The sequence below is a fragment of the Lytechinus pictus genome, chromosome 18, assembly GCF_037042905.1.
Source record: "Lytechinus pictus isolate F3 Inbred chromosome 18, Lp3.0, whole genome shotgun sequence".
NCBI lineage: Eukaryota > Metazoa > Echinodermata > Echinoidea > Temnopleuroida > Toxopneustidae > Lytechinus > Lytechinus pictus.
Window position 1 is genome coordinate 20163762 of NC_087262.1, and position 144179 is coordinate 20307940.

At 36.2% G+C, this 144179-nt stretch overlaps 3 protein-coding genes across 3 annotated transcripts; 2 read left to right on the plus strand and 1 right to left on the minus strand.

Annotated features, from left to right (window-relative positions):
- Positions 1-33238: 33238 nt before the first annotated feature.
- LOC129282141 (uncharacterized) lies at positions 33239-49899 on the plus strand. Its single transcript, XM_064112790.1, has 4 exons — positions 33239-33283; positions 33717-33728; positions 45253-45346; positions 46989-49899. The coding sequence occupies exons 1-4, from the start codon at positions 33239-33241 to the stop codon at positions 47303-47305; spliced, it is 468 nt and encodes a 155-aa protein (XP_063968860.1). The 3' UTR covers positions 47306-49899.
- Positions 49900-67650: 17751 nt separating this feature from the next.
- Positions 67651-82459, plus strand: LOC129281214 (nucleoside diphosphate kinase homolog 5-like). The gene is made up of 5 exons (XM_054917157.2): positions 67651-67893; positions 76640-76845; positions 77208-77308; positions 78003-78121; positions 78643-82459. The coding sequence occupies exons 1-5, from the start codon at positions 67747-67749 to the stop codon at positions 78721-78723; spliced, it is 654 nt and encodes a 217-aa protein (XP_054773132.1). The 5' UTR covers positions 67651-67746; the 3' UTR covers positions 78724-82459.
- On the minus strand, positions 81248-88878 carry LOC129281949 (probable rhodanese domain-containing dual specificity protein phosphatase). Its single transcript, XM_054917872.2, has 2 exons — positions 88693-88878; positions 81248-86852 (listed from the first exon to the last, which is right to left on the minus strand). The coding sequence occupies exon 2, from the start codon at positions 86835-86837 to the stop codon at positions 85575-85577; it is 1263 nt and encodes a 420-aa protein (XP_054773847.2). The 5' UTR covers positions 86838-86852; positions 88693-88878; the 3' UTR covers positions 81248-85574.
- Positions 88879-144179: the final 55301 nt, after the last annotated feature.

Here is a 144179-nt window from a genome sequence, read left to right on the forward strand (position 1 = left end):
ATGCAAAAGAAATAGAAGTAGAGAGAGAGAGAAAGGGGGAATATGACGTTGTTGGGGAGGGAAGATGAGTGGATTGGCGATGATTAGAGATTGGGAGACATGTGCCCTCTATGTTAGCTTTGGGAAAGGGCACTTCCAAACAACACGGTCCAATCTGGACTAGGGAAAGAGAGGGTCGGATTGCAAAATAAAGGGGCGAAAGATCGAGAGAGATGGAGAGAATCGAGAGTTCAAAAGAGAAGGGAGTGAAGGAAAGGGGAGATAGAGTGAGAACAATGAATTAAAAAGAGGGGGAAGAGCATGGTATGGAAGGGGTGAATAAACATGTAAAGTCAGAAATAATATGGTTCTCGTTAAAAAATCACTTATTCGAACTCGAATCGGTATATAGGGCTAGGATTGATTGAAAAATTATCAGACCAACTTTTAAAGACATGTCCGTCGGCTATCTGATCCGGTTCAAGTCACATCATATCAACACGATTCTACTAACGAGAATACAGTACTATGATACCTCGCTTCTTGGATGACGTCAGAGGTTTGAGCGATCAACCCAATGTGGAATTTATTAAAATAATCATTCTAATCTCATAACTCATCGGTGACGTCACAATAGCCAGCAGCAAGGGCGTAGATCTCAAACAGATACGTAAAAATATTTTCTCTATATCGATTGCCAACTTGACTTGAATTATTAATGTTTAATTGTTCTATCATCATTTTGATATTATGAAGCATAATCATTTTTCCTCGATATTTTCTTTATCAAATATACATGTATAAAACTTTATTTTAGGTTTTTGATTTGGTTGTAGGGTTTGCTACCAAATTTCAATTTCCTTCTGAAGTAGGCCTAAACTAAATTCGAGATTCAAGATTCAATTATATCATCCTTTCTACACTCTTAAAAATGTTGGGCAACATATACTGTCCACACAACAATTGTTTAAAACTTTATCCAATTCAGGGTAGTTTTAAACCAATGTGTGCTTTGGGTGAAATCTACAATGTATTGGTTGAAAACTACCCAGAGTTGTACACATTTTTAAATCAATTGTTGTATCCCAACATTTTAAGAGTGTAAGCAAGGCAATGAAACTATTAATTCTTATTAATCTAGCATTATTAATATACGCAAACTATTTTTCCTTAATTATTTTGATCATTGATGTGTGTTTATTGATGATAACGCTATGATGTGTCTTAATTACCCCCCCCCCCCCTCTTTCCACAGCTCCACCCCATCACCAACCGTTAGGTGCAGACCCATTTAAGGACACAGGATGCATGCGCTCCCATCCATTTTTGCCTTTAAATTGTATACATGATGTGATGAATTACCCCCGGATTCTTGTGCCACCTTCCTCCTTTGAAGAAAGGATGGAAATATGCCCCTTCCTTTTGAAGTGGATATTTTTTTTTCATGCTCGTCCAATATTGGTTAGGGTAATTATAATAATTTTGATGGCGGTAATTAGGCTCTCTATACTATAGCATGAAACTAGACACGTTTTTTTTCTTTGTTCTGTATGTAGGCCTACTGTTGGTCCTATGTGTCTATTTTTCGCTGTAATCCTGGATCCACCCTTGCCCCGAATTGAAATCCATCTTGTTTCTGTCATGTCTTGGTTGGGACACAGGGTCATGTGTGGTATGAATATTAGCTGGAAAGAAAAGAGCTTGAACTTGACATAAGCTCGGAGGGGAATAGCGATTAATAAGGATCCTAAGTTTAACGGACCGCAAATAGTTGACGCCCAATCATCTCCAGAGATGGAAAGAGAGAGAGAGAGGGAGAGAGAGAGAGAGAGGGGGGGGAGAGAGGGGGGGGGGAGAGGGGGGGCGGGAAGAGAGGGATGAGAAGGAGAACGAAATTGACTGTACAAACTACACTCAAAACAAGTATCTTGTTATGTAATAGGTAATCTATTCATTTTGAATCTTCAATATCTTTGGATTATACAACGTGCCTTTTTAATAAGGTATAACATTCAAAGTAGATTGTTTTGGGTATATACAATGTGTTTCTCTATTTTGTAGTTGGTGTCCATATTTTCCTTTTCTTCGATAAACTCCACCAAGTTCCAAAAAAAAAACCTCTCCGAAGAGAAACAGTACAATGATTAGTTTCCGCAATAGAAATTATCGGATGACTTGTCCTAAGATATTTGATCACGATATTTGTCTTCAAAAGTCTTCCTTTAAAAAAATTCAAAAAGAAATTGCAAGCGAGATAAAATGTCCTTAAAATCAAAATCTGTTTGTAGCATAGATTTTGACATATTTAGCAAAAATTTCACAGCGCAATCAATAATCTGTATATGAAAACTAAATGTGGATTTCACAGAGTATCCATATTGACCCATCATTACAGTCCATATTTTACAGACGTGTAGAATATGATAAGCCTACAATCTAACATAGGCCCTATCACATGTGTTTCGAAGCGACGCTTAAATCAATTTACAAACTACTTAGCGTTGATGAGTAAAATGAATGTCACAGCTTAAAGGATTTCAAAATAGAGCATAGAAAATGCATTCTACGGTAGTGAATCATTCGTCAAATTAATGTGTCTAATTATGATATAAATTTAGAAGGTTTCAACGAAAGCAAAGTTCTGGAACAATAAAAATGATTTGACGATGATTTTAATTTAAAAAACGAAATACAGTGGTGCTAATAAAAAGTTAGTGAACCCCACCAGAAAATTGTTCAAGTTCCGCCATCTTTTAGATATTTAATTGTCAAGTCAGGTGATGGAATATTACATTCAATAAAGTTTGTTTCTCTGGGCTCGCCGGACATTGGAGTGTTGTTGTCTACACGGTGTCTACATTCAACACTCAGCATGAAGGATCCAGGATTTTTCAAGGGGGGAGGGGCACTTTTGTACAGAAAAACAGCTCCCAATAGAGGCCTTCACTCCCAATAAATGGGGACTTATGTCAGAAAAAGTTGACCATGCAGCAAAAAAAAAAAAAGGGCCTCACTTGCGTATGCATTAAGACATATTCCCAACAAACATTTGTTATGCCTCTCAAAGGGTGGGGGCACGGGCCGGATGTGATCCTACTTGGACCCGACACTGATGGGGTTCACTAACTTTTTCATGTTTTTAGCACCACTGTAAAGTAATTGGTTCTTTTATCAAAGCCTGCAGGGGAAGCAAGACGATGAATCCCCACTCAGACATAAACTATGATATCATTTTAAAACACTCTCGTTATATCATTTCGAGCTTATCTTACCGCTTTATGATAAGCGCTGTAAATTATGTAACAGGGGTTCAGGAGGTGTGTCACGGCCGACTTCCAAAAAAAAGACGGGCAGCCCAATTCTGGAGGTGCTGGAGACGATTGATGTGAGCCACTGGTATTGAAGAAAGAAGACCATTACAGAAATCAAGACGAGAAAGGATAAGGGAGCGTATGGCATGGTTCGCAGTTGACTGATCAATAAACCTACGAATTCTAGTTATGTTCCTCAAATGATATGTGACAATACAAAAAACAGTGGAAATATGATCATTCATAGTCATATGTTTATCAAAATATACTCCTAGGTTCTTAATTTTTTCTGAAGGATTAATACGAAGATCACCAATTTCAAGTTGAATATCAGGCAATTTCTTCAAATTGTGTCGGGAGGTAGCTATAAAAAATTCAGTTTTTGTGTCGTTCAGCTTTAATTTGTTTACAGTCATCCACTGTTTGATGTCAAGTATGCATCTCTGCAGTTTATTAAGGGAATTTTCGAGGTCACCTGCAGTTTTAGGGTCAAAATATATGTACAACTGAGTATCATCTGCGTAGAGATGATAACTAATAGCATGATGTCTTGCTATGTCACCCACCGGAAGTGTATACACTGAAGTACCTAAAGGACCAATAACCGAGCCTTGTGGTAGTCCAAAGTTAGAAATTTGGGGTTCAGATAATTCACCCGATTTTTCAACTTGAGAGGACCAACCACTTAGATATGACTTAAACCAGGTCAAAGCAACGGATCTAACTCCAATTTCACTGGACAAGCGTGACAAAAAATACAACTTTGTTAGAATTAAGTGCAAACATAATATCATTTTTTTACTTTAACAAGTGCGGATTCTACACTGTGTTTGGGCCTGTATGCTGACTGGAATGGATCAAGTAAACTGTTGGATTCCATATGCTGGATTATTTGATTACAAACAACCTTTTCAATGAGCTTACCAACAAAACTTAAATTTGAAATTGGTCTATAGCTTTTTAGCTCGTTTTTATGTAAAGTAGACATTTTCAAGGATGGTTTGTTGATAGCAATGTGAGCCCCTGTAGGAAAAACGCCAGTAGTTAGTGAACTATTGACGACATCTATAAGTAAGGGAAGTAGATTATCATTATTATAATCACTTTGAGCAATTCTGATGGTGTGAGTAAAGTAAACGAAGTAAACAAATTAATTCCCTCAACTTCTTTATCCTCAAACTTTGGATCAGGAATAGAATTTAGGGAGTCAATTTCTGCTCTAATCATTTTGATTTTTTCCACAAAGAAAGAGGAATATTGGGAGCACAGTAATTGTGCCGAATCATAAACTGGAAGATGAGCCACCTTCCTATTTTAGAAGAAACTGAATGACTAAAAACATCTTTAACTGAACTAGTGCTTAACTTTTCTTTAAGGTAGCTTTCTTTGGCAGATATATATATAAACTCCTCAAAAAAAAGTTTGGAAATCTGACTTTGATCGATATTCCCTCCTCGGCTTTAGTGAATATCAATGTGTAATTAATATGAATAAATAGAACATTTAATCCTTTTTAATGATACCCTACATGATATAATTATGGTTCACACGGAGGTGCAGTGCCTTAAAATGTGGGGCAAGGTCAAAATTCAAATGTTGCAAAATGACACAATATTGAAAGTCACTGTTCTTCTTTCTTTGGTGATGAGTGAGTTTCTCAGCGGTTTCTTTTGACTTTGATCTTTAATTCCTCAACGGTTTTAGTAAATATCAATGTGTAATTAATATCAATGAATAGATCATTTGATTTTCATAAAAATTGTACCCTACATGATGTGATTATTGTTCACATGGAGGTGCAGTGCCTTGAAATGTGGGACAAGGTCAAAATTCAAAAGTTGCCAAAATGACACAATATTGAAAGTCACTGTTCTTTTTCAGTGGTGATGAGTGGGTTTCTGAGCGGTTTCTTTTAATTATTTTCATGCACCTTAACACCAACATTAACATGGAATCAAACACTACTCTGCACGAGCAAACACATAACAAACAAACATGAATGAAGAACTCATCCAACACTTTTAAATCCTGCTCTTTTCGTGATGGCATGATCATAACAAGCATGGTATCATTTTAAAAAGAATTAAATGATCCTTTGAATGATATAAAAACTGCATTGTGTAAAATTGGGAGTTGGGAGAAATTAATGGCCAAACTCAGATTTCCAAACTCTTTTTGCTCGATTTGCAGCTTTTCAATTCAGACCTCATCCAACATTTTTTAATCCTGCTCTTTTTGTGATGGCATGATCATAACAAGCATGGTATCATTTAAAAGAAAATTAAATGATCTTTAGAATGATGTAAAAAATGAATTATGTAAAATTATGAGCTGGGAGAAATTAATGGCCAAACAGAGATTTCCACACTTTTTTAAGGGGTTTATATATATATACACATATATATACATGTATTCAGTGCTAGATATATATAACAAAATAGTAAGCCTATACAAGAAAGGTAGAAATTTAGTTGTGCATAGGTATGGTACGAGGGTGTTTTGATGGGGGGGGGGGGCACATTTTCTTTCTCAGTTAAAAAATAGGGGTTTTACATAGTTACACGGCCCAGAGTGGTCTCTTTTTGAGATTCTTCTTTCTCTCCCGTTTTTCACCTTAGCCTTTTCATTACTAGTACATAGAAAACTCTGTTGGCATCGCTCGGGAAATGCTAGACATTATACAATGCCCTAGATAACATTGATTTATGTATTGGAGTTAAAAAAACATCATGGTTGAGGAGCAGATATTAATAGTTTTCCACCATCCCATCCAAGAAGAAAAAAAAGCAAGCGTAAAATGTACATTGTGTGTAATGATTAATATATATTTTTATTGTAAAATCTAGGTTTTCCAAAACGCGAATGGATTGAAATGCACATTACAATACAGGGGCCGCGGAACAGTTTTGAAAGTTGGGGGGGGGGGGGGATGGGCTGAGCCGAAAGTGGGAGGTCTGACCATGCAAACAATCATAATCAAATGGTATTTTTTTTACATTTTTTGTACACGGTTTTTGTGCGCGGGCTAAAGCCCCGCAGCCCCTGCAATAATCGTGCTTGACCCTATTTTAAAAAGAGAATAATTTGCATTAACCATGTTAACATTTTGTATATCACGTCACAGGTTTTTAAGGGTGCCACATTGCTAAATTTCACCGCCGTAAATTTGGTAATTGTGGGACACCATGGTTGCTGAACTCTAAATATGCAGTTTACACGAATTTCCATCAGTGCTGCCAAAGGTGCATGCTGTCACCAAATTATGACCCACTCCCCACGAAAGCTGAAGACCTGGGCCTACAGTGCTGATCGTGGACCAGAGCCGTCAGGACTATGTTGCACAGGTGTGTATCTATCCATTGTTTCTTGGAGAATGGACTTGTAGGCTTCGTAAGCAACCACCGCTGCATGGAGCCCATACAAGGTGGCAAAAGGTTCGAGCAGAGTACAGATCACACTTCCTCCAATCTCACCATAAAATGCCTTCTGAAGGTACCATGTGTTGATGATGATGACACTCTCAATGAGCCAGCGAATTCCGTTGAAACAGGTTATGTAGATGAGACACGTCAAGGTCCAGTTGATTTCACAAATATTCATCATGCGAATCCCCTGCACTTGTAGCAGGAAGGATGTAACCTTCCATATCATGAGGATGATCACCAGAGAGTAGATGATAGCGTAGATGGACACCGCTTTAAGGTGGCTGTGATTGGGTTCCGTTGGGTCGCTAAGAAGTAGACCGCTCCCTGCCGCAAGACGCATGATGCAATGGCAGAAGATTCCCATAGAACAAAGTAAGAGCAAGACATCATGAGCTTCAACCTTCCTTGGGGAAACGGGTGTGAATGTCTCCCGCGAGTGACGGGAGACGTACGAGCTGTGCATATACAAGATGAAGAAAGGAAGAATGAATAAGATGTCTGCGCTCCACTCTATTTCGAGTTTGTATTGAAAGTGGTCTTTGAAAGGGTCAACTATCTCGATGTAACAACTGAATATGAAATACACGAGGGACAACGAGGTTGAAAGAATCCAGGCCTTCCCGAGGCTCTTCTGGAGGTTTTTTATGAACGGATGCAACGAGGCGTTTCTACCATCCTGACGTCGGGTTATGAACGCTTGACAGTTTAGGACACAATTCTTGATGCGGGTAATGCAGCTATCACCTTGGAAGATGTCTCTCTCAGACGCATGAGCTCTGGTGATACGAAGAGAAAATTTGAACACGAAGGATTCCCACATGTGCCACAGAAGACACAGAGCAACTATGGCACATTCTGTCTTGAATGGATCCAACATGTTCAACGCAGTTTGTCCTACTTTAGCAAGAGTACTATTTGGGCCGCATGGTCCACTGGCTATGCTAGCGGGTATCAAGGGTTGGTTGGGAGTATTGTAAAGTAAACTGATTGGATCAGCTATCTTATAAACAGCTATCCACGCTGCTCCGGACACTAGTAATACCATAGTGTATAGGTTCTCTTTTGTTGTGACAAAGACTGCATCATAGTAGTTTACAGCGAACTGCATCGTCACGGGTATGTAAACTAGATATATGATGCTTTGGATGCATACCGAAATCATCATAATCTTACGGTCGTCACTTCCAAGGAGATAACATGTCAAATTGGAAACCCAGAGCAATACTACGTGGAGCATTGTGAAAATCAGTATTACCCCGAATATCTTGAGAAATAATGTACTCCTTTTGCTATATCTGCAACCAATCAAGGGGCGATACTGGGGGGACATTCCTGATGACTGCACGCTGGCATCGACTGATTCATTTAAAGAAGAGGGCGCGTTTGTCCGCATTTCATCCTGGTAACTATGACCCCGAAGATTTCTGGAGACAGGATACTCATCAGAAACACAGGCGGTATTCAGGTTAAGTCTTCGGGTATCTACACCTCCTTGCATCTGGTCTATGTACGATGGTTCTTTGCAGGTGGACAAACCGAGGTTGTAAGCACAATGATTGCATCGCGTCGGCCATAAAATTGTCTGATTTTCATGGTATTTCCTCTTGTTCCTGATGAATCGAAGCAACTGAACGATGATGATTAGGGAAGCACCCGACAGGCTTAACAAGCCGATGACGTTTAGCAACTCTTGCTGGAAGGATGGCGTGTCCGGGCCAACGGGGAGAAGTGACACAAAGGTAATACTAATTCCAGTGCTTGCTCCCAAACATAAAAACAAAATGCCACTCATCTCTGTGTCACTGTTTGGTAACTGATCCATTTTCTTACCAGACATGTCTGATCAAAAATCTGCACTATTACTTCAAGGATGCAGATAAACGCACCAACAGACCTCAAAATTCGCTGCGAAGGCCAAGTTCTGAAATAAAACAGTTCATCTATCTTTTGTGCTATGTGTTAGTGGGAAGTTGGTGTGTTTGTCGAATTGCTAGGAGAGGAATCATTCTGTGGTGTAAAGTGTTGGTATATGATTTTAAAAATGAACAAAAGTCGAACAAAACTACCCAATACTAATGACATTTTATGATTTATAGGCTATAAATAATGGATTGTGAAACTAGATTTACGACGAATGATAATTCAAAAGTCTTTGTGAAAAATGTGGCTGTTATTATGACTTTGAAGATATCTATTTTTAGTCCGGTTTAGTTTATTCAATTTTCTTTTGGGGCTTATGTTTAATCATTAAGTAAGTAGGCCTTTTAGTGAAATATTTTATGAACACTTTGGGAGAGAATTTATGGGCAATAAAAAGTATAATTACAGTTGCCTCTTGAAACAAGTTCATTGTTTAGGGCGAAACAAACATACGCACCCACACCTTACACACACATCAACACACTATACTGTACTATACACCCGAACGCACACTCTCGAGGCTCGCTTCCCCTCCCTCCCTTTATCTCCCCCTTTCTCCCCCGCCCCCCGCCCCCCCCCTCTCTCTCTTTCTCTCTCTCTCTCTCTTCCTCGTTCTCAGTCTCCCATTTCTTACCCCGGTGTCTCTGACACCCGTACTCTCTTCTCTTTCTCTCCCACTTCCACAATGCAGTTGTTGTTGTTCTTTCTCTCTCTCTCTTTCTCTTCAGAGGGACCTGGTCATGCGGATCAATATGATATCAAGTCAAAGGACGCGAGCGTGTCGACTATGACCACCTCTTCTCAAAATGAGCTCTCGCGAAATATTAGAGTGAACCTTGGACCAGGCATAGACCTACTACTCTGAGTAGTAGGTCTATGTACCAGGTAACAGTGTTCTCGGAGAAATACAACCTCGCTCCTTTCGGAGTGAGATTTGCAACTTTTAGAATGGATTTTAATTCTTTTTTTAGTGAAAATGTATTAAAGATACAAAGTTCACCCCTAATGGATTGGTCACCATTACAACTTCGAGAGGGCTCAGATTAAGCTCTTTTGTAGAAGGCCTAAGATGAATGCCGTCTTGACTCCTCTTTCAAATGAATATTGGGATATAAGAGCGTGTGCAAAAAATTTATGAAACAATGTCTCATTTGATTGATTTTAATATCCACGTAGACATAAAGATCATTAAACTATTTACATAATCTACCCTTCTAATAGCATGGTTTATACTCTTGCATTGCACGCACTGGTTACCTTACAAACTTACTAACCATTTAAATTACAAATCACAGCATAGAAAATATATTACAATAGTTTTCTAAGAAATCACATATTCTCTTTCCTTACGGTTATATTCAATCAAGGGTAGTTATATCGTACCACTTGTCCAGAATAACCTTATATCTGAAGAAAAACATTTTTCTACGATTTGCTGGATCGCCTAAGGAGTCCAAGATTTTTCCTTTGCCATATTGGCCCATGTGCTTTATTGATAGTCTGGATACATAACCTTTTAATAAATACATAATTAGATAATTATATGTCATCAAATTTTGATGTGAATTTACATAAGGTAATTATAGCATAATTGTTGCTTAGTAGCGAAAAATAAATAACAAATTCATTTTTTTTCTCATTTCCATTCAAACACAATCTAAATTAATCAGATACAAATTTAAGGACTCATATTTTAAAGAAAAGCAGTACAAAATAAAACATATTGAACTGAGGAGTGTCCACTAAAAGCAATGCTTGTAAAGTGTGGATCCCCTTGGAAATATAGAAATAACTGGGTATTTAACATGATACATGCGTATATAACGAGGAAGTAAAGAAAGAAGGAAGAAATTGAAAAGGTACATGGGGATCAATTTGATGTTCAGTCACACAAGGAGGTCGCCGCCAGGAATGATACGTTGTGCATTAGACAGAAAAGAAAGAAAGTAGAAGGGAAAAAGGAAAAGACAAGATCGACATATAGAAGATGAGACAAAACAAGGCACATGACAGGATAAGAAGAACACAATAAACAGATAAGAAAAAGGGAAGAAAGGTCAAATGGGGAAGGGATAATGACAGACCAGTTTGATCTGGTGAAGCGACAAAACTTGATATAACCAGGCTCAAAATGATAAAGAAAACATACTAATAAATGAGATGAGATAATTATGCTCTTCAGAAATTACAATGTCAGTTCTTTTACGAGGAATCATAAGAATGAAGAATGTCCCTAATGCATTCAGTAACATGAATAAGATCAGAATTGATACACAGCAAAAACTGTAGTGTTAACCGGTGTACATAGAGACATAGAGACAACACCGGTGTTAGATTTACAGTGTTAGTTAAACACCTATGGGTGTTATTTTAACACCTCAGGGTGTGGTCCTCTAGAGACACCAACTGGTGTCAGTTTTAACACCCCATTTTTTTACAGTGTAACACCAACTACAGTTTATGGTTCTGACTCTATTGGGCATATAACTTCGTGATAAAAATATGTCCTTGGTAAAGTTCGATCGATACATCTACATATTCACAATATTGAGTAAACAAACGAAAAACATCGTGCCCAAAAGGCATACTGAAGATCCGTGGCGACAGATCTATTCGAAGGTGCATGGAGAAACTCTCTTTCTTATTTCATAAATATTTATAATCATTATTAACTTCTTTGAATATCTCAAATGCAACTAGTGAAGAATGGATATCGAATAAACTTACGAAGGGGTTCAGGATTTTACCAAAATACAACCCGTTTCCCTCCCCGAAAAACAACTCCAACCCTATCCAAGGTCGAATGCTTGTATTTCCTAATAGCCACACGGTTCCGCTAAACATCCCTGTATACATGGAACAGATTAGGGTCCACTTGATTTTCTGAACATCATCATAGAACTGCCGTTGTGCTATGAACAAAAACGAGGTCATTTGCCAAATCAAGTAAATTCTATAGAGAGCATACGGGATGATGGAGTATATTATTTTCTGATCGTCGATGGATAAAGATGCGGAATCAATAGCCAAAATCGTTACGGCTCCGACGAGACGAAATAAGCTCTGGATGAATATACCGCCACATCCAAGCAACAGAATCTGATCACTACTAGCCAATCCCCGAAGAACTGATATCCCATGTCTTACAGGAAAACGTTGTGAACTTTTATTGGTGATGAACGCTTGGAAATGGAGTATGCCGATGAGTGGAATGCCGAAAGCCATCTCCAAACACCGTTCTAAAGAGAATTGCGTGTGCGTCGAAGTGAGATCTGGGGTTTTATACCATCTTAGAAATGACACTGTAGTGATGATCATCAATACTGCAAGTAACATTGCAAGAAACATTTTCAATAGGAATCTGTTAAAATTTTGTTTAATTTGAATGTTGATCTGTAGGGGTAGGGATTCAATGTCAAATCGTGAATTATTGGTATAGTAATTACCTAACCGGTTTCGATAGCTTAATCTCTTTGAAAGAAAGGTGAACATCCTCTTCCACATCGATTTAGAATTCTGTTTAGGCACACGTTCAAATGGCGGAGTCGCACATGGTGACAGTTTCAAAACGGCCTCTGGTAAGGCATTACACCACATGTGCCAAAATATACCAGCAGCTAAAATACCACACTCTACTAAGAATGGATCTATTACTTCTTCAAAATCCAGAACGAATTGTCCGAAAGGTGATCCGTTCAGTTTGCATGGACGCTTTTTATGACCCAGATGAGGTGCTGGTTCATTGTTGTTCAAATTGGACGGATACCCATTTTGCGAAAGTGTAACCCAAATGCAGCCAGCGAACATGTAGCCGATTGGGTAGCAAAATTTACCCTTTCTGGTGAAGACAGCATCGTAATAAGAATTGAAAAAGAACACCAATATAACGAGTATACTTCCGCATGTCGCATTCAAAAGAGCCTGTGCAACGAAGGAGACCTTTCTCCTGTAAGTCTCATCGCTTTGGAAGATGCACAAGATATCTCCAAATATTACCAATACAATTTTGAGCATGCTAACGGCCGCCAGTATGGTAAATATTCGCAGAAGAGATTTATGAGGACGTTTAAACAGTGACGGGGAACGAGCATCCATATCTTGATTACTTTGTTGAAAACTTTCGGACTCTCCGTCTTGATTTTCACTGTGTTCTTCACGAAATGTACATCTGCTATCCGTATTTGGAGCCTGATTTTCCATCGTTGATTGTGGCATTAAGGAGTCTCCATTCATACCAATATCTGAGGGTTCGGCGTTGTTGATCTTCTTTCTAGATCCTTTTTTTGGTGAACAAATGTCAGGATCAATTGGCCCATGATGTCCAGAAGCACGTCCCTCAATAACAACCGAAGAAGCAGTTGACTGGTTAACGGAAGATGTACCTCTGCCCATTGCGATGCAAGAAAATTGTTCAGAATTCGGTTCTTGGCTAGCGTCATTGTTCTCTTTGGGAGGAAGGTGTCTATGTCCCATACTTGTATCAGGACGCCCTCCTGTTACCAGTATCCCGACAGCTTTGGCACAATGACGGCAACATGTGGGCCAAAAAATTTCTTGAGCTTGGTGAAACGCTGCTTTCCCACGAAGGAACTTAATCATGATGATATCACCACGGAGTATGACAAGAATCAATACGCCACTCGTTATCGCGTAACCTAGATCCTCTGCATTAGACAAACTATCAAAGTTGCTCCCAATCACCGATGGTAAAACAGTGCAACATATCCCCAGAGTGACTAAGAAACACATCATTAACGTTGCTTTAAATTGTGAGAGTTCTGCAAATTGGTGATCCATCTTATTTGAATTGATATCGTCGTAGGCCTAGATGCATGATGTGTCAAAATCAGACACTACGCTGTCGTAGAAAATAAATGTACAAAATGGGGAATGAGAATCGAGGGAGTAGGATGCATGAAATGCATTACGCAAATCAGAATGCACTTCAATGATTGGCCATCTCCTGGCATATAGTGATGGTTTTAGGTAATGTGTATGTGAATAATCAGAAGTTGGATAGCCATAAAAGCGACATTGTAACTATGATAAAATACTGGTTTAGTATCGGATGCACTTGACATAAAGTCACGGATGAATTTATATTTTCTCATGTGACAGCACACCCTTTCTGTTTATATGCCCATTTCCTGTTTTTCTAGCGTATACTGTATATTTGTTTTTATTTCCTTTGTATATTTTCCTTGTTTTGATTTGCAATAAGCCATTTCCCTTTCTTTTCATGTCTTAATAGATTTCCGGCCGTCTTTTTTCTTCCACACACTTATAATTACCTTAATTGCAAGCTGAGTGAATAAGAGAGAGAGAGAGAGAGAGGGGGGGGGTGATGAAGAGCAGAAAGCATAGACTCAAACACAAAGGGGTTACAAGCATTTGCGGTGGAAGCCAACAAAAATAGGGGGGTCCACCAACATTTTATGACAAGCAAAAAAAAATAGGTTATCAACTAAAATCTTAGGGGGACCGTCTCTCTCTCCCTCTCTCTTCCTCGTTCTCTCTCTCCCATGTCTGACACCCCTACTCTCTTCTCTTTCTCTCCCACTTCCACTTTGCATTTTTTTTTCTCTCTCTCTTTCTCTTCAGAGGGACCTGGTCATGCGGATCAATATAATACCAAGTCAAAGAATGCGAGCGTGTCAACTATGACCACCTCTGCTCAAAACGAGCTCTCGCGAAACATTAGAGCGAACCTTGGACCAGGCATAGACCTACTACTCTGAGTAGTAGGTCTATGGACCAGGTAACAGTGTTCTCGGAGAAATACAACCTCGCTCCTTTCGGAGGGAGATTTGCAACTTTGAGAATTGATTTTACCTCTTTTTAGAGTGAAAATGTATTAAAGATACAAAGTTCACCCCTAATGGATTGGTCACCAGTACAACTTCGAGAGGGCTCAGATTAAGCTCTTTTGTAGAAGGCCTAAGATGAATGCCGTCTTGACTCCTCTTTCAAATAAATATCGGGATATAAGAGCGTGTGCAAAAAAATTATGAAACAATGTCTCATTTTATTGATTTTAATATCCACGTAGACATAAAGATCATTAAACTATATATTTACATAATCTACCCTTCTAATAGCATGGTTTATACTCTTGCATTGTACGCACTGGTTACCTTACAAACTTAATAACCATTTAAATTACAAATCACAGCATAGAAAATATATTACAATAGTTTTCTAAGAAATCACATATTCTCTTTCCTTACGGTTATATTCAATCGAGGGTAGTTATATCGTACCACTAATAATAACCTTATATCTGAAGAAAAACATTTTCTACGATTTGCTGCGGATCGCCTAAGGAGTCCAAGATTTTTCCTTTGCCATATTGGCCCATGTGCTTGATTGATAGTCTGGATACATAACCTTTTAATAAATACATAATTAGATAATTATATGTCATCAAATTTTGATGTGAATTTACATAAGGTAATTATAGCATAATTGTTGCTTAGTAGCAAAAAATAAATAACAAATTCATTTTTTTTCTCATTTCCATTCAAACACAATCTAAATTAATCAGATACAAATTTAAGGACTCATATTTTAAAGAAAAGCAGTACAAAATAAAACATATTGAACTGAGGAGTGTCCACTAAAAGCAATGCTTGTAAAGTGTGGATCCCCTTGGAAATATAGAAATAACTGGGTATTTAACATGATACATGCGTATATAACGAGGAAGTAAAGAAAGAAGGAAGAAATTGAAAAGGTACATGGGGATCAATCTGATGTTCAGTCACACAAGGAGGTCGCCGCCAGGAATGATACGTTGTGCATTAGACAGAAAAGAAAGAAAGTAGAAGGGAAAAAGGAAAAGACAAGATCGACATATAGAAGATGAGACAAAACAAGGTACATGACAGGATAAGAAGAACACAATAAACAGATAAGAAAAAGGGAAGAAAGGTCAAATGGGGAAGGGATAATGACAGACCAGTTTGATCTGGTGAAGCGACAAAACTTGATATAACCAGGCTCAAAATGATAAAGAAAACATACTAATAAATAGAAAAAAAAGATGAGATAATTATGCTCTTCAGAAATTACAATGTCAGTTCTTTTACGAGGAATCATAAGAATGAATAATGTCCCTAATGCATTCAGTAACATGAATAAGATCAGAATTGATACACAGCAAAAACTGTAGTGTTAACCGGTGTACATAGAGACATAGAGACAACGCCGGTGTTAGATTTACAGCGTTAGTTAAACACCTATGGGTGATATTACAACACCTTTGATTGTTACATTTATACTCTTTGGTGTTATGTTCAATCTCTAGGATGTTATTTTAACACCTCAGGGTGTGGTCCTCTAGAGACACCAACTGGTGTCAGTTTTAACACCCCATTTTTTACAGTGTAACATCAACTACAGTTTATGGTTCTGACTCTAATGGGCATATAACATTATTTATCACTTCGTGATAAAATCGTGTCCTTGCTAAAGTTCCTTCGATAACATCTACATATTCACAATATTGAGAAAAAAAAAACAAAAACATCGCGCCCAAACGGCACACTGAAGGTCCGTGGCGACAGATCTATTCGAAGGTGCATGGAGAAACTCTCTTTCTTATTTCATGAATATTTATAATCATTATTAACTTCTTTGAATATCTCAAATGCAACTAGTGAAGAGTGGATATCGAATAAACTTACGAAGGGGTTCAGGATTTTACCAAAATACAACCCGTTTCCCTCCCCGAAAAACAGCTCCAACCCTATCCAAGGTCGAATGCTTGTATTTCCTAATAGCCAAACGGTTCCGCTAAACATCCCTGTATACATGGAACAGATTAGGGTCCACTTGATTTTCTGAACATCATCATAGAACTGCCGTTGTGCTATGAACAAAAACGAGGTCATTAGCCAAATCAAGTAAATTCTATAGAGAGCATACGGGATGATGGAGTATATTATTTTCTGATCGTCGATGGATAAAGATGCGGAATTGATAGCCAAAATCGTTACGGCTCCGACGAGACGAAATAAGCTCTGGATGAATATACCGCCACATCCAAGCAACATGATCTGATCACTACTAGCCAATCCCCGAAGAACTGATACTCCATGTCTTACAGGAAAACGTTGTGAACTTTTATTGGTGATGAACGCTTGGAAATGGAGTATGCCGATGAGTGGAATGCCGAATGCCATCTCCAAACACCGTTCTAAAGAGAATTGCGTGTGCGTCGAAGTGAGATCTGGGGTTTTATGCCATCTTAGAAATGAAACTGTAGTGATGATCATCAAAACTGCAAGTAACATTGCAAGAAACATTTTCAATAGGAATCTGTTAAAATTTTGTTTAATTTGAATGTTGGTCTGTAGGGGTAGGGATTCAATGTCAAATCGTGAATTATTGGTATAGTAATTACCTAACCAGTTTCGATAGCTTAATCTCTTTGAAAGAAAAGTGAACATCCTCTTCCACATTGATTTAGAATTCTGTTTAGGCACACGTTCGAATGGCGGAGTCGCACATGGTGACAATTTCAAAACGGCCTCTGGTAAGGCATTACTCCACATGTGCCAAAATATACCAGCAGCTAAAATACCACACTCTACTAAGAATGGATCTATTACTTCCTCAAAATCCAGAACGAATTGTCCGAAAGGTGATCCGTTCAGTTTGCATGGACGCTTTTCATGACCCAGATGAGGTGCTGGTTCATTGTTGTTCAAATTAGACGGATACCCATTTTGCGAAAGTGTAACCCAAATGCAGCCAGCGAACATGAAGCCTATTGGGTAGCAAAATTTACCCTTTCTGGTGAAGACAGCATCGTAATAAGAATTGAAAAGGAACACCGATATAACGAGTATGCTTCCGCATGTCGCATTCAAAAGAGCCTGTGCAACGAAGGAGACCTTTCTCCTGTAAGTCTCATCGCTTTGGAAGATGCACAAGATATCTCCAATTATTACCAATACAATTTTAAGCATGCTAACGGCCGCCAGTATGGTAAAGATTCGCAAAAGAGATTTATGAGGACGTTTAAACAATGACGGGGAACGAGCATCCATATCTTGATTATTTTGTTGAAAACTTTCAGACTCTCCGTCTTGATTTTCACTGTGTTCTTTTAGAAATGTACATCTGCTATCCGTATTTGGAGCCCGATTTTCCATCGTTGATTGTGGCATTAAGGAGTCTCCATTCATACCAATATCTGAGGGTTTGGCGTTGTTGATCTTCTTTCTAGAACCTGGTTTTGGTGAACAAATGTCAGGGTCCATTTGCCCATGATGTCCAGAAGCACGTCCTTCAATAACAACCAAAGAAGCAGTTGACTGGTTAACGGACAGTATACCTCTGCCCTTTGCGATGCAAGAAAATTGTTCAGAATTCGGTTCTTGGCTAGCGTCATTGTTCTCTTGGCAAGGAAGGTGTCTATGTCCCATACTTGTGTCAGGACGCCCTCCTGTTACCAGTATCCCGACAACTTTGGCACAATGACGGCAACATGAGGGCCAAAAAATTTCTTGAGCTTGGTGAAACGCTGCTTTCCCACGTAGGAACCTAATCATGATGATATCACCACGGAGTATGACAAGAATCAATGCGCCACTCGTTATCGCGTAACCTAGATCCTCTGCATTAGACAAACTATCAAAGTTGCTCCCAATTACCGATGGTAAAACAGTGCAGCATATCCCCAGAGTGACGAAAAAACACATCATTAATGTTGCTTTAAATTGGGAGAGTTCTGCAAATTGGGGATCCATCTTATTTGCATTGATATCGTCGTAGGCCTAGATGATGTGTCAGAATGAGACACTACGCTGTCGTAGGAAATAAATGTACAAATGGGGAAAGAGAATCGAGGAGGAAGGATGTTGATAGAGCACCAATGGATGGTGATTATTAACAACGTAGCATGACAAATGCATGACATGCATTATGCAAACCAGAATGCACTTCAATGATTGGCCATCTCCTGGTATATAGTGATGGTTTTAGGTAATGTGTATGTGAATAATCAGAAGTTGGATAGACATAAAGGCGACATTGTAACTATGATAAAATACTGGTTTAGAATCGGATGCACTTGACATAAAGTCACGGATGAATTATAGTTTCTCATGTGATAGCACACCCTTTCTGTTTATATGCCAATTTCCTGTTTTTCTAGCCTATACTGTATATTTGGTTTTATTTCTTTTGTATATTTTCCTTGTTTTGATTTTCAATAAGCCATTTTCACATTTTTGTGTAAAAACATTTACATAATGAGTAAAATACATAAAAGTAAGAAGACATTATTTTGTTGAGATAATAATACGTATACATAATTTCGATTATCACACTCGTGCTAAAAAGGATATTACTTAATCACTTTTGTCCCATTGCCCTTCAACACTATTTCATTTTAATTGACACGCAGAGCAAGGGACAGACAAAAGGAGTATTTCCTTTAGAAGGTATACAATTTGTCACATTAAAATTTGTACACTAGATGAATCCCATTATCATATCTTCAATATAGCAATGCTTAATTGACACTTCCCGCTGCCCCAAGAATACTGATATTCGACATCTATTTTCATAAGAGTGACCGCTACCTTAAATGATCCGAGATTTAGATTACAAGAGCGCCCATTCTAAGAGATACGAGACAAGAATCCCCCCTATTTTGGCGGAGGAGCAGGTGGACACACCCTTTTCCTTTCACGTTCTTCAGCTGAAGTTTTTAGGGGTTTGGCTCCCCCGTCCACCAAAGCAACTTGGTTGCTTTATTTTTATGATTATATATATTATGGAAGGTTCTGAGCGGAGTTATTAGAAAGTGGAGGGAACTGCCTTCCTTGTCACACAAACTTCTTTGAACGTTTCAAATGCAACGAGAGAAAAATGGATACCAAAAAGACTTACAAAGGGGTTCAGGAGTTTCCCCAAATACAGTCCATTTCTCTCCCCGTAAAACAATCGCAACCCAATCCAAGGATTAAAGGTTGTGTTTGACAATAGCCAAACGGTTCCGCTAAGCATCCCGGTATACATGGAACAGATCAGGGTCCACTTGATTTTCTGGACATCATCATAGAACTGCCGTTGTGCTATGAACAAAAACGAGGTCATTAGCCAGGTTAGGTAAATCTTGAAAGCTGTATACGGGATGACGGAATATGCTATTTCCCGATCGCTGGGTAAAGCTGCCGACGATAGCAAGAATGTGATAGCTCCAACGAGACGAAATAAGTTCAGAATGAATATACCGCCACATCCGAGCAGCAAAATAAGTTCGTTATTCGCCAGTCCATGAAGAACTGATATCCCATGTCTTACAGGAAAACGTTGTGAACTTTTATTGGTGATGAACGCTTGGAAATGGAGTATGCCGATGAGTGGAATGCCGAATGCCATCTCCAAACACCGTTCTAAAAAGAGTAGCGTGTGCGTCGAAGTGAGATCTAGGGGTTTATGCCACCTTAGAAATGAAACCGTAGTGATGATCATCAAAACTGCAAGTACCATTGCAAGAAACAGTTTCAGTAGGAATTTGTTCATACCTTGTTTAATTTGATCATTGATCTGTAAGGGTAAGCATTCTGTGTCGGTTTGTGTTCTGGTATCACGCCTGATGCAAGAAAAGTTTCTGTAGCTTATTTTCTTTGATATCAAGAAAGAGATCCTTCTCCACATCGAGTTGGAATTCTGATTAGGCATACATTCAAATGGTGGTGCGGCACATGGTGACAGTTTCAAAACGCCCTCTGGTAAGGCATTACTCCATATGTGCCAAAGTATACCAGCTGCGATGATAGCGCAATCTGCTATAAAAGGATCAGCAACCTCTTCGAAACGTAATACAAACTGTCCGAATGTCCCATTCAGGGACCTTGGTTTAGGTAAGCCTACTTGTTCGGAACCGTACCCTGTTACGGATAGTACAACCCAAATACATGTGGCAAACATGAAAACTATTGGATAACAAAATTTACCTTTTCGGATGAAGACAGCATTGTGATAGGAATTGAAAAACAACACTCCTATTACGAAAACACTTCCATATGATGCATTCAAAAGAGCCTGTGCAACAATGGAGACCTTTCTCGTCGCTCTGTACGTCTCATCGCTCTGTAAGATGCACAGGATATCTGCAACTATTACAAATATAAATTTAGTCATGCAGAAGGTCCCAAGTATTGAAAAAATCCGCAGAAGAGATTTATGAGGACGTTTAAATGGAGGAGTGCAACGACAAACCATATCTTCGTTACTTTGAAGAAAGTTTCCTGATTCTCCATCTTGAACTTCACGGTGTTCTTCCCGGGGTTCTTCCAAGAATGTACATCTGCTATCCGTATTTGGAGTCTGGTTTTCAACTCCTTGTGGCATTGGGAAGTCTCCAATCATACTAATATCGAGTTCGGCGATGTGGATGTCCTTCCTAGAATCTGGATTTTGTGAACCAATTTCAGGATCAATCGACACCTGATGTCCAGAGGCACGTCCCTCAATAACAACCGAAGAAGCAGTTGACTGGCCAACGGACGTTGTTCCTCTGCCCTTTGCGACGCAAGAAAATTGTTCAGAATATGGTTCTTGGCTAGCGTCATTGTTCTCTTGGTGAGCAAGGTGTCTCTGTCCAATATTTGTGTCGGGACGCCCTCTTGTTAACTGTATCCCGACAGCTGTGGCACAGTGACGGCAACACAAGGGCCAAAATACCTCTTGAGCTTGGTGAAACGCTGCTTTCCCACGAAGGAAACTAATCATGAAGATATCACCAATGAGTACGACAAGACTCAATACGCCACTTGTTACTGAGTAACCCAGATCCTCTGCATCTGGTGAACTGTCAAAGTCGATAAGCGACGGTAAAACATTGTGACATATCCCCAAACTGACAATGAAACACATCATTAAGGTTGCTTTAAGCGGTGCCAATTGTGCATAGTGTTGATCCATTATGATTTAATCAGTTCAGATAGGCACTGAGAATTAAATAGTACCAAAATTGGAGAGTAGAACGTTCACAGCATGAGCTTCTGCCTGCCAAATCTCATGAAAATACAATGAACGGTTTAAAATTCCTTGGTTAGACAACATTCGACTCAGGTCCTGTCGATTTCACCAAATGGATATGCAGCAAGATCAGGGCGAGTTATATATAGACATGATGGACCTATGCAAAGCTAAAATATGAGACAATCATAAAAACTCTAAGGGATGATGATTAATTATATTTTTGTCAGTATGAACCTTATATAGAGTCATGCATTAACGTTTTCTCTTCTTATTTTCATGAAATATCACCCCCATCTTACATTTGGTATCCGTATTTAGATGTTTACTTCCTTTTATGTCAGTTTGCCTGGTCTCCTTTTTAAAGTTATAATTACAAGTACGGTATATATTTATATATATATATATATATATATATATATATATATATATATAAAGGGGTAGGGTGTGGCCACACCCTATGATTTTTCAAAAAGTTATTTTAAAATGATGAAGAAAGAGGGGGAATAAAGAAAAGTATCTAAAAGGAATTATGATGGTTTATAGGTCGTGTAACTCTATACCCAATTTATTTGATCGATTAAAAATAATCGTCCTGTCCCCTGTCAAAATATGCCTACCCTGATGCCGCTCCTGCCCACACCCACACTATGTAAAAGACCCACACACGCAGGCCTATATATTCTGTAAAACATGATTTATTTAATCAATGCTTAATCATCATTAACAACTGAATTAACCATAGTATTATGTTTACTCTTTCGACACCTGTTTTTCATAGTTTTCATGGAAAAAAGGGAACAATTACGCTCTTGAATTTGAGTAGACTAATACCAGTGATAAACCATAGGTTTTATGAGAGTTTCAGTTCTCATTCGTTGTGTATAATCTCATTAAAACTCATTATATGAATATCACCTTCCCATGGCGGAAGAAAATGGCCGCCGACCCCCCCCCCCCCCCAAGAGAGAAAGACAGACAGACGGACAAAGAGAGATAACAACATTCTTCGTACAACTGACCGAGTAGATGCCGTGCTCCTAAAACTTTTAGTAAGACAAGTTCCATCTATAAAATCTGTTCCTGAAAATGATCTGAAATTAAAAAAAAATAAATAAAAAATAGAAAATTCGAAATTCACATGAGTGTGGTCGGGGCTCTCTTTGTCATCTTGTATAATAATATCAAAAATACAATGATGAAATATTAATTAGTTCTATGGATAGGAAACCATTCTCTGTACTAATCCGCTTTGATTTAAGACAACACTTGTAAATTAAATGATTAGAAAAATGGATAACACAATCCATTAATAGAGAAATTTCCTGTAAATCAGTGAGAAAAAAAAATAATAATAACAGTAATAATAATAATAAGTTTCACCAATATAGCGCTTCTTACACTTTGTTTCTAGGTGCTTTACATTGTAATCAATATTACAAAGGAACAATTTATCCGTTTTATCTAGTAGTGCGGCCAGTTACCTGTCGGGAGACCTGTCTTGCACGAAAATAAAAATAGGGGAAGGTGGACGTGGCTCTTAGATATTAAACCTGAAATAAAAAATCATTAAAAATAACCATAAAGCAATAAGAAATAAAAATGCGCGAAATATCGTTCACACAGGCAGGGTATAAGGTATGGTTCTCGAAGAACTTAATCATTAATTAGATTTTGAAAGGACATATACGCCTATTGTATACTATGACAAACAAGGCATGCTAATGATAAACAGAATAAAATCCCGGTGGTTCGGGACAGTATACCTTCCCCTTGTCACTTCTCATTAGTCTTCAACGTTAATCAGCATAAGAAAGAACCATTCTTCCCCAGCTCCTTATAAGGCCGAAAGGGCGGTTGACAATAGCCTTAAGAGGGCGGGTTTTAATTAGAGAGTTGACATTGAGTGAGAATTACCCAACAAGACGCCTTGGATCCATTCTTTGGGGAATGGCGACTCACTCTTCGCGATGACTTGGAAAATAATGAAGTGATTTCGTCAAGGGCAATGAGTTGTCTCTGCAGTTAGTCATAAAAATGTTACATTTCACCTTTTTTCAGTATGTATGATCCCCTAGAGACGATCATACAATTATGTGAACCTGTTTCACATATAGTGTTCAGTAGATGAAAAGATTCAATGTTCGCCCATTGTTTATTAAATGAGCAAAAGAAATAAATACCTAGTTTTTTGGTCTGCAAATGAGGACATTATATATTCATGGATCTTATGTGAGTCATCGATCATTTTCAAGTCCAGATTTAAAGGGCTCCATCTCCGCTAAAAAGAGAATATATTTTGTGACCAGGATTAGAGGAATGAAGTCCGTAAATGGGGGTGGGGGTGGGAGGGGGCAGAAAACTGTCCCATTCTGTGTCTTTTTTTTTTCTAGAATGAAGGTTATTGTTGACGAAAACGTACGTCTTTAAAGCCTAAAATAGACTGATAAGCAAAAACAAACAAACCAAGAGTCACAACTAAGATATTGACAATATAATATAATTTTGAAATCGCATCCCCTTAGCACGGTGGTTATTGTAACTTCTTCAGTCCCATCAAAGTCTTTGCCTCATTACATCAACTAGCCCAGGGTATTGGCGTACTAGAAGGTTTTCATACTTTTCTGGGTAGCCCCCCCCCCCCCCAATAATAATAATAATATTGATAATAATGATAATGATAATAAAAATAATATAAAAAAATAAAAATAATAATAAAATAAAATAAATAGTAAATGAAAATAAAAAATAAATAAATAATGAAAAATAAAATAAATAGATAATGATAATAAAGATAACTAAATAATAATGTTAATAATATAAAAGAAAACAAAAAGAATTAGATTCAGATAGATATTGTTTTCATCATTTTTTTATTGCTCAGTAGTTTCAGCATCAGAAGTTTCTTTAATAAGGACACATGTTATAATATTATTAGGGCAGTTGTGCTCTCCAGGCTTGACTATAATTATGTTGGGTGCTTGCTTGGGGCATGGATCTACTGCAGTAGTTCCATGCTTGTAGTATCAGTAAACAGGATCTGGGAAGACTTCAATGCCTTCAGAATAAATGACCACGCTTAATCTGTCAAAGACCAAAATGGCGTCTTGCTATACCCTTCTACTAAAATGAACTTCATTGGCTTCTTGTTTCTGATACAATATGTACAACTAAAACATATAACAAATCAAAAATACGAAATTCGTATAAGGCTTGCGTTTAAAATATCAACAAACAAAACAATTTGAAGGGAGGGGCAGTATTGGTTTCACTCCGCTGGCACACGGACTCATGGCCCTTGGAAGCGGGTTGCTGGGAGTGCTCCAGAAGTTTCCTTGGGGGTGCTGCGTGTATGTGTATTATTCTCCATAATAGGCAGCACCCCAAGGTAATCTGGAAGATGTATAAAAATGGAAAATGTAACTAAGTGAATTTTTTTTTTGGCTTTAAAAATTGTTCCCAGGGCCCTGCACGGACTATGATGTTGAAACAAAAATGATTAAATTTAATCTGCGGAAAGTTTACGGAATTTATATTCTATTGGTCAAAACTTTCTGAGCTATTAATAACCAATCGAGATTGCCGGTTTCATGACGTCACAATTTTTGCCGTACTCGATCGGAGCTAAGATTTTTAGCTGATGGAAATTAATTCATATGGGAATTTCATAGAAAAAACTTTTAAAGCCAGAAAACCATGGCATAATGAGAGATTATTGCTTTATCTGTTAAGAAGAAATTGCACATACTTAAAAACTGATGTATTGAAATACAAGCGTATGCGGACAACCTTTGCATAAATTCTGTCATTTCCCACGAGACAGGTAGCAATCGGGGATCGCCCATTACCTGGACTGCTCGTTATAATGTGACGTTATCATTATGACAGCGAGCAAAATAGTTAATCATTAGCGAATATTTATTGCGTTATCCGTATCATTAACCATAGCTGTCAAGACAAGTGACTTATCTCGCATTTCATCGCGGACAACGCCAACCAGTTACAGCTGCTTGACTAGAGAACTCCACCCTCGCATCGTCGCCGAAGCACAGGCATAGCAACACGAAGTAGTTTCGCTGGATTTCGCCATGGAAATCGCACCAGAAAGTGCTCTAAACTCCACCGGAGATCCAGCCCGACATTGCCCTGAGCGCGGGCGAGGACATACTCCCTCAACCACTGACTCAACTTTCACGGTATACCGTCCACAATCGGTCCACAAGATGCTTTGTTTATACCTTGCTTTAACAATTTTTCTTTGCTTACCAACGTCGATATATTCTGCACCTGCATATCATGAACAATCCCAGAAGATTGTTAATAACGAAGGACACTTCAGAAATAATGAACAGTACTACTTCGAAGATGGTGGCAAGCCTGTTCGAGGAAATAAAGCCCCCGTCAAAAAGATGTCTCTAATTAAAGAAAAATTAAGAGAGGTAAGTGACACAACATTGTGGTTTAATACACTAAAACGCTGTTTAAAATTTTAAGCACGTTGTCTAAGCCCGTCACTCTAACAACTTTTGTTTGAATTTTTTAAACAACTGCTTAAACTTTTTAAACTACTGTTTACATTTTTTAAACAACTTGTTCGAGTGACAGGCTTAAACAGCGTGATATATTTTTTTTACTGTGTATAAACATGATAAAGAATTGACATAAAATAAGTTGTGAATTATCATGTCGTCGCAACTTGCATTAGGCCTACACATGATGTCTTGTTGTTATGTCGGGTCGATTATTATATACAGCTATAACAGAGAGACAAATATGAGTTCGCTTATTTGATACAGTTAAATTTGGTTAAAATTTGATCATGGAGCTAATCCTAGCAATCCTAATATTGGCAAATAAAAGCCTATTCCATTTCATACCACCTTGTCTGAACATGAAAACTAAATTTATATCCCCAAAAGGTAATTTAGGTCACGTTCCTGGATGATTATTTAGGGGTTTCTTGGGGACATTGTTAACGAGGTATTTAATTAACCTGTATAAACTGCAATACTTGAAATCCAGTTTACAAGTCAGTTCATTGTACTGCCAGCTATAGCCCTACCTAGCCTCCCGCATGACAAGCTCTCGTATTGTTATTTAAGAAGTATGCATAAAAGAAGTATACGGTTTGGTCCTATAATGTTTATTTGATTTTTTTGGTTCGTTCATTTCTTTTAGCAAGTTTAATATTACGCCCTATAGTTTTGATAATAGACTAATGGACTTTTTGTCTTGTGAATCACTGCAGATTCATTGAAACTCCGGTTTGATATTAAAACATTTCTCTTTGCTTTTCCACCAAGTCGATGGTGACAAATAAACACATTTTACCCTCACTAAAATTAGTACCTCGGAGAGAACTCTAATTCATTGGTCCCTTGCTTGCCTTTTTACCGAAAGACAATGCTTTGTAATAAGATATTAGCGCATATTCTATCCAAATTAACATTGCATTATATTTTAAATTACACGAGGACTTGTTTTGCGGCATATCGCCATGTTGCACTTGTTAAGGGGGACTTATACCTCAGGCATAGAGTGATTAACAAAACCGGAAATATAGCTTATCTAGTTACACTCTTAAAAATGTTGGGCAACATACGGTCCACACAACAATTGGTTAAAACTTTATCCAATTCTGGGTAGTTTTACACCAATACTGTGTAGTTTTCACCCAAAGCACACATTATTGGTGTAAAACTACCCAGAATTGGATAAAGTTTTAACCAATTGTTGTGTGGACCGTATGTTGCCCAACATTTTTAAGAGTGTAACACAGCCGTTATATTCTCAAATTTGTTCGGTATACCTAAAGTAGAAAATTTACTTCCATGGGTTACATTAAAGAATTCCATCCAAACTCGACTTGGTCATGTTTGTGAGAGATTTCAAAATTATGATTCGATTTATTTTTAAACTTTATCAGATATAAATAAGAAATAAATTGAATCGTTTACTATTTTGAAGAAGAAAAATAGTCATTTATTTTATTGAAAAGGTACTAATGAGGTTTGTTTGTAAACTTAAGTAATTGACCTTTTTCTTGTTCAGATCATCGAACAAAATATGCAAAATCGAAAAGATTATTCGATCACATTTTAATTTTTAATACCTGCTATAGCTTCGGATTCACAATACCGATTATAACGCATTATAGAGGCGTATGTTCCCCTTTTTAGGTGGTAGTTTTTATTTGTAAATGTACGTTATCTCACAAGGCGATATTGCGCTGCGTTTTCGAGTCATATTGGTATAAAAAGCGAAGTATTTTATATCTGATATTCATCTTATTATATCACATCTTATTTACTCACTGTTTCCTGCCACGTATAAGTGTTAGTTTATTTCCTGTTAGTGTTCCTCCCTGCACGTGAGGTGTATTTGGTGACCATTTACAAGAATTTTACAAGGATTGTTATTCTTGAAATTGAAATAATTGTGGTGTTTGCCCTACAGTAAGCACTTACAAATCATGGGGCTTGTTGAAAGTTCTATAAATGATGCCATGATAGTTTTTGTCGTGATTTGAAGTTGTTTTTCTATCGTACAAAAGTATTTAATTAAATTAGCTGTCCATACCCATTCAAGTTTTACTTTTCAATTTTAATCCCTAAATAATCCAGATAATAATATCACAATCGAATCAAAGACATTGGCACTTTTAGCCCGAATCAATGTCTGAAATCTGACAAAAAATATAGAAAATGTATTTGATTTTTTTAATGATTCCAACAATAAAATTAACTCATATAAGGTTGCGCTATAAAAAATATGACTTTTAAAAATGTTTTTAATAAACATATATCTGCTGATAATATATGTTGACCGTCACTATATAATGAAATAGACTTGTGCAGTCGTCAAACTCCGAACAACGGAGCCAAATTAGTGCAAATTAATTTCCTACTACAATACAGCGAGTGTGAATTAAGTTGAATTTCAAGATTGTCTTATTTGATTAAAAACATGAGCTCAAGAGAGAGAAGGAAGTGCGCTTCTCAAATTATGCATTTGTTTTTCTTTTCCCTCTCAAATTATCTATCAAACCATGCAAACGGATGCCAAGAAGTATTTACGTAAGATAACGGACATATAGATCCATTATTACACTACAAACTGTAAAAATATACATAGTGAAAACACTGTCACTTAGAATTTTTGTACAACGCTGTTTACTCTATAAACTTTACAGTAATCGTATAACAATAAAAAAAAAACATGCTTAATTTATTAATAATCAAATATTAAAAAAAGAAATTTATTTAAACCATAAAACAAAAATACTGTAAGGTGCAATCATATAGTGAACAGCGTCGTAAAAAAATTGTAGATAGGGCTTTTTCTGTGTTATTTATTGTTTGAGATCTTTTATCCTGCTCCCAGATTCATTTTTTTAATGATATCGTTATAAATATTATCTAAAGAAAATACATAAGATTCATATATATATATATATAGTGCATTTTTTATCTTAATTAATTACTAGAATATAGAGATTTAAGGATAGCATCCAAAGATTCAAATATTTATTCGTCGGTGAAAGAACATTCACCGAACCTATTATTCGAGAGCCTGTTCTGTTAACTGTTCACACTCCTTAATTGCTCTACAGGTAGTATGATTATTCTGATATCCGTGTTCCAAAGTTCATGGATTTGAGTTTTGGACTTTGTGGTAAATATTTAGCTTCTTGTTGTCAGATAATCGTTTGTATTGTAGAAACAAAAGATTTGCGGGATTAATTTTCAAAGACAAGAATATCCTAAAGATGCAAACTCTAGACAACGTTGTAGAATCTTCGCGAACTGTATACAGATAATTACACTGTTTCCCTACAATAAATATGGTTTGTTTGGCTTGAGTATCAGATTTGATTATGATTTCATATGGGCATAGAAGGGGAAGTCCTGATACCGATTGAACATTAGCATCCTATATATTGGCCATCATAAATATGATCGTTAAAACTATTTTACTCCCCCAATAAAAACAATCAAAAAGGGGTTAGATTGTCAACGTGTCAGTAGAGTATAATGGGTCCCATTGATGATTGTGTTTTAATTGATAATTATGTACGCTGTTTAAAAACTCCGAGGTTTTACAAAAGAGTACAACAAGAATATAGAATCATGCTGAATCATGTTGTAACTGCAATGTTTTGCAGTTTACAAAGACATTTATTTAAGAAACAGATATTGTTTTAATTTGTGTGTTTCAGACCTATATATAACGACTTCCAGTCATTTCAAATGCAGGGTCCTCCCTATCATTCGAGAGTTTGCTCATATTTAAATATCTATATCATTATTGTGACTATTGTCATTTACCGTATGTCATTTATTTAGTTTTATATAGATTTGTTTTCATTCATTTTACTTGATATCGCACTTTTTAAGGACAATATTTTTTTTTAATGTGTAACTTCCATGATTTACAAACTGAAATGTTATAGCAAATTAAATAGGTTACAACCAATATTTTAAGGTGTTAGCCATAATTCTGAGAGGGCTAAACCCTTGGATACAGACCACTGTAGTAGATTACGATCAACCGAAGCGAACATATGAAAAAATACTTAGGTTGTTCTTTGGGCCTGATGTTGCCATCATACAATGATGAAAAGTGGCCCATGAATGCTACGTAAAAAACATAATTAAAATAAAAGTACATGGTTTTACATCAAGCTGATTAAATATGAATTTTCACTATTCTTAAATCTGTCCATGTTGGGAGCTAAAGGGAATGTTGGAGGGGAGTGAAGATTGATGAAGAGAAGTATTTGACTAATCTATCTTGATCTAATTGTAATATAATACAATGTTCAAGCGGTATATTTCCACTTCGTTTATTATTTTATATTAAATGAAAATAGCTTCATATAAATAATTAATATTATCATAAAGACTACAATGTTTTAGACCTATAGTGGATGATAGACGAAAATGTATACCTATAACGGAAATTAGACAAAATTGTAAATTTGCTAAATGGCAATTAGACCAAGTGGTCACAAGGCCAAGATGGCTTAGCCGCGATGGTCTTTGACGATCTGACAATCAGACCATTTGCTATTTACCAAAGAACCAGTATTATTTTACACCATTCCACCAGTTATTATAGGCGAATTAAGATTAGATCATGTTGGATGAGACCAAACGGAAAGTTATAAAACAAGTCCACCTCAACAAAAAGTTGATTTGAATAAAATTAAGATAAAAATCCAACAATTAAGCATAACACAGATAATTTCATCAAAATCGGATGTAAAATAAGAAAGTTATGACATTTTAAAGATTCGCTTAATTTTACAAACCACTCATGTGGTGTACGTCCTGGGGCTCGTTGCATAAAACATCTGCCATAAAAAACTCTGGCAATTTTTTTGCCAGTGTTTTTATGTGTAATTTTCAATGGCATGATATTGTCTGCCAGAGTTTTTTTAATGGCAAAAGTTTTATGCAACGGGCCCCTGGTCGGTATGTAAATGAGGAGACTAATGACGTCACCAACTCACTATTTATTTTGTATTTTATTACATGAAATATGAATCATTCTAATTTTCTCCTCATTGTAAAGTGAAACAAAGATTAATTCCTCCCTCCTCCCTGAACATGAGGAATATTGTCTTAATACGGTATGGTTCAGTCAAGTTGGGCCTTATTGTCACATCTGTAAGAAATGAAATATTATATAATTAAAAAAATATACATATATTAAGTGAGGGACATCATCGACTGTCTCATTTGCATTTCACTGAGTTGTGCATGATTATAACTGTTTTGTGAAAAATAAGCAAAGTTTAAAATGTCATAAGTTTCTTATTTTACCTCCGATTTTCATGAAATTTTCAGCGTTTTGCTAGTTTGATATTTTTTCCTATTTATTCAAATTTAAATTTTCTGGGGTAGACTTGACCTTTAAACAAAGTCGGTGCAGACCGAGTGGCAATGTTCCCTTTTTATATCCAATGTTGAATAGTGCTGGTATATTATGGTTACACTGTAGATCATTTTGCGAATGGAGGCCTGCGGGCAATATCATAAATATATTATGAAACAGCAATCCAAATATGTAAGCATGATTCATCTGTTAATTTCACTCACATTGAAATGTTCATCGGTCATGATTAGGAATTATGATTATTGTGGTGAACTTGGTATATACCTCAGGCTTCGACTTCGCCATCACCCGTTGCCACTGCCGAACGCATTCACATCAAATATTTGAAATATCATATATGCGTATATCACGATTGTGCTTTAAACCATTCAACAACATCTTATAACATGGCTTGTGTAAAGTATATTTACCCTATATTGTGAGATGCATGGCATCATATTTGCCGGTATTTCTGATTTTTATTAATGTATCTCTTGTAACATTTCCTGGTATACTAGGAAAGAATTGTTTGTGTGAATATTTCCGTAATGGATTCCGTAATGTTTTCATGATTAGGCTGTAACCTGATCGCTATGATTGCGGATTTAAAAGTCTTTGCCTGACATATCACTTGGATTGATCTATATAGAACATGCAGTATCCTTGATCTTTCTCACTACGGCCATTGATGCAGCTTATATAGTATTTTTTTTTTCATCTTGGCTCAAGCCATTTTCACATCCTGGAGAAAAAGGTCAGTGTTGAGTGTTCGCTCTGAAAGCATGACCATACCATTTTTATGTTAGCTTATATTAATTTATAGAATTTCGCTGATTACTTTACTATATTCATATCATATATTACCCTTGTGTATAATTTTGATAGGGGTCTACATCTTACAAGCTTTGCTTTTTAGTAGGCCCCTCCACTATTTTTTTAAATTTTATTGGTACGTTTTAAAAATGCACATGCAGATGATGTATATTTCTACTGTAAATGATTTATTATGAAATGTACTTTGAAAAGTTGTGGTATATGAATATATGAATAAATAAATAAATAAGTAAACAAATAAAAAAATAAAATTAAAGGAGACTTTATAGGATCTTTACTAATAAACTTCAAACTGTCTCCTTACCAACCTTTTGACAGCTTTTCCAGAAAAAGTAAACAATAATTTTGTTTCGATACACATTTTAATTATATTTTTTCTTATTTTCCATTGCAAATACACTCTAAAAATATATTGGTAAACTGATTCTCTATGAGAGTCCATATGTGTCCAACCAATATTGGGCATTTCTTTTGGGCAATTTTATTTATCCAGTGTGATGAAAATGTTGCCATTCTAAAGTAATTGCTGCTAATTTATTTAACCTTACTGGACAATATATGCTTCCCGCATTGAGTAGAATACTGCCCCAAATTGGTTGGACATATAATTACCCTCGTGCTGGTAAAAATTTTACCCAATATTTTTTTACAGTTTTGTATAAAAGCAGAGAAATGAACATCCAATAATGATAATCTCCTCAATTATTCACTGAGTAAGCCCCCCCCCCCCTTCTCCATCTATGAGAGCATTGTATCTACCATGCACACAGCTGCAATGATAGAGAAGACAACTGTTCACCTTTCATGGACCACACCCACTTTCTGTCATGTATTACTGACCACACCCCCTTTCTGTCACGCATCCACCGTGACAGGGGATTGTCAATTATAATGGGTTCAGTCCCATCAATGAAACCGACTCCAAACCGACCGATGGTATGTCAATGAAAATAACGTGATATTTTTTGATCGGTCTGGAGTCAGTTTCATTAATGTGACTGAGTCATTTAGCATAAGTTTTCCTATATTCTGTTACCTTATGATTCTGACGAACATGTCCATTATTATTGTAAAGTCTTTTTAAGTGTTTCGAATTGTCGAGGAAGAATTCATGCATTTATACTCTGAAACTGTTTTTTTTTAAATTATCATGATCTTTATAACGGCAAACAGTGCCGAAATACGAATTTTCGAGTTTTGACTGTTATTCATTTTCCAGAAACTGACCACGGTAGCGAGCATACGTGTATGAGTCAGGATGTGATATCACGCCCTCTGTCTCACGTTTTGACGCTGCACAGTCTATCAACAACTATTTTGGTTGATAACAAAATTAATTAATCGCTTTTATTGTCTGTTGTATTTTTAGATTTTAGTCAAGGTAGGTTTGAGATGTTGGAACTGCTGTGAGCTACTATAACGAGTGTTCGCACCGCGTCACACGACGGATTTAAGAACGCCGTAAATGTATTGAAAATGCCCGTCAAACATAATGACAAAGAAAAGCTGGGAGGTCTTTGTCGAAAGTTGGTGAACTAGTTTCGGAGTTGACGAAAATGATAAATTATGTCGTTTGTCCAGGATGATTCACTAATTCTCGACAAAGACTTCTTGGTTGTTCATTGTCATGGAGGGCATTTGACAATACATTTTCTTTATTCTTGAAAGCGTCGTGCGTCTTGGAGCCAAAACTCACTAACATTTCTGACGGAAAGTTCATGTTCAAGTGCAGTGCTGGAGAGGTGTTGTGGTTTATAGCGAATGTCTCCGGAATATAGGCCCTGTAGATCAAAAGGTTCGGGTTTCGATTCCCTCTCAAGCACTCACGTCCTTTGGCAAGGCATTTCTTTTATATATATCTTGCCACATTCGACCCATTCGAGGGATATTGGTATACCCGGTACGAATTTATTTTTCGAAATGTTAGGAAGCGCATTATTTAAAGCGATGCTATAAATCCCGGATACAGCAGAAAGGCACTTGGAAACATATAAGCCCTATATATTTATTGTCAAATGATTGCAAGATGTAATAAGATATTACTGAGTCTAAAAAAGGGGAAAATACTGCTGAAGACTTCCTCATTTCTCGTGGGGTTGAATTGAAGAATCGAATTGAATTGGAGTCATTCCCCGCCGACTCACTAAAACATTAACGTTATCCGCTCGTCACAATACAATGTCACAATGTATTCATCACCATGCTCACAGATGTAGAACTCATGATAATGTATATGCATGCTATTGTGAATTATTTTTTCTAACGTTTTGTTTTTTCTTTCTGACCCGTTAGAATCAAATCCCTTCATATCGGAGAAGCAAGAGGGGATATCCGAACTGAGAAAACGACCAGTGATTGAAAGAATCATAAAATGGATCGGGATTAGTCCCACCCCAAACCTATCCAAAACAGGCTCATCTGAGCCTATACTGCTGAAAGTAGCCCTCTTCATGATTCAAATTCATATGCAGATAGATGAAACATATTCAATTCGAAATCATCATGTGGTGGAAATTGACAAAGGTCGAAGGCCTATCAGGGTTATTTCCAAAGGTAATAAAATTTACATAAAATGTTTCTTGAATATATACATAACATGTTTAAAATAAACACTTACACATGCTATTCAGAAATATAAATATGAATAAACAAAGACGACCAGACACCCCCCCCCCCCCAAAAAAAATAGAGGCATATTTTGATAACTTTATTCTAGGCTTCATTTTCAACTAGGTATTTTTTTTTCTTTTAAACATATTTAAAGTAGGGCATATTTTGATTTCTTGTGGTAATTTGTTCCATAATTAAGGTCTTGCATAAGAAATTGTGGTTCTAAACTTCGGAAGTATATTTTTGGAGTAAGAAAACATAAAGATACCAATCTGTTGCTTATGTATATAAGCAATTTTGAATAAAATGATTTTTTAAGACACGAGCATATGTGAGAAAGGATGTAAATCAAACATAATTCGAATTGCTCGTTTTTGAAGAATTAAAATTCTATTTATAAGGTCTTTGCACAATCTCCCATATTACAGTATATAGTTGAGATATGGCAAGATCATTCCATTGTACAGTGTAAGGAGAATTTTAAAAGGAACAATTTTCTTTATTCTATCCTTTGTTTCGATAGCTTTAGATATTTGACATGATACATAAGATACATGCTCTGTTCATATCAGTATGTTGTCAATTTCAACCCCTAAAAAATTGTAGAATTGACAATCGATATAATTTGTTGGTTGATACTCATTCTTATACAAGAAGGTTTTTTTGGGCTGAAATAACATACAGGAAGTTTTTTTCTGCATTTAATTCTAATTTGTTTGCTTTAAACCAAGTAACAATTTTTTGAAATTCTGTATATTTTCTCGTTCTAGGCAAATCTCGTCCGCTATTATACCCAATCAGCAGATCAGATCATCCCGCCATCAACATTTCTGTATCTCGCTTGATTTTTATTTATGTCTTAGTATATTCTGTATGGCCCTCGATCAGTAACCATAAATTCCTTTAAACATTCAATAACTTTCTAAAATATACGTTCAATGGCAAAAATTTATACTTATTATTATATTATAGTATTCTGATAATTCTCTCTATCCATTTTAACAAGAATTCTAATGTTATCATTTACCTAATAAAAAATAAGCACAAACTTTTAGTGGGTATTGCCTTTTTGAGGGGCTTGAAGGTTACGCTCTGCATGTGTGCAGACTACCATGATCTACTTGTATATATATAAGGTGTATATCATTGCTCTTCACTGATAAGTTCTCATTTATCAAGCACATGCCAGTAATTAATATCCTTTATTGTTTGCACATGATAAGGTTGTATTTTATAATGTGATATGTTGTTTAACTCGTCATTACAAATGTCATCGCTCTGATAAAAAGAATTGGGAGTAAACATGAAATTTCGTTAATCATATTGAAACAGTTGACCTGTATAGAAAACTCCCAAGTGCAATGCGAGAACATTAGTTGCTTAACAATCTATTATTCATGTTCACATCTGGAACATTATCAATTTGATCAAACGGCAAAGTTCCTTTCTCTCGTCAGAACAAATTAGGGCATGAAAGTTAAACATGACACTTTTCATGTTTCTCTTTTAAGATTTTCACCTTCATTTTGGGCTCCGTTGATTGGTCACGAATTGGGCGTGTGCCCTATAGAACAGGGGTATGTTCATTTGTCATCGGGTTCTTATCCGGGATATTAAAAGATTTGTTGAAATCGAAATGTCGGCCATCATTATTACCCCTGATTGAATAAAATGCACACAAAGTATTTTATAATATACATACAGTTATGCGCAATAAATGAATTGAAAGCAAGGCAAAATATTGGAATACATGGATGAGGTATAGATCTTTAAAAAGAACCCGTAAATAAGCAGAAAGTATTTTTTAGAGAAAATAATTATGATCATTCATTCTGTTGGCTTGCATAACCAACACAATGTGGACTATTCTGATGTATGATATCCAATCGATATTCGTCATTTTTCATTCTCTTCTGATTTTCATTTGGCCCTTTCGTTCATCTTCTTCTTATATACTTCTCTTTTTTTCTATTCCGTTTCTAATTTCTTTTCCTTATCTTCTTCTTCTTCTTCTTTCTCTCCTTCTTCTTCCTCTTCTTCTTTCTCTTCTTCTTCTTCTTCCTCTTCTTTTCTCTCTTCTTTCTCTTCTTCTTCTTATTCTTCTTCTTCTCCTCCTCCTTCTCCTCCTCCTTCTTCTTCTTCTTCTTCTCTTTTTTCTTCTTTCTCTTCTTCTTTCTCTTCTTCTTCTTTTTTCTTCTTCTTCTTTCTCTTCTTCTTGTTCTCTTTCTTTTATCTTCTCCCTCATCTCCTCTCTTTTTTGGGGGGGAGGGGGCGCCACCGCTCCTCATCTGCACGCCAGTATGTGTGAATATGAATTTAAGAAACTAAGAAACAAAGAAGGGGTGGTCCAATCGGCAATAGAAGACAAAGAGACAAACTGACTGACTGGGGAAAGATACACGAGTGTGGCAAGGGGCGAGAGGGGGAGATAGAGTGGTGGAGAGAGAAGGAGAGAGAAGGAGAGAGATCTGGAGAAAGACAAAATAAAGAGACAGGGGGAGAAAGTTAGACGCATAGACAGCAAAGAAGAAGAGAGAGAAAGACAGAGGGGGAGAGAGAAAGGGCTTGATCAATGAACCCTGATCGTCCTTGCGCTAGTTTGAAACCTGATCTATTTGAATTTAATCCAACAAATTAATCCCTAGACATCGCCTGCTCACGCTCAAGTTTAAGGCCCACATCAATTTTGACACATTCAGTATATCATACATGTAAATACTCTTGGGTCTGGACAGAAAATGCAATAATTTGAATTGAATCGAATAAAAATTGTATAGAATGATATGAAGAAATTAGATGAAAGTGGATAGAATTGTTTGTTTCACTTAATTAAATCGATTTGAATGTTACTGATTTCAATTTTAAGAGACATAGTTAAAATGAATTTTGCATTGAAATAGATTATTTTATGTGAAAAGAAATAAGAACAATGACATGAACTGGAATTTTGATATTATTTTATAAAATTGCAATTGATTAAATTCAAATAAACAATAATAATAAAAAATGAAATGGAATGGAATGCAATGCAATAAAAAGAATGACATTATTTATTGTCCAAATCTCATACCTCCCTTTGTAAAAGTGGGTTATTAACAAGTTCTAGCATTTTGCAATAATTCCTCCTACAAGTTCTACTTAAATTTTAGTTTAGGATTAATTAAGAATGAAAAGGTAAAGTGGACCATCTCAGTGTGTTTGTGGGAGAAGTGCTTCTGTCCGATAGGAAGAAACGCCTGAAATCAGTATGCTTTTTTAATCAACTGCTGGAAGGCAAGTGACCAATCTTTATTATTATTCCATAAAAACGATCTAGGTCTTCGTCATAAAAAAATTGATGCCCTTGAACTCGGTCAAAATATTGTTGTTATTCCGAATTCCACGAAAAGTGGAGTTAGCCAGATGAGTTTGGAAAACTGTAATATTTTTATTATATCGTAATAGTTATCATATCAAGTATTTCATGCTGTCTCAGTTGCTTAGGGCGCAGTAAAAAACACTTGTTTAAGCCCGTCACTCAAAGAATAAATTGTTTAAACTATTCATTCAAATTACAAGATACCGTCTTTTTGACGAGAAACTTCATTTTTGATAGAAATCCCCTCTATAACATGTTATGGTGTATCATCGTTTCATGTTTTTTGTTTCCTCAAATTTGTATTCTATCATTTTGATTGATGAAATTAGCCTCAGACGATGTGGAAAATTCAAGACTAGACACCGCTCCCTTACCCCCTAACAGGCCGAAAGAGAAATAATCCTCTAATTAACCCCCCCCCCCCCCCTCACCATCAACATATCAAATATGACATAATATGTCTTCGGGATTTTCGGGATTTTGGTTGTACTGTTAAAGAACAGGGAGAATTTAATTCTTTAAAAGCTCATCACTATCATATTTCCATAGCAGTTAATGGAACGGGGCGGAGGAGGGGGGGGGGCACCCCTTCTCCCCTCAATAAGATCTCACAAGAATCATACTTGCTATTTCATTTGAAGTGAATATAGATAAACATTTTTGTTATATATTCCAGTCAGCGTTTCTTGACATTTCCAGGGAATGAATATGATGTAAGATGTAAATATGGAAATTGAGTAGGAAGTAAATATTTTTTTATCAGTACATAAAAAAATAGAAACAAAATAACTTATTTCATGTTTGAATGACCAACATTAAAAAATCATAGACAAGTTAAGTGTTTGATCAATGGAAATAGATCAGTAAAAGACGTATGTTTTTTATTTTATTTGTTTACATCGTGCCTTTTTTGTTTCCTTTGTTATAATATTAATTGACATAATATACAGAAGAGTCAAATTTTCATGTTTGCCCTGCTCAGTTCAGAAAACAAGGAATGAATTCGCATTTTATAAACAGACGTCACCGTAACAAGCGGAAATTTGCTAAATATACCTAAGCAGGTAGCCGTGTCTGCCCGGACGTACCCCGGACGCACTCCCCCTGGCATTCGATGTGCTCGCTTGGGGCTGCAGGAAAGACAAGATGTCAGAGTAATTTCTATTTTTCATTGAGTTTAGTTTAATTTTGCATTATGCAGGCTACCTTATAATCATATTATATTATATTCATTTAGGAAGGGTCGAGGAGGGGTGGGGGTGGGGGAGACGATAGCAGACAGTCAGCTTGTAAACGTCTCAATCGTTAAAAGTAGGGCATGCACTTCAAGGGCCATGTATGCCTGTTCATTTTCTTTAGCCTTAACATATTTTAATGTGTCTTGATTAGTGGATTTATGTTCGTATAGGAGATTGAATTTTGAATCGTAAAATCATTATCAATTTTCATTTTCAACAGTTGCAGTAATCCTTTTTTATTGTATTTGATTGGGCTGTATTTCCTGCCTCCTCCACCTCTAATTACGTCACACACCATTCTTGACGGGGGAGGTGAGGGGTGGGGGTGGGATGGGATCCTTGGCGTCATCCTCACGTATAGTGAAAGACAACGTTGTTTGCTTATCTAACAAAATTGTTTAAAAAGGTTTTCTTCAGGGCGTTGACTTTATTCTGCCAAAAGAATCAAAACGTTGCCAATTCAATGTAGGAGTTATTATCAAGGGTCTTTGATAACTCTACATTCATATATCAAAACAATTAAATTCAGTATTTTATGACACTTTTGTTTGACAGTTTGTCGCTTTATGTAATGATTGCAGCAAAGCCGATGCCAATATGTTTTTTTTTTCTATGAGTAGATCGGGGATTCTGTCAAATTGCAACATTCTAATTGTATAAATACAATTATTGAAAATCAATTCCAATAAAAACGTAATTCGAATAGAGAGAGGGAAACTTGAAAGTGCATGACCTAGACATTTTAAAAAATTGATGTAAAATAAGATAGTTTTGACATTTAAATGTTTCACTTGATTTCACAAAATATATACCCCGCGTTTTAATCATTCTCATTCTAGGTGAAAGTGAGATAGCATATGTCTCAAAATCAACATTTTTCTTTTGTAATTATTGTTTAATTTTCTTTGAATTTATTGAAATCATCTTTTTTTGCTCTCAAACGAGCAAATGTTCACGATGATAATAGCACAGTGAGAATAACATTTTTAGATATGGTGTCTTCTCGATTTGTCACGTCTCATTTTCTCAATATCCCGTTTTGATTTTTATTCCTGATATCGACTCCTCCCCCTTCCTCCCCTTTGAATTAATGTGAATATGCTGAACAGGTTGTGTGGAATTATAAGAATCTCATAATGCCCCTTGATAATCATTTTACCCTGTGTATTATACAAAGTTCATAAGAAAAATGAATTGCCCATCAAGATTAATAATAGCTTGTTTATAGGCTTGGTAAATATATAATTATCATTATCAAAATTAGTATTTTAACGTATGGTCTAACATGACAGGATTAACTATAAAGGAAGGAATGGCTAAACTGATGATTTGGTTAATGAATGAATGAATTAACTAGATGAATGAACGAACGAATGAATGAATGAATGAATGAATAAATGAGCTGAATGAACGAAGGAATAAATGAACTGGATGAATGAATGGATGGATGCATGAATGAATGAATGAATGAATGAATAAATGATTGATTGAATGGATAGATGGATGAATGGATGAATGAATGAATGAATGAATGGATTAATGAATGAATTGATTAATTAATTAATGGATCGATTGATATATGAATGAATAATGCATTAATTAATGATTGGATGAATGATGGAATGAATAAATTGATCCATTATTGAATAAATAGATGAAATACAAACAAACACGTCGTGATGCGTCTCATTTAAGAAAAACCCAGGCAAAGAGGGGTGCAATATTTTCTACCTTCCCGTGACCCCCTGTATAGGAGCAAGTCGCCCACCCAGTTACCCCATGGAAAAGCAAATTAGCCGATATTATTGTCCGTTTCCTTGAATTTAGCAGACCCTGGTTCACCAGCCAACCTTCAGAGTTTACCAGAAATGATGTGAAAATCTCTCCTGTCATTTGGTGTAATGATACTAATCTTATGTGAGTTTTGATACATCTTTTTCTATTATCCGCACTACAATGACGGAGATGGAGACGTAGAAAAGAAAGAGGAAGAGGAGAAGAAAAAGAAGAAGACGAGAAAGAAGAAGAAGAAGAGAAAGAAGAAGAAGAAGAAGAAGAAAAAGAAAAGGAAGAGAAAGAAAAGAAAGAAGAAGAAAAGAAAGAAGAAGAAGAAGGAGAAGAAGAAGAAAAAAAGAAGATGAATGAGGCTATAAGAAGCAGAAGATAATCAACAACAACAAAAAAACACACAATTTATTTTTTTCTGTTTTTCTGTTTGTTTAATTGTTTTAGCAGGAATATCAAGACCCCTGCTGATTCATTTCAAATTCGTAAAAATATGATTCAGCAATCGAAACCAAATGCATTCTTTTATTCTTCATGCCTTTACAAAATATAACAGCGGATTTTATGCGAAAAAGGCGTAAATCGAATTTTCACAATTAAATTAAGTTTAACTTTATTGGGGAAGCTGTCACGAGAATGTTTACCGATGTTCCAAACTTTTATTAATAATAATAAAACTTTCTCTGTTTTATATGATTCTTAAGGGAAACAAATCAAAGTGATAAACGATAGACATCTGCCAAGGGAAATTCAAATAAGAAAATTGTCATTTTGAAATGCAACCCATGTACTTTTTGCGACTGAATCATTATCAAAATGTTTTGATTTTCTATTATAGGCGGGCTCAGTTTTATGTTTCCGTGTGTAAAGAAAACATGTGTTCCTATTTTATGCCTTGAACTGAGTGAAAGTGAGACTACATGCGAGGTCTAATGTAATTTGAGAGAAAAAAAAAGAAATATGAAGAAATACACAATTTAAAATAATTCATAAGATTCGGATGGAGAAGTATCGAGTCTGAAACAATTTTGGACATTCAAGGAGAGTGAGAGAGAGAGAGAGAGGGGGGGGGTGGGGCTTGGACACAGAAACGGAGTCATTATAAAGGCTAAAAACCAACAGCATGGATTTGGATTTAATCAACTCCTCATGCATTAAGTGATCTAAGTATCCAAATGGGAAATTTAGAATTTCCATTTGAATTTCCATATTTTTTAATATTCGATTTTTAAAATTTTAGAATTCTCTTTCTCTTTTTGTATGTTCAAGGTCCTTGAATCAAGGATATACACTATACAAAACATCCTTAAATATTAAGCCAAAATTAGCATAAACATTGTGTAGCGAGATGATTTATAGCTAACACATAAATAGATATCTGCAGGGGCGGATTCAAGATTTTCTAAAAGGGGGGACGAATTTTTCGGAGGAAATTAAGGATATTTCGTCCCCGAAAAAAATTGAGAAGCAAAAAAAAAAAAAGTTTTCAAGCACAAATTATGGGTTTTTCGTACCCGAAAAAACTTTGACAAGCAAAAAAAAAAAAAGGTCTTCAAGTTCAAAAGAGTGGGCACACCTCTGTTTTCATGGCATTTTTACATTACAAATTTTTAATTTTGCTTCTCAAAGGGGGGGGGGGGCACGTGCCCCCCCCCTGGATCCGCGCCTGGATATCTGTCAAAAAGGGACCATAACACACCCCAAATTTTTACTTTGAAAGAAATATTAAACAGACATTGACCTAGGGCATGGCTGAAAGAGTGCATGCACAAAATTGATAATGATAAAATGCGAAGTAAAATTATTGTTCAACCAATCAAGGAAGCGCATTTGGAACTTGTGTTTGATTTTTAGAGTTGAGTTCGAACTTAAAATCCTCGTGAAAATGGCTCCCATGCAGATCATGTTTCGGATTTGGAAGCGTCTTGTCTTACTACTCAGCGGCAAACCACACAAAACAAGCAACGGAAGCGAGCGCAATGAAATTAATTTCTTTCACATAAAACTCCAGAAGTGGTCAATCTCAATTTGTTTAATTTCCGAAGAACTAAGCCGTACAGGTGATTAGGAACTCCATCCAGTATGTAACTATTCTTAAAGAATTTACGAAATATGCGTTGAATCAATATCTTTTAATTTGAATTTATATGATCAAGATTATTTTTAATCATCATGGTTTTTTTTTATATAGAATTGGTAAAGGTGAACAAACTCAATACGTTTTTTTAAGGCTGAATTGAATTGATCAAGTTTTTAATCATCGTGTTTTTGTTTTTATATAGAGTTGCTGAAGTTGAGCAAACTGAATAAATAATTCAGTAGAATTGGCGCAAAAAACCCAAATTATATCATCTCTTTCTTCTGAATTATTAGCAATAAATCATAAAGTCGTTCGGGCATTGTTTAGTTGTTATGAAATAATAAGTATGTGACAAAGTAATGGACACGGGTTAATTTGTTTTCTTCTTTCTTTCTTACTAAAGTCCCCTCCTTTCAGGCAAGGAAAATGCTAATATAAATATTTTTTTGAAAGCTGGATAGACATAAATGTGGACCAACTTTTTCATTATTACCAAAGCTTTCCGCAAAATTGGAGCCAATAAAAAATTACATTCGGCCGAGATTCGTATTTGGCATCTATTCTGCAAGAATGTGAATACCGCCTTCTATCCTTTCAATAATCTGTTAAGCAGACGATATTAAACAGTTCAATTAATCTGACACTCCTGGCATCGGCAGTTAACATGTGATTTAATTGGAAATCAGTCACCAAGACAAGAATATCTATCTTCGTTTTTAGAATCTTGAAGTTGAAAATTCGAGATAAGATCTCTATTTTGGTTTCACTTCCGTGCATACATGCACACTTCCAATCCTGCTCCAAGCTCCTTGTCAGCATAAGATAAAGAGCTCTTTAAAGTAAAAGGGAACATTTTCATTCATCCTGATTTTGTTTTATTCCCCTATATTCTAATCGACACTCCTGGTTTATTGTTTCCCATCCGCAGCAATCAAAATTTGGAAACAAGAGGCGAGTGACCCGCTCAGCTTTGCTCAATACCATTATTTTTCGGTATCATTTTGTCGCCCTACATTAAGAGCGAAATCTGTAACTCTCAATTAAAGATTCCTAACGAACCGTGAAGAAGGGGGAAGTTATTACCCCAGTGACTAGCGAAGGGGTACGGATTTACGCCCCTTCCCGTTACGTTGTTACCCTAATGATAGTTGTGTCGGGGTATAGTTGAAAGTTTCAATACCATCGAGAGTACACCCCCTCCTTCCGAATAATGAATTTATGACATGGTTTATCATTTAAAATAGTGTTTAAGTACTGGGGGGGGGGGGGGCATTGATTGAATAACTGAGGTTTTATGCATGACTTTGCAAAAATGGTGAACAATTATTTGTAATAAGCACTCATTACATTGCAGCAACAATGGTCCTATAGCTTGCATCGAAAATGTTTCGAAATTTATAAAACTGTATTTACTGAGTCCGATATCTTTTCAGTAAAGGCAATCGAAAATATGAAAATATTCTTCATAATCATTTCACCATCCGTTGCACTTAACAAGACATTCGAGTGACTAACTTGATACAAGGAGAATATTAAAGAGGTACATTTAGAAAAAAAGGGGATAGTATTAATGTCATGCATAAGAATTCTTATTAATGAATTATTCTTATTCTCTTATCATTTTACATTGCGAGAGTGTACAGTCATACATACTGTGTGAGTTTATATGAACTCAGCATGCTTTAATTCCTAAAAAGGGTAAATACTGCAAATTTAATTGTAATTTCTTCGTCATTTGTTTAAATTAGAAGAATTTGAGTTGGTTCAAAGTATGGTGATTTCGAATATAAACCTAAAGGTAATTTGCTCAGTCTCTTCATTTTATTTTTTACAGAATATATCGACTCGAGAACACAACAGGATTAAAGTTAAGGCAAAGCCATTCACCTTCAAGGCAGAAATAAGCTTGGAATGGAAAGATATGAAAGGTGAGATTATTACATCTGTGGGTAAAGTCTTGTTACATTTGCGGGCGTTATTACATTTGTGTGAGTTATTACATTTGTGGGTGTAACACCCCCCCCCCCAAAAAAAAAAAAAAAAAAAAAAAAAACCCAAACAACAGCAAAAATTAACAGACTGATTCCTGATTCTTATTCATAAGTTTATTTGAGATTCATTTGAAATAGAATAGCTATATACAGTGCGTGTCAAAAAAAAAGTTTACACTTAGAAAAAGTCCTGTAAAATTACACAGCTGTAATATCCTGAAGATTTGTCCACATTTTAACATTGGTACAGATCCATTTAAGGAAATGACGATATAACTGTCTACAAATATTTCCGCTTGAGTGAGCCCCACTCACTTTTGAAAAGTTAGTGAAAAATTATTTGCGCAGAACTTTGAAATAGTTATGCGAATAAAAGTAGACCTTAATCATGAAGAACATATGGAATTTAGCTAGTAAAATAATGATTTGAAGATAATTATCTTTTACCTTTTTTAACTTGTTTCCTTGCCCAAAACACTTCGAAGAGTGCATGGCGCCCCACCCCACACACCAAGCCCATCGTGACGATATTTGCTTTACACTGAGCTGTGATTTACATGAAATGGCTTAGGCTTCATTTTAATTTTGTTAATCATTGTCAAGCTTGGGAAAAGTGTGGAGAAACAAGTATTAAATGAAAAATGAAACGTAAACCCACTTTAAATGATAAAACCTTAGTGAAAAAATGCTGGAGATATCTGATATAAACTTTTGTTCAGATTCAGTTATGTCCTCAGATCCAGCTGGTACAAAAATGGTAAAGGTTGTGCTTACTAAGTGTTGAAATTTCAATTTGGGTGGCAAAATTGTTACAAAATGCTTGAATGTATCCGTTTTATTCAATTGACTATAAGTGCAAGGTAAATGTATGAGAAATGTTTCGCAGGGTAAGTTTGATTTCGCCCTTTCCCCTTGACACAGCGTGAAAATGAGCATTTCTGCGCAAACAGATTTCTGCGAGCTTTACAAAAATGGACAGTGCTCACTCAAGTGTAACATTCTGTCAAAACTTTTACTTTCATTGGATAGATGAGACCCAAACCCAAGATTACAATGATTATATGTGAAAAAATTACCCACATGTTGTATATTTTTTAATTCCCAGGGCTTTTTCAAAGTGTAAACTTTTTTTTGATACGCACTATTCAGTTAAAACTGCTTTAAAATACGATTCAATTAATGGAGATTATGATAATAAAAATCATAACAATAACAATTTGAATGAAAATTATGATAAATTATGACTATAGTAATATAGTTCAGTATTAGGATGATTATAATTCATAGTTTTAATTATTAAGTTTAAATGCAGCACTTATCAGGTCGTACCAGGGCTAATTGTCTTATTATTAACTTCTTATTTATGAGATTTTGAATACTATTTCCCTCTATATAGATGTCGATGTCATGAAATTGTAAACCTTGTAAGATTTTTTTTGTTTGTTAAAATGGCGAGGGAATGGGAAACATTACTTTCGCTAATCAAGAAGTTGTTGCCTCGAAAAGCCTGCATCACCAGCTTTGACCGTGTGAGAGTGAAGCTTAATTTCTTTGAACTTCCCCTTTCCATTTTTTTCAGATTTCTTTCGCGGTTTAGTAAAAGGTTCGTCGACAAATTCCCGTGAAACCGGGGACACCCGTTCACATCGATCAGCCCGTGATACGGAGCCCGAGATGAGCGCTGCCGAGTCGGGAGACGGACCCTGGATATCGAACCTCAGTCCCGCCGCCGTCGTCGGGACCATCGTCGGAGGAACCATCGGAATCTTCGTCATCGTCGTGTTGACGGTGATCATCTGCTCGTATAAGAACTACTCATCGCTGGAGATGCGGCAGAGAACGTCGGATGTATACAGTGGCGGGAACGGGTACCGTCAAGCGGAAAGACGGATGTAGGGACTTGATTTGGTAAAACCCAACACTATCATGATCAAGAAAATTGTCATCAAACTGGGAGAGTGATATACCAGGCTTGTTCGGGTGCTAGGTGTCGAATGGAGGAATAATCATTAAACCTGATATAGTAAAACGGATGCATCGCTAGTGCTATGGACGGCTTGGGACCACTGGACCCCTCCCCTAAAAAGTCCCTCGACCAAGAAAAAAGCAAAGAGGAGGAGGAAATTAATATTATGAATATGTCAAAATCTGTCATAAAATTAGCTTTTAATTTAGACTTTTTTGAAAAATTAAACTTCAATTTAATTCAAATAAACGTTTATTTTCTTCCAACTTACAAGTGCCCCTCAAAATGTTGGCCCAATTTTATATACTTGATCAAGACACACATGTTAATTAAGGTGCCAAACAGATTAAAGGATGCAGGGAGGAATCTAAAGAAGATGAGCACAAGGAGAATAATTCTGTTGTCGCTCTTAAAATGTTCTTGTTGTTATCGTTGTTGTAGACAATATCGTTCTTGTTGTCCATCCGCTCTTTGTTTACGACTTGATGAAAATTCCTTTAAAAATACCATAGCGGCAACAAAAAATCAATATTATAAAGGAAGTCGTAATCATTGAATGTCATTTTTTCTTTGGAGGTTGACTTTTCTTTTTGTTATTGCTATTTGCACAAACTCTACATGCAAGACGCTGTGGGCAAAGACTCAAATGAGTATAATACTGTCACAAGTATATGTTTTTTTTTACTAGTGGGGAAAAGATGAAACAAACATAAAAAATCAATTCGGTAATCTCTCTGGATGTATTAATGAACACGAATGAAATATGACAAACGCAGTTATCTTGTAAGAATACCTTATAATGCTTGTTCTAAACGTTATAGAAAGACTGATGCATAGGCCTAATATAACCAGAGAGAAATACAACTATAACGTGTATAATGAACGGCTTAACGAAGAATTGCATTTGTCTACATAAGTTTACAAGGATTTTCATGATTATGACAGTATTATGCAGCTCTGTACATGGGTCTCGGAAACGGGAGGGGTTGGCTGGGTGGGCTTCAACACCCCCTTTTCAAAACCGTGTACAAAAACGTAAAAATTACCATGCTTGTGATTTTTGCATGCCCCCCATAGCTTTTAAAACAATTTCCCCGCTGTAAAGAGATGTTGTTGTAGTTAAAGTTGCTTATTTTCAAATAGAGTTGTAATAAATTTTGTGATTAAAATACAGAATGAAATCGGAAGAATACAACAAATAGTATTTAAATTTAATTTTTTAAATTATCATAAGTAGTAAAATATTTCTAGAGCCTTTTTCCCCTTATCATTTTTTTTTTCATTTCAAATAAACATTTATTTTCCTCCATTTTACAAAATTTCTTCATTTTTGTTAACAAGAATTCATATGAAATCAATTTCCATAAAATATATAAATATATACAACCAGTGGCGGATCCAGGGGGCGCGCCCCCCCCCCTAATATTTGAGCGGCGCCTTCGGCGCCGCTCAAAAAAAAGTATAAGAAAGAAAAGGCGCCGCTTGAAAAATAAAGGAAAGATAAGAAAAGAAAAGGCGCCGCTTAAAAAAATTATACACTGATATATTTTTTTTTCTTTCAATAGCATTTATTTAATCATTTGTATATACATTTCACATTTATATCAAAATACATTAAACATAATCAAATAATACATACGGAAGACGATACAAAGATTTACCAGTACAGTTTTTGTTCATTTCTAGTCTCCTACGCAATTCTGATTTAAATAAAAACGTTAGATTTGATGGTCTATTGTCTACTTTCCTGTAATTACGTAACAAAATTGATTTATACACAGTCCAAAAAGCTACATTAATGATATCATCTAGTTCTTTGTGCTCGTTATTTTTTATCAAAAAATCGACATCGATAATAACGTGTTTATTGAAGGCTTTTTTAATCAGCCAAATTATATATGACCAAAAATTTTGATTTAATTTACAAGTGATCAAGGCATGTGTTATGTTCTCATCTACATGGCAACTATTACATTAAGCATCTTCACTTATACGCCATTTACATAAATTTCTTTTCACAGGCAATAAATTATATAGTATTTTGAAATTAAATGATCTAAGTTTGTTTTCTTTTACTGTTAACAAGTTTCTCTCGAAACAAGTATTCCAGACTATACTCTTTTTCGAAATATTTTCCCAAAAGAAACAACAACGTGAATTTGACCCTTCATGACGTATAGCATAATTGTAAAAGTATCTTGAAGGTACGTGGTCCAGACATTTTACTGAGTTACCTATTTTTAGTTTGGGTATATCAAGATGCGCAGATCTTTGTAGGTTCTCAATAATAGATTTTGATAGCCAAATTTTAGGTATAGCTTGCCTCAGTTTTGAATAATAAAAAATGACAGATCTTTTACTATTTTTAAACTTCAACATAGATGAAATTTCGGATACATCTTTAAAGCCTCCATTAACATTCAAAATGTCTTCCAAGTATATTATTCCACTACTGTACCATTCCTTGAAAAATAGTGGTGATTTATTAAAAACAATATAATGATTAAACCATAAAATATTTTCTACCTCATGTTCTTTTCTGAATAATATTTCTTTATCAATCAGACTCCAAGCTCGAATTATTTCAACATAAAATGGAGGTATTTTCTTATCAAACAATGGGGTAATATTGTGAACCCGAAAGTCGCTATTCAAGATTAGATTAAGAGTTCAAAAACGCTCAAACCAATAATTTCCAAGTGTTTTCCACATAGAATTTACCTCATTTGTTAACCTTCCTAACCATCTTAATCTAAAACTGACTACTTTCTTTTCTATGTCAACCATTTTCAGACCACCTTGTGTGTAATCTTTGATAACATCACATCTTCTAACCTTTTCCATTCGTGAATTCCAAAGGAATTTGAAAAACATTCTATTTAGTTTCTTAATAATTATTGATGGAACTGAATTAAACATAAGCAAATGGACTACTTGGCTTAGTGCCAAGCATTTCACAATCGTCACTCTACCAAATAATGTCAAGTTTCTTTTACGCCAATTATCTAGGAGACGTTGCATTTTCTCTAACTTATTTTCCCAATTTGCACTGTTAGCAATTTCCACATTATTAGAGATAAAAAAGCCCAAATATTTTACCGGGTTTTCTGCCCATGTCAGGTCAATGTCTTGTATCACCCATCGATTTTTTTTCTTACCTATCCATAAGAGTGCAGTTTTTTCTTTGTTAATTTTAGGACCGGCTACCCTCCCAAAATCTTCTAATTCAGTTAAAATAATTTCTAATGAGCTATCGTCTCCAACAAAAAAGGTAGTATCATCTGCATACTGTAATACCTTTAACTCAAAGTGACCATTGGTTTCATCAAAACAAACACCTCTTATAGTATAATTTTTACGTATCTTGTTTGCAAAGAATTCAGCTGCAATCACAAACAGGAGTGCCGAAAGAGGACAGCCTTGCCGTATTCCCCTTTGCACTTGAAACTCTTCTGTTATCCTACCATTTACAATTACTGAACTTACTATTCGACTGTAAAGGACACAGATCCATTTGCGAAATTCATCGCCAAATTTAACTTGTCTAAGCATTTCATTATAAAAGATATATCAATACAATCAAATGCTTTGGTGAAATCAACCATCATGACCGCACCTTCAACATTTTTTTCATGCATGTAATCTATCATATCTTTAACAATTCTTACATTGAAACCTCCTAAACGTCCTTTAATATACCCTACTTGTGTTTCCATAATAATACTCGTTAAAACCTTTTGTAATCTTAATGCTAGAACTGTTGCAATTATTTTATAGTCGCAATTGAGTAGTGTTACTGGTCTCCAGTTCTTTAAATCATCACTGTTTCCTTTTTTATAAATCAGAGTTATGAGACCTTTTCGTTGTGAAGGCGACATCTGTCCATTACTGAAGAATTCATTGAATGCACTAATTAACAACTCGCCTATTTCTTCCCAGAAAACTTGATAAAATTCGATAGGCAGTCCGTCCATACCTGGCGCTTTATTCCTCTTCATTGAGAATACAGCCTTTTTGCATTCTGCCATACTCATCAAGCCTTCACATTTATTTCTTTCATCTTGACTAAGCTTTTTCACATCTTGTGAGAACACATATTCATTCATATGATCTAGATTAATATGATTTCTCTTATACAGATCTTCATAATACAGTTTAACTTCTCTTAAGACATGTTGTTGCTTAGTAACTACATGTCTCTTCCCATTTACTCTTAGTTGAGTAATAAGTTTATTTTCCCCATTTTTTTTTCTCAATGGATAAAAAATAATTTGTGTTTTTTCCCCTTCTTCCATCCATCTGATCCGTGACCTTATTGCGGCACCTTTACATTCATTTATGTATAGCTTCTCTAACTTTTCTTTAAGTTGTAGGTATTTTCCTTTTGATATATCATTATTTCGATTGTCTAAATCACATTCACATTTGGCTAACTCAATTTCCAAAAGTTCTTTTTCACATTTTTTCCTTTTTCGTTTGCTGAATTTCTGAGCAAATTCTCTACATTTGATCTTCAAAATCTCTAGTTTCATCATAGAGGTATTTTCATTATCACTAAGGCATTTTGATATAACATTTCTAATTCCTGTCTTAAAGTTATTGTCACTAAGGTAGGAAGTATTAAGTTTCCAATATCCTGGACCTTTAATTATTTCGCTCAATCTTAATTTCAAAGAGATTGCATTATGATCTCCCTTAACAACGGGTCTAATGTCTGTAGAGACAACTTTCCCCAACATGTCCTTACTTATTATCCAATAGTCTAATCTAGATGCAATATCCATATTCATATTTCTCCAAGTGAATTGTCTTACATCTTTGTTAAATTTTCTCCAGACATCTACGAATCCTTTATTTTTCAGCAAAGTTTTTAGTTTGTGTGGAGTTTTATAGTACAAGCTTTTTGATCCTTTCGTATCTTTTCGTGGATCTAAAACAGAATTCCAATCGCCTCCCAAAATTAGATAACAATCTTTATCTTTGTTTTGGATATGATCAATTGTTTTTCGAAGTTTCCTAAAAAATGAATCTTTGTTCTTTTTCTCCGTTGGAGCATACAAATTAATTAAACAATAATTAGCTGAGTTCTTCGTGAATTTGATCACTAATAGTCTTCCAGTGTTGTCTTCACAGCTACTGTCTTTAGTCATGTTGATATTTATATTTTCCTTTGCTATAACTGCGACACCTCTAGCTTGCACGATTGCTTCCATGAGAATAAAATACTTTGCCTTTCCATTCACTATTAATGACTGGTTCGATCTCCGTCGACCAATACGTTTCTTGGGCTAAAATGAGGTCAGCTTTTTGGTTTTGACACCATTTGAAGAAGATGTTGCGCTTGGTTTTGTTGCGCAATCCTCTCACATTAACGCTCAAAAGATGACACGATGACATGATAAAAGAAAATTAAGTTGAGACACCAATAAGATTTTTCCTCACTTTTTCTTTGATTTCTTCTCTTTTAGTTTTCTTTTCTTTGCTGGTTTCTTCGCTGCAAGTTGAGATCTAGTCTTCGGCAACTCGGGTGACTCTATCGATACTTCCGATTCTGGACAATCATCCGTCTCGATTTCTAGACTATCACCATCACTGGATTCATCAGCGCTGGTTTCTGTGTGAACTCGGTCTGCTTGTTTGAGACGCTCGCTACGAATGAATTGCGTAATCTTTGATTGTGTGTTGCCCGACGTTTCATCTTGTGAAAGGGTCTGCAATTCGGTAGCATCTTGGTTGTCAGCTGTTCGTCTCGTTGCCTTGGTAGCGGTCCGTTTCGGCATCTCAACTCCAGCCTGGCTGTCAGCTATGTGATTGGTTGTCTTGGTGACGGTTCGCATCGGCTCCTTTTTGTCGTATTGACTTCGCTCCCGAGTATCCAAGGTTCCTTGCTTACCGATCGGCTCCTCTCGGCCTTCTTCGCTTGTTAATCCGGGGTTCGGACAATCTCGTTGTAAGTGCCCTTCCCTCTTGCACAGCCGACATACGATCTGGTTTGTGCATGCTGAACGATGATGTCCCTTATTAAGACAGTTTGAACATGTTATTTGATCTTTGTTGACTTGGTTTGCATGAAACACCTTTCCACGAAAATTTCCGAAAGAGAAGATTCTCGGAACAGGTTGTGCTGGCTTTTCTATATAGATGACTCTGTCGCCCGTTAGGCAGTTTGTTAGTTGGCCATCTACCCTCAACTTTGGGAACGTAACCTTTCCCGACACCTTGTATTTTCGTTTCTCAAGTTCATCAACAATCACTGAGTTGTCCACAGACAAAGGGATGTCTTTCACAGTTAGTCTAAGAAGGTTCTCATTTCCACCCGCTAGAAATGGATTAGAATCATACACTGCAATGCATACATTACGAATGTTCAAACCACTTGCTATCAGTGCAATTCTATAGTCCTGATGTGTAATGTATAACCTCCATAGCCCACCAACTTTCTGTATGCCCATGATGTGAGATGTAGGCACAGACTTTAGTAGGGCCTTGTATACTTCTGGACTTTCCAAGTACTTTTCCATAACATGGGGTACATCCCGATGTTTAAAGAAAATTGGCTTACCAGTAATGGTGTGTTTGTCTTTGATCCCTGTTGCTGCTGCGTATGATTGCCTCTCATTGGCTTCCCTGTTATAAGCCGCCATTTTCAAAATTGCAAAGTCGTATCATAAACTATATCCAAAGTCTGACAGAATCCAGTCAAATTTTCGTCCAAACAACAGATCCCTGCTGCCTTTGACTATATTGTTCAAGTTCAAGTAATTTATATTCCAAATAATCCTTTGATTTTGTCGATGTAGAGAGATTTTTCCAGAGCTTCATGAAGTCGTAACTTACAAGAAAGAGTGGAAATAGCGCCCTCACCATTATACACTGATATAACATTAGCAACAGTAAAGGAAAAACTATCCCCCAGCAAAGCACAATCATATCATCTTCCTTATCTTTTCTTTTAACTACCTTTTTCCCAACAACTTCGCCGGTTGAAAATAATCAGCAGTGCGCTGCCTGCATAATTATATCTGGCGCCAATCAAGAATAATCAGCGCCACCTAAATCTAAATCGGCGCCGGACAAGAATAATCAGCGCCATCTGGTTTATAAATCGGCGCCGGTAAAGAAAAATCGGCGCTGCCTGAGTTCTTAACCGGCGCCGATCAAGGATAATCAGCGCCATCTATATCTAATTCGGGGCTGGTCAAGAATAATCAGCGCCATCTGGTTATAAATCTGCGCTGCCTGAGTCTTAACCGGCGCCGATCAAGAATAATCAGCTCCACCTCAATCGAAATCGGCGCCAGACAAGAATAATCAGCACCACCTGGTTCTAAATCGGCGCCAGTCAAGAATAATCGGCGCCTCCTGGTTCTAAATCGGCGCCAGTCGATTATGAATTGCCGCTGCCTGAATCTTACGTGACGTCGGTAAAAATAATCAGCACTACTTGTTCTAAATCGGCGCCGGTCACGACAAATCGGCGCTGCCTTTGTCTTAACCGGCGCCACGTAGATTTAAATCGGCGCCGGTCAAGAATAATGAAAAAGGGCCTATTGCCAACCAAATCTAGATCGGCGCCGGTCAAGAATGATCAGCGGCACCTGGTTATACATTTTATTGTTGAATGGTCATAACGAATAACAAAGCTTATCGCATGCCCTTACAGCATGTACAGAGTCGACTGGGGCGGGGCAGTTGCCCACAGATGTCATGAAATCTTTAATTTGGTTATTTAAAAAATCCCAGAATCATATAAAAGTGTAGAGCAAATCTTTTAATTTTGATCTTATTTTCCAATGCTTTAATAAAAAAAGGTCAGTCACTTTTCTTCTTTACACATTCCACATTGTGCCACCTCTATGGCCTTTAGTGTAAGACAGCTACTATAGTGTTTTATGAAGATGATTCGTTATTTTAGTCCCAAACTTTGCTAAAACCCGTTGCTAATACCGGGAGTGTATAATTACGCAACCAGACGTAAATTCGTTTGCCCCCCCCCCCCACTATTTTCATTGGTGGGGCGATCGCCCCCCTGCCCCCCCCCCCCCCCCCCCCCCAGGATCGACGCCTCTGTATATACAATGATACTACATCATGAATCATTTGGAATACATCACCAATCCAGGTTTAGACCTTAACCACTAAATATCATTAAACCACTAAATATCATTTTCAATGTATAAATACAGTTTGTCAATACCTTTGTTTTAACGTTTAAATGTTTACGCCACAAAAGTTGATTTATTTTCATCTTCCATTAAGTTAAATATTATTCATCTGATCACTCAGGAAGAAGTTAAAAACATAGATAACGATACCTGTAAAACTGGAGAACTATTTCCAAAGCTCTGTCTTGAAGGATCTCTTTCTGAATTCAGGTCTTAAGCATTATATCCAGTTTCATCAAAGTAATTAGATAAAAATTACTCATCATTACAAATTGCATTATATTTAGTGAAAAGCATCACAATATATATATTTATACCAAATTCTGTATATAGGCCTATACATCATGTACATGAAAATTGAATGATAATATATAAACCTGGATTGGTGATGTATTCCAAATGATTCATGATGTAGTATCATTGTATATACAGAGGCGTCGATCCTGGGGGGGGGGGCAGGGGGCGATCGCCCCACCAATGAAAATATTGGGGGGGCAAACATATCGTTTTGCCCCCCCCCCCAATGATTCCGCATGTGCAAAAATAAAATAAGATGGTAATGTTACACATAAATCAGCAAGTGAGATTGAGCTACACAACTCGTTCTTTATTTAAAATCATGCTCAAATTGTCCGCTTTTCAGATTTGAATATAAAATTTTTTAGCTCGCGCTTCGCGCTCGCATCATTTCTGTAGCAAAACCCCATACTTTTCATGATTAAATAGGTGAATAGAATGTCCTGTTTTCAGTTCTAAACCTCAAAAGAACTCCCGCTTCGATTTGCAATAATTATTTGTTGGATATAATCTTGTTCTTTATTAAAAACGTCCATTAAACTGTCTTTTTTTTTCAGATCGAAATATCAAAATTTTAAGCTCGCGCTTCGCGCTCGCATCTATTGTTTTTTTAGATTCCCATCTTAATCATCGGTACCAAAAATGCTTAGAATATCAAGCTTTCTGGTCAGAATATAAAGAAATTTCAGCTCGCCTCGGCACTCGCATTATCTGTGTAGTGATATAATGTATCCTCCTCATGAGTTACTACAAACAGTCCTAAACAGGCACCTTTTCCCTGTTTTCAGGTCAGTATACTAAACAATTTCAGCTCGCACTCGCATTAATTTGTTGGTGAGATATGTGTCTCTATTTCATGAGTCATATAGATAAATAAATATATATATATATATATATATATATATATATATATATATATATATATATGCATATGTGTGTGTGCGTGTTTGTGTGTGTGAGTTTGTTTTGTGTGATCGAGCGCCTTTGGAAAGTTGATTCATGATTCCCCCCCCAATCTGAAAAAAGGGTCGACGCCCCTGTGTATATATATAGTAAAAAAAACTTGTATCTCAATTAATATACAAAAGTGTTGGCCTCATCGCAATAAAAGGGTTAGTTCACGAGATTTTGAAATTGCACATAACATGCATAATTTGTGTTACTTTTTGCTTGTTTCTTTCTTTAATATTATAATGAGATATGTTTAAGTGGACTTCAGGGAATGGTTGTACGCAGCAAGGGGGATGGGGGGGGGCAAATTCCCGATCAGCTGTTGTGAAAACACTTTTTTTTCCTTTACATTTCATGAAAACTATGAAAAATGTGCAAATGTGAGATGTGCACCAAATACTTTTATTACACTTGTAAAAACGAATAATCGCCCCATTGAGCAGCTCGGTCCGTTTACTCTATCGTTTATATTTTGTTTTTTAAAATAAGTTCGAGTCTTGCCCCCCACCCCCCCCCCCCCCCCGGAAATATTATCTGCGTGTGGTCATGCAAAATGGCATGACTAGAAATCCTACATTTTGAAAAGAGCATTTGACGGGATCAGACTTTACCCTTTTTTCAACATTTTCTTTTATGGCGCCGGTGAAGTGCAAAAATATGTGCGCCGCTCGGCAGTGCGCCCCCCCCCCCCCCTTTCGCCAAAAGCTGGATCCGCCTATTTACGACTTATGTGTACGGAAGAAGGCGTAGGTCCCTAGAAGCACATGCTTGTGGCGGGATACGCCTGTGGACATATAAATATATACAATACACAAAATACAATACAAAGATAAGAAGGGCTCGAAAAAGAGAAGAGAAGAAGGGACGAAAACGAGAGAGGGCCGGGAGAAGTGAGCAGGAAGGCGGACATGAGGTACCGAGTACCGAGCAAATAGAGCGTACAACAATGTATCTCTTCCTAGCTCTCTAAACTTTTGTACTATTATAATAATTTTGCACCATGGGGATAACCAGAATTGCTTTAATTGGATTCAGTTGGTTTAAATGGTTTCTGCATGTTCTATTTTCCCTATATCATGTATATTATCTGGCGATATAGTCGGAATGGTGATGGGAATGTCTATAAAAGATTTCTGTATACGTATAATGGATGCAGTTTGCAAGGGGTATAGGCCTACATAATGTGTATAACAAAATTAGTCATTTTAAATCATCTTTTGTAAATTACTTTATATATATTATATAAAAGTGCACACATATTACCAAGAATGCACAGTGTACAGTGTTTAGACCACTCGGTCACGGCACCTCCCCAGATTGTTATTGGAAATTAAGGTAGATTAGTCAGACATGTACGAGTGATGATCTATATGATAACGATGGTGCAAGAGCAAAGGGATTAATCCAGGACTTACAGGGGGTGAAAAAATCTGACAAGCAGAGAAAGGGAGTACAAATCTCACGGAAGCAATTTCTTCATGTTCTTCGAGAAAAAAAAATAAAAGGATTCCGGGGGAGGGAAGGGGAATGGGGAGAAAAGAGGGGGACCAAATGGGGCACTTGTCTCCCCCCCCCCCCCGCCGCCCGATCTTATAGATCGTAAATACTGTATGCAGTAAATTGAAGTCTTAAAATTCATCTCGATCGCATGAGAACTCCTTTTCATTAATTTGCAGTACACTGTACAATCAATTCGAAAAATTGGTTTGAGTTTTGACAATTGATATTGCTTAATTTTTTTAATCATCATTCTCTTTAAGATGTAAAGCGTTTTATGATGGACTTTTCTATTTTGATGTATATTATTGAATTCTTGTTTCATTCATGTATAGCCTAACTGACAGTATTATAGTAAATGTAAATACATTAATAATAATCGAAATGGCATTTACACTTTTCATTTGATTCTTGATTATTGTGTTATAGTATCAATTTCAGATGATACGAAGGGGGGGGGGGGGGCTGCAGGGAAAGGGACGAGAGTTGGAGGGAGAGATTGAAATATAGAAAGACATTCATGGTTATAAGGAGAAGGAAAGCCTGCGGATATGGATGTAGTTAAAGTTGCTTATTTTCAAATAGAGTTGTAATAAATTTTGTGATTAAAATACAGACTGAACTCTGAAGAATAAACAAAATCTTGAATTTAAATTATATTTAAATTATCATAGATGATAATCATAAATTCCCTCTCCAGGACAGCGATCTCTTCCTAGCTCTCTAAACTTGTGTACTATTACAACAATTTTGCACCATGGGGATAACCAGAATTGCTTTAATTGGAATCAGTTGATCTAAATGTTTTCTGTCTATGTTCTATTTTCCCTATATCATGTATATTATCTGGCGATATAGTCGGAATGGTGATGGGAATGTCTATAAAAGATTTCTGTATACGTATAATGGATGCAGTTTGCAAGGGGTATAGGCCTACATAATGTGTATAACAAAATGAGTCATTTTAAATCATCTTTTGTAAATTACTTTATATATATTATATAAAAGTGCACACATATTACCAAGAATGCACAGTGTACAGTCAGGCGCCTTTAGACCACTCGGCCACGGTACCTCCCCAGATTTTTATTGGAAATTAGATTAGTCCTGTGTATCTCACGGAAGCACTTTCTTCATGAACTTCGAGAAAAAGAAAATAAAAGGATTCCGGGGGAGGGGAAGGGGAATGGGGAGAAATGAGAGGGACCAAATGGGGCACTTTTCTCTCCCCCCCCCCCGCCACCCGATCTTATAGATCGTAAATACTGTATGCAGTAAATTGAGGTCTTAAAATTCATCTCGATCGCATGAGAACTCCTTTTCATTAATTTACAGTACACTGTACAATCAATTCGAACAATGTGTTTGAGTTTTGACAATTGATATTGCTTAATTTTATTGTCATCATTCTCTTTAAGATGTAAAGCGTTTCATGATTGACTTTTCTATTTTGATGTATATCATTGAATTCTTGTTTCATTCATGTATAGCCTAACTGACAGTATTATAGTGAAATTAATATGTGAATGTAAATACATTAATAATAATCGAAATGGTATTTACACTTTTCATTTGATTCTTGTGTTATAGTATCAATTTCATATGATACTAAGGGGGGGGGGGCTGCAGGGAAACTGGACGAGAGTTGGAGGGAGAGATTGAAATATATAAAGACATTCATGGTTATAAGGAGAAGGAAAGCCTATGGATATGGCCTAGATATATAGAGTAAGTGACAGAAAAAGAGAGATGGATCGAGATAATAACTTAAGGGGGAGGGGTAAGGAGTATGAGGTGTGTGTGTGTGTGTGGGGGGGGGGGGGCTTTCTCATTTCATTGCCAGATTACAAAAATGATCATATACTGATTAAAGGGGGATGATACTCCGGGATGATATACATTTTAATGCAGATATAGTACACAATGGCAAATTTAACGAGTTCAATCAAAATTAGTTTAGATGAGAAAATTGTGAAAGTTACAATTTTTAATAATGGCGATGTTTTTAAAGAATGAAATATTATTATTCCCCAAATTTTCAAAAGAAGCTGAACATTGTTTTGTAAAAAACAAAACAAAGTAGGCCTACTCCTAAAATATATCTTGAGCTAAAGTGGAGACAAGCTGCATCTCTTCCATCCATCCATCCGTCCGTCCGTTTGTACGTCGGACCGTCTATCTAGTCTATCAACCATAGAGATGTATACTAATATAATTAGTAGTATCCCTAAATTAGACCCCAAAAGAGCCAATCTGGAATAAAATTATTGGAAATGGTTTTTTGACTGATTTGAGTAGGTATGGGTGTCAACATTTACCAAAAAAAAGTTAGGAGGAATACGGGTTGGGGAAAGTGCTTTTTTTCAAGGTCAAAGGTCAATGACCTTTTCGTATCTCTGAGATGGAAAGGCGCAGGTTGGTGATAATGGTGTCAAAATGCACAAATTCTTACCAGAATATCAAATAGAATAAACTTAAGTACCTAGAATGCACATTCACCAATAAAATTCAAGATCAAAGCCTTTCAAAAAGTCAATGACCTTTTTTACATTATATACCATACCGTATAATGGTATCTCTGAGATGATAAGGTACATGCTGGTGATCATGGTATCAAAATGTACAGATTCTTACAAGAAGATCAAATAAAATAAACTTAAGTACCTAGAATGCACATTCACCAATAAAATTCAAGGTCAAAGCTTTTCAAAGGTCAATGACCTATTTACATTATATACCATACTGTATAATGGTATCCCTGAGATGAAAAAGCACAGGTTGGTGATCATGGTGTCAAAATGCATAGATTCTTTCCAGAAGATCAAATGGAATAAAATTAAGTACCTAGAATGCACATTCACGCATAAAATTTAAGGCCAAAGGTCAATGACCTTTTATATTACATATGTATCTCTAAGGTAAAACGGTGCAGCTGTTCTTGGTGTCAAAACACGCATATTCTTACAGGAAGATAAAATAAAATTATGCATCGAGAATGCACATTCACCCATAAAATTCAAGGACAAAGGTCAATGTCCTTTTTAACATTAGATAATAATAATGGTATCTCTGAGATAAAACACCGCAGGTTGGTGATCTTGGTGCCAAAATCCAAAGACTTGTACAAGAAGATTAAACAACACTAAAATAAGTATAAAGAATAAACTTTCACCCTTGAAATCCTAGATCAGAGGAAATATATAATCTATATGATATAAAAATAACCAAAAACAATATCTTTTGTGTTCATATTTTATATCTGAATAATGTAAATAACCATGGCTAATTTGTAATGAAAACATGGAGGTTTCATAATTTCGGTCTGAAATAATGAAGGCCATGGAGAATGTATTTAGGGGTCAGAGGTCAATGAGCCCTTTCCAAAATATCAGTGGAAATTAAGTTTAAAAAGTTGATAACCAAATAACACTTTTTCATATACTGCGATGCATTGCCAAAAGCACTGAAAAAATAAATGAAATCAAGTATATAATTTGAAATGATTTTTATCTTAAGTAGCAACATTTAATGCATCATTATATCTAAACCAATGTTGTCGTGTCTTTTCTCTCCAGCGATAGGCCACTCACATCAATGCTATAATAAATACTATAAACTATTAGCTTAATCTTCTGAAAATGGATAGGACAGGTCTAACTCTCATGTCACAGCTAGCATCTTCTGAGAGCATTTCCAAACAGCAGAGGGATGATGATGATGATGAAATGAAGGCCATCATTAGAGCTGCAGCTTCTGTCATATACATGTAGTAAATTATATATATATCAACTTCAACAAAGGTGAATTCCCGTATAATTAGTATCTTTCATCAGTTCATTGCGAGCTGCCAGAATATCTTGTGATGCTAATGCTGCAAGACAAAACTTCATATCTGCTCTCTGCCGTACGTCACCCATGATGCTATTTCTACTAGGTATCAGTTTGTACAAGGATCATGTTTTTGGTCCAGAACAACTGATTGTTATCATGTACAAATGTGGCATATAACAATGCAATTCAAAAGGAGATAATAGCTTACAAGTACACATCCATCGACCTAACAAAACTCCTACAGCACCACTTCCAGTTCTTGAGAATCAAGATGTGCAATTATCAGTAATAATATAGATCCTGGTCTGATATCCCTTGACAGAACGTTAGGCTTTCATTGAATGGGCCAGATCAAAGTCTTGAAAATGTCAGAAGGTTTTCAAGAGTTCAATTACTCTTTGCTGAAGTTGAGACACTTAACTTCATCTATGACAAAAAAAGCTGCAGCTCTAATGATTGCCTTATTTTAATTCTTCGTCATTGTCCCTGGCTATATGAAAATGTTCTCGGATGATGCTTGTCATAAGACTTAGGCCTATCCTTTCCATTTACAGATTAAGTTATAGTGTTATAGTATTGATTGTAGCATTTGAGGTTAGTGACCTATTGCTACAGAGAAATTAGTACCTTGATTTAGATTTATAAAATGCATATCTAAATGCTTTTTTTTACACTTTTGTCAATGCATTACAGTATATTATTAAAAAAAGTGCTATTTGATCCAATTTTACCTCGAACTTGTATTTTGACATCATCATTGGTCAAGGATTCAACTATTAAATTTGTGTTCTTTTTCCACGCAGGTCAGTCTTTTTCCCATCTGAATCACTATACCTACGTGCCACAATCACGTTATATCGACCTATTTACTTAAATTCCCTGACACTATTGACATAGTTGATTGACCTTTAACTCCTAAATATATTTTCCATGGCCATTTTATATCCTTATTTCTTTCAGAGTGAAATTATTAGACTTCCAAATGTTCATTACAAATAGTTATCTTTCTTTCTATTATTCACAAATAAAATGTGAATATAATGGATTAATTTCTTTTTTGGGGGAATCATGCATGGATATATAAATATTTATCAACTTTTGACCTTTGACTTTGGATATTGGATAATTCTGTATGATTATTTTAGTTTTTTTTATCTTCTTGCAAAAATTGCTTTTTGACATCAAAATCACCAACATGCAGCATTTTATCTCAAAGATACCTTTATACGATATATAGCCTATGTAAAAAGGTCACTGACCTTTGACCTTGAACTTTATGGGTTAGTATGCATTCTAGGTGATTAATTTTATTTTATTTGACCTTCCTGTAAGAATCTGTGCATTTTGACACCAAGATCACCAACCTGCGCCTTTTCATCTGAGAGATAGCATTATACCGAATATGGTATATAATGTAGAAAAAAGGTAATTGACCTTTGAAAGGCTTTGACCTTGAATTTTATTGTTTAATGTGCATTCTGGGTAATTAATTTGATTTTATTTGATCTTCCTATAAGAACCTCTGCATTTTGACACCTAGATCACCAACCTGCACCTTTTCATCTCAGAGATACCATTATACCGTATAAGGTATATAATGTAATAAAGGTCATTGAACTTTGAAAGGCTTTGACCTTGAATTTCATGGGTGAATGAGCATTGTAGGTACTTGATTTGATTTTATTTGATCTTCTTGTAAGAATCTGTGCATTTTGACACTATGATCACCAACCTGTAATATTTTATCTGGGAGATACCATGATACAGTATATTTAAAAAGGTCATCGACCTTTGACCTTGAAAAAAAGCACTTTCCCCAACCCGTATTCCTCCTAACTTTTTTTTGGTAAATGTTGACACCCATACCTACTCAAATCAGTCAAAAAACCATTTCCAATAATTTTATTCCAGTTGGTTACTAATTACGGGATACTAGTATCCCTAAATTAGACCCCAAAAGAGCCAATCTGGAATAAAATTATTGGAAATGGTTTTTTGACTGATTTGAGTAGGTATGGGTGTCAACATTTACCAAAAAAAAGTTAGGAGGAATACGGGTTGGGGAAAGTGCTTTTTTTCAAGGTCAAAGGTCAATGACCTTTTCGTATCTCTGAGATGGAAAGGCGCAGGTTGGTGATAATGGTGTCAAAATGCACAAATTCTTACCAGAATATCAAATAGAATAAACTTAAGTACCTAGAATGCACATTCACCAATAAAATTCAAGATCAAAGCCTTTCAAAAAGTCAATGACCTTTTTTACATTATATACCATACCGTATAATGGTATCTCTGAGATGATAAGGTACATGCTGGTGATCATGGTATCAAAATGTACAGATTCTTACAAGAAGATCAAATAAAATAAACTTAAGTACCTAGAATGCACATTCACCAATAAAATTCAAGGTCAAAGCTTTTCAAAGGTCAATGACCTATTTACATTATATACCATACTGTATAATGGTATCCCTGAGATGAAAAAGCACAGGTTGGTGATCATGGTGTCAAAATGCATAGATTCTTTCCAGAAGATCAAATGGAATAAAATTAAGTACCTAGAATGCACATTCACGCATAAAATTTAAGGCCAAAGGTCAATGACCTTTTATATTACATATGTATCTCTAAGGTAAAACGGTGCAGCTGTTCTTGGTGTCAAAACACGCATATTCTTACAGGAAGATAAAATAAAATTATGCATCGAGAATGCACATTCACCCATAAAATTCAAGGACAAAGGTCAATGTCCTTTTTAACATTAGATAATAATAATGGTATCTCTGAGATAAAACACCGCAGGTTGGTGATCTTGGTGCCAAAATCCAAAGACTTGTACAAGAAGATTAAACAACACTAAAATAAGTATAAAGAATAAACTTTCACCCTTGAAATCCTAGATCAGAGGAAATATATAATCTATATGATATAAAAATAACCAAAAACAATATCTTTTGTGTTCATATTTTATATCTGAATAATGTAAATAACCATGGCTAATTTGTAATGAAAACATGGAGGTTTCATAATTTCGGTCTGAAATAATGAAGGCCATGGAGAATGTATTTAGGGGTCAGAGGTCAATGAGCCCTTTCCAAAATATCAGTGGAAATTAAGTTTAAAAAGTTGATAACCAAATAACACTTTTTCATATACTGCGATGCATTGCCAAAAGCACTGAAAAAATAAATGAAATCAAGTATATAATTTGAAATGATTTTTATCTTAAGTAGCAACATTTAATGCATCATTATATCTAAACCAATGTTGTCGTGTCTTTTCTCTCCAGCGATAGGCCACTCACATCAATGCTATAATAAATACTATAAACTATTAGCTTAATCTTCTGAAAATGGATAGGACAGGTCTAACTCTCATGTCACAGCTAGCATCTTCTGAGAGCATTTCCAAACAGCAGAGGGATGATGATGATGATGAAATGAAGGCCATCATTAGAGCTGCAGCTTCTGTCATATACATGTAGTAAATTATATATATATCAACTTCAACAAAGGTGAATTCCCGTATAATTAGTATCTTTCATCAGTTCATTGCGAGCTGCCAGAATATCTTGTGATGCTAATGCTGCAAGACAAAACTTCATATCTGCTCTCTGCCGTACGTCACCCATGATGCTATTTCTACTAGGTATCAGTTTGTACAAGGATCATGTTTTTGGTCCAGAACAACTGATTGTTATCATGTACAAATGTGGCATATAACAATGCAATTCAAAAGGAGATAATAGCTTACAAGTACACATCCATCGACCTAACAAAACTCCTACAGCACCACTTCCAGTTCTTGAGAATCAAGATGTGCAATTATCAGTAATAATATAGATCCTGGTCTGATATCCCTTGACAGAACGTTAGGCTTTCATTGAATGGGCCAGATCAAAGTCTTGAAAATGTCAGAAGGTTTTCAAGAGTTCAATTACTCTTTGCTGAAGTTGAGACACTTAACTTCATCTATGACAAAAAAAGCTGCAGCTCTAATGATTGCCTTATTTTAATTCTTCGTCATTGTCCCTGGCTATATGAAAATGTTCTCGGATGATGCTTGTCATAAGACTTAGGCCTATCCTTTCCATTTACAGATTAAGTTATAGTGTTATAGTATTGATTGTAGCATTTGAGGTTAGTGACCTATTGCTACAGAGAAATTAGTACCTTGATTTAGATTTATAAAATGCATATCTAAATGCTTTTTTTTACACTTTTGTCAATGCATTACAGTATATTATTAAAAAAAGTGCTATTTGATCCAATTTTACCTCGAACTTGTATTTTGACATCATCATTGGTCAAGGATTCAACTATTAAATTTGTGTTCTTTTTCCACGCAGGTCAGTCTTTTTCCCATCTGAATCACTATACCTACGTGCCACAATCACGTTATATCGACCTATTTACTTAAATTCCCTGACACTATTGACATAGTTGATTGACCTTTAACTCCTAAATATATTTTCCATGGCCATTTTATATCCTTATTTCTTTCAGAGTGAAATTATTAGACTTCCAAATGTTCATTACAAATAGTTATCTTTCTTTCTATTATTCACAAATAAAATGTGAATATAATGGATTAATTTCTTTTTTGGGGGAATCATGCATGGATATATAAATATTTATCAACTTTTGACCTTTGACTTTGGATATTGGATAATTCTGTATGATTATTTTAGTTTTTTTTATCTTCTTGCAAAAATTGCTTTTTGACATCAAAATCACCAACATGCAGCATTTTATCTCAAAGATACCTTTATACGATATATAGCCTATGTAAAAAGGTCACTGACCTTTGACCTTGAACTTTATGGGTTAGTATGCATTCTAGGTGATTAATTTTATTTTATTTGACCTTCCTGTAAGAATCTGTGCATTTTGACACCAAGATCACCAACCTGCGCCTTTTCATCTGAGAGATAGCATTATACCGAATATGGTATATAATGTAGAAAAAAGGTAATTGACCTTTGAAAGGCTTTGACCTTGAATTTTATTGTTTAATGTGCATTCTGGGTAATTAATTTGATTTTATTTGATCTTCCTATAAGAACCTCTGCATTTTGACACCTAGATCACCAACCTGCACCTTTTCATCTCAGAGATACCATTATACCGTATAAGGTATATAATGTAATAAAGGTCATTGAACTTTGAAAGGCTTTGACCTTGAATTTCATGGGTGAATGAGCATTGTAGGTACTTGATTTGATTTTATTTGATCTTCTTGTAAGAATCTGTGCATTTTGACACTATGATCACCAACCTGTAATATTTTATCTGGGAGATACCATGATACAGTATATTTAAAAAGGTCATCGACCTTTGACCTTGAAAAAAAGCACTTTCCCCAACCCGTATTCCTCCTAACTTTTTTTTGGTAAATGTTGACACCCATACCTACTCAAATCAGTCAAAAAACCATTTCCAATAATTTTATTCCAGTTGGTTACTAATTACGGGATACTATAGTATATCTCTATGCTATCAACCTTGTCCTTGTACGATAATCACCTCGAACTTAATGAACGCAGAGGGCGCTTTATATTTTGTTACTTGGCAACAGAAGCAGCTGACATCGAGATTTCGTGGGCTAATATTCTCTGAAAAATCACCAAAATGCCTCAAAACGACATAGAGAACAGAATGATGGAGCCTCCTCAGGTCTATGTAGAAAGGACTCTTGCACTTATAAAACCAGATGCAATCGACAGAGCAGTCGAAATCGAGGAAATTATCCTGCAGTCGGGTTTCACTATTTTGCAGGTAAAATTATCAATATCACAGTCCCAGATACTGCAGAATGTGTCATGTTCCCTGTGGTTGCTGTGTCGTGATTGAGCTGAGTGACTGTGTGTGTCCTTTTGTTGGTTTGTCTTCAATCATGTTTTGTCGAATTGCATTTAACAAACCTTCTTCGAATAATTTTCCATCAAATACTCAGTTTGTTTCTTTAAACTAGGCCTTAACCTAGTTAAGTTCTAGGTAGGAATAGCCCTAGGCCCCTATTCCTTGTCTTTAGTTGTCGGGTCAACTCGGACCACGGGACATCTCGGACCGCGGGCCGAGTTGTCCCACCCATTACGAGATTTTTTTTTCACAAATCTGCGTCTATTTTTCCGTCATTTCGTAATTTCTTGTAAAGATTTTCTAGAGATATGGTCTGATGGTAATGACTAATGTTCTTCACTTTCTATTACTTTTTTTTCGCTGAAATAAAAAAAAAGTGTAATTTTAGGCGTTTTTCGACAGCTCGCGATTCCCATAGGCGCGCGTGTATTAACTGTGTCGGTGCTCGGCTCGGCCCCGCTCAACAACTGACTTGATTTTGTGATCATTTATCCTCAAGTTACCACTTTTATCGCAGAAGATGGACATTCTTGTATTCCATTAACTCCATTTTCTCATCACAAGAATAAAATTTGGTGCATTTGCACGATTTTGTTAAAGTTTTTCACCTTTTCTCTCTGGTCGCAAGAAGCGAACAACCGATGAACGGTCCGCTGCTCTTCATCGCAATTCTACGTAGCTCGGCCGCCTAAACTGGCGGGGTGGGATTCAGCCCGAATCCCCAATGGAAGTGGGCGTGCGCAGTCAAAGAGCTGAGCTTGACTGAGTGAGAGAGTGAACTAGAGCTTGAAGCTTGGCAGTGTCGTATAGGTTCTGCCTTTTTTTTGTATATATTTATAAGCCTATATATTTTTTTTATTTTTTCTATTTTTATTTTCCCTGGTGTAGAGCTTTAAGATAATAATTTAATATACTTCAATTTCTTTGACTGAGTGTGACTGTGGTGTGGATGTTTGAGTCGCACAAAAAATACTTTTACGATCAGTGTGGGGGCTCGGGGCGATTTCACTCCTGCCCCCGAAATGTGAAAAAATATTCGCAGTGTAGATGTGTGGGTATGCCGGGCTGAGGGTAGCCATCAATAATAAATGTTTATTTGGGGGCTTAATTTTTAACTTCAAATTGATTATTTTTAGGCCTATTTTTTTTTTCATTTTATTTTATTTTTTTATGTTGAGTGTCCCTGGTGTAGAGAGCTGAGTTTTAAGTTGTAATAATCAATATGCTTCAATTTCTTTGACTTTGAGTGTGACTGTGGTGTGGATGTTTGAGTCGCACAAAAAATACTTTTACGTGGATGGGGGCTCGGAGCCTCTTCACTCCTGCCCCCGAAATGTGAAAATGTTCTAGGTGTATCTGTGTGGGCATGCCAATTTCATTTTTATTTTTTATATTGAGTTTCCCTGGTGTAGAGAGCCGAGTTTTGGAGATGGTGAGAGGGGCGAGGATGTGAGGGATGGCGATGATGAGGGGTGGGCCTTGATGATGAGAGGGACGAGGAGGTGAGAGATGGTGATGATGAGAGGGATGATAATTTTTGATGACTCTTAATGAGAAGGGGGGGGGGGTGATGAGAGGGATAAAGGTAATGAAAGAGATGGAGATGAGGATGATGAAACGGACGAGGATGTGAGGGATGGCGATGATGAGGGATGGGCCTCGATGATGAGAGGGACGAGGAGGTGAGGGATGGCAATGATAAGAGGGATGGGGATGATGACTCTTGATGAGAGGGGTGCATGGAGATGGTGAGAGGGACAAGGGTGTGAGGGATGGGGATGATTATGGGAGGAAATCCCAGGGGGGGACGTGTCCCCCTACCAAAAATAGTAAAGGGACACAATATCAAATGTCCACCCTACTATTTTTCTTCTTGTATGATGGAGAACAAAATAATACATCATTCACAATTGAAATAATACATGTATTTAGGACTAAATTAATGACCTTATATTTGTGAAAACCCCCTTTTTTTTCTTGTCAATTATTTTTGGGTTATAAAATGACCCTACATTTTGGGCGATAACCTTTTTTTTTAATGCTTGTCAAATTTTCCAGCCCCAGGTCCCCCCTGGGGACAGATTTCCGCCCATGGGGATGATGATAGGGACGAGGATGATGATAGGGATGAGGATGATGGAGAGGGAAGGTGAAAAGCCGGCAGAGATGGATTTAAGAGAAAAATTCCGTCCGACGAATGCAGTCATGAAGATTCCGTCCCACATGATAACCCAAAATTATGGCTTGATTTTTGTTCTAAATCATGTTATGTGATGAAAATCACACTAGGCCCTACACGTATTTTGGTTATATTGAAAGAAAATAGGGGTAATATTTTTTCCAATTATCAATAAATTAAATTCTTCATTCAATAAAAATGACGAATTTATGATTTTGAATTTCATTTCTTTTATATAGCATGTGGTTTTTCTTTTTTATTAAATTTATTTTACTTTATTTTTCATCACTGTATCATGATTTTTGTCTCACCTGGATAGCAGAGTGAGACTATAGGCGCCGCTTTTCCGACGGCAGCGTCAACATCAAATCTTAACCGAATAAGTTTCTGAAATGACAGCATAACTTAGAAAGTATTTGGACATAGTTCATGAAACTTGGACATAAGATTAATCAAGTATCACTGAACATCCTGCAGCGAGTTTCAGGTCACATGACCAAGGTCAAAGGTCATTCAATGTCAATGAACTTTGGCCATGTGGGGGTATTTGTTGAATAACTAATTTTGAATAACTATTTTATTGTAGTTTTCAAAGTCAGCACTGCTCCCGGGCACTGCTGCTATATTAAATCGTGTAATGCAGGTGTCAGGTAAGACTGCCAGTGACGTTCCACTTGTTGTATCATTACAGGGCTCTCTACTTAACTCAGTTTTTTTGTCTCACCTGCATAGCAGAGTGAGACTATAGGCGCCGCTTTTCCGACGGCGACGGCGGCGGCGGCGGCGGCGACGGCGGCGTCAACACCAAATCTTAACCTGAGGTTAAGTTTTTGAAATGACAGCATAACTTAGAAAGTATATGGACCTAGTTCATGAAACTTGGCCATAAGGTTAATCAAGTATTACTGAACATCCTGCCTGAGTTTCATGTCACATGACCAAGGTCAAAGGTCATTTAGGGTCAATGAACTTAGACCATGTTGGGGGAATCAACATCAAAATCTTAACCTAAGGTTAAGTTTTTGAAATGTCATCATAACTTAGAAAATATATGGACCTAGTTCATGAAACTTATACATAAGGTTAATCAAGTATCACTGAACATCCTGCATGAGTTTCACGTCACATGACCAAGGTCAAAGGTCATTTAGGGTCAATGAACTTTGGCCGAATTGGGGGTATCTGTTGAATTACCATCATAACTTTGAAAGTTTATGGATCTGATTCATGAAACTTGGACATAATAGTTATCAAGTATTACTGAACATCCTGTGCAAGTTTCAGGTCACATGATCAAGGTCAAAGGTCATTTAGGGTCAATGAACTTTGGCCAAATTGGGGTATTTGTTGAATTACAGCCATAAATTTGAAAGTGTGTTGGTCTAGTTCATAAAACTTGGACATAATAGTAATCAAGTATCACTGAACATCCTGTGCGAGTTTCAGGTCACATGATCAAGGTCAAAGGTCATGTAAGGTCAAAGAACTTTGGCCACGTTGGGGGTATTTGTTGAATTGCCATCATATCTCTATTTAAGTGTATTGGTCTAGTTCATAAAACGTGGAAATAAGAGTAACCAAGTATCACTGAACATCTTGTGCGAGTTATAGTAGTTTTCAAAATCAGCACTGCTGCTATATTGAATCGCGTGATGCAGGTGAGACGGCCAGAGGCATTCCACTTGTTTATTAAAGAGACCACTCTTTCTTGAGAAAACAGAAATAATAAATAAATCATTTAAAGGGATGCTCCGGGATGAAAATATTTAATGAAAATATTTAATGAAATAAGCACTTTGATATAGTAACATTCACATATCAAAGTGCTTATTTCATTAAAATCTGACATCAAATAGCGGGGTTATTGAATTTAACGTTTAAAAATTAATCAATCTAATTTCATATAATAAAAGTGAGGATGTGACATCATAAGCTTGCTTATTGAATATCCATGTAGACACGCCAGACCTGTTTCACCAGAATAATGCAAATCATTCTTTAAAATGCAGCGATAATTTTGTTATTCCTTATCCGATTTTGATCAAATTTTTAATGTTTTCTTTGTTCAAATCATATCATTTTCAGCCAGGAGTACCCCATTATCACTGATATATAACTTATTAAATAATATTGCCACAATTTGTTCAAGTTGTTCAAATTATCTAGTAAATACAATAATTTTATTGTTACAGAAGCTTGTCTTAAGAGTCATTGAGAAGGTGATCATAGAGCTAATGCTTGTGTCAACAATTTATCAACCACGTGACCTGCAACTTGCATAATTTATGTAAATATATACAAAAAGTCAAAAATTTTCTAACTGGTACACCTTAAATGATTACATCCATAATCATGATACCAGGAACTAGAAAATGTAGATTGGAAAACAACACTAGGGCAACTAAGTGTTAGATACAAAGTTCAGTTTTCTAGAATGGGTGATATTCTATTAAAGAAAAACAAAAACAACATCACTCCAAAGGAACTGCAAATATTATTTGATAAAAACGAAACCCACTTCATAGTTTCTATTTGCAATATTGTATTGACCACCCTTCTCCTGTTTTTAATACCCAGACAAGCATGATTTGTCGTTACCCCCGGCCTGGGCCCTCCATGTACCTGTCATTTCTTTGTATTTTCCCTCTTTTTCTTTGTTTTTTCTATTGATCGATGTATCAGTGTTTAGTATTGTTGGCTTTTTTTATACCAGTAATAGAATATAAATTTATTTGAAGAGTGATGAACATAATGAGAAAGGGAGACAATGATTAGATAAGAATGGAGATAAAATATGACTTGAAAATATTACAATTTAAAGAATATGACATATACATGTATATTTCTATTTATTCAAAGTTCACAATTCATTATTATTCAGGCTTACATTTTAAATTTAAACAAGTTAATTAAGATTAGTGATGCATTTTGGAACAATACTAACTTAAATACGTTTTACTTTGAATAAACAATAATTGGTAAAAATACAAAACACAAAACTTCTTACTCCATTCTTTCCTCCTGTAAAAAATTACAAACTAAATGAAATGGACATTAGTTCCAGTGGCGAATCAGGGGGGGGGGGGTTGCACATTCGGCCTCTCCCCCTTGAGAGGTACTCAAAAGGCAACTGAAAACCTTTTTTTTTCTTTGCTTGTCAAATTTTTCCTGGGGGAAACAAATTACTATGATTTGGCAGTGAAGACCTTTTGTCAAAAAATTCCTATACAAAATGCCCCCCTGGCCCTGTAGGGAAATGTTTGATCCGCCCCTGATTATATTTCAAATGGGAATAACACTGAGTGGCCCTAAAACTTGATTGAAAAAAATGTTCACAACTGTATAGGGCAAGGCTTCAGTCTCCAAGCTCACGACTGTGCAGGTACGTCTACTTCCATTGGCAATTCCGGCTGAATTCCACCCCGGCAGCCTGACATCCACCCTTAAGACCAAGAAATGAAATTAAAGAAAGTAAATCAGGGAAAAAACGAGGAATGGAAAGGGGCACGATAAATTACATCATTTTGTTTTAAATCCTGTAAAAAATAAAAAATAATAATTAATTTAATTTCAAATTAAGCCCCCAAATAAAACATTTTTTATTGATGGCTACCCTCATCCCGGCATGCCCACACAGCTACACCCCGAATATTTATTTTTTCACATTTCGGGGGCAGGAGTGAAATCGCCCCGAGCCCCATGCACCCACGTAAAAGTATTTTTTTTGCGACTCAAACATCCACACCACAGTCACACTCAAAGTCAAAGATATTGAAGCATATTGATTATTACAACTTAAAACTCGGCTCTCTACACCAGGGAAACTCAATATTAAAAAAAAAAAAAAAAAAAAAATAGGCCTAAAAATAATCAATTTGAAGTTAAAAATTAAGCCCCCAAATAAACATTTATTATTGATGGCTACCCTCAGCCCGGCATGCCAACACATCTACACTGCGAATATTTTTTCACATTTCGGGGGCAGGAGTGAAATCGCCCCGAGCCCCCACCAACGTAAAAGTATTTTTTGTGCGACTCAAACATCCACACCACAGTCACACTCAAAGTCAAAGATATTGAAGCATATTGATTATTACAACTTAAAACTCAGCTCTCTACACCAGGGACACTCAATATAAAAAAAATAAATAAAATGAAAAAAAAAATAGGCCTAAAAATAATCAATTTGAAGTTAAAAATTAAGCCCCCAAATAAACATTTATTATTGATGGCTACCCTCAGCCCGGCATGCCCACACATCTACACTGCGAATATTTTTTCACATTTCGGGGGCAGGAGTGAATCGCCCCGAGCCCCCACCCACGTAAAAGTATTTTTTTGTGCGACTCAAACATCCACACCACAGTCACACTCAGTAAAAGAAATTGAAGTATATTAAATTATTATCTTAAAGCTCTACACCAGGGAAAATAAAAATAGAAAAAATAAAAAAATATATAGGCTTATAAATATTTACAAAAAAAAGGCAGAGCCTGCCTATACGACACTGCCAAGCTTCAAGCTCTAGTTCACTCTCTCACTCAGTCAAGCTCAGCTCTTTGACTGTGCACGCCCACTTCCATTGGGGATTCGGGCTGAATCCCACCCCGCCAGTTTAGGCGGCCGAGCTACGTAGAATTGCGATGAAGAGCAGCGGACCGTTCATCGGTTGTTCGCTTCTTGCGACCAGAGAGAAAAGGTGAAAAACTTTAACAAAATCGTGCAAATGCACCAAATTTTATTCTTGTGATGAGAAAATGGAGTTAATGGAATACAAGAATGTCCATCTTCTGCGATAAAAGTGGTAACTTGAGGATAAATGATCACAAAATCAAGTCAGTTGTTGAGCGGGGCCGAGCCGAGCACCGACACAGTTAATACACGCGCGCCTATGGGAATCGCGAGCTGTCAAAAAACGCCTAAAATTACACTTTTTTTTTATTTCAGCGAAAAAAAAGTAATGGAAAGTGAAGAACATTACCATCAGACCATATCTCTAGAAAATCTTTACAAGAAATTACGAAATGACGGAAAAATAGACGCAAATTTGTGAGAAAAAAAATCTCGTAATGGGTGGGACAACTCGGCCCGCGGTCCGAGTTGTCCCGTGGTCCGAGTTGTCCCTGATTCCTTTAGTTTTGGCTTTTGCATGATTTGATTTGAAACCAAATTCAAAGTTTCAAATTGAAACAAAATTCATGACTGTCATTGACATTGTCGATGTCTGAAAATGACTGAAGTAAAAAATAGTAGGCCTAAAATTAAAAAAAATATGAAAAGGGGTTTGTTTCAAACTTTCTTCTTGTCTTGTCTTTCCGTTAATGCCATTGGACAATAAGATATGGCAATTGAACGTCGTGCGTCAAGATAAGATTGACTTGACCTGAACTTTTTTGCCGGGACTGGCAGGTAACTAACACTAGGTAGGTAGGCCAACAATATTTAGAAAGCTTTTTATTCGTCAGTATAAAATACATAAAAATAATCCTCAAGTCTTAAAACATAATAAAAATTACTTAAAAGTTACAGAAATTCCATATAACTTCTGAAAAAGGAACAAAATAGATCATGTTTATATGCCAAAAAATAGAAGAAATTGTATCTCGCTCAGCTGTACGTTGCATGGATGCAGAGTATACATATTTTGTGTGTAAACACAGCCACATGCCAGCAAAAGTCCATAAAAATCTAGCCTTGAGGACTCTGTGATGATATTTAAAAAATATTTTTACATATACTTTTACATCACAGGGCCTTGACCCGCTGCGCATAGACTGCTAAGCGAGACATGTAAACACCGATGGATTTCCTGAGGAAATCCATCTTTAGAACTACCAATCGGTTAAATTTGTTAAATTTTATTTATCTATTAACCTTTGTACGCCTAATGCGTATGAAGGTATAACAAATCTCTTAGTATGAATATGAAAAATGAGAGGTTTCTTACTAGTCGGCTCACTTACTAAACGTTCCCACGATGAACAACACAATGACATGACCTTTGACTTGCTTTGTGATGACGTACGTACACAGGTAAATACGGTGCACATGCTTAGCTGATTGTGCTATTACAAGATTCCTGGCTGATGTAGTGTATAGGTAGGACGTTCTAATGTCAATGACAAGTTTAGAGAACTAATTAACAGTAGAGGGCGGTATGCCAGTTGGATTGAGTAAGAACAAAATTAGCATGAGCGGGATTCAAACCCCTTACATTACGCGATCTTATTTTGAAACAAACACTCTAATCAACTGAGCTATGCTGCCTCCCTTGTTTAATTGTTTCTTGAAAAAGAAAAAAATATTAGTGAAATAGCACATCCAATACACATTGAAATCTAATTTGATTTTGCCCTTTTTGAAAAATAAAGCAAATGATGTACAGGTAAGTTACGACTGGTGACTACATTAGACTAGTAGCAACCTTTCAATACATTTTAGACCATGGTTTCATTTATATTTCTTTTAACACTCTCCCTTCAGAAACGTAGAGTGCACCTCACACCGGAACAGATGAGTGATTTCTATGCAGAACACTTTGGAAAGATGTTCTTCCCGAGTCTTGTTGCTTACATGAGCAGTGGCCCTATCATTGCCATGGTCCTGGCCAGGGAGAATGCAATCGGCTACTGGAGAGAACTCTGTGGCCCAACCAATAGCATGAAAGCAAGAGAGACACATCCTGATAGGTATACTTTACAAATATAGCTAAACATTGCCCTACTAATTACAAGTGACTGGGAAAGGAAGTGGAAGTTTTTTGATGAATAACTTTTTAAGTAAATTTGTGCAACAGCTGAGACAATATAATTATGAAATACATGTAATTTAACATTTAATAGTGAATTGTTGATTTTGAACGAATTTTTATGCTGCCTTATGAAGTTCTAATAACATGGTCTTGGTATACTTGTTTGGTGATTTTGTAAAGTAAATTCCTCATAAAAAAAAAATTAATGAATTCAGAACTTTGTCCTTGTTTTGTTATTTGGATTTATTGCATTTTCTCTCTTTATTTATTTATTTTTTTTTTCAATCTATTTTGTTTTAGCATCCGTGCCATGTATGGAATTGATGATCAACAGAATGCTGTCCATGGGAGCGATGGCTATCATAATTCAGAAAGAGAAATCAGATTCATGTTCCCAGATAGTAAGTGGATCATTCTTTAATTCATTATTAAATTTAAAGTTTGCCTCAATATTACAAGGAAATTGAAAAGGCAGACTGAGACGGTTAAAGGTTTACAAATTTTAATTTATTTGTGACTGGATACAGGATGAAGAAAAAGAAGAAGAAGAAAGAAAAAGGAAAAAGGGAGGGGTAAGTTTGATCTATAATGCTCAAAATCTCTCTGCAATATAAGAAAAAGAGAAATAAAAAGGAGATATGCAAAATAAATTGTATTTACTACCAATTGCATTCTACACGTAGGTCAAAGACTTTGCAGTGTAGCTATATTTATCAATTTTTGCCTTAAAAAGTTAAGAGATATTAAGATTTAAAAAAATTACTGGCCTTACTTACACTAACTTCCCTTTGTGTCTGCCTACTCCTTTTATTTCATCCCCTTCACTAACCTGATTGGTCTTCTCTACTCACTAATGCCCCTTTTGTCTCCTTGTTTCTAGTGTTGCTGTAGCTTGTCTGTGGTCTATATTATGGTTGTTCCACTTTATATGTTTGTCATTTTGCCTCCGACGAAGATTCTGCTGGGATCGAAAGCTTAGGCCCCTTTTGACTTTCTAATTTTAAAAAATTGTCAGGATGTAAGTTGACTTTTGCAGGTAATGTAATATTCGCTGTTGTTAGTTTGTTATTATGATTGTTCATGTTTTTCTTTCAGGTGTAATTGAGCCCATTCCTGCTGGTCAAGTAGCTAAGGACTATCTTGCTAAGGTGGTGAACCCAACTCTTCTTAAAGGACTCACAGAGCTCTGCAAACAGAAGCCAAAAGACCCAGTAGTAAGTGTTTGGCTACCACTCTCTGTGACTCTTCTAGCTTTGGTAACCCTTGAAATGGTTTGTCAGTTTATTTCAGCTGGCAAATAGCAAAGCTACAATAATGTAAATTAAACAGGAAATTAATTTTGGGGTTCAATTAATTTTTGTTCCTTGGCTAAGAGGATATAAGTCTGGTTTCATTTCACAGTTTAATATCATATATTGTAATCATAGTGAAAATTCGTGAGTGGAGTACTAAGTGATGATGTAATATATCATCATGTACAACTTATATGCAAGCTAGACAATTGTACATGATAAATATTTAATTACTGTCATACATTGTATTTATCCTTTTTAGCTATTTTAACTGGGGTTTTTCACACCAAAATCTTGATGGGGCACAAGTCATTTATTTTAACTGGGCTTTTCCAAACCAAGTTTTTGATGGAGGCAGTATTCAAGTGACCCCCTCCCCCAGATCTCAGCTGCAACAGGTCTGATCACTGAGATTACTCGCTTTTTTCTAATTTTATTTTCAGATCTGGTTAGCTGACTGGCTACTGGTGAACAACCCCAACAAACCAACTATCAATGAGGGATTCTCAGTTGAGGAGCCATAAAAACTGCATTCTCAATAATGAACTGAATTTCGATGAACAATATTATTCTTGATCTCATCCAAGAGGAAAGCATGTGACAGGCACATTTGAAAAGAGTCTGCCTTTTCATCTAGAACCTCAGAGGAGGGATTTACTTTGAATTTGATCCGTACAAACATTGGTTACGTAACAGTGTTTTTACTACATAGAGGACATGCAGTTGATGGGCGTGTCTGAATCAAGTTTGGCTTTCGTTTAGAAGCCATGGATGTATTTCAGTCTCACTTTTTGTTCTGACTTGCCCTCTCACACATTCTTTGCTCACAGGAGAATATTATTAATCAAGTGCTCACAAATACTAACACTTATTAATGCAACCAAAAACCTCACTTGATTATCTATGTGTACTATCCAGTGTATGATTCAGTTAAATATGAAGGTGTAATTTATATGGTGTATATTTGATATGCCTTCTGTAACTTATCTTTGTATTTATTGTAAGCACTTTTCATTCTTGCTGGAAAGGAAATTGGAAATACTTGAAAATATCAGAGAATCTATGTGGATGTGAAGTTTAGCAATTTGCATTTTCAAAGGAACTCTATTTGTACATAAATTTTTATGAACTTGACAAAATCTACATGTAAATTATAACCATAGTCTCTTTTTTTTATATGTCTTTATTGTGCATTTCAAATTTGGTATTGTCATTATTTATTATATTTTTAGTTGATCTCTATTACACAAGGATTATTTCATGATCATCCACTTATTATAATACCTCAGTCACATTTCCCTACGGCGGCCGTACGGCAAGTCGAAAACGTCCATTTTATTCACTTTTTGTACCAGCTACATATAGGTGGCTTGAATGAAAATGAATAAAACTGCTGTTTTTGACTCACCGTATGACCACCGTATATGAAATGTGACTGAGGTATTAGTCTTATTCCACTCTGTTATTTGTGTCAATGCCAATAAGTACAAGAGAGATTTTTCACCTTATATTGGCTTGTTATACCGATTGCTCATGTTGAAGGTTGAAGAGGAGAAAGAAATGTCCCATTGAAAAAAAAACCTATGGACCCTCAAAGAAAATTTGACATCCCAGAAGAGGTTGAAAGGCAGTATTTCAGCCACTCTCATAAAGTCTTGTTTTCCTGACCGATTGATAAGATTCTCAATCGTTATGATCCTGACAATTTACAAATAAATCTCTCCGAATTCTTTCTTTATCTCTTTTATTTTTTCTGTACAGCTGTGAATAATTGTAAATCTGTTTATATTTGAAAGAAGTAAATGAAAAACAAAACAAAAAATTCTTTGTTCTGATTATGCTTAATTGTGTACTCTCTGGAAATTTTAATATCAATAAACATGTTCTTTGTTGATTCTTACACAAAATTTCAAAGCATAATGCGCTTTATACCAAGGAGAATTTCATGAAACAAATACATGTAGAATCTTGTCATTTTTTGTTTGGGTAAATTGCAATGTTACACTTACACCAAACAATGAGTCCACAGATACTTAACACCTTTTTCAAAAGAAAACCACTTTTATCCAAACTAGTGATACATATTCATTAATGAGCTGTCTGAAAAGGTGAGAAGACAAAATGATAGAATGGTGAGCATTTGAGAATGGAAAAAAGTCGGAAAATGGTAGAAAATGAGAAAGATTACGGTATTAAAGAGTGAGGGAATGGAATAGCACAATGACAAGGATGAAAAGTGGTGAAGACTGGATTTGGGATTGTTGAAAGGATGAAAACAGAAAATGTTTAAGAAATAAGCAACAGGAAAGATAGTTGAGCAAGTAAAGATAGTTGAAATGTAAATTTTCGGGTATCATGAAGACGTTTTACTGAATTTTCCAGTCCTGTTTCATCCTTCTATCCCCTCCCCCCACTTGTGCTTTCTGTTTGTCACTTTCCTCCTCACAAGATCTTCCTTTTTTCTCATTAACCATCTCTTTATCCCCCCCCCCCCAATTCTATTTTATTTTTCTCTGTCCAATATTCCCCTTCTAATCTTTTTCCCTACCCCTCTCTCCATTTCTCTCTCTCTTTCGCTGTTACTCGCTATATCTACACACACTCTGATAGAAATGATATTTCAATTGCTCCCTAGAAATTGTTTCCTTAATGCCCATCAATTTCTTCATAATATAACCAATGAGATGATTCACTAGCAGCTAGAATTAATTACAAGCAAGATAGAATTGATATCACTGGCTCCATTCAACTTTCAAATCTAAATTCAGTTGTCCGTAAATAGGAATTAACAAAATCAATTGACAGACTTGTGGTGAGGATGAACATTGGCATGAATGGCTTGACATATGTATGCTCATTATGAAATATATGGAAATGACTGTTTAAAATGTTCAATATAATTTAACAGATCAATTCAGAGGACAAACATTAGCTTGAAAGCCTGCCATAGGTACGTTTTAGGAATTGTATATTCTTTATTTTGCCCTTGTAACCATATACTAACAATAAGAAAGGTAAGCTAAGAAAAAACAACGAATAGAATGAATATTAATAGAATAGAAATGTTCATAATTTATTTGTAAAATGATAGCACATAGCACTTGTATGATATATTATAAAAGTACAGTAGGCACTCAAGATTGCATATAAAAAGATTGTGCATTTCATTGATCAAATCAATGTCACATGATACATGTATAGTCATAATTACAAATGATTTAGAAACAGTTATATTATTATTAGAAAAGCTGGTGAAGTCTATATTCTCTTAAATTTATTAACAAAAGTCTAATTTCAAACATAATGATCATAACAGCTATATATCGGTACTACAGTAAATAATCATGAATTAATAATATACGTTTGATAACCAGTGGTATCATACATACATGTAACTAACAGTGAAGTGTCATCGCCAGCCAATTTCTGGTGGTAGTAGGGTGTAACACTCTACTGCGATATTAGAGAATCTGCTGGCATTGAACATGAAAATGTGTTTGAAATCTCAGGGGAAATATGGACCGGTCAAATGGGCTTGATGTTACATCTTGTGCCCATATCAATTTTTGACTGGTGGTAGGCTTTTTATCAGCACTGATCGCTGTACTGAAAACAGTGTTACTATCCCATCAGATGACACCAATGCTAGAAGGAAACTGATTCTTTTTTTTCTTAAATATATGATAGCTTGATCCATGCTCTGAACAATTAGATTCATGATCAAAGAACATTTGTAAATCTATGAAAGAGTATGATTTGAAGTATCACTTAAAACACCACAGCAAACTTTACGATTTGAAACTGCATTATAGTATCTATTTTTCATGGGTAACAAACACTAAACATACAATAAATTTACTAATTCTTGAAATCATAGAAAATTTACATCATTGTAAGGTTCAAAAGTTTCTCATGCTAGCTTCTATGACAGATAATTTTAATAATACGCTACTCGTTATCATGAACAAATTTAATGCACATCTTATTTTGTAAGAAATTTATGACCCTTTGTCACAACATTCATAAAATTTAGTTTGAGGACCAATTTTGACCTTCCATATCTGTATACGTATCACAAATCAACAGTGTTATAGCTACAGTGTACAACAGAAGATTTCTGACCACCACTCATGAAAAACACTGCTTCCATCCACCACTAATTTCAAATGAAAAGTGTGTCAAAACTAACTCCTTGCAAAGAGCCATTGAACTTGCGTTCATTTCCATCTTTAATCATGTGTCATTTGCATAATATTAGATTTTTAAATATTTAATAATGTCAGTTTGCTATGATGTTCCTTCACATTTGGCTTTAAGACCACCGATTTGGACATGAAAAAAACTTTTATATTCTGTGAAATAGCGATCACAACTAAATTGGGTCTTGCTAGAACTCTGCATATCAAGTCAAATATGACGTCATAACTGAAGAAAAAATTGCCTCTTCTGTACTATTTCTGAATGAAAGACTTGATTGGATAGATGTATAATGTGAAGTAATTTTGATCGACACTGTATTGTACATAAAACAATACTTAATTATTCATCATCTCTAAAACTGATGTAAAGAACTACATAATGTAAAATATATTTGTTGAACCTATAATGAAAGTTAATGTCATACTAGCAATAAGTAACCCAAACATAGAGCATACAGTAGGCATGAATTTAAAAGAGCACATGCACATACAGTTTATTGATTATATTGATTATTTGCACAAAAGATAATACTATTATAAAATAAATACTGCAAAATATACATCATGCAAACCTATATTTCAAATAATTATAATAAGTACATATAATTCCATAATTAGATTGTCACTTCAAGAACAATACAAATCTGTGTATGAACATGATCATCCCGAATGGACTTGTGAAGCTATGTATTTTCAATAAATAGTATACAAAAAAAGCATTTATTCAGAGCTTTTCTGGTAAAATTTGTTGAGCTGAATGGGAAACCATGTGTATTAAAATTGTTTCCACATTTCTTTCTTTAAATTATCTTACCAGACTTTTCAAAATTATGTTTGTAAAGATATTGTGAAATTGCACCATTTCATCTTAAAACATAAGCATGATGTTTTCAGTGACATACAATAAATACTCAATTGAGTTTCATATAAACAACTCTCATACATGTAAATATTTGGAATGATACATGAAATCGAGCCAACGTGTTAGCCTACAGTAGTGTTTAAAAATGGAACACATTTACATATTCAAAGTTTAATGCATTCCATTCAGTTTCATATTTTTAAGGTTCATGAAGATGTAAGAAATAAAGAAAATGAAAAGACATGTGAAAGCAATAGAAAGACATGTAAAGGTTATGAACTTAATAGCATTAACATAATCATGCATATCATAAAAGATACCATGTATTGAACAAAGTTCAGTTTATTTACGAATTCCAAATCTTTTCAAAGGAAAACAATGTTTTTAATGTTTTTATATGCATATCATGAAAAGCAAAGAGCGATTTAATGATGTCACATCACTACTTTTTATTTATGTGCTTCACCTTATTCCTTTTTCTCTTCTGGAAATGTAGAAATCATAGGACTGACTATTACTGATTCAATGTGCAATATCATGTTTAATTTCTGTAGTTTCAAATTTAATGTGTATGAAAAACAATGAAATTAATAAAATTTCAGATGATGAAATGTAAAGAGGAAACAAGTGGAATGCCTCTGGCTGTCTCATCTGCATCACGCGATTCAATATAGCAGCAGTGCTGACTTTGAAAACTACTATAAAATAATTATTCACAAAAAACACCATTCATATAATGATACAACTACATTCATTGACATTTGACCTTGATCATGTGACCTAAAACTTGTCAGTGATACTTGATTACCCCTATATCCACATTTTATACACTTTATCTATAAACATTGAAAGTTATGACAGCAGTCTAATAATTACATGTACCTCTAAAATGGCCAAAGTTCAATGACCTTAAATGACCTTTGACATTGGTCATGTGACCTGAAACTCGCACAAGATGTTTAGTGATACTTGGTTACTCTTATGTCCACGTTTTATGAACTAGACCAATACACTTACAGAGATATGATGGTAATTCAACAAATACCCCAACATGGCCAAAGTTCATTGACCTTATATGACCTTTGACCTAGGTCATGTGACCTGAAACTCGAACAGGATGTTCAAAGATACTTGATTACTCTTATGGCCAAGTTTCATGAATCAGATCCATAAACTTTCAAAGTTATGATTGTAATTCAACAGATACCCCATTATGGCCAAAGTTCATTGACCTTTGACGCTGGTCATGAGACCTGAAATTCGCACAGGATGTTCAGTGATACTTGATTACTCTTACGTCCAACTTTTATGAACTAGACCAATAAAATTTCAAAGTTATGATGGTAAATTCAACAAATACCCCCAATTTGGCCAAAGTTCATTGACCCTAAATGACCTTTGACCTTAATCATGTGACCTGAAACTTGCACAGGATGTTCAGTGATACTTGATTACTATTATGGCAAAGTTTCATGAATCAGATCCATAAACATTCAAAGTTATGATGTTAATTCAACAGATACCCCCAATTTGGCCAAAGTTCATTGACCCTAAATGACCTTTGACCTTGGTCATGTGACCTGAAACTCAGGCAGAATGTTAAGTAATACTTGATTAACCTTATGGCCAAGTTTTATGAACTAGGTCCATATGCTTTCTAAGTTATGCTGTCATTTCAAAAACTTAACCTTAGGTTAAGATTTGGTGTTGATGCCGCCGCCACCGCCGCTGTCGGAAAAGCGGCACCTATAGTCTCACTCTGCTATGCAGGTGAATAAATAATAAAATAAAATGGAGATGTGACAATATCAGCTCACTCACTGCATATTCATGACATGTATGCAACTGTTCAGAGAAGACACAAAGCTGTGTGTCCTTTTTGCTGCTTGCTTGTTTATTTACATGTATTGTAACTCCCTTTAGTAAACCTTAATATTTTCAGTCTGGGGCACCCAAAATAATTTACGACCCAAGATTTCTGATTTAACCCTTTGAACCTGATAGGCCGGAATACCAGCCTACCAGGTCTGCAAGAAGCTAAACAACTTCAGCCGGCCCGGTCCAGGTAATAGCAGGGGGGAAGATACCATTGGGGCTCAAATCATGGGAGTTTGTGAATGTGGTTGATACGTGCAAATAATTCAGGGTATGGGTCACGGCCACCCCCAATAATTTAGGGTTCAAAGGGTTAAAGTTGAAGTCACAAAAATCATCAACCTAACACAACACCATACTTAAACATTTTTTACATGTAGGTCAAGCTTACTTCAAAGTTGATTATCATTAACTATATCAGCAAGGATACAAAAATTGATCAAAAATACAAGTCATCTACCGAGGAAAGAACTTTCCCAAAGATGGATTCTTCAAACTTGGAGAGTTGGATAAGAAACCCTCTGTTGGGAGCAGCAATTGATCGACAATCCTTTAGGTACTCATGGGCATCTTTCAATGTCCAACCTCTGTAGGACATGAGGAATGCTATGGTACAGGTTGAACTGCGACTCTTACCCTGGACACAGTGAACGAGGACCCGACCACCCCCATTGATAGCACCTGCTATGAACTTTGCTGCTCTTTCTAGATGGGGACCTAACTGCTCGGTAGACTCGTCTTCTACTTTAACTTGAAGATACTCAAAGCTCTTTGGAAAGGCATTCTGGCATTCTGTTGACACGTTGAGGATGTGCGTGATCTTCAAGTTCTTGAGGACTGTCTCATTCTTGGAGTGCTTCACGTTGCCCTGGTAAAGAATATCCTCCAGGACAACAGAGGGGTATGAACTGAAGTTCCGCATACGGTCTTGCTCTGACCGAATGGTCAAGTTGTTGCATAAGAATGGATAAGTCTTGTGGAAAGTGTCATAGCCCCCACTAAGGATCAGAACATCAACATTTGCATCTTTCAATCTCTGAATAAAGCTGGCTAATGTTGAGTCAACCGTCTGAGTTGTACTGCCTTGGTCGTAGACAATAACCATAGTGAACTTATCAACCTTTCCTTGACTTAGGAGACAGTCATATTCCGTATCAACAGCAGTACTGTGTCGAGCAGTGGTAATATGGGATTCATTGTAGTCACCTCTGTCCCTCACATCAAGAATAAGCATGTACTGTGGATCATGTAGATATGGAGCTCTCTGGCCATCATTTAATGAGTTGTACATCTCATGGGCTGATACAAAGTCCTCACCAGCATCATATTTGGGAACCTCCTGTGGTAACAGGTGACCCTCCTTCGTTCTCTCTAGCTCTGGGAGCCGTCGAGGGATTTCGGGTTGAACTGTACTTTCTGAAGCCATCAAATCCCTTGTTTGTGAGGGGCCTATTATTTGGCTCTTTCTCTGTGAAGTCTTTGGACTAGCTGATGTTGTGCTTCCTGACTGACTACTTCTCTTGATGTCCTTCAAGCTTGCTGATCTAGTGCTCTCTGATTGGGTCTTTCTCTTTTCACTCTCTGGACGAGTCTCCTCAATATCTGCTGGTACTATTTTCTCTTGGCTCACCACGTTGTCTTCAATGTTAACATCTGATGGACAAGGAGAAGTGGCATTTAATCTGGAAATGAAGCAACCCATGCCTCCTTACAAGAACTGCAATAGAAAAGAAAATAATATCATGTATTGTAGAATTTATTGGAAATCAATGGGAAAAAAATTATCTTTACACTTTGCACCAAAATATGTAAACGAGCGAACAAACATTTTTATAATACAAGTTTAATGCGAATAAGTTTTTAAGTTAAGCATGACAACAACAAAAAGAAGAGCAGAAAAAATAAAATGTACAAAATTCCAATATTCACATCCCAAATTAAAAACACAAACCAAAACACAAACATGTAATGTACGTACAAGCATGCACAGAGCACAATATTACATGAATATGAGCCCTTTCAAAACTTCTTTTTAAATGCAAATATTTATAATTTAACAAACTAAATTTTCCTCGGTCTCAACGTAAGGCAGGAATTCAGTAGCACACAGCAGCTTGCAATTCACCATTGACACCAACTTTCATCGCTCGTGGCAAGATCTATTTTATCCACATATTTTATAAAGGTTAGTGAGATAATATTCTTAAAAGGTTAGTAAGGTCACCATTTTGGAAAACTCTGCAAGATCATTATGACGAACAAAGTCTGACTTTTTAGTGTTGTACACACAAGAATTTGACCCACACAATCATAATTGCAATTAGTTGTCCATTTAGTGTAAATCTAATTCAGAAACCTTGTAAACAACATGTTTGAACTTATAGCATCATTTATGATTAGGGGCTGATATAGCTCTGGTAATAGAAATTGAGATAAACAACATTAAACAACCATAAAAGCTTTGCTAATTATGTATTAATACAATAAATGAACGCATCGCGGTAATACTATTGCATAGATAAAAACCACAATAAAGTTGTATAATCCACTTCTTCAAATAGTGACAATTTTACAGCTACATTTCACCTTATCCCCCCCCCTTAAAAAAAAACAACAATAATAATATCAATAATGATAATAATAATGATAAAAATGAATAAATAAATGAATGATAGTATAAATAGAATAAATATATACATAAAAATCAACAAGAAATAATGAAACCAAAAATAAAATACTAACAAATAATGATAATTGAAATAATAACAATCGAAAAATGATAATGAATGAAGTAAATGAATAAGGACAAAATAAATAAATGTAAAAAACTAAATAAAATTAATATAATAATAATTTCAGAAATGAATAATAACAATAATGATGATGAATAATGAAGATGACAATGACCAATATATATATGATGATAATTATGATAACATTATACACATAATAACAAAATAATAAGGATGATAATTTCATTTTAATATCAACCATCAAGTGTTGTCACTGATTTCATATCTTGAGCAGTAAGAGAGACTTGAAGTTTGCACCCAGATCCATCTGTTTTCACTATGTTTACATTTAAGTCATAATACACAGTGTAGAGAAGTGTCAAGTTGGATGTTTACACAAAGAAAGAATAAGGGACCAATTAAAATGGTTCCCACTTGAGATCTGGGCCCTGTCTTACAAAGAGTTACAATTGATCCAATCAATCGTAACTCTATGGAAATCCATCAGGTTCATAATTCTTTTCTACAGGAAATTCACAAAATGTCTTTTGTAAACAAAAGCAAACTGTCAAAACCAAATTGTCAAGAAATCAATGAATTAATGGATATACATTCATCTCTAAATTTTTTTTGAACAAAAATGTATTTTATATGTTGACTTTGCTGGCTTTCCATAGTTGGGATTGATCAGATCAATCGCAACGGGCTACTTTATTCACTGTGTGCACATTTGAATACATGATACTCAGAGAGGTGACAGGTTGTTTACATACACAGCTATTGATTATAAACAAATCAACAATGTATAGGGTATTACTTAGTTACCTGGCAATTACCCCTTGTTGCTTGGCAACCGGACTAACAGAGTCATCTTGCTGCCATGGTGATGGGAAACGTTACAGCGCAGCATGGCTGACTACATGGAGCTGTTGGCTTGCCACCTGATTGGTTGATTAGTTACTAGCTCCTTGTCATACACGTATGCCTCTTGCAGAATGGCAATGAAATGCCTGTGGATTGAAATGAGATTAGAAATCAACATATAACACAAAATCAGATGAACATCAGAAGAATGTACACATGAACACTTCAACACACTCAAGAGTTTGATTCTTGGATTGCTATGAAATTATGATCTTATTTATTTCTTATTTTCTTCCCATGTATTAATGGGTAAATTATTCCAGAAGTTTGCACCAATGACATTGAAAAAGTCCCATGCATCGTACTACATTTATACCATGTGGTTCACTGAATTAAAGTAATCCATACTGAATAAAGTAAATGTCCATATTGAAGAAGGTTGTGAACTGAATGCTTGAACAACTGACACACATCTACATGTAACACATAAAAATGTCCAATTAGTGCTCTGAGGCTTGTTCGAAATAATAATACCCACTGTTTTTATAAAGCACTGGATACACAAACAAAAAGAAAGCAAGTTGAAATGTTAGATAGAATTAACGAATGGGCGAAAATGTTGTTACATGTACATGCATGACCATATTCTATGCAGTTTAACTTAATTTTATGGCAACTTCCCCAGACACAGACTTTTATGTCATGCAGTGTGTGTGGCTGGATATAGGATATACACTGTATATATATATAAGAGCATATGAATAGGTACACGAAGGCATTGGCTCAACTCAAAGAGTAACCAAATTTTCCTTTAAATATGATAATTCATGCCCCTAACATCCAGGATTATCCTGGATTTTAGGGGCCTAAATTAGTTGCACATGTATTTTATTCCTCCCTGAACATGTCTTTTAACCGTGTTGTGGTTCTAACAAGAGGGTCCTTATAGGGGCTATTCAATTTATCAATTATTTAAAGGGGACGTTCATCCTGAAAAAAGTTTTTAAAACAGTAGAAAAAAATTATGAAATTAGTGCTGCCACCTAACGGATATCCGAACGGTTTCCGCCTGTGTGGACGGATAACGGTTTTCATTTTTCGGGTTCGGGTATCCGTGGACACTGATTCACCACTTTCCTGTCACAAAAACTCATTAAATTTAGTAAGACTCACCAACAAAATTTATAAGTTTTAGTCGCCAATATAATCACCAATATAAATTAATCTTCTTCGGTAATATATTCCAGCCGAAAACCATCGTTTTTATCAGTTTTGAAACATAACCTTATATCAGTTTTGGAGCATGACCGTCCATGAATGGAGTAAAGTTCCGTTCTGACAACGATGGTGATTTTACTATGGTGTCGCTTAAGATCGTTTTTCTTTCTCGTCTTATGTTGTGATGATTTCAAATGCGTAACTCATCGTATATTTTCTTACCTCGACTTTCAATGCGAGTGAAGAATGAAGATAATTTGAAACCATTTAAGCGTCAAATAAATGTTGATCGGGTTACTCGGGTGTGTCATGTTGTTTCTTGTAATTTATTCATCAAATGCAAAATGAATTCTACTTTTTCTCACAGCAACTTTGGTTACCAATGAAGATGATTATTTTTGAAACTATGAAAAGTTGAAAACGTCGAATGAATATTGATTGCGTATGTCATGTTGTTTCTTGTAATTTATTTATCAAATGCAAAGTGAATTCTCCTTTTTCTCACAGCAACTTTGGTTACAAATGAAGATGATTATTTTTTAAACTATGAAAAGTTGAAAACGTTGAATGAATGTTGATTGCGTGTGTCATGTTGTTTTTGTGATTTATTCATCAAATACAAAATGAATTCTACTTTTTCTCACGGCAACTTTCGTTACAAATGAAGATGATTATTTTTTAAACTGTGAAAACGTCGAATGAGTGTTGGCTGCGTGTGTCATGTTGTTTTTTGTAATTTATTTAAATTGAAATGCGTAACGACATATTCATTTTCAGTACTTTCGATATGAATGAAGAATGAAGATAATTTTGAAATCATGTAAATGTCAAATACATGTTGATTGGCCATTTTATTTTGTTTCTTTTGATTTATTTATCAAATCCAAAATAATGAATTATCCCTTTTTTTTCTTGAACTGTCATTAATAATGATTAATTAGAATGAAACTGTCCATTATCTAGATGTCAATTGTATTTGTGTTATTGCAAATTTTAAATTGTTCAGGTATGTTTATATTTTGATAACTTGTTCGTAGAAATTTATATCAGGATCAAAACTTCATATTTTATTCTGGTAGAATTATTGAATTATGAAAGAATGATAATTGTCAATTGAAAATCTCTTTCATGAATTAATATTTAATATATAAATTACAAAACACAAATTTTCCTTTATTTTAGTTTAAATGGCATATCCACTGTAAATTTTGATATCCATCATCACGTAAACAACAATTATTTAAAAGGAGGTATCGTGCCAGAAAGGTTTATGATGTGCGCCCACCGAGTATGTGGTCGGTTGTGAATCGACGTGTTTTGCAGTAAAACTTACTGGTGATGAATGTAAGTGATTAGTTACTGTTACTGTGATTAAATCTTGTCTTGAATCTTTGTTAGAAGTGTGATTATGTTTCAGAAGTTGAGAAATGAGAAGCTTGGCTATAATTTGGGTAATGGGGAGAAACCCAACATGAAAATATTCCAAGTACGATCCCATTTGAAGGTGTAGCGAGTGTAATGTGACCAAATATATATCGGACGATTCACTCCAGACACGTCAAGACAGGACAGCACGTGCGTGAGCTGAATAGGCCTGTCTGGTTTTAGACTTTAAGTAATAGTAGACTCGCACTTACACTCACCTCGGTCAAATTCATTGCATCTTATTTCATTCGATCGGAACTAAAAAATAAACACACATACTCTCGCAACCATTAAATGGGATCGTAACTAGGCCCGACTTGTATAACTCAAATAATAGTCATTTACTAATAGCTTACACAGTCATACGATCTACATTTTGTAGCCGTAGCCTCACGCTAACTCACATTAATTAGTCAAATCCGATTGCAAAACAGATTCAACCCAAAATATTCAGCTTCTCGTAATTTCGTGGTTTTCAGAAATATTTTAATTAGCGCACGCTGACTCTCGCCATCATCGGATAGGTTCAAAACTCAAATATAACTGAAAATCTTAAATATAACTCAAAGAAGTGCAAATGGATATTATTTTTTATATTTCAGGGTAAAATTTCGGATACCCGTCCGCCGTCCGGTTTTCAGTGTCGGGTATCCGAATATTGAAATATCCGTTTCAAGTCAGGCCTAGATAAAATATATTGGTGAAGGTTTGAGAAAAATCCATCAAAGGTTTACAAAGTCATTAGAATTTTATATATTTTTTTATATTTGTGATGTCATATATTGCTTCCCATGTATCATGAATACAAAAGTCAATGAAATATTATTTTAAAAAAAAATGAAAATGGGTTTTATTGTACCTTCAGTAAATCAAGAGACAAATTATTTCACATCCGGTCTGGAAAGAGAATTTTTAATCATTAAAAAAATTAAATTCATGCATTTTCTTATAACATGTGGGGCAGCTGCTCATACCTATATGACATCACAAATTAAAAAAAATTGAAATTCTAATATAAAAACTTTCTTAATCTTTAATTGAGTTTCCTAAAACCATCACCAAAATTGTTTTCTGGTATTTTTACAACAAACTTTTCGGGGGGGGGGGGCACTTCCATTGAAGAGTGGATACTATGCGCGACCATGGGGTCCCGAAAAGCACCCTAAACAAGTATTATCCATATTCTTATTACGTTACGTGCCCTATCTTGAAAAAGACATCCTTTTAATGTGTCTTTTGGGTCGCGCATAGTATCCACTCGTCAATGTAGTTGGCCCCCCCCCCCTCGGGCCCATTGTTCATGAAATGGGCAAAAGAAATCTAGTTTTTTTGGCCTGCACATGGGGACATTATAGAATCATGGATCTTGTGTCAAGATCAACTCGTCAATGGAAGTGGCCCCCGGGACTTTTCGTCACTTCCCCTTCAGTGTAATATGCTGAAACGAGTGACACTGAGTGAGGTGAAATTTATTGCAACCAGTTTGGGAGCAATTTATGCCCCTAAAACCCAGGATTACCCAACAATCACTATTTGTATGAGTACCTTCCACACTATAATTTCCTCAATTTGGACTTGTAGAGTCATACAATAGATGCAACACGTTACAAGTTACATTAACCCTAAAAAGACTGGGGGGGGGCTGATTCAGCCCCCCCCCTCGACATTTTTCGCGATAAATCTTTAACGCGAAAAGCTGGCGCCGCGCCGTTCCATTACTTTTTTCTTTCAAGTCTTGCGCAACTTTTGAGACCAAATTTGCGACGCCCGGGTACGTGGTTCCGAAATTACGCAACAATTTGTAAGTGCATGTCGACCCGAAATTGCTCAAAAACATGAATTTGTGTACAAATCCAATGCAAATTGTGTTTTTAGCCAAAATTCCTAAATGTATCATTATTTTCAATTTTACTAATCAAAATCAATTAATTTCATCTTGTTTAGGGTCAAAATAAAGTAGCGGACGATTTCCATTGAAAAATCAATAAAAAACAAAAAGTCGAAAAACAAAGAAATACATAAGAAATTTTAAAAACAATAAAATACATAAGAAAAGAATTGTGATATTGAATTTTTTTAAAAGTACATTTGATCAAAATCCTTCAAAGAGTCTGTGAATAAAAAATTAGCAGTTTAGAGGCCTTATTTAGTTAATTAGAGCAAATCTTTGATTTTACGCATAAATTAGCATAATTAATGAATTATAAGATTTTTCGGAAAATTTGATCCTACAGTCTTGGAGATTATGCCATGGGTAATGCACGTGCCAATTTTCGTCGCGATCGCGCGGTCGACGGCCGAGATCATAGGGGGGGGGGGGGCTGAATCAGCCCCCCCCAGTCTTCTTAGGCATCGAAATAGCCCAGTCTATTTAGGGTTAAAGTTAAACTGCCTATTGCTGTATACATGTACACGAGCGACCAAGCTAGTACCAGCCCTGAAAGATATGGACTATGGTAGAAGACTGCGTGAAATGAAATTACCCTCCATCAAGTACAGACTGCGCAGAGGAGACATGATACAAACCTATAAAATAATTTATGGCATTGATGATGTGAATAGAGACCTATTCTTCACATCAGCTACCACTCAAGCAACGCGTGGCCACCCTTACAAGCTATTTTTGAAAAGGAGTAGACTGGCAGTGAGACAAAACAATCAGGGTACTAATGGATAATTCGTTTTTCATTCCCGATTTTCGTAGAGCAAAAACGGAAGTCAACCTCATGGATTGGTCTGTGAAAACACAAAAACGAAATCACAACGAGAAAAACCCCGTTGTGATTTCATTTTTGGAGATCAAAAACAGAAGAATGAAATCAGAAATACTTTTGGTCCTCTCTGATACCTCATTCTATACCTGTGTTTGTTATATATAAAAAACAAAATCAGAACACGCTTTCTACCCCCTGATTCTGTTTGGAAAAACGCAGACAGCGAAAACGAAATCGGGTACTCGCTTTCCACTTCTTGCTCTCTGATTTTGTCTTTCGCACAGCCAACAGCCAACACACGTGCACGCAGTACAGTGCATGCATGATACGACCATGAAGCTATATTACGTAATAGCTTCATGTTACGACCACGTGCAACAAAAATTCACGTTAACATGGCTTTTAATTTCCAGCGTTTTCGGACCTTCACAGACAGCGGCGTAGCTAGGATTTTTTTCCCCGGGGGGGGGGGGCACTGGGGGGTCCTTGCTTTTTCAGGGGGGGGGGGGGCACCGGCCATTTTTGGCGGTGTGTGTGTAATAAAGTAATTTCAAGGGGCCCCCAGGGATATCCCGACGGCCTAGCCAGGTATAACCACGTACCCTAACTTGTAGAGCTCGACACGGGCAACCAGATAAACACTGACTTGACCCGGCGCATGCACATTAAGGGGGCTCAAATTAACAAAATTAAAGGGAATAAAGGGATATTTATCGCATTTTTAAAATTAAACTAAAGTATTTTTTCAAGGGGCCCCCAGGGATATCCCGACGGCCTAGCCAGGGTAACCACGTACCCTAACTTGTAGAACTTGACTCGGGCGATCAGATAAAAACTGACTTGACCCGGCGCATGCACATTTATTAGGGGGCTAAAATTAACAAAATTGAAGGGAATAATGGGCTATTTATCGCATTTTTAAAATTAAAATAAAGTAAATTTTCAAGGGGCCCCCAGGGATATCCCGACGGCCTAGCCAGGGCAACCACGTACCCTAACTTGTAGAACTCGACGCGGGCAACCAGATAAACATTAGCTTGACCCGGCGCATGCACATTTAGGGGGCAACTGGTTAAAGGTATTGTTTAACTTTGTGAGCAGCCGATTAAAAAAATTCTCAAACCAAGATGAAACATGTGTACAAGTGCATGTATTAGAACTAATAAACCCTGAAAACAACCATTATTGAGAATGAAAAGCGAAAACTACAAGGCAAACCCCGAATTTGTAAATAGGCGTCTTATAGACGCCTAAATAGTACACATAAGTGTATGGGATGAAATTAAGATGGTGTTTTCGGTCACTTTATATTTCAATTTTTGAAGCACTAAATAATTATTTTCGAACGCAATTTTTTCTGGGCTTCATTTTTGTAACATATCACAGACACAGGTGACAAGTGTGACCTTCTAGCTCAGATTTTTTTAAAGTCAAACAAAGTTAACCAATCACTTTAAAGCATCTCATGATCAGATCTTATTCATATATTATACTCAGTCCTAATTCCTTCGCCAATAAAATAGTTCCGAAAGCTGAGTGACACCTGTATTTTTCTTTTATTTGCACAAAATATGTTCACTGGTTGCCCATTCTCTGTTTCTGGAATCAGTCTAATCATTATACATACTCTTTTTTGTAATCAACTTACAAATTTAAAAAATGAGAAATGAGAAAATGAGGGTTGGGTCGAATGAATATCTTCAGCCTTCTGTTGTAGATCGTCATCTCTTGGAGAAAAGATGGGGGCGTATATCGATAGAAAACGTATTGTCAAAATATAAAATATGAGTATAAAGCTCCTCTAATCTTCGAATAATTCTCATGAGACATTTTCTTTTGCACGTGTAGCCTTCAATTCAATTAATTAGCAAGGAGTTGTACCCCTCCTATCAGTAGCGTACCGTGACCCGGAGGAGACAAAGCATTGGGGGGCACTGCATTGTCTGTGAACAATGCTGTGCCCCCCCCCAATGCTTTGTCTCCTCCCGGTCACGGTCCGCCACTGCCTCCTATGAACTTTCATGAACTAAATGTTTCTTTTAGACGATATCGCGTGACTAATTTCAAATCTATTGATTGATTGATTGATTGATTGATCGACTAAATTTCCAAAGCGACTATCACATAATTATAATTTAATTTCAAAATCATTTTAAAAGGCCAAAATTTTCTGGCTCGCTTCGCTCGCTGGTGATTTTTTTTCAAATTATTCCACATTTGCTATGGTGTGCTGCCTCAAAATATTTCGTTTATTATCCGCAACTGCGTTGAACTTAATATAATATGTGATGTATGTACCCGCGATTTGATATTAAAAAAAATTGCCATCTGCAATGTTTTAAAATATCACGAGGTTCTGGGGGCTCCGCTTAAGACCAGTGGCGCCACCGAATGGGGAGGCCCCAGTGAGTTCCCCCCCCCCCGAAATTTGAAGAAACAAAATGTATAGTAAACTATGTCAAAATCTATCACAAAATTGGATTTTTGCCATTAACATGTCAAAATTTTTGCTCGATCGCTCCGCTCGCTCGCATATATATATTTTTGTCCGATACTCCATAATATCGCCCCCTCAAAAATTTTGCCTTATGACTCCATTGCCTGCTTTATGATGTAACCGGGAAATTCTTGGTTCTTGCCCCCCCAGCCACCGATCCCTGTTACGCCACTGCATGCAACGGGTCAAGCTAGTGTGTATCTGGTTGCCCGAGTCGAGTTCTACAAGTTAGGATACGTGGTTACCCTGGCTAGGCCGTCGGGATATCCCTGGGAGCCCCTTGAAAAAATACTTTATTTAATTTTTAAAATGCGATAAATAGCCCTTTATTCCCTTTAATTTTGTTAATTTGAGCCCCCTAGATGTGCATGCGCCGGGTCAAGCTAGTGTTTATCTGGTTGCCCGAGTCGATTTCTAAAAGTTAGGATACGTGGTACCCTGGCTAGGCCGTCGGGATATCCCTGGGGGCCCCTTAAAAATACTTTTTTTTTAATTAAAAAAAATGCTCTAAATAGCTCTTTATTCCCTTAATTTTGTTAATTTGAGCCCCCTAAATGAGCATGCGCCGGGTAAGGCTAGTGTTTATCTGGTTGCCCGAGTCGAGTTCGAAAAGTGAGGATACGTGGTTACCCCGGCTAGGCCGTCAGGATATCTCTGGGGGCCCCATGAAAAAATACTTTAAAAAAAAAAGAAAAATGCTTGAAATAGCCCAATATCAATTTAATTTTGTTAATTTGAGCCCTCTAAAGATGCATGCACCGGGTCAAGCTAGTGTCTTTCTTGTTGCCCAAGACAGGTTCCACAAGTTTGGATACGCGGTTTCCCCGGCTAGGCCGTCAGGATATCCCTGGAGGCCCCTTGAAAAAATACTTTATTTTAATTTTTTAAAATGTGATAAATAGCCCTTTATTCCCTTTAATTTTGTTAATTTGAGCCCCCTAAATGTGCATTCGCCGGGTCAAGCTAGTGTTTATCTGATTGCCCGAGTCGAGTTCTACAAGTTAGGATACCTGGTCACCCATGGCTAGGGCGTTGGGATATCCATTGGGGCCCCTTGAAAAATTACTTTATTTTAATTTTAAAAATGCGATAAATAGCCCTTTATTCCCTTTAATTTTGTTAATTTTAGCCCCCTTAATGTGCATGCACCGGGTCAAGTCAGTGTTTATCTGGTTGCCCGAGTCGAGTTCTACAAGTTAGGGTGCGTGGTTACCCTGGCTAGGCCGTCGGGATATATCCCTGGGGGCCCCTTGAAAAGAAAAAAAATTCTGCCCTTTTATTCACTGACGTTTGTCCCCTGAATGTCCTCCTACTAGGGCAGGCAAGTGTTGTTATGGATGCCCGAGACGTGCTGCACCCACCCCCTAGTTAGCTTTCAAGACCCCTTATTTTTGAATATCGAATATCGAATATTGGCCCAACTTCACACGTGTTTGAATATCCCTCGAACCTGAATATCAAACTAACTTCACAGTTTGAATATCGTATATCGAACATCCAACCAACTTCCTGCCGGTGTATTTCGATATATGGCTGTTGGCTGTGCGAAAGACAAAATCACAGAGCAGGAAGTGGAAAGCTAGTACCCGATTTCGTTTTCGCTGTCTGCGTTTTTCCAAACAGAATCAGGGGGTAGAAAGCGTGTTCTGATTTTGTTTTTTATATATAACAAACACAAGTATAGAATGAGGTATCAGAAAGAGCCCAAAAGTATTTCTGATTTCATTCTTCTGTTTTTGATTTCCAAAAACGAAATCACAACAGGGTTTTCTCGTTGTGATTTCGTTTTTGTGTTTGCAAAGACCGAACCATGAGGTTGACTTCCGTTTTTGCTCTGCGATGGTCGGGAATGAAAAACGAATTATCCATTAGTACCCTGATTCAAAACACCTTCAGTGTTAGAGTGGTTAATGACTGGAACTCTTTGCCTACTGAGGTAGTCACAGCATCAACAATCAATGGCTTCAAGACAAAGTTAGACAAGTTCTGGTCTGCGTGGCATTATGTTCACGTATGGGAATAGTGCCTATTTCATTCCAATACATTAATTGGCACAGCACATTGCACAAATAGCACAGACTCAGTTTTCGAACTTATCCAAGCTAGGAAGACAACAAGCTAGGAAGACAACAAGATAGGAAGACAACAAGATAGACCTGGAAACTTGACTGCAGGAACAACTGTATTTTTCCAGTAGATGCGGTATAAAGGTATAAAGGTATAAAGGTATGATACATGTAACTTACATCTAGTTTCTATTATCGTTACACCCCTGTAACCCTATTCACATGATCATGCAATGCTTAGCCAGGCGGCTTCTTGAGAGTAAAAATCATTTACTAACGTAGGCTTACTCTAAACGAAGCCAGGGAGTCCTTCCTATTCATCTGCGTGTACCGCAAAAAAACCTGAAACTTTCGCCCCCGAGATTTCTACTTTCCTTCTAAAAGATCTAGCTCTAAATCATGTACATGGGATAAAACTTCATTTCCGACATTTCTACGCTCTCGTTGTTATTTTTAAACAAGAATTCATCAAAAAAATGAAAAAATATTGTGAAAAGACGGAAGAGACTTGCCCGATGTTTACGCCGCCATCTTGTTTCTTATTGTACTTCCCCAACGTTACGGACGCGAGCTTTTTAGAAGTAAAAATCTCGGGGGCGAAAGTTTCAGGGTTTTTTGCGGTACACGCAGATGAATAGGAAGGACTCCCTGGCTTCGTTTAGAGTAAGCCTACGTTAGTAAATGATTTTTACTCTCAAGAAGCCGCCTGGCTAACCATGCTTGATTGTCTGGTCCCATCATCATCTCATGATCTGTTTTCTTTAAAGTTTTTCTTGTTAACTGCAAGAGTAACTCCATTTTTGAACTTCTCATTCTATTCTTAATAATTTTTTTTTTCAAAATTGGCTTTAATTTAAAGTTTAAATTCTTTGTCTTCCTCCCGGGGGGGCCACTTCCATTGACGGGTGGATACCATGCGCGACCATGGGGTCTCGAAAAGCACCCTAAACACATATTTTCCATATTCTGAAAATGCACCCCTTAACAAGTATTGGGAACAAAACGATTCCCTTGGCAAGTATTCCCTGAATTGAACCCCTAAACAAGTACAGCGATATTTTAGTTATGTCATGGACGTACTCGGTCGTTGGTTCTACCTTTACTACATCATTGGGTATACGGCCCAACGTCCCACACTTCGCGCAAATAGCACTCAACACGTAGTGTTGACGAGGCAAAAAGTACATCCTTAATAAAACATTTTAGTCTTTTTTATACCCTCGCAAATCTGACCCTAAACACGTAGCTTTCCTAGCGGAATAGATAGGGGAAGGCGGGGTAAGTTGTGACACTTTTTGCATTTTGCATGATAGAATTGATATGACTAATAATATTGTAGAAATAAGTACATTGCCTTTAGATATGATTCTTGGGAAATCTTTTTCACCTATATACAACTTTCTACCCCCACACTGAAAGTCGTTGTGACCTTTGAAAAAAACGATGTAAAGTGGCACAACTTGCCCCATCTATGGGGTAAGTTGTGCCACCTTCGAGGGTAAGTTGAGCCATAAAAACTATGTACAAAATGTATGCGGGAAGAACCAGCATGTCAATTTTTTATTTAAAGTCTTTTCACTTGCTAATTCTCTAAAAATACCAACATTCTCTAATAGTAAAAGAACTGTCATGTGAATTTGCTCTTTTCTGCCTGCATATCGATGGCTTTTTAAGGTTTGATTGTGTTTTTGTTTACATTACCATAAGAATTACCATGGCTCAACTTGCCCCATGTTTGCTGGCTCAACTTACCCCAGTCCGAACTAAATGCGATAATTTCGCATCCACACATTTCTTATATATCCATCATGTAAAAGACTGTGACAAGAATGAAGATCCATACCTGGACTGACAATGTTGTTCTTATGCTTTATTATATGTAAAGAAGTGTGTGTGTAAAAAACACTTATCTATTTCACACCCTTTTTTACTTTTTTGGCTGAAATTTGTATTTTTCCCTCTAAAAATATACTTTTTGTTTCAAAGTTGAAAACAATGTGGTGGGGTTAATGGTTATGTAATGGGTCATCAATACATGACACCACCATAATATCTGACTCATTCATTATTGGCCTGGGGGCGGTGGCTCAACTTGCCCCTATGCTCAACTTACCCCGCCTTCCCCTACCCTTTTTTCATTATTTTAGTGTTTTTGACACCCTTATTGAAATAGAAATTGAAATAGACATCCTTTTTACTACCTCAGGCGATGTTCGTGCAAGCTCCACTAAGCTTTTTCGGTATTGATATTTTCAATACCGGTATTACTAATTGCTTCAATACCGGTATACCGACTAATACCGGTGTAAATTCCCAATTTATTGTGCAAACTGTCCAATGTTTGTTTTATGTTTAGCCCTGATATGGCCTCGGATAAACTAAGAGTGGATGCTTGCGGTCAGCTGAGGAATGCTCAACATGGTCCGTTCTCATTGACAGAAACTTTCTCAAACATATTTTCATAGATTAAAAAAATTTAAATATGACGAAGTTGAGATTTGTCTTGAGCCTTGCAAGTCACCACTAACCTTAGATTTTCAAATGGAAATAATCATGATTTGTTTATTAAAGAGAGTTTAGAAAATGAGAAATTATCGTATTTCAAGTCCCAACTATTAAAGACCTGAGCAAAAAGTTATACGATTATGCTCTCTCCCCGGCTCCACCGAGGCGGCGAGAGGGAGTTACCTGTGCACATGCGCGAAATTATCTCAGCAAGCACGTGGTACAATTAATCCTATCTCCATGCTGAAATGAATTAGATGTAGTCAAGTTACCAATTATGCTACACCGCACCTACTCACTGCTACTTTGCTAAACGTGTGTACATGCCCCAAGTTCCAAGCACCAAATTCCCTGCTGAAACAGTCAAGGAGATTTGCGTGATTTTCCCTTCACCAATTTGGCCCCACTCATTCACATTCAGATTCGCCCCTTTTTTTACCACTCACATCAACACGTGTTCATCGAAGGTTCAAAGTTTGTTGACCTCAAATTTTGACGTCTCGTAAATAACTCCCCCTCTTAGCTAACTCCCTTAACCTTCAGGCCATGTTTTCTCCCTCTTGTGAATCTCCACATGTTGTCTAAAAAGTAAAAACCTCCCCCTTGACTTCTTATCCCGCGGCCGCCTCTTTCTCACTCTTTTTTTTTATTTTGTTTTTCTTTATCTCCCCAGCCCCTTAATTCCTTACTCTCCCTTTCCCCATCGGCCCATCCTCTCCCGTCACCACCCCTCTCTTACCACAAACAATCAACATCCTCCTCTTCTCCGAGTCTCGATCTTCCCCTTTTTTTTTCTATTTCTCTTTCTCTCCCCCGCCCCCCCCAAGTCCTGGTCATCAATACTTTTTCATTTTAATAATGTCAATTCTATCTTTCACACATGCCAAATTTGAGTTGATCATCATCTTATCACGCCACCAGTCCATCATAAATTTAAATTACAATCAATCCAATAGTTTATTTCATTTTATTCATGACCGCACATGCACAAAAAGGATACAGCACCCATCACAAATCACACAAATATTCCAGCCATTTTCTTCCTCCCATTCACGATCACTTCACAGATCATTTTCAAAATGAACCAAGAGGGATGGCGTAACATTTTTTTCCTGTTAACATTTTTTTTTGCTTTTTTTTTTAATTATTTTTATATTATTTTTTATATTTGATTTTTTTTGGGGGGGAGGGGGGGGGGTGTCAAACGACTTTTGTAGCAGGCTGTATAAAAGTAAACTTGTCATAATTGAAACAAGAGCAGTCCGAGAAAAAAAACTTGCACTAAGAAAAAAAAGTGTTAATCCCTGTGGTTTGTGTGTCGATGCCCAGCACCCCCTCCCTCCCCCCCCCCCCAAAAAAAAAAAAAAAACTCAGTGGAAATCCCATTGAAACAAGTTAAGAGCAGTCCGAGAAAAAAAAAACTTGCATAAAAAAAAACAAGTGTTAATCCCTGTGGCTGTGGTTTGTCAGTCAACGCCCCAAGGTTGATACTTTGTTGAAGCATGGACCTATTACGAATGGACATTCAACGAGAGCATTTTATGACCACCACCTTTTTCCAGCTGTCAAAATTGCTGTCTAACCCTTAACTTTCTCTTTACGCGGTTTTTACAACGACCGCCCGGGGTGATTGTTTACACAAGCTCCTTTCGCCCGATGATCGTCACCGATCGATCACTGGCCCTCTTTCGACCAAAGACGGTCATGTTGTAGCCCCGATTGCCAATAGGGAAAGTCCTTACATTACCTAGAATGCAATGCGCAATTCATATCCGGTTTTTCAGTACATTATTTTAGGCTCTCTATAATGTGCGATTGTCGTCTGTCCATCAAAAAAAATCCCGTTAAATTTCATCAATCCTGTGGAATTTTATGCCCAAATGAAAATCAACTTCTGACCGAAGGTAAGCGCTACTATCGACATCGATACTGTCCGAAAAAGCTGAGATTTTAACGTTTTTCCGCAGATTTTTTCGTCGAATTTCAACTGCTTTTTTGCCGTAGATATACGGATCTGCAAGGTGATGTCAATGCATTTCATTTCCGGTTGTTAGCGATGTACGTAAAAAATACGTTTATGCACGCCTGTTTTCTTGTTTCTGCTATCATTTTCATAGCGCTAACGTTCGCTGCTGTGCGTTGCTTTTGATAAAGTGAACGAACAACATCGCAATGGGTAGGAGCAGCGTACAATTGATTTCCGCTGTCAATCAGTGAGAGCATGTTTTACGACCGGCTTGATGGGTGTCAGCTGCCAGCGCTCTGTTTATAAAAGGATTAGCGGCGACGGTCTCTGTGTCAAAGGAGGGGATTCGTTGAATGTCCATTCGTAATAGGTCCATGGTTGAAGACACCACGTGGTCAAAAGGCAGGCTGGGGAGTGTTTCAAAAAGAGTTTTGTCTGTGATTTTGTTTGTTTATAGAGGGATGTTACAAGCTATGACAAACCCTCGCATGTGATTGGCGGGAAGCAAATCTGTTGTTGAAACCACTGAAAAAATCTTCATGAAATGCTCCCCATCTCGATCGGCTTTGTTTGTTTTCTGTAGCTGTGTGCACAAGTGCATGGACCCGACATGCACCCCATGTAGGCCTACGTAGCGGTGGGGCCGAGGCCTTATGCAGCGGCTAGCGGAGCTCAGACTTTAGTTCAGGGGCGATGTATTCATTTCGAGGTTAGATTATCGGATTCTGACTTCATTAAATACTTTGAGAGAGCCAAACAACTTATTGTTTTGGCTTAATTTTACTGTAAAATACCCATAGACGACAATACAGAAGAAAATACCGGTATGATATTTTCAACTTTTGGTATGACGGTATTTCGGTATTGAAATTTTAACGGCGGTATCCATACCGGTATCACGTTCATACCGAACGGTATCACTAATAGGCTCCACTCCACTTCACTACCGCTACACTATGCTCCACCTACCCGAACATCGGGACAGTGAACTAGATCGGATATTCCGAGTCATAAAAGGTGGGATGGCAATCATGGTTATCGTAAAAATTGAAGAAAAAAAATATTAAGAGGGATATGAATGACTTAATATCTTACTTTACACCTGTATTTCACTCCGTGTCCATCCTCCGGTTATCCTCAAAATTTGTGATTTTGGGCCAGTATCTTTTTCCTCACACGTATTATTCACGGCCGATTTCAAAACATCGCATGCGATCGATCGGGCAGTCATTTTCAGATTGAAGAAAAAATGGTGCCCCATGTCTGCGCACCCATTCACTTTGCACGCGATTCAGGGATTTTGATGAGAAAGGCTGCATTTTGAGGCCGTTACAGGAAATGTCCAAATTTTATCATTTTTCTACCATTTTGAGTCGGATTTTGTAATTAATATCTGTCTATGCATTAGAAATTTAGATGTGTAACTGTTAAAGTTTGTGTTCGTTGCGTATCTTCTTTTACTAGAATCGTGCAGATACGCGTATGCGCAGACAAGGGGGACTGTGCAGGCTTAGGGGAACTTGCCATACATAAGTATAAGTTTTAGGTACGCAGACCCCACCCCCCCCCCTAGCCTGGAGGCGTCTGGGGAGTGAAAGACTTATACTGTACGTATGGTCCCTCCCCTAACGCCTGGGAGCCTAAGCTATATTCCCACACGCACGGGTACAAAACCTGAAACTTTCGCCCCCGAGATTATGAGGCGCCGAATGTACCAATATTATATAGAACAATTATTTGTTATATAATCATTATTTATTAAATAATAACTATTATTTATATATAATTTACATTTTATTTGTAAATAACTACTATTATATAAAATATCATTTCTAATTATTTATATATAATTCCAAGTAATACTTCATTATTTGTAAATAATAATAGTTCGACATTCCATTATTTATAAATAATGATTATTTGTTTTTCATTATTTATAAATAATGATTATTTGTTTTTCATTATTTATAAATAATGATTACTTGTTTTTCATTATTTACAAATAATGATTATTTGTTTTTCATTATTTATAAATAATTATTATTTGTTTTTCATTATTTATAAATAATGATTATTTGTTTTTCATTATTTACAAATAATGATTATTTGTTTTTCATTATTTATAAATAATGATTATTTGTTTTTCATTATTTACAAATAATGATTATTTGTTTTTCATTATTTACAAATAATGATTATTTGTTTTTCATTATTTATAAATAATGATTATTTGTTTTTCATTATTTATAAATAATTTGTTGAGTTTTCCATTATTTATAAATAATGATTATTTGTTAAATAATGAAAACGTCTACTTCATTATTTATAAATAATCATTATTTAATGTTCGAGTTTTCCATTATTTATAAATAAAGATTATTTGTTAAATAATGAAATATCTACTTCATTATTTATAAATAATAATTTTGTTTCAATATCCCATTATTTATAAATAATCATTATTTATAAACAATTTTTACAGTTTGCCATTATATACAAATAACCATTATTTATTAAATAATGCCATTATTTATTAAATAATGCCATTATTTATTAAATAATGCCATTATTTATTAAATAATGGAAAACTCGCTATAACATGCAAATATGGGACCGCCCATGATATGAATATTCATGATGCGATTTCCTTTTTCGTGATTTTTCTTCACAAATTTTTGTCCATTTCCTCTTCATAATGACATTTCTTGAAGCAATTTTCTAGGGATAGTGTCTGATTGTAATATTCTTCATTTTCTATATAACTTCGTCTTCGTAGAAATATCAAAAAGTGTAATTTTATACGATTTTTCCTACAGTTCACAATCCCCATAGGCGCGCGTGTACTGTAGGGACAACCGGTGAATCGACGGAGTGCTCTTCATCGAAATACTACGTTGGTTGGTCCCCGGAAGTGGCGGGCGGAATTTAGCCCGAATCCTCGATGGAAGTCGATCAAGTGCATATGAGCTGAGAGAGTGAAATATCAGTGTACTGTACAGGCCCTTCTACTTTTTATAAATATTTCTTGTTGCTTTTTTTTAAGTTAATTTTTCCTGGTGTAGAGATAAGTTTCAGTTCTAATAATGCACTTCAAATACATTTTGGAGTGTCTGTTTGAGGCGTTTGGGGCGATTTCACCCTGGCCCCAAAATGCTCGCAACGACAATACGGGGGCATGATGACCCCTAAATTTTTAAAAACTTATTTTTCTATTGAAAATTATCACAAAATTCACCAAAAGTGTGCACGAAAGCCTTCGTATTTCACTTTTAAAACTCCAAAAAGTGCCCAAATGACAAGCTTGGTCGCTTCGCTGTCTCGCTTTCAACTTGAGAACGTTTACGCGCGTCTGCCCCCACCCCCCGAAAGAAATTCTGTGAACGGCCATGCTCAAAAGAGCATATGGCACATTGATTTATATGTACTTTTCATTTTCATTATTTTTATCACATTATCATCATGGCCTTACATAGAATTTTTACCGGGGGGGGGGGGAGCAGCTAGGACGCGCGTAAAGTTTCTCAAAAAAATCTTGAAAGCGAGACAGCGACGCGACCAAGCTCAAATGACAAGCTTGGTCGCTTCGCTTTTTCAAGATTTTTATGAGAAAGTTTACGCGCGTCCTAGCTGCTCCCCCCCCCCCCCCCCCCCCCCCCGGTAAAAATTCTGTGTAAGGCCATGATGATAATGTGATAAAAATAATGAAAATGAAAAGTACATATAAATCAATGTGCCATATGCTCTTTTGAGCATGGCCGTTCACAGAATTTCTTTCGGGGGGTGGGGGCAGACGCGCGTAAACGTTCTCAAGTTGAAAGCGAGACAGCGAAGCGACCAAGCTTGTCATTTGGGCTTGGTCCCGTGGCTGTCTCGCTTTCAAGATTTTTTTGAGAAAGTTTACGCGCGTCATGCTCCGGCCCCGGCCCCCCTGGAAAAAATTCTGCGTAAGGCCATGTTGATAATGAGATAAAAATAATGAAAATGGAAGTATACATAAATCAATGTGCCAGGCTCTTTAGAGCATGGCCGTATACAGAATTTCTTTCGGAGGAGGGGGGGGGGGAAGCAGACGCGTAAACGTTCTCAAGTTGAAAGCGAGACAGCGAAGCGACCAAGCTTGTCATTTGGGCTTGGTCCCGTGGCTGTCTCGCTTTCAAGATTTTATGGCCGTATACAGAATCATTCTTTCGGAGGAGGGGGGGGGGGGGAAGCAGACGCGTAAACGTTCTCAAGTTGAAAGCGACACAGCGAAGCGACCAAGCTTGTCATTTGGGCACTTTTTGGAGTTTTAAAAGTGAAATACGAAGGCTTTCGTGCACACTTTTGGTGAATTTTGTGATAATTTTCAATAGAAAAATAAGTTTTTAAAAATTTAGGGGTCATCATGCCCCCGTATTGTCGTTGCGAGCATTTTGGGGCCAGGGTGAAATCGCCCCAAACGCCTCAAACAGACACTCCAAAATGTATTTGAAGTGCATTATTAGAACTGAAACTTATCTCTACACCAGGAAAAATTAACTTAAAAAAAAGCAACAAGAAATATTTATAAAAAGTAGAAGGGCCTGTACAAGTACACTGATATTTCACTCTCTCAGCTCATATGCACTTGATCGACTTCCATCGAGGATTCGGGCTAAATTCCGCCCGCCACTTCCGGGGACCAACCAACGTAGTATTTCGATGAAGAGCACTCCGTCGATTCACCGGTTGTCCCTACAGTACACGCGCGCCTATGGGGATTGTGAACTGTAGGAAAAATCGTATAAAATTACACTTTTTGATATTTCTACGAAGACGAAGTTATATAGAAAATGTAGAATATTACAATCAGACCATATCCCTAGAAAATTGCTTCAAGAAATGTCATTATGAAGAGGAAATGGACAAAAATTTGTGAAGAAAAATCACGAAAAAGGAAATCGCATCATGAATATTCATATCATGGGCGGTCCCATATTTGCATGTTATAGCGAGTTTTCCATTATTTAATAAATAATGGCATTATTTAATAAATAATGGCATTATTTAATAAATAATGGCATTATTTAATAAATAATGGTTATTTGTATATAATGGCAAACTGTAAAAATTGTTTATAAATAATGATTATTTATAAATAATGGGATATTGAAACAAAATTATTATTTATAAATAATGAAGTAGATATTTCATTATTTAACAAATAATCTTTATTTATAAATAATGGAAAACTCGAACATTAAATAATGATTATTTATAAATAATGAAGTAGACGTTTTCATTATTTAACAAATAATCATTATTTATAAATAATGGAAAACTCAACAAATTATTTATAAATAATGAAAAACAAATAATCATTATTTATAAATAATGAAAAACAAATAATCATTATTTGTAAATAATGAAAAACAAATAATCATTATTTATAAATAATGAAAAACAAATAATCATTATTTATAAATAATGAAAAACAAATAATCATTATTTATAAATAATGAAAAACAAATAATCATTATTTGTAAATAATGAAAAACAAATAATCATTATTTATAAATAATGAAAAACAAATAATAATTATTTATAAATAATGAAAAACAAATAATCATTATTTGTAAATAATGAAAAACAAGTAATCATTATTTATAAATAATGAAAAACAAATAATCATTATTTATAAATAATGAAAAACAAATAATCATTATTTATAAATAATGGAATGTCGAACTATTATTATTTACAAATAATGAAGTATTACTTGGAATTATATATAAATAATTAGAAATGATATTTTATATAATAGTAGTTATTTACAAATAAAATGTAAATTATATATAAATAATAGTTATTATTTAATAAATAATGATTATATAACAAATAATTGTTCTATATAATATTGGTACATTCGGCGCCTCATACGAGATTTCTACTTTCCCTCTAAAAGATCTAGCCCTAAAACATGTACATGGAGTTAAACTCCATTCCCAACATTTCTGCGATATTGATTACATTTTTAAAGAAGAATTCATGAAAAAAAACGAGGAAAATGTTATGAAAAGATGAGAGAGCTTACGGCCGTGTTTACGTCGCCATCAACGAACGTAGAGGGCAGCAACACTTTGCAGTATTGCTTTTAGGAAGGTCCACTCCGCTCAGATTTTGTGACCATTTTCTCCCAGAGCACTTTTTTGGAAGATTGTAGAGTTGATTTTTTTTCGTTTGTTCAATTTTACTATTTATTATTGAAAATAAGACCTCCAAGAAAATATGTTAAATAATATTATTTTAGCATATTTGTATTTTTTTTAAATTTTAAAACAAAAGGTAATCATGATTTTTGTAGTTTACATGGCAATAAAAATACATAGACTGATGACATTTGTGTTACCGTTCTTCTGCTTAATTTCGCTGCCCCTACCAACTCTACACAAGCTAACGCCAGAGCCAAGACCGTGATGTTCTGGTCTGGCCGCGCCGAAACTTCCCCGGTCACCTGTACCTCGGTGCGCGTACTGCGCTGCGTGAATGATAATGCTGACTGCACTGCACTGGCATGATAATCTCGACGCGACTCGACTTAGCTAGATATGGACTTGAAAGATATAGACTTGGTCTGTCATTGATGTGGCACTATGGCGGATGAGCAACGATAAATATTCAAGGTTAGAATTTTAATTTTCACTTAGAGTGTAGATTGTAGTCTGAAAATCTAAAATAATTATGCTATATCCACAAATCCAACCCACATTTTGCAATCCATCAGGCAAGATCGAATACGACCACTAAACAGCAAAGCCAAGTCCCAGACCCAGTCTAACGTTAGACATAATATTAGACAGCAATTATCTGGTTCATTATCGAGCTATGTATATTCCGACGGGTCTTGACTTGAGACGAACTATCAAGGGGCGAAGGTCTATGTCACATCTACTTTTTTCATTTCATAATTTTACAAAAATTTGTGTTAGCATATGCATGCAGCCCACCGTACCCTACCTCAGCACCGACCGGCCCGGGGTGCCGGCGCGGTCATGTCAGCCATGGCGCTTGTATAAGAGGCGGTGCTGGATTTTGTAGGCGCATTATGCATGGTGCAGCGAAATTTAGATGAAGACGTATCAACCTCACGTATACTTGTTATCATATTGATATGCAAAGTCATAAAACTGTTGTCACCACCATGTAATATTTTATGAAAAATACAGGAATAAGTATTTCATATTTTTAAGCATGATATTTAATGTAAGAACATTTCAAGCAAAAATAATGATAAAGAGGAAATGAAAATAAATCAACTCTACAATTTACTAAAAAAGTGCTCTGAGAGGTTTTCGGTGGTCACAAAATGACTTGGCTAAATCCGGGTGAAATTAGCAGACTGGTTTATTTATGACAGAATTTAATCCTGTTTTACTGAAGATGTACAAACAAATTGTGACAATAATTTAGTGATATATTATTTTAAGAATTTGGTACATTATTATTTAATTTTTTATATATTTTTTTGTTTTCATTGTTTTAATCTACTATTGTCATAATCTATTAGTTTACCTATATTTTGCTGTCACTCCGTGAGTGTATTGTATCGGATCATGGTTTCGTTGGCATGACTACCAAATTGCTCGCGCACTTCATTTGTATGCGCGTATCGAGTGGACCTTCCTAATAGCAACACGCTTGTGTGTTGCTGCCCTCTACGTTCGTTGGTCGCCATCTTGATTTCTTTGTCTTCCGCTTGGCGACAGCACGCAATCAGCACGCGATTGCGTGCTGTCGCCAAGCGGAAGACAAAGAAATCAAGATGGCGACGTAAACACGGCCGTAAGCTCTCTCATCTTTTCATAACATTTTCCTCGTTTTTTTTCATGAATTCTTCTTTAAAAATGTAATCAATATCGCAGAAATGTTGGGAATGGAGTTTAACTCCATGTACATGTTTTAGGGCTAGATCTTTTAGAGGGAAAGTAGAAATCTCGGGGGCGAAAGTTTCAGGTTTTGTACCCGTGCGTGTGGGAATATAGCTTAGGCTCCCAGGCGTTAGGGGAGGGACCATACGTACAGTATAAGTCTTTCACTCCCCAGACGCCTCCAGGCTACCCCCCCCCCCCCCCCCTCCTTATAATACATCAACCTCGATCCCGTTTGCATGGAATGGGCTGTGTCCACTCATCCAGCAATTTAGCTCATGTGCACTTTGAATAGATCATATCATGAAACCATGATACCGCCTATTCGCTTTAAAACGTAACAAATCGCATGCGCTAAATTATACCATGGTCTCCAAGAGATCGACGCCGAGAGCTAACCACGAAAAGATCAGACTTCAACCAGCAATATTTGATATGATTATAAGCCATAATAAGGCTTACTTTTATCATGATACTAAAGCTAAAGCAACGACGAGACTTTCTTATGGTGTACAATGAATACTCACAGTCACAACTTAATTTCAATGACAGCCCACGCAAGTAGAGTCGATGATCCAGCCATTCCCAGGAGAATGATTGTCAACATTCCACTGCACTCATTTGCATACCAACCACATATTTCCGAAAATCGAACCAAAGCGAGTTTTTAATATATTTTTACATGAGCGTCTAGGTAATTTAGCTACCCTCTGAGTAAATGTTATGAACGTGTTTTATGTCATGCTTCAGTGAGCACCGCCAGAAGGCAAAATTGTCACTTTTCAAAAGTCACAAGCCAAATATAAAACAACAATAATAACAACAGTAAATTATTGCTATTTACTTGTATCCCAATAATTTACTGTTGTTATTATTGTTGTTTTATATCGGAATTGAAACGAAATAAAGATTCATTCATTCAGATATCATGATTTTGATTCCACTTTATTGGAACGAATTCCACATTCTCATCATGAAACATAGTCAGAAGGCTTGTAAAAGGTACTAAAAGACGATAGGCCTACTAGTTATTTGGCTAAATTTCACGGTTGAATAAACACAAGTTAAAATTTGCTATAATTTTATTTTTCACACATTTCTATCGATAAAAATGATCGAATATGATGACAGTTATTTTTAGGAAGAGTATTTTCAACAATATTCATCGTTTCACGGATCAATTAACATTTAATGAAAGCAAAAAATACGAATTTCAAATATCATAGTCAAGTATTGTTTCTTTTCGGTAACTGAATGAAATGATCTTTTCTCAACTTTTTTCGTTATGTTAACATGCTTCAATGATTCAAATGTGTTTAATTAAACATTCACGCTTGAATGAACATGTGGAATGTGATATAGCTCTTTTTTACGTTAGGCCTATTGGAAAAAATGCAATTGCTAACTATATTATGGAATATCTGTCACAATTAAACCTTGCATAGTTCATTTGATTTGATTTCTGTAATCAGTGGCGTAACTACGGGGGGGGGGGTATGGGGGGGCACGTGCCCCCCCCCCCCAATCGGCTGGCAAAAAAAAAAATGGGGAAAAAGAGAAAAAAAGGGAGAAAGAAACGTATTGGGAAGGAAGATATTATTGTTAATTATGTTATATTACATATGATTATGTTATGTTATATTTTATGAAGCATGATTTGCTCAGGGCCTATGTCTTCATTGTTCCTGATACTTGCATTGTCTGTTTAACGAGATATATAATCCTGTTGTACTAAAACCTCCCGTTTTCAAGTCAATATACACCAAGTATACTTCCTCGCACTTCGAATTATTATTGTTTTATGAAGTGACATATCATTTTAAGGTCTTAATATAAAACCTTTCCCGTCCGTGCTTACGTTCGCATTAGTGGATTAGTGAGATATGTCTGCTCTTCATGATCATCCAAAAATCAGTCCTTAAAATGTCCCTTTTTCTGATCTGAATATCAAAAATTTCAGCTTGCGCTCGCATCAATTTTGGTTAGTGAAATACGCATGGTCTACGTCAATTCCTATAAACAAGCCTTAGAATGCCCCTCTTCAAGTGTGAATTTCCTAATTTTTCAGCTCGCGCTTCGCGCACGCAATATTTGACTAGCGAGATGCGTAAGATAATCATGACTACAATGACTACAAAAAGTATGTCTTTAGGTTTAATTCTAACAAAATCAGCATGCGCTTGGCACTCGCATTAGATGACTATGGTGAGATATGTGTACTCTTAATGGATTCTTTTAAAAAATGGTCCTTAAAATATCCATGTTTGGGGTCAATATATACAAAAATTTCAGCTCGCGCTTTGCGCTCGCTTCATTTGTTTAGTGAAATACGTATTGTCTTCAAGAATTCCGACAAACAAGCCTTAAAATGACCCTCTTCAGGTCTGAATTTCCTTAATTTTCAGCTCGCGCTTCGCGCTCGCAATATTTGATTGGTGAGATGCGCATGTTAATCATGATTACAATGACTACAAGTGCTTTATGTGTTTGGATGCATATAATTCTAACAAAATCAGCAAGCGCTTGGCACTCGCATTAGATTACTATGGTGAGATATGTATACTCTTAATAGATTCCTAAAATATAGTCCTTAAAATGTCTGTTTGGGGTCAATATACACAAAAATTTCAGCTCGCGCTTCGCGCTCGCATTGTTTGTTTAGCGAAACAGGTACATATCATGATTACAAAAATTTGCTTATATAATGTCCCTTTTTAGGTCTGAATATAAAAAAAAATTTAGCTCGCGCTTCGCGCTCACATTATGTGATCAGTGACATACATATCCGTTTAATGACACTGTCCTTAAAATGTCTCTATGATACCTAGCAACTGAGCGCGCTTCGCGCGCTCACTATATGGGTGACTCAAATTTTTTGCTGGTGCCCCCCCAATGCCGTGACCCACGGTACGCCACTGTGTCTAATGCTTCAGTGAGCACACAATATTCGCAAATTATGCAAAATGAGAAGAAAGTTTAAGGCCTTTGCCCCACTCTGTGCCGTATTGAATGATTATTTTGGTGTGTGCGCTTTTTGGATTTAATCTTGAGCCATGTACGAAGTTTCATGAAAAAATTGTTGGCAGAAGTAACAAAAAACGTCCATGAAACAAACCCTCATTTCATTTTTGTTACGATTTTGACTTCCTCTTTCATAGACATTGTGTACATTATATGGGTGCATATAGGTGACCCCTTATTCATTATGGTGGAACTTTTTTCAAGGCTGTCTTTAGCAATGTCATTTAACAGTTATGTTTATCAACCTACGTGCAGAATTCTGTGCAAAAATGAAATCGATATGTTTATTTATGGATGAGTGAGCATGCATCAAAGTGGGAAAATTAAGGGGCATTGTCAATGTCACAGACTCATTTTGATGTGCAATAAAGTGAATAATGGGGGCAAATTCGGTTTCAAATGTGACTTAATTGCTGTTGTTTTTATCATCCATCAGTTTTATCACCACACACTTTCCGAACTTTTCACATTTTCATGGTTGAGCGAGCACATTCAAAAACTTGGAAATGAATACTCTTTATACTGCATAAATGTATTCTTTTCCTAACAATTTCTCAGGATCAGTTGAATTTATGGACAAATCAGTTGTGGATCCAGAAATTTAAAAAATGGGGAGGGGCCGAGTAATTGGGGGAGCCACCAAATTGTCAAATTTTAACATGTTTTAACAAGTTGTAGGCCTATATAGGGGATACTTCCGTAAATGAACCCCTATGATGATACGTCACAAAACATTGTGCATTGTGCTCACTCAACCATAAACACATATACGATATCTAAATTTTGTGTGAGGTGGCTAAATGATGGATAGCAAAACAGCATTAACACCATAAAATTCACCTAAAAACAAGCTTTGCCCAACTTTGTATTTACACAATCTGAAAAAAACGACTCTTTTACGTGACCTTAAAATGGTCATTTTTAATTCAATCTTTGATAACTCATGCATGACTCAACCGATCAATCTCATTTTTCCCCATGCGTAATGTGTGTAAAAGACCACCTACAAAATATCACATTTCAAAAGGATTCCGTTCAAAAGTTACAGCGATTTGATTTAGGGGGACTTACTTTTTTTGTTATGAATATATATATAATATATATACAGTGCGCGATCAAAAAAAAGTTTACACTTAGAAATTAAAAATCCTGTAAAATTATATATTTGTTATATCCTGAAGATTTTTCCACATTTTAACATTAATACAGATCCATTTAATCAAATGACGATAAAACTGTCGAAAAATATTTCCGCTTGAGTGAGCACCACTTACTTTTGAAAAGTTAGTGAAAAATGATTTGCGCAGGACTTTGAAATAGTTATGCGAATAAAAGTAGACCTTAATCATGAAGAATTTAGCAAGTAAAATTGATTTGATATCTTGTACCTGTTTTAAGTTGTTTCCTTGCCCAAAACACTTCGAACAGTGCATTGCGCCCCACCCCACTCCCCCACACACCGAGGCCATCGTGACGATATTTGCTTTACACTGAGCTGTGATTTACATGAAATGGCTTAGGCTTCATTTTCATTTTGTTAATCATTGTCAAGCTTAGGAAAAGTGTGGAGAAACAAGTATTAATGAAAAATGAAATGTAAACCCACTTTAAATGATACAAACTTGGTGAAAAAATGCTGGAGATGTCTGATATAAACTTTTGTTCAGATTCAGTTATGTCCTCAGATCCAGCTGGCACAAAAGGGTAAAGGTTGTGCTTACTAAGTGTTGAAATTTCAATTTGGGGGGCAAAATTGTTACAAAATACTTGAATGTATCCGTTTTGTTTCAATTAACTAAAAGTGCAAGGGAAATGGATGAGAAATGTTTCGCAGGGTAAGTTTGATTTCGCCCTTTTTCCTTTACACAGCGTGAAAACGAGCATTTCTGCGCAAACAGATTTCTGCGAGCTTTACAAAGATGGACAGTGCTCACTGTGACTCAAGTGTAACATTCTGTCAAAACTTTTACTTTCATTAGATAGATGAGACCCAAACCCAAGATTATATGTGAAAAAATTACCCACGTGTTGCATATCTTTTAATTCCCATGGCTTTTTCAAAGTGTAAACTTTTTTTTGATACGCTCTGTATATATATATATATATATATATTATATACATGTACAACAGCTTTGGCAACTCTTTTATTTTAAATATTGTAAAGAAATGAATGAAGAGAACAATGGTAGGCGTAGCTTAAATCAAGGTTCCCCAGAGCTATCTACCCTTTGGAAAAGGATGATATTTAAAATAAAAGAGTTGCCAAAGCTGTTGTACATGTATAACTTCACACATTTGTATACTTTCTCCCATACGTGTACTGTATCAAAGCAATAGCTTTGATCCAGCTGAGGCATGGCGGCTTGTCATTGTTCAAAACCCACCTTCACCCGACAAAGGAAATTATAATTGGTATAGTGTCGAAAATCTGTCTATCTGACGGTCAATCGGATTGGGGTCGCCCGAGCCACTAACCCGTCTCTGTGGTCTAGTGGTTAAGGCACCGGCGTTCAAAGCTGGGGGCCCAGGTTCGATTCCCGGCAGAGACATTTTTTCGGCATCACCAATTTTTCCAAAGGGTGGATAGCTCTGGGGAACCTTGATTTAAACTACGCCTACCATTGTTCTCTTCATTCATTTCTTTACAATATATATTATATACATATACATATATATATTATATACATTATTATTATACTGCATGCATTTGCTACTGTTGTCTTGGGAATGAAATACAATAAAATAAAATAAATTAACAAAGATTACAATGTATAAGTGTTGCCTTTTCTGACAAAAAAATAGTTTGCAGTTTAATTTTCTTTGATGTCTCAATGTGTGTCTTGTTTTACTGATTTTTCATCTACCCCTTTATGCATTATAAATTGATGTAGTTATATTAAATACAGATATTTAGTGACTTGATGAATGTATATATGATACACATCTCACTAATCGAATAATGCGAGCGCGAAGCCCGGGCGCGAAGCTCCAGCTGAAGTGATATTCTATCCTGATAACTGGATATTCTCAGCATTTTTTGTAACCAGAACAGAATGAGTACCTTAATTAACAATAATTGATGTGAGTGGGCGCGAAGCGCGACCCCCAAATTTTGTGATTTTCTAACCTGAAAACTGGACATTCTAAGATTTTTTTGTAACCAGGGATAGAATGAGTAATAAACAATAATTGATGCGAGCGCGAAACACGAGCCAAAAATGATATTCCAACCTAAAATCTGGACATTTTATGCATTTTTGTAAACATGAACAGGACGAGTATATACCATTGATGCGAGCGCAAAGCCAAAAATTTTGTGATTTTCTAACCTATACGTTTTACTTCAAAAAAGATATTTCATTTTGAAAAAGGGAACAATTCCTTTTTAAAAAAAAAGGCATTTTCCATTTCGAAAAGAGCATTTCTTTCCTACTGGGAATGGGCCGGGATGCATGCCCCCTGCACTCTCCTCGGTTTCGCCGCCCCTGTGTACATGTATTAGTGAATAAACGCATGGGGTATCACCCCCTTACAAAAGCACATCCACCTCACCCTAACTCTAGCATTTCTCCCATTAGGGTGATTACGTGTCCCTAGCCTGATTTCGTGTGATCGGTGTGAAAAAAAAAATTCCTGTTCAAAGCCTATATATAAATATCCCTGGTGAAACGAAGTTCTCAGTTGCTCAAAGGCCTACCATTTCATTAGCAGACGACGTCAAAGGAAAATCCGAATATCTTAGATTGTCAGAAGATTAAGATCATACTTCGTACGTATCATTTTCTTTGCATTTTGATATATATTTATATAATATTCAGAAAGTGCACAACTGTAATTACGCTCGTGATACAATTTATTTGGTCAAAATGCGCATGAAAAAATGTTTTATCTTGATTGGTAAAAGTGACGACATGCACAGTAAAAAAAATTATACAACCTTGTTTACTATATGAACCTTACAATAATTGTTTAAACGGTTTAAACAAGTGTTTAAATCTTAAGCAACAAAGTTTAATTTTCAATATCTAATCTTCAATAAATTAAACATGATTGTTTAAACGGTTAAACAAATACCGTAAGGTTCATATCGTAAACAGCGTTGTATAAAATCTTAAACAGCGTTTTTACTGTGTGTTTGTGCACTTTAAAAATTGGAGTGTTAAATTGACACCCTGAGGTGTTACAATCGCACCCTAGATATTGAACATAACACCCCAGAGTCTGTTTTCAACTGACAACCGAAATGGTGTAACACCAATGGGCGGTGTATAGGCCTACGTTGAACTAATGTAACACCGGCGCACAGTGGGCCAGAATGAACCCAAAGTGCGCCAAAACCCATTATTCATACATCTACATGTACGATTAAATTTGGTAGTTAGGGGTAATTTCACCCGTATAATTCAATAAAAGTATTTTCAAATATTGATGACGTCGTTTGAATATTGTTTTCTGATTGGCTGTTAACATTTAAGAAGAAATTACATGTTTCTAATTCTACAATAAGTTTCAAATTTTCAGGAACTAGTTTTAGAGAAATGTCAGCAATAATTAAGCATATTAGCAAACAGCTAACACACAAACAGGCAAACAAACAAGAAAAGTCTGTGCTCGGGGTACAAATAATTCAATTGGTGACTTGAGTATTGCTTAAAGAGGGCACCCTACCATGAATCCGGAATTGTAAAAATTCAAAGTGAAATTGTAAAAAAAAATGAAAAGGGGTGTTTTCATTCCCTGGGTACAATGATTAACCACACCTACATGAATTAAAATGGATTGATACCAGAAGTGGACAGTAAAATCTTTAAAATTATGATTCCAATGATAAATAATAGAGGCCGGGTCCTCGATCTGCAGGTTAATCAGTACAAGGCCCTACAAGGCCCGACAAGGCCTACCTATTTCACCAAAAATGGCGTATACAAAAATATTCCGAATCAGATTCTCTCACTGCTATCTCACCAACTATTATGTCTTTGGTGAGAGGATCTTTTAGCATACTTTGAACATCAGGATAGGGAGGCTGCGATTGTTGTACTCTTAAAAACTTGCTGCTAATCACAATGTCACCTGTTACCATTAGTCTGTGGAATACATATAAAGTCAATGAGTCATAAACCAAACAATCCTTGAAATGATAATATACACTTCCTTCTTGATCGATACTAACAATTATAGCAAATTTAGAATGAGCCAAGAGATGTGAAGTTACAAACCCTTTTTTTTTTGGGGGGGGGATAAATACTAATAATGATAATGCAACTTATACATGTAATAGAGCCCACGTATATACCATCTCTGTCCTATACACATTTTCATATTTTGTCAGAAAACTGCGTGAGACCTATCATCCCTAGTCATGTGTGTTATAGTGATATACAGTAGCCCCTCCTTGGTTTATGAACAACAAAACAAATATATAATCTTACCCGGGAATCTTATACCTTAAGAATAAATCTTCTCAGGATGAAAGCATATCAGACATGGAACACGGTATGGAACAGTTTGGCATAAGAATGAAGTTGTGTTACATGTATTATTATATAGTTAGTGGAATTGGAAATTAAAGCTTGCCTTTACGTATGTTTAACGAAAATATTTTTAAGGCAGACACCCGTCACAAGAGCCTTACACTTGAGCCAGACATCCCCCCCCCCCCCCTCTCTCTCTCTCCCCCAGCACGCGACGGGGAGTTTGTTTAACGTACGGTGACCCGCAACGTTCGGCACGCGCATAATGGGACACTTGGAACGATTTTTGTGATAAATACGGCAAACATGTGGTTGGAAAATTGGTTATATCTCCAGAAAATGCGCGTATATGCAGCTAAATTTGGTATCAGTGTAAAGCATGAACTATAACAAAGAGCGTCATGGTATTTACAGCGCAGCAATCGGCAGCAATTTGTAAAAGAAATGCTCATGAAATATTTTTTTGCTAAACCCCCCCCCCATTGTCAAATGGTTTCGTCCAAATTTGCCTCTGAATGGATTATCATTTTATCTTGAAAATCTTTGATCACTTAAAGCAATCATTCATCAATAAGCACAGTGAATTAGAAATAAATTAAGCTATCCGTTTTGTTAAAACAGTGAAATATCTCAAACGTGTCATTTACACATGCGGTAGCCGTAAAGAGTCATTTTCCAGTACTATTGAATAAAAATGGGCAACTAATAATCAATTTCATGGATAAATATTGTATAGAGGCATTCTACAGGTTCTTATCTTTGCTTAGAACATGAAAAAAACAAAATTTGTTTCATGACCAAAAACCAGTTTTGGCGCACTTTTGCTCTCTCCTGGCCCACTGTGCGGCGTAACATGACTGATGGGTCATCTAACATGCATAAAAACCACACTGCAAAAACCCGCATACATTCGTAATTCCGAAGGTTCGTTATTCTGAAGGTTCGGATATTCCGAAGGTTCGTTATTCCGAAGGTTCGTATTTCCGAAGGTTCGTAATTCCGAAGGTTCGTTAGTCCGAAAACAAAGTGAGGTTCGTAATTCCGAAGGTTCGTTAATCCGAAAAAGAAATGAGGTTCGTAATTCCGAAGGTTCGTTTGTCCGAAAACTAAATGATTAACTAACCTTATTTCGTTTTCGGACTAACGAACCTTCGGAACAATGAACCTTATTTCGTTTTCGGATTAACGAACCTTCGGAACATCGAACCTTATTTCGTTTTCGGATTATCGAACCTTCGGAACATCGAACCTCATTTCGTTTTCGGATTATCGAACCTTCGGAATAACGCCACAAATGTTCGGATTAACGAACCCTTTTACGTTTTCGGATTAACGAACATCGAGGTATAGGCAATTTGCGTGTTTCGGAATTACGAACCTTCGGAATAAAGAACCTTCGGAATTACGAAGTTTAACCCCAAAACCGATGATTTAACACCAACCCGGAATCTTTTATGTCCACACCAGAGAAGTATTGAAACAACACCAGTTTGGAATCAAAGCGATGCTGTTTTAATACTAGTTGGTATTCATACAAACACCTATCTGGTGTTAGACCAAAACGAAACTGGTGTCATACACATATAGATTCCGAGCTGGTGTTAAATCAACACCAGAGTTTTTGCAGTACATAGGTTTTGTTGTTCGTCAGAGATAATGAAATGATAATATCTTCTTTTTTTCGATTAATATTTTAAATCACACATTTTCTATTTTTTTCATTTAGGAGTAGAGCATGGTCATGAGGGCACTGAATCTCGTTTTCATCGTTTTCTGGATGTTTTGCAGTAGGTCATTAGCATTCCTCTTAACAGTTTGATGTGTTGATTTGGGTAGTTTGGAGGTCTGAAATAGCTTACTCCGGCATGGAAGTCGGAGAACCATCCGTAAACAACTTTAAATCAAAACACAAACTCATCCTGAATACTTTAGCGAATAGTTTCTACCCCCTATGGCCCGTATTTTGAAGTCGGGCTTAAGTTAGACCACGGTCTAACTCTGTGCTAAAATAATGGAGAGCCCAATTACAAAAATGTTTGTATTGTATATTTCTTATGTTTACGATATTTTCGATTCCTTTTGCTTTCATAATGAGGAAATATACGTCAAAATACTCCAGTAATCATTCCCAGACAATTATGAACAATTTGAGTTAATAAATTGGATATGCACTGTTAGGGATTGTGTGCCAATTGGCTCTCCTTAGTTAAACCACAACTTTAAGCCTGGGTTTAATTTAATCCTGAGTTCAGAATACGGGCCTATAAGTCTATGTTTTATTATGATATAATATACTACTATCATTTGCTCGTACCCTCCAAATGTGAATGCTATTAATTTAGTCTCGCTCGAAATCTTTTCCCACTTATTCTTCTTTTAATTTCTTCTCCTTTGCCTCTTTCAGGCTCCTCCCCCTTCCACCCCTCCTCCTATGTTCCTCCTTGTTTTTCACTTCTTCTACTTTTTAACACTCTAAAAACTGAAATGTTTAATCAAAAATTCGATCGACCCAACGCTTTAATTATTGGATTCAGCTTTATGCAAGGTTGGATATAACGTTTTGCTAAAGGTTGTCACTCCTCCAACTTTTCAATTGTTGATTTAAAAATTTCAGCTTTCAGGGTGTACTTTTCATTCTCTTCTCTTCCTCCTCCTCCCTCTTTAAGGGGATGGTCCAGGCTGAAAGTATTTATAGCCTCATAAATAGAGTAGAATTCATTGAGCAAAGTGCCGAAATTTTCATCAAAATCGGATAACAAATAATAAAGTTATTGAAGTTTAAAGTTTAGCAATATTTTGTGAAAACAGTCGTCATGAATATTCATTAGGTGGGCTGATGATGTCACATCCCACTTGTTCTTTTGTATTTTATTATATGAAATTAGGTTTATTCAAATTTTTCCTCCAAGAACTAGAAATATTGGATTGACAATTGATTTAGTGCATTAGATATTTATTGCAACTTATTTCATTATAAGGGAGACATATTATTCACACAACTATGACATAATGAAAAAATTACGATTTTATGTAATAACATAAGAAACGGAAAGTGGGGATGTGACATCATCAGCCCACCTAATGAATATTCACAAAATATTGCTAAATTTTAAACTTCTATAACTTTATTATTTGTTATCCAATTTTGATAAAATTTTCGGCATTTTCCTCAGTGAATTCTACTCTATGTATTAAGATATAAATATTTTTAGCCCCGATCATCCCTTTAAATCTTCCAAATCTTTTATTTCTCAGATTATGAATTATTTACGGCTGAGGTTCAAACCTCTCTTCCCAAGACTTTGGAGGATGGCGAACCTCCTACAAACAACCCCCTTCAAGGGGTGAGACGGGGGATCGTCATTCCAGGAGCCACTCAAATTGAATTTAAATGCAGCAGCCAACCTTATGTGTGTAGGCTGCTTGGTAAGTCAATCCGATTTTGCGTATTTTAGTCATAGGCGGCGAAAGCAAGCGGCGCGGGGGGACCTGTCCCCCCCCCCCTAAATTTGAGATGGGGGGGGACGATCCCCCCTAAATTAATAGTTGATAACCTTTATTTTTTGATAACCTAATTTTTTGGCTTCCGCCGCCAATGATTTTAGTAGTGTAATGTGCTAACAAATCAAGGGGACACATCATGGAAGAATGATGGGCTAATCTTCTATTTAAAATGTCGAGAGCGAGCGAAGCGAGCAGGCCAAAATTTATTTTCTTCCCCTTTTTCCTCCCCTTTTTTAAGGGGGGGGGGGGTGGCACAAGAAACCCTTGGACATGTTGGGGTCCAGAGCCTCGAGGTCTACTCACTTCTCATCGATACGTCAGAGGATGATTTTTTTTCGTTCGAAATCATTTATTTGGCAGAATATCAAACAAGTCAAATACAATGTTAAAAAATAATTGTTACAATAATACAGTAACACAAAAAAATTAAACACTGGATAATATATATATATATTTATATATATGTAAAAATATATATATATATATATTTATATATATGTAAAAATATATATATATATATATTTGTGTGTGTGTGTGTGCGTGTGAGTGAGGACGTGTGTGTATGTATGTGTGTATGTGTATAATCAAAAGTGGGTGTGCAAAAGGCAGGGATAGCAATGAAATTGTTGACAGTTCAACACCTCACAATTAAAGTCCCGGTATTCCTGGTTGGTGGGAAAAGCGACCCAATACCAACACCCGGCTTTCAATTAAACTAAATTAGAAACACTTATAATAATAATAATAATTAATATGATAATAATAATACACCGATTAAAAAAATCACGTATTCAGAGTTTGTTAATCCAACGACGTTCAATTTTCAATGTTTGAATTAACTTGCGTGTTTTCCTTCGTCAAGAAATACACCCACATTGTGCTGCATTCAACCCAGGTGATAGGATGACAAGGGTAGCTGGCAGGAGTTAATTGTGTTGGGAACTGCAGCTCGAGCTGAACCAATATTAAGGAATAAATACCACATGAACTTGAAGAACATGCTCGTTAATGCCTCTAGTACCTCCATTTACCTAAATGAATTATAAGTTTTCTGAAGTGTTGACGTTCAAAAGCCAAAATGATTTGATCCTTGCGCGCGTGTGCAGAAAAGAAGAAAACACACGGAGATCGTTAACCGCCATGCCATTATCGATCGGTATCGTCTGATTTGAATATCAATATTATACGTATTCCGTGACGATATTAAGATATGCAGTAAAGGTATATGCGAAATATAGTTCAGGCATGGACGCTAGACGTAGCTTTCAAGGTATCTCATTTTGAATGCTAGCTTTCTGCCAGCAGCAGGGCCTTCATCAGGCCTATTATGTATTGAAACAAACAAAACAAAATAGAACAAAACCATACAAATAAAATCGTCATAACAACAAGTAAATAAAGGGTAACAAAAAGTACTGGGGTTTGGGGGCATCTAGTCTTGTGTAGTATGTACTGTGAATTAAAATAAGGGATAATGATTCCTGTGAATTTACAAGATTAAGAGGAATATTTTGGAACAGGAGATGTTTACAGCTATTATCAATGTACTGTATCAACAGGGCATGGTAGCTCAGTGGTGGGAGTCGAGGTTCGATCCTCGGCGGAGTCATACCAAACACCTTCTGCGTCCTTGTTATAGGCGCTCAGCATTAGATTGGAGAAGGGTAGTAATAACATATTACGTTGTGATTTTCAAGGACCATCCCGCACTGGCTTCCAGTTTGCCAACGAATATCTTTCAAGATTTTGTTAATTGTATACAACGCACTAAGTGGCCAAGCCCCCAGTTATATTTCTAAGCTTTTTACAAAAAAAATAACAGACACACTCATAACCTGCGCAATTCGTGCGATAATTTGCTCCATCATCACTCGTAATACAAATATAACTTTGGGAGATCTTGCTTTTGCCTGCGCAGCCCCAAAATTATGGAATATGGCTTGCCATATAGATCCTTTCCGTCGGTAGAAATGTTCAAACTCAGACTAAAAACATATATTTTCTATTATTAATTCCCATACATTCTTTTTTTCTCTCCCTTTTCTATTTTTTTCCAAGCATTTCAGGAGCTCGTATAATAATTACAGCGCAGAAGAATATTATGCACATATAGTTTCTGCGCATTGCAAACATATTATTATTATTATTATTATCATTATTATTATTATCATTATGCAGAGCCCGCTGGTATAGAGCAGATTCCTAACTGAAGTGGTATACCCTGCATAGGTATAATAAAATTACATATGGAGATCGAGTAAGTCAAACCCCGGGAGTCAAACTTAGTATTTCATCAATAAAAAAATTGAAATGATGAGTACAGCCCAAATCGTGGTCCATTTATTTTATTGTGTAGACATGTATGGTGAAGTAAAAAAAAGAAATGAAGTATTGATTGGCAAAAAGTGGAAATAGTGAGCAAATGATAATGATGATAGCACTTATACAGTGCGCAACTACACGTATTACCCCGAGTGAAGCTCGCTCATCAACAGCGCTCAGTGGAATGAATCTTCCTTGGTAAACATGTTAACCTCACCTGGGTCGACTGCAGCACAGTGTGCACTGGCATACAGATGAGAGATTAAAAATCATTTAAAATAATAAATAAACATAAAATATGGAGAAAATGAAAGAAAAAGGGAAATGAGATATGATTATTGTTGTTTAAGCAATTGCAAAATTAGAATTTCACTTTTAAAAGGCCAACGTTCCCGCCACACGATATGTCCCTGTATTGTTGCAGACCTACAGAATAAAATAGCAACATACTTTTTTTCATCCGCTATATAGCCACAGACGGTGTAACACAAAATGATCGGAGTAGGATATGCATGCATGTGACACTATACATAAGTATATGCACTGTTAAAATAATCTAAGCAATGCTGTTTACTACATGTATATATGAACAGATGAATAGCACTGTAGTTATTTAAACATTTTAAACAAGTGTTTAAGATTTTAAACAACAAAGTTTAAATTCAAATATTTAAATTAAAAAATTAAAAACAATTTAAGCATGATTGTTTATAAGATTTTAAACACTTTTATAAACTGTTTAAACAACTACTGTGCGATTCACACAGTAAACAGCGTTGTTTGAATTATTTTGAACAGTGTGATGGGGGCTTTTTTAAGAAAAAAATAAAGGTCAGTGAAAAAGAAACCACCTCATTATTTTGAATGTATCTTTGGTTCCTTATAGAATCCCATGGGATAAAGCCAGGATCAACCCCAACAGCATGGGTTCCTAACACTACACCCCACCCTCAACGATACGTTGTCGAATCGACGACACGTCATGACATGACCACGACAACGGAGGCGACATCGATGAAATCATCCACTTCTCAGCATTCTGACGATTCTGACAATTCGTCAGATTCTGACGATTCGTCAGAATCGGCTAGTCCTGCGTCAACTGATAAGATTACCACGAGTGGAAAATCCTTTCCGGATGAAAATACTGCTTATTCGGTACCTGGAGGTGGGTTTGTCTCAACTTCAGAGGAGGCACGTAAGCAGATTAAAGCTTTTGGACGGTAAAGGATACAAAAATTCCAGTTGAATGGATCTAAATTTCCTATTGAATAACGATTGCTGATGATGATTCAGTGTGAAATTGACAGAATTTCTTCTTGGAAATATTAAATTTTAAATAAACTCCGAGAAATAAAATCATTCTCCTCGGCTGAATTTCAAAGACAGTTCGCTGAATTTATGCGCACTTATATAGCGCACACTTTCGTCCACGACTGATTCCCCCCCCCCCCCCCCATTTCGTTGATCATTAGCCGTTCCACTTTTAGCAAACCGAAATATCCCTGCGAGCGTAGTCTGCTAATTCCGTGTACGCTCGTCGATCTTTGTTCCTTGGTTTTAACATAGCCTCCGTCGAGTTTCTCCCCCAGCGAGTTCGGCGAGGAGCACAGGAAACCGTTGAGTTTTCGTTAGATTGGTTAGAGAATTTAAAAAAAATGTGGACTAACTTACCCTTATGCTGTCCCTCCAACCTGTAGTTCACATGTTACAGTAGTTTATGAGTCTGTCAAAATTTTGGCTACAAATTTCCACGTGCGACAAGATTGGTTTATTGGTTCTTGAAACTGCGAGATACATATACTGCATGCTGCATGCACTGCGATGCGATGGACATTTGGTCACGCTCGCTCAGCTCGGCGATTCGGCCTCCTGACATTCTCTCACGCTTTATCCAACTCTATGCAATACACAGTTTTGCGTGTACGATGTGTTCATGTCTTTCACGCCATATTTCAGCGCATCATGGGGAAGGGAAATTCATTTGGAAGTGGGTAAAGGGAGAAAAGAAGGGAAAGGGAAAGAAAAAGAGGATAACAAGAAAAGGAAAAGAAAGAAAAATGAGGCAAAGGGAAACAGGAAATAAGACTGGAACGAAGTAACATGATAGCAGAGGCAGATCCATCTTTCGCGGCCAATATCACGAGTATGGGGGGGGGGAATTTTTAACCCATTTATTTTCCACGATCGAACGCTCTGAGTTGATTTTTGTTTGTTTCTTTCTTTGAAGGTGTAGACCTAACAGTCAGCTTTATTCTTATAAAACAACATAAATGCAGGGGCCGCAGAATGGTTTTCAAAGTGAGGGGGGCTGAGTCAAATGTTTTTTTTTTTTTTTTTTTGGGGGGGGGGGTGGGTGACCATGCAAAAAATCACAATCAAATGGTCATTTTTACTTTTTTGAACACGGTTATGGAGCCCCCCCCCCCCTCGCTTCCGCGACCCCTGAAATATATAATCCTATACGTACTATTCAATATAGTGCGAGAGTGAAGCGCGAGTTAAAATTTTTCGTAAATGTCATATTTTGTCCTGAAAATAAAACATCTAACTAATAACTATACTGCAAATACGAAGCACGAGCAGATTTTTTTTTCATATACATTCTGGCCTGATAAACAAGCTAGGGACCTGTTCTGATTGTAGTAGCCATGAAGACGATACATAGGCCTACATATGTTGGCCTATTTCAAGAATGGAATATTGCGAGCGCGAAGTGCGGGCTGGACATTTTTGACATTCCAACAAGAAAATTGACATTCTAAGCATTTTTTGTAATCCTGAACTGAATAGGTATATAACTAGAAATACGATCGCTAAGCGCGATGGGGAAAATTAAGATGTAGAGCTAAAAACGGGACACTAGTTCATGTTTTGTAATTCGTGAAGATGGGTAATTAAGCATCTTTCTACGTAATGCGAGCAGAATATTTTTGAGATTCTAATCTGAAAACTATTTCAAACACTGAAAATGAAAACTGGATGTGGATCGCACTCAATAAATGATTCGAGCGCGAAGCGCGAGCGCGGGATATTTTTCGGAAATTATTCTGACCTAGGACGAGAACATTCTAAGGACATTTCGTCATATGAAAATAGAAATTATCTACCTCTTAAGTGTCCCCAAGCGCAAGATGAAAATTCTTTCAGTTATAAAATTTATTACTTTAATAAGCCCAATAAGAGCGAGAAATTTGATATCAATTTCTGAAAACTGGATATTCTAAGTATTTTTCTATTTATGAATAGAAAGCATTGGTTGATAAATCTTTTACAATTAATGCAAGCGCAAATCACGAACCGATTTTTTTTAAATAAATTGTCATGAAAAGGGATTTTAAATAATTTGTTATAGAGATAAATAACTAACCAATCGAAATGTGAGCGCGCAGCGCTAGCTGATAGGTTTTGACAATCAGAGCTAATATGTTTTGACAATCAGACCTGAATAAGAATATTTTGAGAGTTTATTGTAAATACGAAGACTAGAGATTGGGTACTTGACAAATAATGCGAGCGCGTAGCGCGAGCTGCATTGATACTCGTTCAGACCATAAACGGACTACGGTTGCACATTAAAAAAAAAATCAATTTGTAAATCAAGCAACGTGATATTTTAAGCTCCATATCAGCCCATTGAGGAATATTTGTATCTCGATATCAAACATGCAAGTGCGAGCGAAAAATTCATATAGCGATATGAAAGATTCTTATTTTTTTTGTATTTTCCAAGTCTTCTTCTCACCTTATTTTTTTCATTTGTCTTCCTCCTCTTTTTCTCCTTTTTTTTTCTCCTCTCTTTCCCCTTTTCCCTTTTTTTATTTTCCCTTTTTCCCTTTTTTGCTACGCCATTCCTAGAGGGACCCGGGAACTTCGCCCCTGGATCCGCCTATGAGATAGCGATAAAGCTGAATTGAAAAGTGAAGAGAAGGGATTAAGGAAAAGTTGAATTAGGCATATAAGAACACGTCCGGGTTGACGATCGAGGATTAAAAATAAAACGAACACAACAGGAGGAAAAAATGTGATGACATTATGTGCCATTAAGTCTGAAACAGCTTGCTAATTTTTAATGTAATAACGATCTCAAAACCTTGCTGAATTTCGGAGAGGTTTCGGAGGTACCACCCAAGCATTATATCCTAGTTAACAATAGACAAAGAATTTGGGGTCACACCCCCCCCCCCCCCAAATGTTCGCTTTCGTCGCCGTACATGTAAAATAACGTGGTTGTCCAGTGTCAGTCTTTACGGTGTTGGAGGAGATTGGATAACTGACACAATTAAGTTTTTTTTATATTAAGATTATTTTTAGTTATTTATTATTATTATCATTATTTTTTGGAGGGGGTGGTCAGTAGCACTACCAGTCTAAAGTTTGTATGGGAACAGAATTGCATAAAAGAATAACATTATTGCTAGAAAAGCTGCGAGCGACCATTTTTTTTTACCCTTCAATACAAAAATCTATTGACGTGATACTTTAAAAACATATCATGTTTCCCCCTTCTCTTTTATTATATTTTTCTCTTCAGTGGGGGGGGGGGGGAAGTGGTTCCAAAAGCCAGGAGGGGGTAGACCTAGACTAAGTGGTATGCTCATAAAGACTATATCAGCAATGCAAGCGCGAGTTTAGATGCTACCAGAATCATGATCATAATAATTGTACACTTGCCATTATGATTCCTAAAAAATATGATGTTTGAAGGGAAGTTAATGTATCCCCTATCCCCTGAGATCGACACCCCCCCCCCCGCCCCCCGAGCCCTGAGCGATTATTTGAGGGTATTGAAGGAGCCTGACTCGTATTTAGAGAAAAAATGGGAAAAGGGGAGTAAGGAGTGTGCATTTGAAAGGGGGAAGATGTCATCAATATATCAACAGATGTGAGTGGGTTATTTATGTTTTGTTCTAGGTGTTTTTTTTTAAACAGTTGTGTAATTTTAGTATGGATGTATATGGAAATTCCTCAATATGGTATTATGAAAAATGATAGACATTATGTGCAAGAGATGTTTTTGAAAGTAAAATATTGTGTTGTGTGTGTTATTGTATATATTGCCATTGTTATCACAGATTGTACTTCAAGCTCCTTTTTGTCTCACCTGCATAGCAGAGTGAGACTATAGGCGCCGCTTTTCCGACGGCGACGGCGACGGCGGCGGCGTCAACACCAAATCTTAACCTGAGGTTAAGTTTTTGAAATGACAGCATAACTTAGAAAGTATATAGACCTAGTTCATGAAACTTGGCCATAAGGTTAATCAAGTATTACTGAACATCCTGCCTGAGTTTCATGTCACATGACCAAGGTCAAAGGTCATTTAGGGTCAATGAACTTAGACCATGTTGGGGGAATCAACATCAAAATCTTAACCTAAGGTTAAGTTTTTGAAATGTCATCATAACTTAGAAAATATATGAACCTAGTTCATGAAACTTATACATAATAGTAATCAAGTATTACTGAACATCCTGTGCAAGTTTCAGGTCACATGATCAAGGTCAAAGGTCATTTAGGGTCAATGAACTTTGGCCAAATTGGGGTATTTGTTGAATTACAGCCATAAATTTGAAAGTGTGTTGGTCTAGTTCATAAAACTTGGACATAATAGTAATCAAGTATCACTGAACATCCTGTGCGAGTTTCAGGTCACATGATCAAGGTCAAAGGTCATGTAAGGTCAAAGAACTTTGGCCACGTTGGGGGTATTTGTTGAATTGCCATCATATCTCTATAAGTGTATTGGTCTAGTTCATAAAACGTGGAAATAAGAGTAACCAAGTATCACTGAACATCTTGTGCGAGTTATAGTAGTTTTCAAAATCAGCACTGCTGCTATATTGAATCGCGTGATGCAGGTGAGACGGCCAGAGGCATTCCACTTGTTTCTAATATGTGGTGCTATATTTCTATTCAGTACAATCGGCATTCTCGCTTCGGCTTCGCTTGTTTATTTCATTCTCACAGAAAAGTTAGTGCAATATTTTTATTTTTCAATTTACCTTTCAACCTTTATCTACCTGCAAGCACTATAGGAAAATTGTGAAGCGAATATTGATCGCACTTACTTAGTGAAATTTATGAACGCAAAGCGCGAGCTGATATTTTTGTAATATGAATTTTGAACTTTTCTTGTAATCATGAAGAGTATGTGTATCACTAAATAAAGCGAAGATAATTAATATTCGAATCGCGAGCAGAATAATTTGTGCATATTGACTAGACTTGAAAAATGAATATTTTAGGCAGATATTATCTTGAACATGTTAAACAAATTATTATCTCGCTCAAGTCGATTCGAGCGCGAAGCGTGAGCAACGTTTTTTACATCCCCTCCCCAGTTTTATTATACTTTTTCTTCTTTTTTCATTCCTCCCCTTTTCTCTTTAATCTCATTTTCCGCCGCCAATAGAGGGGGGGTGTCAGCGGCAGCTTCGCCCCCATGGATCTGCATGCCTTGCATATGCATGTACATCCTATAGCACTATTCTGAATGATCCTGTCTTCATTTGAGAACATTTTCACTTTGAATATCTACATAGGCGGATCAGGGGGGGCAGGGGGCCCGCCCCTCTTGTTGGCGGAGCAAAAAAAAAGAAGGAAAGAAAGAAAAAAGAAAAATAGGGGGAGAGAAGAAAATAAAATAAGAGGAGGAAGATGAATAAATAAAATAAGATGAGTGAAAGACTTGGAAAATCAAACAAATCTTTCATGTCACTATATAACATTTTCGCTCGCTGTTCGCGCTCGCATAGCCTGATAGGTGATTTACATATCTTGCTCAATATGGAGTTTAAAATATCAAATTTTAAATTCAATATACCGAACATACTTCAACTCAGTGATCGAACATATTTTGTTAAAGTTACAAACTGATTTTTTTTTAAAGTGCTCTGTATAAATGTCATGCACTTTTATAGTCTGAATATCACTATTTTCTACTCGCGCTGTGTAAAATTTGATTTGTTAGGTAAGCCTACCTATATTATTTTGGAAGGAACAGGAAGATATTCATCATTTTCATAATGACAAAATGTCTTTATAGAATGTTACGGTCCCATGTCAAAACTCAGAAGTAATAATAATAAACAATATCTGCTTTTTATTAAGTGCGATCAATATCCACCTCGCAAATTTCCTACAAAGTACTGGAAACAGAGAGCTTACATTGACCCTTTTCAGATCAGATTTTCAAAAATTTTCTGCTCGCGTTTCGCGCTCGCATTATTCATGTTATTAATCTAGAAAGATCCCCAATTACTCATCCTTTTCATTATTTACAAAATATGAATGATGTGTCCCGTTTTAGTCTAAATCTCGTACGGTTTTTTTTACACTCGCGCTTCGCCCTCGCATCGATCGTTCAGTGATACACATATCCTGTTTACGTTTACAAAAAAGCTTAGAATTTCCCTTCTTTAGGTAAAAATGTACTTCTATTTGATTGTTGAAACATGCAACGCATTCATGGCTAACTGCAAGACGCCCTTGACAGGTGCATGGTTCCTTTTCGATCACATCAAAACGTATATTTAAAATTTCTGTTCACGCTTCGCAGTAATCATTTAGTTGCATACACGATTCGTTCAGGCTCACAAACATTGCCCAGAATGTTAAAATTTTAGGACAAAATACATAAAATTTCAAATACAAAATTAGCTCGCGCTTCGCGCTCGAATTATTTATATAAGGCTTTTGAGATTATTAAATATTTATGTTGATTTATAGGAATACAGCTAATGGACTACCCCTTCAAATAAACATACATAAATCAACTTCGAGCGGCCGATTGGGGAAAATATGACTGAAAAATCCCCCCCCCCCCCCCCATATCAGCGAAGCTGGATCCGCCCCTGTACCCAACATATCATTTGTAAACATGCCTCTATATTGGAGCTATATACAGTTCTTTACTTGTGTTTCTGGTGCAAATTGGAAACTTGAAACTGATCATGCATAGTGCCATTTGGCCAGGATATACCAATAATCATGGTACAAGAACGAATTATCAGTATTGTTTATGGCAATGTTCAGTCAATATCGAATTGGAATGAATGTGTCAGGCAAGGTCGCCAATTATAGTAAAAAGATTTTTATAAAATTTTACGTTGTGAATAAAGTTCGAAAATGGTCACTCGTTTCGTGTTAGATGTCAACTAACGTGGAACAATAGAAAATGTATCATTTTGTATTTTGAAATAAACATTGGTTGAAAAAGCTAAACAGACGGGCCCATATTTTATAATGGCAATTTTCGTACATTTAGCTATATTGTGCAAGACTCTCTTACACTGGGTAAACGAAACAGTGATAAATGACCATGAATGAATGAATAAATGCATACAATTATTAAAGTAAATTAATAAAAATGTATGTCTATGAGCAATTTTCAAAATATACCTGCGGGGCGCCCCGAGCCTGATCCGCCAATTTACATGTGGAAAGAAAAATTATGGGAAAACTGGCGTATACATGTATTCTCGACCGCTGGTCTTTCTCACAATCATACAATATGTTGTGAATAAGTTATTATTATATTATAAAGTCAGATATCTTTTTATTACACGTTTTATAGGCCTACAGCCGAAGGCTAAATACTTGCTCAGCAGTGGCGTACCTAGGATTTTCCACAGGGGGGGGGGGGGGCAAAACCGTGCGCCAAAAAAAAGGTCTTCAATCAAAAAAAGGATTTTCTACCAGAAAAAAAATTGACAAGCAAAAAAAAAGGGAAAAAAGGTCTTCAAGCTCGTCGGGGGCAATAAAGGTCTTCAAGCTTGTCAGGGGGGGCAGGGATACGTCCTTTGCATGGATTGTGGCTCGTCAGGGGGGGGGGGCAGATCGACTGCCCCCCTGCCTCCCCCGTAGGTACGCTAGTATTATTTTGTCCACCCTCTGTGATTAGTGAGGTGGGGGGGGGGGGTATTGGGGAAGGGATAGCCATGCAATTGAACAAATAGGCATTTTCACAAGAAAGTGTGTTATCTTTTAATGAAGAAATAATATTACTTCAATACACTATGAAGTATGATGCAATTAATTTAGGCCGATATCGCAACATGATTGTTTTGGGTTTTTTTGCTTTTCTCTCACTCATAACAGTCCGATTGACAATATTTATCCGGATATTCATGAGGGACGCGTATATAGTTTGCTTGGTTGTCAAGTTAGAAACAAAGAATTGCAATTAAGTTTGTCAGACTAGACAAATTCCCAACGACTCGTTCTCATGCAGTTCGATCCCCCCTCCACTCAGTTCTGCCAGTGTCTTTCTATATAATTTCTTTCTTTCTTTCATTGCATTTTGTCCCTTCCCGTTCTCAATTTCACCTCCTTGTGCTGATAATGACTTGAAAATCGATCAGTGCTTGGCTTGTAAATCATTGTCCCTGTTCTTTTGCATCTCGCCCACAGTTCAATGTTTAATTAAAGGTCAAGTCCACCCCAGAAAAATGTTGATTTGAATCAATAGAAAAACAAGCATAAGTTGAAAATTTCATCAAAATCGGATGTAAAATGAGAAAATCTGTATGGCATTTCCTAATTTCGCAAAGCCTAAATTTTTCACAAAATAGTTATATGCACAACTCAGTATTGTGCAAATAAAAGTTGATGATGTCCCTCGATCACTATTTCTTTTTTTTAATTGTTTGAATTATATTTCAATTAGAGATTTGAAAGGACCAAATTGACTGAACCATAGAAAAAATCCACAGCGGTTATAGGCCTATTCCACATTTTCAGGAAAAAGTGAAATTATGGGGAAATATGATGATCGAGGCCCTATATCGACGTTACATCCGACTCACATTATTATTTTTATTGTTATTTTGGTATAGGCCTATTTAGTTACTGAGATAGTGGTTATTACTATGTGAAATGGCCATCCAGTTATGGAAAATATACGATCTAACTGAATAACATTATTTACAGAACTTTATCCAATAAATTGATTTAAAAAAATAAGTTCATTATTTATTCCATAGGATCGATAGCCAGTTTTCTGAAACTTGGCATGCTGAACTGTAGTAGGTCCATGGTTTTATAGAGTAGAGCTCGACTGAATCATGGAGGTTACTACCTCCATGACTGAATCAAATCATCTCGGGACACGCAGGATCTCTCCATGTACATGACCAGTGAACTGAACTCTTCATGACCTTTCATTAGGAGGCCTATTACGTAAAGTCTCCACATGCACTATTCAACACACACACACATACACATACCGTACACCCACGCACATGTGAATGAAATTCCCGGCCAGGCCTATTGTATACGCAGAACATTCATCCAACGTGCATACTGTACTAGTCTATGAATTCAGACACAATTAACCCAAAGAGGGTTTATATATCATTTTAGTGAGAATTAAATCAATACATTTCCAAAAACATAAACAGGATGCACAATCTTGGAATTTTCTTTGAATGTAAGGGTTCTTTCCGTTGGTTTCATTTTCCTTTCTTTTCTTTTGAATCATTAGAATCGTAAAATAAAACTTTTTTATCAATTTGAAACAACATGAGCTGAGACTATAACGCGGGAAGTCGGAGGAGGAACAACCAAAAAGATTGTTTTTTCCAATTCTGTGCTGTACGTTGTATTCATTCAGAATTACAAATTGTTCCAGTGTTATACTGGCAATTAGAGAGCAGATACTTGTGTGCAACAGCTATCATATCGTGGTTGAATTTTTTTAATGGGGACGATGGGACGATCGAGGTTTGTTTATGACAATGGTACCGGTATTACGCAATCCCCCCAGCCAAGGGCAAGTTCAAGGAAGGTAGGAAAACGGAGTGGCGTTGCATGAGGTACGTACTCCTAATATCGATCAAGGCTGTTTAGATCTAAAGTCCGCTCTGCCGTTCGTAGTAATGTGATACAAGGAAAGTCAGGAAAACGCAATGTATGAGTAACAACGCAATAATTGTGATCAGCGGACTACATTATCGTTCTCGCGTAGCACACGCACGGCAGCGGCGGTGATGCGCACTGTGGTAGAGGCATAGTGGTGGTGAGTGTCTGTGCTAAGAGGTGGATAACTGGATTTGGGTGATAGAGGGGGTATGTTACAACGTTTAAATTACCTTCTCGGGAAACCCGACAGGGTAAAATTCACACATATAAGAGCATAATTTATCGTGTAAAACACCTTTTCATTTCATATCATCCACATCATGGCTGTTTTAGGACATACACATTCATATAATATACAAATTGATTAGAATGGTGACAGGCCGATTTTGAGGAATTACCAAAACTATCCACCCTCTTTAAGATGGGTATGTGGTGATAACCATAGTTTACACACTACTCGATAGCAGGGAAGAACATGGGTGTGGTTGGATTTGAAACTTCCAGGTTTTATATTATGTCGAATCAAGTGTGCGCGCGCCCGACCGCCTTTTTTTTATAAACAATTTTCCTGGGGGTGCTGCGTGTACTATTTTCCATAGGCAGCACCCCCACGAAATCAGGTTCCCTTTGTAATTTTTATATATGTTATAATGGACATATCACATCCGACAATCGCAAATCATTTACAGTCTTTCACATATTCGTATAACGCGACTCAATCAAGCTCCGGCACTCCGATACAGACGTGGTCGCGCGCGATACGTGGTGATAACCATAGTTTACACACTACTCGATAGCAGGGAAGAACATGGGTGTGGTTCAAAGGTGTGGTTGGACTTGAAACTTCCAGGTTTTATATTATGTCGAATCAAGTGTGCGCGCGCCCGACCGCCTTTTTTTTTATAAACAATTTTCCTGGGGGTGCTGCGTGTATTATTTTCCATAGGCAGCACCCCCACGAAATCAGGTTCCCTTTGTAATTTTTATATATGTTATAATGGACATAATTATCACATCCGACAATCGCAAATCATTTACAGTCTTTCACATATTCGTATAACGCGACTCAATCAAGCTCCGGCACTCCGATACAGACGTGGTCGCGCGCGATACGTGGTGATAACCATAGTTTACACACTACTCGATAGCAGGGAAGAACATGGGTGTGGTTGGACTTGAAACTTCCAGGTTTTATATTATGTCGAATCAAGTGTGCGCGCGCCCGACCGCCTTTTTTTTTTTTAACAATTATAAGTCAGACAATAGAAATCAAATTTCACAGTCTTTTTCGCCCTGCCCCATGGCCCTGGGAAGCTGGGGTGCTGGGGGTGAAGCACCCCAAAAAATTGGGGGTGCTGCATGTGTTATTTTCCATAGGCAGCACCTCCTGGAAATCTAGAGGTAAGTTGATAAATGACAGAAATGTCATGAAAATGAACGACGTTTTGTAGAACTCCCCCCCCACTTCAAAATTTTCTGACACAGTATACTTAAAATAGTGTATACATTTTTTGAGATCGGAATATCAAATATTTTCTGCTCGCGCTTCGTGCTCGCATTATTGATTTTCATAATTTAAAAAAATATTTACAATGCCCAGATACTAAGTCTAACTCTAAACACGTACGCGCACGCATGTTTATTCAGATACGCAGCTTGTTTTGGGGCTACTCCGGGCTAAAAATATTTATATCAAATACAATTTTATGAAAATCTGATAACAAATAGTTAAGTTATTTAATTCTAAAGTTTAGCAATATTTTATGAAAATGGTGATATGCATGTCGTCATGAATATTTAATAGGTGGATTGACATGTGCGGAAATCTGTCCCCAAAGGTAGGGGGACCAGGGCCTGGAAAATTTGACAAGCAAAAAAAAGAAGAAAAAAAGTGTTTCACCCAAAATGTAAGGTCATTTAGTCCAAAAGGTATTATTTCGATTGTGAAGTGATGTATTTTTCTCCATGAAAGACCAAAAATAGTCGGGGGAACATTTGATATTGTGTCCCCCTATTATTTTTGGTAGAGGGACACGTCCCCCTGTCTCCTCTTGGATTTCTGCCCATGTGGGTTGAAGGTGTCACATCCCCACTATCCTGTTTCTTGTGTTATTACATGGAATCAAAATTGTTTCATTTTTTCATACCAGTGTGAATGATATGTCTCCCTTATAATGAAATAAGTTGCAGCGAAGAATATCTAATGGACTAAATCAGTTGTCAATTCATTTTTTTTTTGGTTCTTGAAGGGAAAATATTAAAGGGGAATTCAACCCAAATAAAAACTTGTTTTTATAAGAAAAAGAAAAATCAGACAAGTTGATAGGTGAAAGTTTGAACAATATTGGACAAACAACAAGAAAGTTATGATTTTTTTAAAGTTGTAAATATTGATAATCACTATACCCATGGAGACTTCAAATTGGCCGCATATGGGATGTCATAGTGATGTAAGGCAAGGACTACTCTTCCATGTACTCCAGTACATATTATGGCTAAAATTTCATTTTTCCCAAAAGTTTTATTTCAAATTATATATTTTTTTAATGAGGACATAAAACAATATAATACCTGGATTATATTTAGATTACTGCCCCAGGGGAATGGGTACTTAGGAGAAAACCACAAATCCCTGATAATAAAGTACATGGCCTATGGGAAAGTTGTCCTTGCCCCTTGTCATAATTTACTTACCCAGTTGCCAATTTGAAATCTACATACTGTTAGTGATCTCAATTTTAAAGCAGCTATAACTTTCTTATTGCTTGTCCGATTTCTTTCAAACTTTCGCCATTCTTTTTAATTTATTTTTCTCCTTCCCAACACAACATTTTATGGCCAAGGCTGGATTCCCCTTTAAATAAACATAATTTTATATAATAAAATACAAAATAACAAGTGGGGATATGACATCAGTTTGCTCATTGAATATTAATGAAGACATGCTTAAAACACCGGAATAATGCTAATCTTTAAAATGCAATAACTTTGATATTCCTTGTCGGATTTTGATCAAATCTTTATTCTTATGTTCGTCTGATTTTTCTTTATCCGCTCATACCATATTAAATTCAGTGTGGAGTTTCAGATCAGAATATCAAAAATTTTCTGCTCGTGCTTCGCGCTTACATTATTAATGTAAGAATATATCCAATTACCCATCATTTTCTTGATATACAAAACATGAATAGAATGTCCCAATTATAGGTCTGAAATCTCAATTTTGTTTCCGCTCGCATCAATTGTATAGTTATATACCTATCCTGTTCATGATTAGAAAAGTGCTTAAGATGTCCTGTTTTTAGGTCTGAAATCTCATTTTTATTTCCGCTCGCACTTCGCGCTCGCATCAATTATATTGTTATATACCTATCCTCTTCATGATTGCAAAAAGTGCTTAGAATGTCCAGTATTTAGGTCGGAATGTCAAATTTTCAGCTCGCGCTTCGCGCTCGCATTATTTGATTGTTGATATATGTATCGCCTTAATGGGTAACTGCAAACAGTCATTCCCTTTCCCTTTCGATCAGACTAGAGCGTATGAAATTCCCCCCCCCCCAAAAAAAAAAAGAGCTCGCGCTTCGCGTTCGAGTTATCTAATTATATATCTATGTTCTTTTATAAGAAGAAAGCTAAGAAGTGACTGTCATATATATGTATGCATGTATATATTTATATATATGTGTGTGTGTGTGTGTAATTATGGAAAACTCAATTGTGTCCCCTCCTCCCCCCCCCCCCCCCACCTTTGAGGAGAGATTTCAGCACCCCCACTGAAAAAAATCGTTCCCAGGTCCCTGACGCAGAGCAGTAATAGCTCTATGGCTCAAGTAACGGTCAAGTAGACTCTGGGTATTTTGAAAATTCCCATAGTAGTCCAGGATAGAAGGGGTCGAACCTTCTTTTTTATGGTTTCTTGTCAATTCAAAATCATTAAATTGTCCACACATTGGCTATAAAGTACATGGAATTGTGCTGCCGGAGTGAAATAATATCTGAAAAAATGATATTTGATAAAATATTCATTTTCTTGATTTACACATTATATTCCCCATTCATATTTTACATAATAAAGTATACAGGGGCTTATGGCGGTCATTTTAAATGTCAATAAAATAAATATTAATTACATTTCCTATTTGTATCGTTTTAATCAATTTGATATTTCCATTTTTACTTGTATTATATATGTATTTTCGATGGAAATAAATAAATGAATGAATAAGTCCTGTATTTTGATATTCAAATCGCCTCCAAAAGCCCTAACACTATTATGTAGGGCCTACAATTTGAATGCATGGGGACAACAAAAAATCACAAGAGTGTGCACTAAAGTGCATTTTGTTAAGATAAACGAGTGAAATACTGACTAAAACATTATTATTAACGAAATGTATTATTTAACATGCCATGTGTGTGATAAATCCTGTACTTTGATATTTAAAATGGCCGCCAAAGCCCCTAAAATCATGATGTACAATGTGAGAGAGGACAAAAACAACCACAAGCTGAGCGCTAAAAGGCATGTTTTGTGGTAAATAAGTGGAATACTGCCTTAAAATATAATTTTGAACTAAAAATATTATTCGGGTTTCATGTTTGTGTTAAATATTGTATTTCGACTTTCAAAATGGCCGCCAAAGACATATTATGTACAATCGATCTGTTAAACCAATTTTCACAGGAGTCAGCACCATAAAATGCATATAATTGTGATCTAAGAGTAAAATATTGTCTGAAAACATAATTTCTAACACTTTATTCTGCCAGGTATGTGATAAATAAAGTATTGAAAGTCAAAATGGCCGCTCCGGTAGGCATATTATGTACTCTGTGAATGGGAACATATAATTTCAACAGAATTTGGCTTTGCTTGACTAAATGCTGTTGCATGTATGAGTGAAATATCGTCTGAAAATATGATTTCTAACGAAATAGATAATTTCTTATGTTATTTAGGTGATAAATGCTATATTTTACAATTCGAAATGGCTGCAATATGCTTTTTTGCGGAAATTATCTTTCCCCATTCAAATTTTACCCATTGAGATAAGGGAATATGGCGGCCATTTTTTCCATTTTAAAATGCAGCATTCATCACCTTTATGACACAAGCTATGATACATTTCGTTAGAAATCATTGGGTTTAGACAATACTTTACATTTACATCAAAATTAAGCAATTTTCATAGTAAAAATTCTGTCAAAATTATTTGTCCCCAGTTACAATGTACACACTACTTTGGGCTATGGCAGCCATTTTGAATTTCAAAGTAAGGCCTTTATCACCTTCTCGACTAATATGTGATGTATTTAGTTAGAAATCATTTAAGGACCAAATTTTACCTATACATCACAAAGTTACGTGCGTTTTTGGTTCTCAACCTGGGGAAAATTAGTTTCCCTATACGCATGTTACACAATTTAGTTAGGGCTTGTAGCGGTCATTTTGAAAGTAAAAAAAATAAAGTATTTATCACCTACATGAGAGGAAATGCTATATTTCATTTAAGAAATCACGTTTTCAAACAATATTTTTCTCATACAACATAATTATATGGATTTCATAGTCAGGCAAATCCTAATTCTTTCAAAAGTATTTGTCCCCATTTACATTGTAGATAATAATGAAAGGCCCATATGGGCCATTTTGAATTTTACAATACAGCATTTATCTCATGCATGAAAAAGGAAATATGTTTCGCTAAAAAACACGTTTTTAGACAATATTTCACTCGTAGATATTGTTCTTACTCTTGTGAAAATTAGTTTCTTAATTCGCTTTGTTCATAATATCGGGCATATGGCAGCCATTTTGAATGTCAAAATACAGCATAATTATCCAAATTGCAAGGGAAAGGATATGTCTCGTTAGAAATAATTATTGTCAGATATTGTTACACCAATATTTCTCAATTATTGGCATTTTATAGTCAAGCAAATCCAAATATTGTGAAAAATAGTTGACCCTTTTTATAAAATTGTACACAGTATAAGGGTTCTATGACAGCCATTTTGAATATCATAATACAGCTTTTTTCAGATAGTATACAAATGACATAGTTTTGTTGATAGTCATGTTTTCAGACAGTAGTCCACTCGTAGGTCACAATCACATACAATAATAGTGCTCTTGTTTAAAAATTATTTTCCCCCATTCATACTCTATATAATAAAGTATACAGGGGCTTATGGCTATCATTTTTTATATCAATAAAATAGATATTGTGTCAAATATCGCCTTTCCAACGAGTATTTCACTTCTGCACAACAACTACATGCATTTTATAGTTAATGTGTGGATAATTTTATGATTTTCATGGGTAATTTGCATATTTTGGCGGCCTTATTGGATTTGCCAAGTTGCGGAAAATGCTCAAGGTTACAAAAGTGGCATCATTCAGATTCGGAATCAGCACCCTCGATTTGACAAGATACCATAAAGAAACTTTGTATTTCTAAAATAAGAAGGTTCGACCCCTTCTCTATGGGGCCTATCCTGGACTATTTCATTCATTTCATTTCGTTTATTTCCATTTTCAACAATTACAGTTTATTTTGTACATTTTAACATATAAATAACAAAACATATTTCAAGTATTCCTGTACAAAAATTATATTCAAGATTATTACATATCAGGTTGGAAATGGAGGAGGCTGCTAAAAAGCGGAGCTTGTAGAGTGCAGCCTCCTAATAAATATTCTTGTAGTTGCATAGCATATAAAAATCAAAATAACAACTTGAGCATGAACCAGTTAAATTAAAAGGAAATAGGGGAAATTAAAATAGAAAAGGAAATAAGAAAAAGAGAGATTAAAGGTTTCCAGAATCCAGCCCCAGCACTCACTATGGGTAAAGGTGCTAGGAACGAGGTCAGTGAAAGATACAGGGGGCCTAGAAAACAGGTGCTCATGATAGCATTGAATGTTTAAAGGCATTACATGTTGTTTGTATTTTTGTTGCTAAGGAGATATTAATTATAGCACATCAAACAGTGATGATCAAACTTTGTCAGACTATTTAGCCCTCTAGCGCCCCCTATCATTTTAAACATTATTTCTCTTTTTGCAGATTGCTATAAAAATAATATTGTTACATGTTTAACGTATAGAAAATTTTAGAAAGAGTTGTAGTAAAGGTTAGATCAGGAGATTATTGTGGTTTGTTTGGAATTTACAAAAGTATGGAAGTCTGATATTTGGATTGGCGTGTGTGATGAAAGTTAGATTTGATGCAGATATGAAGAGATGTATAGTTTCCAGGATTTATCAATGTTTCTGCATGGTCTTGGGATATATCAATAGTTTAAGCAGAGATATTTTGTCTTTGTTCTTTCATTATGATGTTGTTAGTTTCATTATTCACCATCTAACATGTGATTTCTTTGACAAGGGGAACCCGGATAGTCCCACTTAATTTTATGTTATCATATATCTGCATTGTGTTAATGTCACAATGTACAAGTTAAGGGGATGATCTATTAGACAAGAATTGATGTATAGAGATTAGAGGTCATGTGATAAGGTCATTAAACCTAGCTTGGTGTGTTGATTAAAAAATAAAAGAGTTTCATCATGACAGTTACTTATTTGTTTAAGAACTTGGGTCAGGTTACCTGTGTTAATGTAAATGTTTAGAGTTCAGCTACTTGTTACAATTGGTTTTTAAAAGAATTTACTTGACTGTTTCATATTTGATAAAAATGACATGTTTTGGGGAATGCATGATCCCCATGGTAATCAGCATTATTACTAGCCTATAATCTAGGCGGGGGCTGCAGTTATTGTCTTTGCTGTTATGCTGGATGCAAGATACGTCTGATCTGGCGAAGACAACGCATTTGTGGATGAAAACTTCCACAAATGCGTAGTCTTCGCCAGATCAGACGTATCGCTTTCGTTCAGCTTAACAGCAAAGACAATTAATAACTGTAGCCTCCGCCTAGATTAAAGGCTACATTGTTACGTGTATTATGTGATATGTAAT

Bases quoted from the DNA above. Each gene is read 5' to 3' on its own strand.
- LOC129281214 (XM_054917157.2), top strand. From the start codon at position 67,747: ATGCCTCAAAACGACATAGAGAACAGAATGATGGAGCCTCCTCAGGTC. The intron at 67,894-76,639 runs GTAAAATTATCA...CTCTCCCTTCAG, and splicing joins CGGGTTTCACTATTTTGCAG to AAACGTAGAGTGCACCTCAC. The intron at 78,122-78,642 runs GTAAGTGTTTGG...TTTTATTTTCAG, and splicing joins AGAAGCCAAAAGACCCAGTA to ATCTGGTTAGCTGACTGGCT.
- LOC129282141 (XM_064112790.1), top strand. From the start codon at position 33,239: ATGGGTTCAGTCCCATCAATGAAACCGACTCCAAACCGACCGATG. The intron at 45,347-46,988 runs GTGAGATTATTA...CATTTTTTTCAG, and splicing joins GGAATGGAAAGATATGAAAG to ATTTCTTTCGCGGTTTAGTA.
- LOC129281949 (XM_054917872.2), bottom strand. From the start codon at position 86,837: ATGGGTTGCTTCATTTCCAGATTAAATGCCACTTCTCCTTGTCCATCA.